This window comes from Syngnathoides biaculeatus, chromosome 15 (genome assembly GCF_019802595.1).
Source record: "Syngnathoides biaculeatus isolate LvHL_M chromosome 15, ASM1980259v1, whole genome shotgun sequence".
Lineage (NCBI taxonomy): Eukaryota > Metazoa > Chordata > Actinopteri > Syngnathiformes > Syngnathidae > Syngnathoides > Syngnathoides biaculeatus.
The window spans coordinates 10398182-10542360 of NC_084654.1; the positions used below are offsets into that span (position 1 = coordinate 10398182).

Here is a 144179-nt window from a genome sequence, read left to right on the forward strand (position 1 = left end):
GATAAAACAGAAAACAGTCTGAAAAATGAATAAAAAATAACAATGTGGCGCAATGCAGGTCTCAAGTCTTGTTTTAACTATTGCTCATACATGAAAAAACAATTTAACAACAGGAAAACATCCAGGGCCCTATTATTGCGAGCAGCCTAAATCAGTCATGGCGGGCAGCACAACTGTGCGGCATGGCCACATTTGACCAGTGTAATTTTGTAGAGGCACGCAGCCTGTAGCGGATGCCACCAGGCAGACTGCGTCACTGTGGGTGCTTCCGCACCTGACTTCATTTGCCACCAATAAAAGTGGCTCCTCTCATTCCCTTGAAATGTAACGGAACTGACAGTCTTGAGGGAGACACGGAAGAGTAAGCTCTGTACACGCAGCAGTCTGTGCATATGTACTGAAGAGCATTGCTACTGCTCTTGGCCGATGATGAGCTGGTAATAACCGCTGATGACCTAAATACTACCTGTCCGGAAACCTGTGTCTCTGTCTGCCTGTGCAATGATAAAATTCACCAAAATCCCATTAGACCAGGGGTCGACCTTGCAGCAAAACATAGGTGTTCTCACCACCCTTAAGTTCAGACTGACTTTTCTGCCATCAAATCATTACTTCGACTTGCTCATCTGCAAAGACACAGCCATGTCACACCTGTAATACCCAGCTTGGTGCAGACTAGTCTGCATTGCAATGTTAGTTCGCTTACTTCACGAGTTCCACTTCAAACACTATTATTTTTCATTTAACACCCCTTCTTGAAGTTAGTTTTTCTTTGCAATGTTACAAAAAAAAACTCAAAAGGCCAAAGAAAAACAGGCAAGAGCAGAGTTAATCTTTTGATGCTCACTGAGCATAGTTTTTGTGTGCCATCACAGCTGGGGGTTGAAACTCTGGAGTTTTTGTGGACTATAATTTGAAAAAAAAAAAAAATCTGCTAAAATTACATTTATATCACTTTGAGGACATTCAACTGCAGATTTTTGGCTGTATTCTGACAAACTATTCAATAGATCTACCATGACAAATAAAAAAGACATAGCTCAAATAATAGACCTAACCTGAGACATTATATCTTTGTGCTGCAAGCACATGCCAATAGATAGACTGTCAGAAATAGTGGGCAATTTTAGAAGGTGTGCTACTTTGTTTATTTGCATAAAATTGAAGAAACACCGCAGCGTATCATGTGTCTCAGCTCGCGCTGAACTCACCAGTGCACACTGACTGATTATGGCAAATTACTATCTGTATGAGTTGCAGAGAATCCACTCTGTGTGCAATATGCAGCCCTGAAGCAGGGGAAGAGAAATTGTTGCACCAAGTACCATAAAAACAGATTCTGAATTAGCTGCACGGGACGCCCCCTAAACCCCCTGTTTTATTCATGAGCATGAAGGCTATCAGAGCCCAAGAAACCCCTGTGGTCTCGCCCGCTGCAGTGCATCAAGGTTGCATGCCGCATTAGTGGAAGGTTGCATTTTTTTAAAAATTATTTATTTTTTTGCACATTCCAGATTAACTTCTGCTGTCATTTGTTGACAGTATACAAACATTGTAGGAAGTCAGTCTGGCAGCCATTTTGGAAAGTTTTAATAATAAATTTATTATGTATTCCTTTCCAAATTGTTACATTTTTAAGGGTTCAGAGTAGTCTGAGTGATGAATAAGTTTTGGTATTGGGAGGTGGTAATTCCACATCAATTCTGGAAGTGCATCATTGCTGATGGTTTACTAGAAATTGAGAGGATTGCTCCACTACAACAAGGCCTTGGAGAGCTTGGGGAAATTGTGTTAACCACAGGGGGTGCATTGGATTGCAACCAAGTGAAAGGAGGTGAATAGGTGAACTTCGCTATAATTGCAAAGGAGTATAATACATAATACGTACTTTGAAACACTGTCTTGTGATGTCTTGCTACTATTCTGCTTACAACTGCACATACATTTTAAAACTAAACCAATTTGGAGTGAAGTAACACTGATCTTAGTGGTATGCGTTCTTATCAATGTACAAGGAAATTATAAGAAAAGCTACACACTAAAGCCGTATTTCCAGATTTAGGTTTTTTTTTTGCGTGCCCTGATGTTCCCAGAATCCTCGCACAGTAATTTCTACCACAAATACTTGTGCACATAACGGCAATGTAGTTTTGCTAAGTCATGTGAATGCCATTGAAATCCACCTGGAAAACACGTAACACACCAAATGTGAAATCAAACTCAGTAGTGAATATGGAAGTTAATCAATGCCACATTGATTACGACATGTTCACAGATTCATTAACGGGAGTCATTACACACATCAGTGGTGGAGATATGGTGTCACCTGCACATTGCAAGTTTTAGATTTTGACAGTGTGTCAAAAGTCAAATGTTAGTGTGTCATGTAACGAGCTGGAGGAGCTTGTGGTATTTGAGTGTATCAGTAGTGGTGCTTGCTCATAAAACTCAATGCGGCAAAGGAGAGGACATCACAAACAATGAATATACTGTGTATTCAATAAGACTTCCAGTATATTCTATGGTGACGTTGTCCTGGCTTTAACTGGTGTAAAATTGCAAACAACCCTACAAACAGGGACAGTGAAAATCCACATTTCAGGGGTGCTTGATCCAGAGTGCACAGTTGGCACAAGGATGCGTTTACCATTTTACAGGAGAATGTGCCCCTATATGCATTACATAAGCAATAACCATCATAGCACATATGCCACAATCTGAACAACAGATTTCATTTGAAATATGAATGCAATCTTCCTTTATAAAGAATTAAGAAGTTGTATATTAACCAGAAAATATCTTGGGTTGAAGAAGCTAAACTAATGATATTTATGAATGGAACACAGAACTACTTGAATACTCACATATTGTAATATAGACTGCATAGCAAGCATCTTTGGGATGGGGAACTGTATTATTTCCTCTTTTTTCACATGAAAGCTAATCGTTATTTGTAAAACTAGGGCCATGTGTTTATTTACTTGGTTTGTGTGGTTACCAGAAAATCCCATTTGCCCCCTTTGATTTTAGAAACTTAGGCACAGGAATCCTAATGAGTGGAATTGTTACCTGAAAGATCACACTTTTTTCCACCACTGTGAAAGCACATTAGATCCAGACAGCTCATTTCCATTCCCCGTCATCTCTCTAGAAATGACGTGCAGTGCTTGAAACTGTTTATTTCCAAATTCAGACCTCCTCCGCGGCAGCCATCGGCTTCAATTACCAGTTTTTTTTCCTGAGCGAAGCCATCAGGCAGCCTGACACTGAGGTCCAACCTAATTCCCACCTTCTCCAAAGTCAAGAGCATAATGTGCAGATAAAAAAGGTGGAAAATAGCCTGCCGCTCATTAGCATGCAGTGCCTGCCTGTTCATTTGCTTGCTGCGAATGAAAGTTCTGACACTCAGCGCCTTGTGCAATGCGAGAACAGTCCTCTTCAGACTGCCTCGTGTCCTTACTGCTGCAGAAAGGTCATCGGCAGAGGTATGTGCTCACCAACCTGGCTCACTGCTCTTCTCTGTCCCACCAGGGAGAAGGGTTAGTTGAGGGTATTGATTCAGGGAGAATCTCATTACCTGCTGAATCAACATATTATTGCCATGTTTCACCCAGCCGAATTGTTTACAAGTGTCTTTAGCACGGGCAAAAGCCTACCCTCATGGGGCATGACTGCATTCATCAGAGTCTGACCTGGGTGATTATGTGTTATCTGATATGCTGCTTGCTGGCTTGGCCCAATGAGCAGGGCCAGTGGCCTGCATTGGCTTGGGCTCATTACAATCTCTCTCTTTTTCGTTCCCCCTCGATCACTTCGCCTTTGCCCGTGCTCCCTATGAATGTCTCCATTAGCCTGCCGATGTGTAAATTGTTTTCACCTGCACTGCAGGCAGATGGGGAGCAGTGTCTCTGTCGTGATTTCCTATGCATGAGCTGTCTAATCAGTCCAAGAGTAACATGATTCCCTTGCTCCTCGCTGGAAAAAAGGTGAGCTTGTGCGAACATGCACACATACATAACCTCATCACTCACATTTTGGAATCAATATGCATGATACGGTGTGGGGATATTGGCGCGGCGATGGTGGTGATAGGGTTCATTATATGAGTTCGCCTTACAACACTGCGATGGCTTAATACAGAGGAGAGAGCTTGGGCCTGAGCTGATCCTTGCCTCTACTGATTCCATTTTCATTTCAAATTGAGGGATAATTTGACCTGGAAGACTAAACCCACATAAGCGCAATGACATCCAGCAGCAGTGTCAACCGAGTGTGACCCTTGGAAGAAAAGTGAGAGGATGCCCCTCACACAAACAAACAAAGCATCCCCCGATACCTTAATGTGTATGTGATGTGACCTGTGAGCTTTTCTTCGAGAATGGGGTCAAATGGGGCAGCCGGGCCCTATGGGTGCAGGGAAAGGTGCTCATATAATGAGATGTTTATCGTGGGCAACATCCCCTTTGCTCAAACGAGCAAAATGTGACAAGGTGTCACGGACCAACGGTGCATGAGCGGAACCAAATGTAGGACTCCAAGACAAGGACATGATGTTTAGTGGGTTTTATTATAAACGACACTTGCGCACGACAACACAGTCCAAGAAGGCAGTATCCAAAACACAAGAAACAATGTCCAATAACTATGAGTCAACTAAAGAGCATAACCAAAGCGTGACTGGGCTATAATAATGCAGTGGCAGAGTAATCCTGAATGCTTAAATACATAGTCTAATCACAGTGTCACATGTGAAGCAGCTGTGACTGGCGACAGTGTCATAGATGAAACCGCTCAGAGCGGTGGCCGGACCACGGCCAAGAGGGGCTTGGTCCGGCCTTGCTCGTGACACAAGGCAGTTGTATTGCGTTTAAGACAATTTAATCACACACACCACAATACAACACAGACACGATAAAACAACTAACACTACATAGAAGTTCAAAGGCCAAAAGGCGAATAGTCACCAACATTGAATGAATGTTCCCAAACAGGCCAATGTTCTTTCCAGCGAATAGTCCAAGTGAATGAATGTTCCACAAATGTTCAAAGATGAAGGGCATAAGGCGTCCGTGTACTTGTTCCAAGCAGCGATGTGGTGTGAAGAAGACCAATTAACGGTCTTTCTCGTTCTTATACAGGCACTCCTTGGAACATTCCAGAATTCCGCATCACAAAAGACCTGCAACATAAGAACTTAAAAGTATGAAAGGAAAATAAAGAGAATAAAGAATAAAAATACACACATATGCAGACATACATACATACAGGAAGTCATCCAAGGAAAGAGATTAGCGAAGAAGAAGTGGGACATGAAGAGGACTGAGGAGAGGCGGAAGGAATACATTGAGATGCGACGTAGGGCAAAAGGAGAGGTGGTGAAGACTAAACAAGAGGGCTGTGACGACATCTACACCAGGTTAGATACGAAAGAAGGAGAAAAGGATCTCCACAGGTTGGCCAGACAGACGGTCACAGAGATGGGAAGGATGTGCAGCAAGTAAAGCTGATTAAGGATAGCGATGGAAATATGTTGATTGGTCTCAGTAGATGGAAAGAATACTTTGAGAAGTTAATGAATGAAGAAAATGGGAGAGAAGGTAGAGTAGAAGAAGCGTGAATGACCAGGAAGCGGCAATGATTAGTAAGGGGGAAGTTAGAAAGGCACTGAACAGAATGAAAAATGGAAAGACAGTTGGTCCTGATGACATACCAGTGGAGGTATGGAAGCAATTTGGAGAGGTGGCTGTGGAGTTTTTGACCAACTCATTCAATAGACTACAAGCGGGAGAGAAAATGCCAGAAGAATGGAGGAAAAGTGTGCTAGTCCACATTTTTAAGACCAAAGGCGATGTTCAGCGCTGTGGGAATTATAGAGGAATAAAGATGATGAACTACACAATGAAGCTATGGAAAAGAGTAGTGGAGGCTAGACTTAAGAGAGAAGTAAGTATCTGCAAGCAACAGTATGGTTTAATGCGTAGAAAGAGTACCACAGATGCATTTAGTTGTCTTGAGGATGCTTGTGCAAAAGTACAGAGGAGGTCAGAAGGAGCTACATTGTGGTTTTGTAGACCGAGAGAAAGCCCATGACAGAGTACCAAGAGAGGAACTGTGGTACTACATGCGCAAGTCTGGTGTGGTAGAGAAATATGTTAGAATAGTACAGGACATGTATGAGGGAAGCAGAGCTTCTGACAGCACTATGCTGGAATCCTGGCCCATTCCTCCTGACAGAACGAATGTAACCGAGTCAGCCTTTCTAGATCTGGCCACATTTTTTCCACAGGATACAGCTTAAGACTTTGTGATGGCCACTCTAGGACATCGACTTTGTTATCTTCAAGCCAAGTTTTAACCATTTTAGCAGTATGCTTCCGGTGACCTAATCAGTCTTCCACCATTTATCCGTGTAGTATTTTGTCAAACTAAATTGTTGAGAATTCTGGAAAGGTGGAATTGTTTGTTGTTTAACGAGGACTATTTGAGTGCAACCAGCAGAGATGCTGTTGATTCATTATCAATGTCTACTGTTCTTCGTACTCAACATGTATATCGTACAAGAGGGCAACTATTACTGGAGAAAAAAAATCCTCATGCGTTGTTATATATTGATTCTGAATTCAATTGGTGAACAAAACGCTATACATGTGCTACATTTTTTTATTTGTTGCAAAGCGTCTAATGTGGTAAAAACTAATTACCACATGTCCAATTTGTATTTTCTCAAATCCATTTTCTAAAAAAAAAATTAGAAAATGTATAAATTGCATATAGTAGATGTCAATAAGTGGAGAAATCTAATCATCCATCTATTCTCTGCACCGCTTGTCCTTACGAGGGCCGTTGGTGTGCAGGAGCCTTTCCCACCAGAGTTCCAGCAAGAGGCGGCCTGCACCCTCAACTGGCTAATACCCAATCACAGGCAACATACTGTATGTATAGACAACTATACACACGTTCACACCTACGGACAATTTCGGCTTTCATCAACCTCCCTTGCGTTAGTCAAATGTGGGACTGAACTGAACAAAACAGAAACTCCAAGAGACACTCCAATGGCACACAAGAAGACTGGATCCCAAATGTGAATCCACAACCACTGAAATGTGAGGTGGATGCGCTGAGCACTCACAACCATTGCACCAAAATGTATCAAAGGCTGACCCGTGCAGAACACACAACTGCAGTATCAGAAGGTGCCTCGCATTAGACAAAAGTCTGTTTAAAACCACATTGAAGCACTTTTCTCTCAGACAAACCTTGAGCCCCCCCTGTTTATTCGAACGCCAAACAACTAACTGCAGCATCCCAGCGCATCCAATTTGTACAGTCATCCTATGCATATAGAATACTGTATAAAACTTTGGAAAATACTGTACACATTAACTCGACAATTACAATGATAATTTGTAGTCTTTTTCTTATCCAACAACCAAAACAAGGCACTTGTGAAACTATGTCAGCTTCAACCCATTCAACTATGAGCTTTCTTTTCCATGAAATTATGAGGGGGATTTGCTGCAGCTTTTCATCCTCTTGATAGCACTTAACTAATTGCTTCCCTCTCATAGACCCAAAACGTCATTAAACATAGACACACGGATAAACTACAGTATATGGACAATGAACACTCTGTCACCAAAATAAAACACTATAGCAACTTCTAGCCCTTTTCAAACTTAACCAAACCAGGTCTGCTATTAGGATCAGCTTTTTTCATCCAGTAAATATATTTTTTATTAAAATATTATATCTACCAATTCCAAGTGCCTACTTAGTGAAGTAATGAAAAATAAAGTACAATTTCTCTTGCTAGAGCTAAAATAAGTGAGCATTGAATGAGTACATCAGACTTGAGCGTCTATGCTGTAATGTAGAATGCATGCTGATAAAAATACAAAAGTACACAGTATGATAAAAGGGAACACTGGCAAAGGAAATGTTCAAAACGTCTTCAATAGTTGCAGAGACTTTTATTAAACGGTGATGTTAAATTACATTAATTACACTGAAAACTGTCCATAACAGGCAACAACGTACATTTCATCTTACAGTAGCTAATAATACAAAATTTGCAATCACCCCCAAAAAGGCCTCAAAGCATATATGCGAGTAGTGAAGGCACTGCAATGAAAACAAGACATGGGAGAACAGCCATGTTGAAACCGCAGAGTGAGCCAACTATTTCTTACACAAGGGGGCAGAAGAAAAAGGGAGGGTTGGAAAATGATAATTTCCCATTTTTGTAACCTTGTTATCAAATTATTAACTGCACAGATGTTTCTAACTAGCTAGGGGCTGAACATGAGCTCACCCAGCCAGGCGAACAAAGGTTTGGAGGATTCACTCGGCATGTGCACTGAATATCAATTTTAATTTACTAGCTGTTAATTCTTATTCAAATTGTGACCTCTCTTTAGGCGTATTAATATCCATACACATGCAATCCCTGTCCTCAGAGAATTGGCAGAGAAAATGTGTCTCCAAAACTAAAAATAAGCAGTAAAATGTTATTAGAACAGCCGATCGCCGTAAAAATAAATAAGAAATCATTTCACTTCTTTCACGTCTTGGTTTGGTTAAATTAATTGTGGGAAAATTACAGTCTGATATTCTACAAAATAATATAAAATTTGTTTTTTAAAAAAAATTAACACCTTGCACCGTGGGCTGTTAATTTGTCTTGACGATACAATAGGCGGCGGTTTTATTGTAAATGTTGTTCAAATTGAATCATTAACTCATAAATTATCATTTTAGTCACTGATTAAATGATTAGTATTGCCCCAAAATATTCCATTTTATTATGACAGTTTAATTCAGTTTCTTTTTCTAATATCTACTTGGGACATTCTTTGGTACTAAGGGTTGCACTGCAAATAAAAAGATGGCAAAGATGACGATGATGAGGTTTCAATCTTACCGGCGCATCTTGAGGGATTTCCTGCCTGAAAGAAGAGGAGATGATTAAACCATTCAAGGCTAGTATGAAAAAGGAAAGTACAGTGCGTAATGCAGGAACAACAGACATCTGATGAATCATACAATATAAGTATATGCCTTTATTTATTTTTTTTTGGAACTTGTGTCTGCAATGTTACTTGAGTGTATTGCAATAGAACTCAACATTGATTTATGGTGTGGGATTTCAGGGGGTTGCATATCAGTACTTTACAAATAAGGAAACATTAGATCATGTTAACCTCTCTTTTAAAGACCCAGGCACTATTCCGCAATCAGATGAGTAAATGTAAGAATTTATAAGACAGTGATTTTGCTTTCAACATACTGTAACTTAATTGTAAATTTGTAATGCATGAAACTTCACATGTCCACTCTTTCATTCACTATTTGGACAAGCATTGTCCCTGATCAGAAGGTGAAGGCGGAATATTGGAAGATTGGTCATCATTCCATATACAACCCACACAAAGAAGTGTTACACATTTCGTTTCATTCACAGCACCCGCCTCACCCGCAAAGCCCTCCGCATAGCGGGAGATGCCATGCATCCATCTCACAGCTTCTTCAGTCTGATGGCATCAGGGAGGAGACTGTGGAGTCTGTGGGCTAGGACCAACCGACTTAAAGATTATTTTTATTCATAAGGCTGTCAGACATCTGAACTCTGCCCACTTGGCCCCCTCTACCTCACTTGTCCTTTGCCCACCTAAACTCTGAAACCCACACACACGTGCATGCACACACATACCCACACAGCCTTCTTATTTGTAAATGTCTATGTGCCTTGACAGTATGACATATCTCCTAATCTTTGATATTTACCCATTTACATAATAGTTTTTATACTGTACACACCATAGAGTCATTTAGCTTATTTATACTTTGTGTATTTATATGTATTGTTTTTCACCTTTTCTGTAGCACCGTGTGTCTGTGAATACCATATTTTCCATCATCTGTGTTGTAGGGTTGACAATAAAAGTACCTTGTTCTTCTATTTTCATCAGATGGTCATTTAAAGTCAGCTACAGGAAACACTTCACAACATGATCTGATACGTTTCACTGCATATCTCGCTGGCAGATGGATAAAAATGCTACAATATCTACATTGCATTAATTGTCATATGAACCTCCAGCAAAATTATTGAACACCACTGAGCTTAGCTGGAACAGTAGTGCTGCAAGTCCAATTTTCTTCATGGCTTTCAAAGTGCCCCCATTCACCTCTCAACAGCGCAAACAAAAAAACCAGCAACAATATCAATTATACATGCGGGAGGCAAACAAGGGGATTTATTTCACAACAAATGGGCTCAGAGAGGAACCCTGAATCTGGATGATTAGCATAAGAAAAGGACAACAAAACTACCCAATTCAATAGCTAAAGAGCAATTTGTCTGAACTGAAATTGGTGAATTGGCTTGATGAGGGTTTGAAACTTGGAGGATCTGTCAAATTTTGAATCCCATGAAGGAATGAGAAAAAATACATATTGCTGTGGTTAAAATGCAACATTGGGACACCTGTCAATGGTGAACTTTGATAATGTAAGATGAGATGACGTGATAATTCTTCGACCATCCAAGCTAATGAAACATATGTATCTGATGGAAAGAGAAGCTTATCAAATGAATTATTTGATGGTTGGTATTTAGACCAGTCAGTGTGCTGACTGAAGTTGAAGTAATATGGCAATATACAACAAAAAATTGCTTGCAAAATGCGTTGCTACATATAGCAATATTATTTAGGACACCTGACAAGGGATGCGGCACAGTGGGCTGCTGGTTAGCACACTCACATCACAGTTCTGGGGACCAGGGTTCAAATCCCGGCCACTTGTGTGGAGTTTTAATGTTCTCCCCAATGTTGTGTGTTTTCTCGAGGTACACTGGTTTCTTCCCACATCCCAAAAGCATACATGGTAGGCTGATTGAAGTGTGAAAGTTTCCATGTGCGCAGTGACTGGCTGGTGACTACTTCAGGGTGGACCAAGGCTCACACGCGAAGATAGGTGTGATAGGTTCCAGATATAATGCCATCTATTTTCTTGTCTGTGTGAATGCAAAACGGGTACCACAGCCTGGCACATTATATCACAGGTCTTGTTGGTGTATTGCAACACCATAATTAGTCTCATTCCAGTGGAATTAATGGTAAAGACAGCCTGACTGATTGTGAAGGACCATTTGTAAAAGAACAAAAACATAACTCTTGAAGGGAGAGTTAAAAAAAAAAACAAAAAGATATTTTGTCATATGTACTGTAAGTTAAAGTTGCCTGTATGACCTGACAGTAGACATCTGTGGCCTCATGTACTACCTCTACCTTAATTTTCATAGTATTTTACAACTGCAACAATAACCAATCAGAGATTGTAGCGACATGGCCAAACACTCTCCTCAGTAATATCTTATGTACACACACACACTTGTATACACGCACACAAACACACAAACTGACATAAGCAGCCTTGCCAGATGAGCACTACAGTTTTTCTGCCATATTATTTAACTGTTAATGACTTCACAGCTCTTGCACAATACCAAAAAAATCTGGGTTAAAAAAAAATATATATATATTGTTGCACATTATTCGAGCCCCCGTACCTCAGTGGTTAGAGCACTGGTTTGGTAAACCAGGGGTTGTGGGTTCGTATCCCACTGGGGCCTCCACTCCATGAGAAGGGTTGCGTCGTAAAAATTGTGCCAAACATATGTGCGTTCTTCTGAGATGACACACTGTGGTGACCCCGAAAGGGACAAGCTGAAAGAAACGTACTTACTTTTTTACATTATTAAAACAAAATGTTTTTGTGAACATACATGTCATGTTTTGTTTCAGTTACATTACAAAGTTACATTTGGAAGAAAATATTTACTTCCTCCATCTGCGATGCTTCCAGTCCCACCAATTTTCTACTTCTTCTCTTAAAGGGAAAATCCAGTGGTTTGCATTAACAATGCGTCCAATAGGTCATGTAATATGTACTCTATCGACAACTACGAATTTTCAGGGGCTCTGCCATTTTCACGGGTCACATGGCCTACGTGGGCGTATGTGACGTGTTATGTGCCGTTCCAAACCCTCAATTACATGGGACACCATTATGCCCAGTGCTAATTTCTCGGATTTATCCTCATCTTATGAAGAAATAGCAGTACTGGTTGATCGGGAAGACGGAGGATTACTTCCATACAGATTTGAATCTGTGGCTGTAAATAATGCTGCCAAGCGGCAGAGCCGTGAGCTCGCTCCCCCGCGATCGAGCTCCACCGCTCGGCTGTAAATAATGTTGAATATTCGGATGGTTCTTCATACGAAATCACGCGGAGTCTGACGAGCTCCTGGCTCGGCGCGGAGTGAGCTCACGGCTCCGCCACTTGGTGGCGCAAGCTCTTCGGCCGAGCGAGCTCACGGGTTGGCCGCCCTGGAGGGAAGTATTCCCCCGTCTTCCCAATCAACCAATACTGCTATTTCTTAATCAGATGAGGATAAATGCGAGAAATCAGCGGTGGGCAAGCGGTGGGCATAATGGTGTCCCATGTATTTGAGCATTTGGAACGGAACGTAACACGTCACATACGCCCACGTAGGTCATGTGACTCGCGAAAATGGCAGCGCCCCTGAAAATTCGGAATTGTCGATAAAAATCTTCTCAAAACGCCTATTAAGTCAATCCCGGACCCGCTTCTGTGGAGTTTGCATGTTCTCCCCGTGCCTGCGTGGGTTTCCTCCGGGCACTCCGGTTTCCTCCCACATTCCAAAAAAGTTGCAACATGAATTGGACACTATAAATTGCCCTTAGATGTGATTATGAGTGTGGCTGTTTGTCTCAATGTGCCCTGCGATTGCCTGGCAACCAGTTCAGGGTATACCCCGCCTCCTGCCTGTTGACAGCTGGGATAGGCTCCAGCACTCCCTGCGACCCTCGTGAGGATAAGCGGTGAAGTATATGGATGGATGGATGGATTTAACATCACATTGTCAAGATAGAGTACATATTACATGACGTATTAGATACATTGTTAATGCAAACCACTGGATTTCCCCTTTAACTATGGCTGTCTGAAATCAGTCCCTAACCACTATACAGCTGTTACACCACTTTCTAGTGGTGTCCGAATGCTTAGTGAGAAAGAATGGCGTGACTTGATGGTTCGCAGTTTGAGGGAGGGAATTTTTCATAAAAATGTAACTCTTCAACAAACCTTCGATAGTTGCCGTTTTTATAGCAATGCACAGTATTTCCTTTTAATCTGTTTTTTTTCCAACCCATTGCAAAAACCTACTTATTAATGTGCGACAGCTGTGATGTCATAAACAGACCACTGTGTAGTATCCTAAACCTGTTATGAATGAGCTACAAGGCGAATAGGGAGTGACTGAACCCTTCCGGACACAAGCCTTTAATCATTAAGCATTCGTAGACCACTGGAAAACAGCATAACCACTATATAGCCGTGCACTATGAAGTGGTAAGTGAGCAAATTTTGATCCAATGTGCACAGTCACAATGTACTTGTGAAGTACAGTACATGGAAGATAAAAAAAAGTGTTTATGTTTTGTGGTGCAGTAAACTGAAAACGGTTGCATACTTTGAATGGGCTGAGCCCATGATGTAACTTTGGAAACTACCCTTCGAAAATTTAATTGAACTTTATCGACCTTGAAAAAGACCCTATGGCAGACGACCTAAAATAGGAGTAGCCTTGCCACTAATGGTTAATAGTAATCATAGTATTGAGCTTCTTCTTCTTTTCCTTTCGGCTTGTCCCGTTAGGGGTCGCCACATCATGTCATCTTTTGCCATCTTAGCCTATCTCCTCCATCTTCCTCTCTAACCCCAACTGCCCTCATGTCTTCCCTCACCACATCCATAAACCTTCTCTTTGGTCTTCCTCTCGCTCTTTTGCCTGGCAGCTCCATCCTCAGCACCCTACTACCAATATACTCACTCTCTCGCCTCTGAACATGTCCAAACCATCGAAGTCTCCTCTCTTAAACCTTGTCAGCAAAACATCCAACTTTGGCTGTCCCTCTAAACAGCTCATTTCTAATCCTATCCAAACTGGTCACTCTGAGCGAGAACCTCAAAATCTTTTATAGTATTGATAATCATTATTAATATTATTTCATTTATTCAATACATCATAAAGTCTAGTCTAAAAAAAGCACAAAGCTTTTGTAACTGTATAAACACAATGAGTTTTTCATCTCTGAGGAAAGGAATATTAAAAACATTTTTGGGCATACGAAAAGAAAAATCCACAAGAAAAAAAACACAAAAAAATAGAAAGCAAATTTTAGATCCAAATCAAACAACTTGCAGAAGAAAATGCAATAATTCTGACAGACTAACTTAGGAACCAACATTAAAATGCTAAACAACTCGATTGCATATTAGCCAAAAAAGAGACAACTGCAAAGATGCACTAAGTTTGAGCACAATAATTATTTGGGAAATTTTTGCTTCAACGTAACGAAGAAGAAACTATTACAACCATAAAAGATTAAAATGGCAAACTTAATCAATCACCACAGGATATTAAAGTTATGGTCTACAAGCGGAACGGAAAAGAATAAGTCTACAATTAGTTAGACAGTTGCTTACATTCTTAGCACAATAAACATCAGCATGTCTTCAACTGCTATTTCATAAAGTATGTCACGGTTGCAGATCAAGCAATACCTGGTCATGAGAGTAAATTACAGATGGAGCTGGGTAGTGGTTCAGTCCATAGATACAAAACAAAACGCCTGTAATTTGTAGCTTTTCCTATAACCAACGTGCCTACGTTGCGGCCATGTTGAAAAGGTCGATGTGCCCTTGAAAGGCAATGCACGGACATTGAAAATAAGTAATAACGTGCTCATTTTTCCAACCGATTTTCACGAGGCTTTTTTTTTGTCAGTGCCAATGCGTGTGCTATTAAAACATAACATTTTATTCAAAATAACCACGTTATTTTATAGATTTGATAACAAATTCATAGCGTAGGCGAGGGCAAATTTTAGTTGGGCTCTAGACCATCCAAAATTGGGCTGTCCTCGCCAGTGACAAGAACAATAAAAAGAACAATTTCTTACCAATCAATCTGATTAGTTGCTACACGGCCATTTTGCAATCTCGCGCCTCCAGCTACCATCACGTGATTTTCATATTCATGAGCAAAGGCTTCTGGGAAACGGTGCCCATAGCAACCATTGTAAATATCAACGTCCCTCCTCTTGCTAGTCGCGCCTCTTTCTCGGCAGCAAAGAAAGGTGTGTGAAAGTTGAAATAAATGTCCGTCATGGCGCGCGTAGAGGACAAATACTTAGAGAGGATATCGTCCATTCAACAGAGCATCCATCAACGGTAAGGAGGCTTTCGGTTTTTTTCCTTTATTTGAACCACATTGCCTTTTGCCTCCGACAAAACTGTTAGCTAGCTATTGGCTAAGATATCATGAGGTTGGCGAACTGACGTGGAATTCCAGAAAGTGCACATTTGGGGATGGAGTTCAAAATAGGAGTCTGTCGTAAATTCCAACATGGTAGTCGTGGTGGCTCTTGCAAAAACCTCGTCAAACGTCTCTATTGAGCACGTGTCGCATGTACACGTCGCGCAGTCTTAAAGCGCACGCGCAACACCTTAGTTTGGTTTAGCACGAGCACAAATAATTGGCAAATTATTTCTCACAAATCACGTAGATGTTCTCGTCACGGTGTTCAAGATGGTAGCAGCGCTTAGTTGACTCTCATGAGCGTGTGTGTGTGCGCGCGCGCTGGCGAGGGGCGCGATTACAGAGAAACAAAGGCTGCCTTCGAAAAAGGAGCTGTTTGTCTACAGCAGTTAGAGAACGATGGGCGCTGAATGTGTCTTGAAATATTTTAATAATGTGCAATAGTCATTAGCAGTATTATGTTTAGTCATTTATCGTCTTAGATGGGAAATATGTGCTTGGAATACATATTCAGCCATTACGCTGTAGTGCATGTACTGTAAACTGTAAACTATTTTGCATAGTAAAGTGATTTTCATGAATAATGATATGCTAGGGCATAACTATAAAACTTGGTTGAAAATGAAATATTAATTTTTAACATCTTGTGCCTAACCTTTTTTTTTAAAAAAAATATTTTCAGCTTTGCTCTTATTTTTGACAAGAATTCTTGATAATAAAAAAAATAGCTCTTCTGTGCCTTCAGCTCTCAGATAAAAGGTTCCAAACTGCACGGTTATCTCAAGAAAATCTGTGTCAGGGAGGCCCAAGCCAAAATGAGAAACCTTGAGCTTTTGAGAGATGTGGAGTGCCTTCAAATTAAGATGCAACAATACAACCCTAGCCTTTTCTCTTTACAACAACAAAAGGTAATCACACACATAAACATTTTTTTATTTCGTCAATGTGGGATAACAAGTTCTATCCATTTCTAGATTAATCATTTTATGTCGACATTTGCTGTTTTTAATGCTGTATGTGAGAAACGTCTTTTAAAATAATGATCATTATCTTTAATGTATACACTTTAAAAACCAAAACACCTCCTACTTGACTATTACTGGTATTTTTTAGTATTTTAAAAGATGCCATGTTCACACATGAAAGCAGTTTTATTCACAGTAGCCTTCACATCATTTAAACAGGGGTTGTAATATTTGCATTGTTTCCAACAGTAATGGTATACCTTAAACACTCAAAATGTGCAATTTATCACAACAACTAAATGAACGAGCGGGGGAAACAATGAGGCAGTCAGATTATTGCTTAAAACTCAACAACGGTACTTGACAATTTAATATCAAATTAACAAAATTGGCTAATTATGACTCACAGAGTTAATTGGCCAATATAGAGACTGTGAAGTGCTCCAGAGGTTTAGTCCTGCTCCCCCATCAGGCAGTTGGTTTATTTCCTCTTAATGTTTTATGAGCACCACATTTGTTATTTGGTGTGCTTTTTGTTTTGTTTTATCAGATTCCTTCCTCAAATACATCCTTTATTGTTTTGACTGGAAATCAGTGTTGAATGTTGAAGTTGACTCTATCTCTCTGGCTGTCAAAATCTCTCTTTCAGGTTGAATTTTCCACTAAAATATATAGGTTTATGGAAGAATCGAAGACAACAGGGAACTCAAAGGTATGATTAATTTCACGCCTTATCTTTCCCACTAATAGAAAAAAAAATGCAAAGGAATATATAACATTATGACCTTTGATTTTGTCAACCCAATCTTGTTCATTATGCATAAATCTTATTTTACTTGTCAAGGTCCCTGTAATTCTCTCTATTTTTAAGATTTTTTAATGTTTACAACATTTACCATTTAATTCTGGGTAAATCTGCCACATTTAAACTGTGCGTCTGTAATAGCACAGGTGTCTAATCCTTGCCGGTGCATCTGCATGGGCAGTGTAGTTCAAGCCCATAGCTGCTTTCTCCTTTCACTTAAAGCAGTTAAAGCTCTTTTAGATGAAATGTCTAAGACATCTCATAATAACTTGGAGCATGCTGTCTCGAGCAGTCACTTGTAACTGCGTGCAAACCCACCCCCCTCCTCAGTCTGTCGATATTGTAATGAGCAAAATGGTACCGTACCTCCATTATGCATACAAGCCATTGGCTGGCAGTGTGCATGTCCCTCAGGCTGCAGCATTCATTAAGGGAAGCTTACCGGGCTGAAAGCTGGAGACAGATGATAACGGGATATGATTTTCATATTTAATACTTTCCTTGGAAGAGCACACGCGTGCTGCAGATTGATAGAAGAATCAATTGCTACTTTAGTGAGACACTTTCTACTTTGCCCTGCAGCTACCGATGGAATCACTCAGCCAAGAAATTAACTTTTCCTCTTTTTTATACTTACTTTGTGGATCTGCTGGGTGGGCTGCATGGTTTACAGTGAATGTTATTAAGCAGCTAACTGTTTGGTATTTAAGACGCTTATCAGAAAAGAAACAGAAGCTATGTATTTTTTTTTTTGTTATTGTGTTTGGAGGGAGGGTTTTTTTGCCTCCATCGCTCCTCCCTTGGTGACATTGACATGAATCAAAACTTGTGTGAAGGATTTCTAATGCGATTAAAAGTTGAAACATTTATCCTGAGACATTCTTTTGAGAGATGTAGTAGAGAGAATTCTGACCTTGCCGTTAACACGCTACGCTCATTCAAATTATAAAGTGGATGTTTTAACATACTTGAGATGAAAAACTCTCAAAATAGACTTCATTAACTTGAATTAAAAATGAAGTTATTTTGCAACTGTTCTGTTTTAGCTTGAAAAATATACATTTAATAATTCATTGATAGTGTGGGTTTATACATTTATATTTGCAGCTGAAATCTGTACAGGGCGATTGCAAGGACAGCTCCCTGTCTCAGATAGCAAAGGATTTTACAAATGCATCTGCGGTCATCTCAATGGGCTACCAAACCTCCAGAGGGGCCTACCATCCAACTGGCAACACAAGTGTACTCTCACACCAAGCATTGCACTGTTCGCCCAATCGTAGCATGTCCTCATGCGAACGACTACCAAGTGGCCCTTTGAAGGACTTCACAATTGTTAGAGAGGAAGCCACCGCCAACCCAGCACATTTATCGGATGACATTTCAGCTCCAGATCCAGACAATCCTCCCGATGGCCATAATTTGACTGACAAACAGGGGAAAAGGTTGGCGACGCTCCGGTGTGTTCAAACTGCAACGGTGCCTTTTGGAGATGATGATGAACAAGAACCTGAACCTGCAACTCAGGTGACCTTCAGGATTCTCAAGAAGAATCCATCTCTCGGCAGCAACAATAACCCAATGGGGCTGCAGAATCCCCCTGCTGAACACATTAACTCCACTCCGATTGCTCCTGAGACACCTTTAATGGAAAATTCCGCAAGAGGTTTTAGCCATTTAATACCTGAAACAGCCCCTGCAAGAAAATCTGAAGATATCTCAGGTTTGAAAATGTGTTTATCTCTTATTATGTGTACTTTTCCTGCTCCTGTTTGTATTGTGAAAATTTGAAACACGACTCGTAAGTAACTTTCCTCTTTGCTTCCATTCAGGTAGATCTGAAAGTTCCAACTCTAGCACTGATGCCCAGGTGTCGGAAAGCAGTGCAAGCGACTTGTCCATTTCTCTGTCGGAATCTGAGTCAGAGGATGATGAGCCTGAGAGTGAAGCAGTTGCAAGGAATACTGGACCTGATGGAATTTGGCGCAGCCCCGTCTCAACCCTCAAGAACACATCTCACTCGTATGTAACATTGGGTCTTGCAGGCTTTCACAAAATTAAACAAATTTTTTTCATCATACTATATTAATAGTTCAGTGTAGTATTATTTACATTTGAGGAGGTTAAATATAAGGGGCTGGGTTGTTATTCCCCGTGCATATCACGGAGGGCTGTTGATGGTAGGAGCACGTCATTTCAGTGGAGGCTGTCAAAAGAGAATTGTGGGAGTCATGGCCGATATGCAGCCATCCACTGTGTAGCTCAGCAAAGCTACCAGTGGTGGTAGTAACGCATCTTTCAGAGAGAGCTCAGGACCTGCTGCCAACCATATTGGCGTAATCCATGATAATGCTGTAACAGAGCAATTTTCTGCTTGAGAGACCCCAGGAACTCCCCCAGTGGAGGAGGAAATTTGTGGCACCACAGAGTGTTCTGGAGGGTTGGTATGTGGCCAGCACTTACAGACACAAATCCTTAGTGCGATGATGGCCTCTAGTTGAAGAATCATTTTGGATGGCTTTAAAACTACATAGTCCGATGTGAACAAAGCCACATTTCTACCAACTGGTAGAGTTCACTTTAAGTCGCTACTATCCTCTTTAGAAGAGTAAACTCTCTGACCTGCACTGGGCCAGATAATGACAGCTAGTACGTATATAGTGTGACATCATACCATTTCAAAAGGCTGTGCGCCCCCCAAAAAAATAAAAAAAGTATATTACAAGTGTAAGTATATTACTTTTATTAAGTATATTAGTAAAGTATATTACAAGATAAACTTTATTTAAATACAATTCTATTTTATATTTTTTCCAATGACTGTTCCCTCGCTACTCCGCATTTCGCGGCTTCAGTGCTTCACTGGTTTTTCCAAAATATCAATTAAAAAATTAATAAAAAAATAAAAATGAAAAATACAGCAAGATCAGAACCCATATCGCAGAAAGACGCGTTATTTCATGTTACTGTGTGAGAGAGAAGGTTTTCCTGTATGCTAAACAAAGAGATGAGTTGACTCCGAGGCTTTGTACATGCAGCTACATGTCGCGGGCATTCATACAAGGTGCGTGATTGGTTCCTGGCGCAACATCAACCAATGACAGCACTAGTGGATTCACCTCGTGAGCTGATTGGCTGCTCATTGCAGCTTTACTAAGCATCTTCCCTTGTTGTATTTTGCCAGTCTCGTCCATGCTGTTGACTGTGTCGCATACTGTAACTTAGTGTTGTGTTCGCAATAATTTTTTGTTAACCCGATCACTTTATAATTAAAGGTAATTAGGTTTGTTGATTAAAGATTTGAGTTAAAATATGCTCACTTTTTTAATTTTATTCTCAGGTTGTATTGTATATGTAAAGTATACTGTTTACATATTTAAACATTCTGGTACCCACATACATGAAAATTCCAAGGGTGGGGGGCATCCTACTTGGCATTTTTTTTCACCTTTCATAGGAGGTTCTGGTCCCCATTTACCCTGAAAAACGATGGATCACATTCCCATTGTCACATGTAAGTGGCTGTTCTTTTTCAACTAATCAACTGGCTGCTGAGTGTCTCGCTCCTCCCTTTTGCTACCTTCAATTGGTACCCCAAAGGTATCACCCCGAGCAGTTAATCAGTGCCCATCATTGCTTTCAGCAAACTGAATACAAACTTAGCCACATGTACAGTTTCTGCCTATCCATTGCTCTTTTCATCAACATTTTTTTATGATGTACAGAAAGCGGAATTATACAGTGCACCTTGCACCCTTCAAAAAGTAAGATGAAACAAAACAGTCTTTTTTTTTTTCCACATTTCTTGCTGCCAAGTAGAGTTGTTGTTTATTCCCTTTCATAATTGTGTTGCTATTGCTACATTTTAAACAAAAATGGAGTTATTTTCCTTTCAGGAAGTGTAGAATATTTATTTGTGCATGGCAGTTTCTGTGTGGTCTGCTGTACTGTTTATAGCGCAACCTCAATAGATGCCGCAGTTCGCCTGTGTTGGGGCAACAAGGGTGGGGGCCACAGCTTTTATTGTTAACACTGAGTGAGGGCTTGTGTGTATGAGGGGAAAACCACAGGCTTTGATGTAAAGCTCAGAGAGCATCCAGTCTCCAGCCTCTCCCTGTTTTCTTTCTTGTTCTCTGAGGTTAGAGTTTATATCGCTCCCTCCCTTCATCTAGCAGTCAGGGGAAAACAAGCCTGAGCAATTCATTAGATTATCCCATTATATTTTTTCTCCTGCAAGGCCAGGGTGAGTGAGGCTGGATGCCTGAAATATCCTCCAGGTTTCTTCAAGAAGCAGTTGTTCTTAACTTTCCATCCCTGAACTGCATGATGGTTTTGCTCGCTTGCTGACAGGATGTGAAACAATTAAAACTTGACTCTGGTACTGCTTTTTTTCCTCTTAAAATTTTAATTCAACAGACGCCGCAGTTCGCCTGTGTTGAGGTAAATTTTACTCTGGTGCTGTTTATTTTATCTTAAAATTGTAATTCATACATTTAGCTGCATTTTTTTAAAAAATTTTTACAAGCTCTTGAATCCATTCTAACATTGTCGTGGAGCCACTGTTGTACTGTATGCACTGCCAGATTCCTTCCTGACACCAATCACTCTAGTGGTGAGGCTTATCTCACTTCAAAAGGTGCCGTGTACACTGTAGAGCAATATTGCATCACAGAATCTGACCCTTTCTTCCAAGTAAACAGTATGCTGGTGATAATGTCACGTCAGTAAAAAGCAGCATGAAAGCAAAGTTGAAGACCTTGACACTAAAGCTGTTAACACAATAAGAGCGAGGGGGTTTGCAGGAAAACAACAACAATTTCATTCACTTTTTAAATGTCTCAAGGACTTGTTCTGAAGAGTACTAACAAAGTGAAGAAGAGAAAGGTGACTTATTTCAAGGCTCACGCTGATGGTAAGAAATAGGATTTATAACACAGATTGCACACAATAGAAAAATGGAAAATGCCAGAATAATCACAATGTTACCACGACGAAACACGCAAAAAAAATGGGCTGGAGTTGTTAACTGATCTTCCAACAATAAGTCCATTTCACATTGTCATAAATTCTTTTTGGGCCATTTTATGCTGGCGGCCAGAGAATATCTGGGTTGAGGGTTCCCAGAAGGATTCAAAAAGGGCTACCCAGAGCTCAATGCTCTTGAAAGAGATGGATTCACAATATCCATATGCATTAAACATCCATCTCAATTTTTATCTTCACACAAAACCAGATTACCCTCGAACCTCCAATTAAAAAAAGAAACATACCAAGACCCCACACCAAACATTTAGTTTTCTTAGTCCTATTTCATTGTGTGTGACATAGAAATACATGTAATGTGTAAGATAATATAAATGGGGCACATTTTTTTTAGCACTTCCTAGAATGTCATACAAGAATACTTGTTTACGATATTTTATGGAATACAAAATGGATTGTACTGACTGATTGGGCACCATTTTTTAGACTCTCCCTGGAAGGACTCTTCAAGCTTATAAACTCTATTGAGGAGCGTCTCCAGGGTGAACAAACAAGAGTTTATGGAAATTGTTCAATTGATGAAAGACACTTCACTCGAATTATCAGGTAAGTATCTTCAATTGAAATCTGATTTACACTGTATGGTATTTGAATTTTTGACAAAAATATTTTGCTAGCATAGAACCCTTGTGATGTAGTGTCATGGCCATCTATCCATCCATCCTCTGAGCCGCATATCCTCACAAGGGTCGCGGGAGTGCTGGAGCCTATCCCAGCTGTCAACGGGCAGGAGGGGGGATACACCCTGAACTGGTTCCTCGCCAATCGCAGGGCACATTGAGACAAACAGCCGCACTCACAATCACAACTAGGGGGAATTTAGAGTGTCCAATAAATGCTGCTGCTGAAACCGGATTGCCCGGAGAAAACACATGCAGGCACGGGGAGAACATGCAAACTCCACACAGGGAAGGCGGAGATTGAACCCGGGTCCTCAGAACTGTGGGGTCAGCACTTTCCAGCTGTGCCACTGTTCCTCATGGCCATCCTTAGATTTTTATTTTTGAGGTACACAGCTGTCTTGAGGCCTTTTCTCATTGTACTCAGTACAGTGCTGTGTGACTTCGACTAATCCATTCATTGTGTGTGCTGCAGCAGAGCAATGGAGTGCCTGAATTGAAATAGCAAGAAATTTTGACCGAGTTTGAGATCGTCGGGAATGAGATACTGCCCCAAGTGGAGGAGGTCAAACATCTTGGGGTGTTACTCGTGAGGGAGGGAAGAATGGAACCGGAGTTGAAGGAGCTAAGTCGAAAGGCAAAGCTCTCAATTTACTGGTCGATCTACGTTCCGACAGTCACCTATGGTTACAAGCTGTGGGTCATGACTGAAAGAACAAGATCCTGGATACGGGCGGCCGAATTAAGTTTCCTCCGAAGGGCGTCCGGGCTCTCTGGAGTAAGAAGCTTGCTCATCTGGGAGGGGCTCAGTGTAGAGCCACTGCTCCTCTGCATTGAGAAGAGCCAGTTGAGGTGGTTTGGGTATCTGTTTAGGATGCCTCCTAGACACCTCCCAAGTGATGTGTTCCGGGCATGTCCCACCAGGAAGAGATCCCAGGGACGCCCCAGCACACACTTTGGCTTCCTTGGGAACGCCTCTGGATCCCCTCGGAAGAGTGTATTGAAGTGGCTGTTGAGAGGGAAATCCGTGCTTCCCTGCTGCCTCTGCAACCTGACCTTGGATAAGTGGATCAAAGTGGATGGATCGTAAACAAAATGGGGAAATTTTTCAAAACTAAAATATTTTGAAATGGCTTTTCTTTTTTACGGCACATCAGTGGGAAAGGGCATCAAGGTTTTTTCTCTTCAGTCACTTGGCAACCAATGCCAAAAGTGAAAAAAGTTACCACCATGCCACTGTCGTTCCCCTGCCTTACATCATGGGCTTAGTGAATATATTTGATTCTGCTCGGAAAATTCAGTGTACATTTCCAGACCTCAGAACATGTCAAAAACGTCCTGTACAAAAAAAAAATCTTGACATTGTTCTCAATTAATGCACAGCACCCTCAGCCCTCCCAATTTTACAAGAAAATATGGCAACCAGGCACACGGAATTGAATAAATAATGAGGGATTGTATTCAAACTATTTACTTTATTTGCTGATTATTAGAGCTTTGAAGACTGAAATGCTGCTAAGGAATTGAAGGAAAACTCAAGAGACAGAAGGGATATAAAGTGTTAATTTTGTAAAATTCTAAATTTGAGATTTCAGATAAGAAGGATGAAATCAACGCGAAAAAAACAACACAATAAGTGATTTAAAATTGCAGGATACCTCATGGCAAACAAACTGACAAATGTGAACTGAACACTTCATAGTTGATGTCTTGAATGAATCTCTTGTGGCAATTTGGTGCCACTGTCCATTCAACAAATATTAACAAAGTTGTGTGTAAGGTGTCTTTATAAACACCTGTACATGTGATTACTTTTCTCACTTTGTGTTGCTATCTACGTTTCCTGTCTTCAAGTGGCCATTGTGTGTCACAGCTGTTAGCTATGTCTCACTGTAATATGTGTGAAAACCTGGATGTTTATGGTGCATAGCATGACGTGTGTATGAGCTATTACAAGCTGTCAGATTTACTCCATCTACGCCTGACCCACGCTTCTCGGCAATGGATGACTGATCTCTATATATTGGACAGCCTTTGTGACAGTGAAGCGGGCTTGAATGAGGAGGACCTTGAAGCATGCGGCGCCGTGGTGCTTCATGAGCTCCAGAGGTTGTCACTGAGCACAGAGAGGGGTTGCCTGCTACCACATGAGCTAGTGAGTGCACACCCATTCAGCATTGAAGATATGGCAGTCAGGTAAGGGTCCTGCAACCATCCTCCAATATTTGTATCCTGGTTCACTTGACTTGTATTTTGGATGGGAAAAATGATAATGTGTTTAGTTTTGTAACTAATTGTTGTGCGTCATGCTTCTCTAAAACCTTTGAAAACCTTTAAAGAGAAGGAAAGAATAGTATGTATAATAATTGTTAAATTTAAAGTGTATGAAAACACCTTTAGATTTTGCAAAGAAGACAGAAGTGTAGTTGAGGTGTTGACAGCCTGTTTGTTTTTTTTTTAAAACTAGACGATGGGAAAGGAGACAATTTCAGCAGACACTGAAACAGTCATTCAACTCAGTCTATCTCCACACATGTAAAGGTCATTTTTGGTGGCACTCCGTGCTGCAACACAGCACGGGTGAATGTCATGAGTAAATTAAAATGCCCTATCTATGACTTGCAGTCCTTTGGATAATGAGTAGTGCTATACACTGAGCCAAATCCATGCTCCAGACCTTTTTCTGCTATATTTCCAAGAAAGCCAGCCGTCATTGTCCTCCTCTACAGTGCACGTAGATGGCTTTGAATTATTATTTTTGAACTATTGTACTAATTTTATTCCCATTTTTAAACCATGGACTTTATTGTCATGTGTGATGGATCATCATTTAGTTTAAGTTGTTAAATATTAATAAAATGTTAAAATGGAATGTAAGATAGTGCTTATTTATATCTGGCAAAAAATCCAATCACCCCCTGCATTCACCACAGCCTCCCTCCTGATGCCACTCGGCTGTGGGATCGCTGGTTCAAGCACGCCCTTCTGCTCAAGGAGAGCCATGTCCTTAGTACTGAGCGCTTGGTCGAACTGTTTACGCCTCTGCTAGTGGAGCGTCATGCGACATATCACCACCAGGTAGCGTTGAAGTCACACACAGCTGTGCACAAAAGTGTGAGGTGACACTCATCGATTTTGTGCGTGTATGTGTGTGTGTGTTGAAGCTTATTTATTTGGGTGTTTAGTATGGGAGCCCTCTTTGTGTCTGGTGTTTGATGCCAAAGCCTGGATGCCGCCTCATCAGATTGCTCCACATGTTGACCCAGACAAAAGGGAAACCTTGACCCATGTGCTAATGGCAAATTACACTCTCTACTCATCTTCTTTCAACTCGGCAGCATATTCATCTGACAAGCACTCACTTCTTTTTTTTATTTTTTAAATTTGATATACTTCCCAAAAGTGAATCCGTTGGCTGGTCCAAATTAATGGGAAAACTGTCTTTAATTACCAGTTAATATGGAATTTTTTTATATACTTTGAAACTTGAACTTTTGACTCTACAATTATTGGACTTTATTTTAGTAATATTTCAATATACAGTTTTTGACATCATCCCAATTTTCCTGGTTAACACCTCCGGCTCAAAGTTCTCAGGACACAGGTTCAAATCCAGCCTTGCCTGTGAGGAGTTTGCATGTTCTCCCCGTGCCCAGGTACTCCGGTTTCCTCACATATCCCAAAAACATGCATGGCAAGGTAATTGAAAATTCTAAATTGTCCGTAGGCGTGAATGTGAGTGTGAATAGTTATTTGTTTCTTCATGCCCTGCAATTTGCTGTTGACCAATTCAGGATGTACCCTGCCTCTTGCCCAAAGATAGCTGAGATAGGCTCGACCTTGTGAGGATAAAAGATATGTTGATTGAATAAATGAGGATAAACGGTGCTGTAAATGGATGAATGACTAGCAGACAGTGTGACATTGTCACAGTCCATGCATCCATATCTGAAAAACCACCGAACTTAACAAATGTGGTCCTTTGTCTGAAGGATGAACAACAATGAGTGTTGAGATCAATGCAATGGACCTTTCCAACCTGTCAATCACTCGTACAATAATTGCCAATCAGATAGTCTTAACCCCTGGCTTGACACGCCCCTCTAGCCATATTGTCCCCCAAGCATTGCTGGTTGCCAGTAGCGTGCACTTGGAAAAGTTAATGTTATGAAGAAAATGGTCCTCAGATGCACTTGGGGAACGTGCAATTCTGAGGAAAGATATCCTGCTAGGTTACAAGGGGCCCGGTTGATTAATTTTTCAAAGCCTAAAAAACAGTTGACCAAGTGTCTACGATGGATTAAGGCTTGCGGAAGACCGCACGTACAACTAAATGTGAACAATATCAACAAACACAAGGCTGTATGTTCGAAGGCAAGTGAGGGAGATTTTAATTATTATCAGTGCTTTGTACATTGCAGGAGAACAACTTTCACTTTGTTAGTGTATCACTGACCTGCTGAATGAAGTGTGTAATGTTTTATGTTGAAGAGTCGGGTTAGTGATACCTAAATGCGCGATGTCATGCAAGAGAAATGTCTATTTGCCTATTTGTATCACATCAGACTTTTAAGACAGATCCCTGGGTTCGATCACAAGCTAAGTCAAACCTTTTCATCTGGTGACTACGGTAATGACTGAGTTAATAACTATTGTTTAAATGCACTTTTAGAAAATTGACCCTAACTCACTTATAAAGACTAAAAATATAAAAACAATGATATCACTCATGAGCTTTCCAAGTAAAAAGTACTCACCCTGCTTTACATGCACAGTACGATTGACACTATTTTATCCTGTTGGATTTCAATATGAAGTTTGTGAGGCGTCAAACTTTTTTTCATCAATCGGCAACATTTGGCTGTAACTCTGACATTGCGTCCTGCTCTGTCCAAAATCTGAATTCCGTGTACATATCCTTGCGTGAAATAGTTGAGACCTCTCTTTAGAACTCTCTTGGACAAGTCTGACGCATTGGGCAATAAACATACCGCAATATTATTGGGAATACGTGATAGAGAATCCACTTCAAACCTGTTCTGTTTAGTCGCCATTTTGAAAGCTTGTGGGACATGGCAAATGTAGCTAAGGGGGGCGGAGCTTAAGCTCGCCAGTCGGAAAGGTCCATTGGTTTCATAGAATTCCAATCCTACATTTTCCAACAAATTTGGCTTTTTTCCCCCCTTTGAAAGTGTTTTAAATAATGTATGCATGACTACCTTTTTATTATTGAGTTTTGTACACAAAATTACAGAGGTCTTTGTGACATGAAGATGATACTTCGATGTCTTGGCCTCAATGAGGAGAGGCAAAGAGGGAAACTGTAGAGCCACTTGAAAATATGAACCAACAAATGTAAGAGACACAGTGCCATCTTCACTGTATCCCAGTGCATTAGAGAAAGCCTGTGTGAAAATGGTCCTCTCACTTTATCTCTCACTTGCACTCCATCCATCTTTATTTATATTTATTCCTCCTTTTTTGCTCTCACTCTCATCTCTGTAGTCTTTTACACCGGCTTACTTTCCACAAAAGACAGCAACCACAATTTTTCCATTCACTTCGTAGCACACAGTGCAGCCACTCTGGAAAATGGAAGCCTGCAGCTCGCATGTGCACTCTCAAAGAAGCTCTTTAAATATTCAAGTGCCAACTGTTGTAATCATTGATATTTAAAATCCTGTGGGTCCACAACAGCCCTCAGCCCACAGTACAGTTGACAAAATTTAAGTTAAAAAAAAAAAAAAGGAACAAAGGCTGATATCAGGGACATGGATCAAGTTTTATTGTGCAATAGGAAATACCAAGTGGCAAACTGTTTTGTCTCTTTGCCTCTTAGAAAATAAAGGAATTTACATTTGTCAATCTCCACTGATAACAATTTACCATGTACTGTACTTTTGGTCCTTCACAGTTGGAACCATCCTGATCGTTGTCCTTATCCTTACTCCAATTTAGTGCACATTAAAAAAGTAGCAAATGGGCATGTGATGCTAAGAGGCAGTCTTTGATGACAAAAGAGAAACGGTGGTGATGGGTGGATTTGATATGGTGGGGGAAGTGGAAGGAAATCAGTGTGTGGTATCTCCCTTCTCCACATCTCCTGAAAGAGCTCTTCTTAATTGTGTACCCTCATCTCCCCAGAGATTATTAAAAAAAACTGAGCTGGAGAGGGAGAAGGAGAGCAGTTTGTTCCAATGTGCTCAGTAGAGAGGGTAGATATGCGGAACGGGTTGCACATTAACGCCAGGGTGATTGCATTCTTGTGGCTTTTCACTAATCTCATGGATGAGAAAAGAGGGTGTGAAGAAAAAAGAAAAGTGTGATTGAGAGGGAAAGTGGAAACAAAAAAGTGTGCAAAATAATCTTTCATTTTAAATGACTGAGAGAATTTGGCTTGATTTTTTTTTTTTTTTTTTTTTTTTTTCTCTTTCCTTGGTGTTAATTATACACAAACTGCCGCAGCACCTATGTGCGAGCAGCCATGGCCAAAGTAAATGAAATGCCTAATCGGTCTGAGTTTAATTTAACACTTCCCTCACTGAATGGGAACAATTAATGGTTTGGTTTTAATTTGTGCTGTTCACAGGCCAAAGTGCTGCTGAGGACATTTCTTTCCCGGTCCAGTGAGGAGTGCCCCTCAGCAGATGAGGAGAGTGACTCTCCTGGTTCTTGTGGCCCTCCTTCTCTCCCACCTCATTGTGGAAGTGTGAAGCCTGCCAGGAGGATCCAAAAGCAACAGATCCAAGGTCTGGAAAAGGGATTCAAATTCAAGCCACATATCTGACTACAAATTTTACAAAAAGACAAGAATTTAGTTTTATTTCCCAGTAAAGGCAAATCACTATAAGTTTCATACAATGAAGCCATGTGATGTGATGTGAGTACAATGATTTACACTTTCATAAACCTGTCATTTTATTGCAACATAGGCTATTAGGAGGGGCAACTTTGAATGTTTCTGTAACGAAAATGATGAATAGAGAATCCTAAAAGGTTTTTTTTTGTGAAAGAAATAAATTTCACCATTGAGCTTTTTTTTTTTTTTTAATCCCTCAGTGCCTGGTTTTCATACAGCTCTTTATACTATTCATAGCTAAATAAAGACTCCACATTCCCATTTCCTTCCCCACTCTACTTTTCCCCCTGCCAATGAAGCTCTGTATGCGCTTCCATTTCTTACAGAACTACAAAGTGCTGAAGAGGAGAGCCACGACGAAAGCCCTGTGGAAAGTGTTCGTATTAGAGGTAAAAAGGCATCGCCTGTGTCCCAGCATTCACACTTTCCTTATGTGGTGGTTTGTTTGCTTCCCAATGCAGTGAATAATAGGCCCTTTTACACATTGGCAGTGGCAGCATGATCAAGGTGAAACCAGGGTCAAAGTCTCACCTGAAGAGCAGTGCTGGTTTTTTCTGTAATTATCTCATAGAAAGTACTAGCCATGTTTTGCCTCAGTCAGAGGCATTCTGACAAAGTCTATCCTTCATTATTGTGGAATAATGTACTTAGCTTTAATTGTCCGGCTGTCGGAGTGGGTAGTGCATGAGAGCTGTCATAGGTTCTCATTATCTATCTTAACAATGGTGCGACAAGGTTGCTGGACTTGAAAAATACTAGCTGTGAAGGCATCCTGCAGCAGTTCGTTTGTATACTCATCCCTCTGCTGGTCTAAAATGCAAAGAGTTTATACTGCCCTTGGCTATCCGCTTTCCCACTGAGTGTTTCATAGCCAAGCAAATTAGTCAATTTGTTTTACCTATGTAATCAAAAAAGACCCAATAGAACAGGGGGAAGATGTACTAAATAAGATTCTTTTTTTCAAACATTGAAATTTTTCCACTAACATTTTCTTACAAGTCCTTTTTTAATGATCTGTAGCAGGATTTTACCATTGAGGTCTGTCTGAAGTCTACACAGCCTTGTTTAAATGGCATTAGTTTTAACGTAAAATATAGACAAATGTAAATCATTTCAAAATGAGTATACACAGTCACACTCTTTTATCTGGATTTGTTACAATGTTAGGAATTCAGCAGTTACATTCAAATTCCCATTGCAGTGGGTTTGGAAAGTATTCAGACCCCTTATTTTTATTATTTCATTCTTTATGTTGCGGCTATTTGCTAAAAATAATTGAAGATTATTTCTCATTCATGTTCATACAGCACTCCATATTGACAGGAAACACTGAACTGTTGAAATTATTCCGGATTCATTAAAAAAAAAGATAAAATGAAATATCACACAGCCATAAGTATTCAGACCCTTTGCTCAATATGTTATAGAATCCTCTGCCATCCCCCCATGTTGATCCTTTCAGTAATATCATGTTGGATGGTGAACATTGGTAGACAGCCATTTTCAGGTCTCTCCAAGGATGTGCAATTTGGTTTAACTCAGGGCTCTGGCTGGGCCATTCAAGAAGAGTCAGGGAGTTGTTCTGAAGCTAGTCCTTTATCATTTTAGCTGTGTGCTTAAGGTAATTCTCTTGTAGGAAGGTGAACCGTCTGAGGTCCTTTTTAAGCGATACTCCCTCAAGATGATAGAGGGAAGACAGACCACCTTAGTCCCCATAGTAGTCGTAATAATCCAAGACTTAACCTTTTGCCTTAAAAGATAGCCTGAAATCAAGAGTTGAACAGGGGGAACTGTTGCAAGTAGCTTGCTGTTAGTTTAGTATTGCTACTTTATTGAATAAGTATTTAGGGTAAGATATATTCATTTATATTAGATTAAATGAGAGCTTTTACATGTGACAACAATCTTCCATTATGTTCACATGTCTGAGCTATGAGATATCTTGGCACAATGGAAGCTTTATTTTAGAAAGAAAAGCATCCAGACCTGACTGTTTTTTTTTTAAATCCACTTGAATTGTCCAAAATACATGTGGGAAAATGTATTATGGTCCAGTGAATCAAAGGTTTAACTTTGTAGCCATTATTCCAAAGAGCATGTCTGGTGCAAACAACAGTGCTCATCACCAAAAGAAGACTTTACTGTACCTACAGTGAAGCATGTGGTGGCAGCATTGTGGTTTAGGGCTGTTTTTCTTAAGCTAGAACAAGGGCTTTTGTTCATGTAGGGGGAATTAACAGTTCCAAATACCAGTCAGTGTTCGTGCAAAACTTGCAGGTGTCTGCTTGAAGCACAAAAATATCAAGAGGCAAAGTTTCTGGGGGGATTAATCCGAGCCACTTTAAATGGGGACAGATGTGTCCTGACTCACATTTAATATGAGTTTGAATGTGATTGGTAAATTCCGAACACAGCTACATCCCCAAGTGTAAGAGGGTGTATGAGCTTGTGCAACAACATTTTATTTTAACTTACCCTCTCGGTTTGTTTTTTTCAATTGAGTGTGTAGTCTTTATATCCTCTGTTGTGTGTTAGAAAATGTAATTGTGAATTTTTCAAAATGAGAAATTACTCAGTCATCACCCTCCTGAAAACACATGATTCCTAATTGCTGTATTTTGGAGACTTGAATCAACAGTTTAGGTGATGTATTCCCCCTCGCTCTTAAGTGAGGTTTCATGACTCAGCTACCGAAGCATGTTGGCTCATCAAACACAGAAACCTCTGAAAGTAGGAAACCTGGCTTTTAAGCAAATATTTGACTGTGTGTATGTGTGTGTGCGCGCGCATCTGTGTGTGTGTGTGTGTCTGTACAGAGACAAAAGCGTATCGGTTACTTAAGCTATCAGCCATGCAAGAACGACTGCCGAGTTCTGAAGAGGAGGAAAAAGAAGAGGGAGAGCAGGATGACCCCTCAGGTAAGGAATGTGGTCCACAATAGAAAAGAACTACAAGCAGACTCTGGTCTAGTAGAAATTTGACAGTTTTTGTCTTCTTGAAAAATATTGTTTTATTCTTTATTGATTATTAATTTGAGAAGAATGACTCAACGTAATCTCTAACCTCTTTTAGCTGAGAAACTTTTTCACAGTTTTATTTAGCTCTCCACTATTTTGATCTCATCACTTCTCAGTGATGTTCATTGGTCCAGTTAAAAATCATATAGTGTGGTGTTTTTGTGCCTTGTCAATTTTTTTGTAAAAACATTGCAGCGTTGGTGAGCAACCAATCAAAAAAACTATTGTCACCAGAACAAAGTATTGGACGTTTCAGTCTCTTTTTGACTCCGATGGATTTATTTCAACGTTTCTCACTGGATATTCTGAGTATAGAATATACCCACATAACATTTTATTATCTGGTCTTTTTTGCTCTTTTTAGAAATAAATCATTGCCCTGAAGTGGACCTTGGGAGGGCCAAATGCTCCTCACATCAAGACCCTTACCCTTGGTAAGAACATTGTTGTTATTCAACATCCCACAGGAAATGGGCCACCAGACACCAAAGTGGTTGATGTACATTTGCATGGCCACTCTAATAATTCCGTGTTCATTTCCATAAGATCAAGAGCACACCACCCATTAACTTGCTCACAAAGACAAAGGCCGCTAAAGCCCCTCTCACTGTTGACAGGGTTCAAAATCCATTTTAGAAGTCAATATCAACACAGCAACCCCAAAGTTAAATTGGTGTCATAATATCCCTGTTGTCTGGCTCCTTGTAAGGAAGCAAACCCATCATGTTAAAAAGAAGGATGCAGAGCAACTGCTTTGAACAATCTGTTGACAAAGACAAGCATCCTTTCATTTTTCACCATCAAATGTGTTGAACTTGCTCAAATCAGAACCCTAAGTGGACTGGACGAGAACATTTAATGATAAACAGCCTCGCGGAAGATAACGGCGTCGCGCTTACATTTGAATATCAACACAACTTCATCAAATCTGCAATTGCCTATCAGGTCCTGAGAGCACCTCTTCGTCACAAAACCCATTTAGGCTCCTGTAATGGCTGCGTAAACGTTATGAGGAATAATCTTCTCTGATTTCATGTGATTACTGGGCAGAACGTTGATATGAGGGCTGGAGGCTGTATGTCCGCGGCCTGGCAAGCAGACGCAGCGGTCTGCCTATTAGCCCTGGGAAGGACTAATGGGCTGACTCTATTGTGGTCCTCATAGCTGCTGATGTCTGCCTCTGCCAGCCACACTGCATGGACTACCCTTTTTAATAAACATGAGGCAATTTCAGACCCAGACCCTCTCAGATGTTCCCTGTCTCGATGTTATTAATTTGCTTTGAAAGCCCAAAATATATGTGATTAAACAAAACTCACAGAACAAAAAAAAGGACTTCTACAAAACAATAGTGATGCAGATTGTATACACAAGTTGAAGTGTGATTTATACATGCTCGTATGGTTGTTCCTCTCACCTCTCTTCAGTTGGAAACAATGTCAATAAGTGCTTTCGTCACCCTAAATTTGTCCTTTGTTGTGGTTTTTTTTCCTCATCTTCTCCTAGATGCTAGATTTAAACACCCCACTTATTTAACTCAGTTTTTGCACTTAAATGTGGCCACGAGTGGTCCAGAAGCCCTCCACTCAAGCAGAAGCATAACACTGGAGGATTGACTACCCAGTTTCTCTGTCTCACTTTGTCACTCTTTGCCTTGTCGCCATCCTTTTGCCTCTCTTCCTCTTTCCTTGAGGATTTTTTTTCCAAAAACCCTAACCCTTTTTTTCATTATTTGCTTTATTTTTTTGTCAGCGAGCTGATGAGTGACATCAAAAGGAGGATGAAGCTGGACTCCAAATACAAAAATGTCCTCTGCCATGTTGTCTTAGACAATAATTATGATTTCTCTGTTAAGCTTAGACTGCAGTAGAGGGGATTGTAGTTTAAAGCAGAAGCTTTGGTGCAAAAAATGCATTTATAACTCTTTGTGAGGCTCCTCATTATGTGCGAGCCTGATTCATTAAGTAATTGGTTTGCAGTTGTTTACATGAGTATTAAGGCCTTCTATTCAGGGCCTTTGAGAGATACATTGTGCAAATGTTGCATGTTATGAATGCAGAATGAGAGGCGGGGGGCCATTCCTATTGGCCAAACACTGCACTTGGATGAAAAGCGAGAGAAAAGCACTGGGTGCTGCTTTGCATAGCAATGACCGAAATCTTAATAAGCTTTACAGATTAAATACATGCAGTCTATACAAGATGCAAAGAGATACTCTTCACACATTTATATGTGCTCATTTCACTATTATGGAGTTTGAGAGAATTGAGAAATTAGTCCTTTTTTTAAAAATATTAAATCTGTGTATTGTATTATAACTGGTGGAGAAGCAACTGATCTGCAACATTTATTAAGGATTTGTCCATTACAAATCTTTTGATGTCTTTTTTTAATGCTAAAGTAAAATTACTTTGTGGTTGAGTGGGGATGAAAGGAATAATGCACGAAGGAGTGAGTCTTAATAAGCAGCTGCACTCCATGTAAAGACCACTTGTTCCCCTCTGAATGCAAGTGCATGCCACTGCTTCCTCTAGTGCAAAGAAACATTGTACTCCTCTCCCATGGACATTTTAGAGACCACGCCTTCCTTATTTTTTATTTAGCAATTTCAAATAGTTTTTTAAAAAAAATCTTCCCTGTTTTCTATCGTCAGCACATTACCGCACACACACACTCGCGCGCAAGAAAAAGATCCTCTCACCATCAGCCGGTGTTATTGTTGTGCCTAGTGCCTGCTTGACAAAAACCTTGACACAACAATTAGTGGTTTACAGCTTTGCCTTGGACAACAGGATGTGCTCAAGCATTCGACCTCAAATCACTCACAGTGTCAAAATCAGAAGCGCTCTCTTTCACTTGTGGGTAGGCGATGTGTGTGGAACTGTCGGGTCGCTGGGAGGAGGGAAGGATGAGAGAGCCAAGAGAGAGGAAACGAGGGAAGGTGAGGTCTGCAGGTAGAAAGGGAGGAAGAAAAAGAACTTTACAAAGGGCAACGTTATTATGTTTCAATCTGGGTCTGTTTTCACTGAAGGAAAAAAAAGTAGCCATTTTAAATAAATTTTAGACTTTAACTTACTAGCAGAGTTCTATATAAAGGATTTTTTTTTTTGTACAGAGAGAAAACATGCCAAACAATGTGTTCATAGCAGCCTTTAGCTTTTGTATTTTTAATGTAACATTTGTTCATATTACGACTCAAAATAGGGATACCAATGCGCTCACAAAATGAGAACCAGTAACATATTTAGGTACATCTTAAAAAAAAGAGAGATCCAATACGGGGATCTTGTGAGAAACAACAACCTTCAAAAAGATGCATTGAATGTATTATTGTGCTGTCATAAATCATTGACAGTTTCTAATAAATATATATATATTATTTTTTAAATCGTTTATTTTTCCTTTTTTTCCTGCTTTTATCTCAGATTGTGCATGTTTAGTGTTGTGAACAGTGAGAGTTGTTTTTAGTCGCACCAGGGGTAGCTAGGTGATTAAAATGGTCCTTTTTATAATAATTATTATTACATGTTACCGTTGGTCACACTGGCAGTCAAGCTTGGCTGTCCCAACTCGACCGCCACACACAGGAGAGACTTGAGATGGCTGCGACTTCCTCTCAGTTGCAGTACAAACTCGTTGCCAGCAGAGAGCACTCACATGTTAGAGTGCGCCCACGCACAGTCCACTCACATTTGTCTCTTGTTGTTTGCCCCCACTAAGGGCGACATCCTGCTGCCATTCAGGCCCGTTAGAGTACATCCAAGCTTAGCCTAAACATTGTTTGTGCGGGGGTCATAGCTGGGAGGGGAGTAGGAGTTGATGGGAATGATGAGGTGATGGGTCTGCCTTTACCTTTAGACAAGCTCAGCTGTGCAAAAGTGCTGTTGAGCTATTAACATTTGTGTGTGGGAGGCAGGAGTTTGAGAAAAAAAAAAAAAAAAAGGGTAAACAAAAGCATTTTTCTGCCACTCAGTCTGGTTTTGCAAGCTAGTGTCAAATGCTTTGTAAGCCTTATTTCTGCCAAACCTCATGATTCCTAAAGTCTTATTGTATAACTAAAAGATCATACATTTTCCATGTTTTTTTTTTTGGGTGTGTGTTTGTTTTAGTTAAATGTTGATAGTGGATTTATGCTTTCACATCGTGTGTCTGTGCTCCATCAAGGGATTGTGTATGATTGGCTCATCACCTAGCACCCATCAATCTGCTTGTATAGGTTAAAAAAAAATTATGAAATAAAATATTTTGAGATGGGACGCGGTGGCGCAGCTGTAGAGTGTTGGTCTGACAGTTCTGAGGACCTGGGTTCAAATCCCGGCGGCGCCTGTGTGGAGTTTGCACGTTCTCCCCGTGCCTGCATGCATTTTCTCCAGGCAATCAGGTGCCCTCCCACATCCTGAAAACGTGCATTCATTGGAGGTTCTAAATTGCCGCTAGGCATGATTGTGAGTGCTACCGTTGTGTGTCTCCATATGCCCTACGATTGGCAGGCAACCAGTTCAGGGTCTACACTGCCTCCTACCCGATGACAGCTGGGTTAGGCTCCAGCACTGCTGCAACCATCATGAGGATAAGCGGCTCAGAAAATGGATGGATGAATGAATATAATTTGATGTAGTTCTCTTATATGTTGATAAGTAGACCACAGTGTCAATCAAAAGTCTCTGAGCAGGTGGACTCCAATTTACCTTCTTTTTTGCACTTATTATGTGGACTTGGGACCAGTCAGCATCCATCCATCCATCAATCTTCTCAATCGCTTATCCTCACAGGGGTATCAGGAGTAATGAAGCCTATTCTGCCTATCTTCAGGAAGGAGGCAGGGTACACCCTGAACTGGTTGCCAGCCAATCACAAGGCACATGGAAACAGACAACAGTCGCATTCACAATCACACTTGTCTTAAATCAGAAAGGGTGATAGTTTTTCATGGTACTGTAAACCATTACTGCATGTACATATACTCTTTGTACAGTATGTACATTGTGCGCTACTTACAAAAGGTTAAGGATATTGGGATCCTGGGTGAAATTTCTCCATGAACCAACAATGTTCTTTAATAAACTTAGAGAAGCTGCAAGTCTCTTACTAGGAGTTGGACAGCAAAATTGCAAGACATATTTGATCCATAAATTGAGCAATTAAGTTACAGGTTCAATTAAAAAGGGTATTTAAGCAGTCCACTTCTTGCTGATCACATTTTGACAAGAAACGTCACAATTTATCAACATAGCCTCACCATTGCAAGGCTTCAAACATGAGGGAAGTAGTCACTAAACTTCGTGTCAGAATGTGTCATCATTAAGTTACGCACAACTTCTATGATGAATAAAGTCGTCATTGTTGGACATTTGTTGCCTTCATTACTGGACAACATTTTGGCAATGAAGATAGTTGCATTTTGCATTTGTTGCCAAAAAGCTCAATCTTGGTCTCATCTGACCAAGGCACACCGTCCCAGTTGAAGCCCCAATACCTACTCCAGACGTTTGTGTTTATGATTGTGAGTGAGGAAAGGTTTTCTCCGTGCATGCCTCCCAAACAGTTTGTTGGCGTGTAGACAGCGCCTGATGGTTGATTTGGAGACTTTGTGACCCCAGGATGCTACCATTTGTTGTAATTCTGTAACAGTCAGCTTTGGAGATCTTTTGATTTCTCTTACCATCCTCCTCACTGTGCGTGGTGGCAAAATAAACATGGGTCCTCGTTCAGGCTTGTTTACCGCTGTTCCAGTTGTTTTGAACTTCTTAATTATTCCTTTCACAGTGGACTTAATTATTCCTCTCACAATGGATATAGGCAGCTGCAGTTGAGTGGCAATCTTCTTGTAGCCTCTAACTGACCTGTGAAGGTTGACGCACATCTGCCTCACTTGTATAGTGTGTTCCTTTGTCTTTCCCATGTTTAAGAGTGGATAAGAGAAATGGCCTCTGTGTCATGTCATATTTATACCCCAGGCAAACAGGAAGTGATGAATTACTAATTAACTCTGGTAAACTTTGTAAACTACTGTTTAAATGACAGAAATGCTTCACTTATATTTATTTCGTGGGAATTGTTAAGGGTGCCAATAATTGTGGAACAGGTGATTTAATGAAAATTTATTATTGTTTAGTCAGGGATTTTTTTTCATTTTCTTACAATTCATTTGCGTTGAAGGTTACATTTTCCTAAAATTTTCAGTGTGACAGTATTCTTCTGCAATGAACACTGAATTTATTGTAAGGCTTTTAACACATCTTAACCGGGGGTGCCAATAATTATGGAGGGCACTGTATGTACACCAGCATTCCCCTATATATGCGCGCTGTTCAGAGCGTCCACCTCTCCAATCGCTCTGTGTGTGGGGGGTGATCGTACGGTCCAGCTGTCGTTTGACAATTGACCGTGAAGAGTGGAGGATTTTGGTAGGTGTCCGGCCTGAGGTGTTTAAGTCTCCAACACGTTCCCACTCTTCGTTCTCCTTTCCAATCTTGGTTCCTCTTTTTCCTGTCACATTTCTGGAGATGAGCAGTGATGTCTGCTGTATGTCACCAGCGACTGATGTCCATTGGGAGAAAGGGAAGTCACGGCTGAGACGGAGAAACTTTCAGTTCTTAATACTTTGTTGCATATCCTTTGTACTCATAGACGCATAGACATCACTAGATGCTAGATTTCATCATTGGTGATTTTCTGCCAGGCTTCAATTGCAACTGTGTTCACTTCCTGCTTGTTCTTAGGGCATTTTCCCTTTAGTTTTGTTTTTAGCCATTGAATTGCAAGCTGACTCAGAGTCAGGTCAGTGATTAACTTGTCTATTGTATAGAATTCCACTTCTTTGAGTTAAAAAGTATTTTGCTGCCTTTGCAGTATGCTTGAGGTCATTGTTCATCTGCCCTGTGAGAGCTGTCCAATGAGTTCTGAAGTACCTGACTGAATGTGAGCTGATATTGCTCAAAGCACTTCTGAATGCATCCTGCTTCGTCTCTAGTCAATGAATATGAGGAAACCAGTTCCATTTACAGCCATACAGGTATACAGTACAGTATACCACACCTGGCAATGGAACAGCTGAGCAGCCAATTGTCACATTCAATTTGGCGTCTTAAAAAGTATAAGATACATATACAAACTGTTGTAATACATTCATTGTTTAACCTATTCTATTTTTATACCAACCATAAAGTCAGTTTTCTATTTGGTCTCCTTTTAACAAAAAAATTCAATAAAGTCGGTGCTACTGTTTGTAGGTGGTTGTTTACCTTGGGTTCTAAACAACTTAAGAGCACCATTTAAAAATGTCCAGTCAAAGTCATGTAGGAAATAAATATAAATGTTTTGTTGTGAGTACACTGGCTATAGCTTGAGTGTTGTTGCAAAGCATCACTCTTGAGTTAGGAAGAGAGTAACTGGATTTCAGCCAGTGTGTTCTACTTCTTACTAACAATGTACAGCCTACTGTGCCAGGATTAGCAGAGGCACAGATGAGATGATAAGAGTGAAAGGATGACAATTAAGAGGTCATGGGTCTGAGCTGATACCGACGAAAACATGACTGGTTGAAAGGCATCATCTTTCTCGCCCTTTTTCTCCTCTTCTTGGAGAAATCAACAACACAGCATAAAAGCACACAAATATGTTTGTTTATATATATATATATATATATATATATGTGTGTGTGTGTGTGTACCGTAGATGCTAACCTGGGAGATAATGAGTGTAGATTGAGGATATGAATGGGCTCTGTGATGATGTAAATTTAAAGAGGAAGCCTTTTAAAGTGGAACTGGGGGCCTTATTGAATATGCATTGAGTAGATCAAAGCCTTTTTGGAGGTTACAGATTTGCATAGTGATATCAGCAGAGCGATGGGAACCTGGTAACCACGGCATTGGACTGTTTTTCAATGGAAGGCCTTGTAGAAGTCACTTTGACACAATTAGTCATGGAAGTTGTTCTTCTCTTACTCTTCTAGCTTTCTCAGTAATCTTATTTTACAGTTGCGTCCAGAAAGTTTTTGTGGTGGGGGTGTCTTCCGATCACTACAATGGGTTTCAAATTAAAAACAGATCCGATTGAAGCACCCCTTAAATACCCATAGGTACTCCTTAGTACCTTCAGAATTGATTTCTGTGGTGTATTAAGAAATATTCTCGCTTGTATGTTCAAGATAGGTTTGCATAGGTTACCGTTTTGAAATTGTGAGCAATTTATTTATGAGTCACGTTTTCCACTCTTACATTCTGTAATTTCAAAACAACTTACCATAGCTATGGAGACAAAAACTGATAAGTGCCTTTGTGTTTATAGGAAAGACAAGATGAACCCAAAGATTTATTCTGCCCTGCAGTCAAAAGGTAAGTTACTGTATACAAAACCACAAAGTAGGTAGAAATAGACAACTACCATTACTCTGTGGTGTGTGTGGTGTAGTGTGTGTGTGGCTCACTTGAAAACTTTTGTAGAATACATAATGCATGTAAAAAGGATCACACTTGCTAAAGTGCACTTGCCAAGTGCTCATCTCCGGAGTCAAAGCATTTTTTTTTTTTTTAGCAAAAGAAGTTGTCATATGCAGAGTATATTTTTATTACTTGTTTATTTTACAAAACTAAAAGTTGAATGGATGTAATCCTGAATCAGGCATATGACATACGCTAAACCACTTTTTTACAGTGCCCCATCCCGCCCTTTGAAGATAAAATTAATTTCAGTTGCCCCTCCCCACTACACACACACGCACACAGTTTTTTCTAAAAATATGCATAGGCTTAGCTTGAAAAATTACACTGGCGAGTTTATCAAGTACCAAAACCAAAAAAACTAAACAAAACTTTTTCTGCTAAAATATAGCATCTTTCATCATTTCATTTGTCATTTCCGTGGCTGGTGTGGGCTTGTGTGTTTGATTATAAAATTAGCTCCATCTGCTGGGTTTAATTTAATAATGAAAAGTGTGCGCGCCCTGCAGTTTGAAAACCACCGCCCTAAACACAGAAGACATGTCTTATTCTTACGATATTATCTTAAAATGATCGTTATTTGTGAACGGTGGAACAACTGGTTAGAGTGTTGGCCTCACAGTTCTGAGGACCTGGGTTCGATCCGGCCCTGCCTGTGTGGATTTTTCATGTTCTCCCCTGTGCCTGCCTGTGTAGGTATTCTCCGGGCACTCCGGTTTACTCCCACATCCCAAAAACATGCAACATTAATTGGACACTCTAAATTGCCCTGAGGTGTGATTGTGAGTGAGACTGTTTTCTGTCTCCATGTCCCCTGCGATTGGCTGGCAACCAGTTCAGGGTGTACCCCGCCTCCTGCCCAATAATAGCTGGGATATGCTCCAGCACTACCACGGCCCTTGTGAGGATAAGCGGTGAATAAGATGGATGGATTTTTTGGCACTTCATTTTCTTGATTATATCCAAGGTTGTTCTACTTTCAGTGCAAGTTAAAAACAGCCCTTTTCTTTTAGAAAAAATAAATGCTCCAGGATGCATCACAATGTATTTTGTGACTCACTTATTTCCCCTCTGCAAAAACAAAAACCAGCACTTGGAGGAGCACATACCTCTACCAAGAGTGAAATACAATATCTCTAATATGTTTAAATTCATAAATCGTGCTCTGCAGGGTGACACTCCAATCGTGTAGAAGTCGGGAGTGTGCATTACAACAATGTTTTCCAACCATTGTGCTGTGAGAGATCACGAGATGTGCTGCTAAAAATGACTTGACTTGAGTTCTTCATTCATTCATCTTCCATACAGCTTATCCTCACTAGGGGTGTGGGGCTGCTGAAACATTCATGTCAAACATTAGAAAAACGCTTCTGGAAGAATGGTCAAAATATCCCATGAACGCACTCCTAAACTTTATGGACGGAATGCTTCCCAGAAGAGTTGAAAAGGATAGCTGAAAAGCCTTTGGATTAGGAATGGAAGGTCACTTAAATTCATATTTTGGTCAAGGGAGATGAGCGAATACATATTATTGTATTGTGATGCATGTGTGTGCGTGTATGTATATACGTGTATATGGCTAGATAATGTATACACATTACAATACAACGTAAATATGTATGTGTGTGTGTGTGTGTTTGTGTATAGAGTTGAAGCCAGTTTTTATACATTGTGCAAAGGTTTTTGTCTCACTCTGAAGTCAAATCAGACTAAACCTTTCTGTTTCAGGTCAGTCAGAATCACTGAAATTATTTGATTTTGTTAAAATGCCATAATGGAGATAATTTTATATTATTTTCTTCGAGGTCAAAGATTTGCATACACAAAAAGTAATATGTCTTATGGAAGCCCATATGATGATGTCATAGTTTTGGAAGCACCTAATAAGTTAACTAATAACGTGAGTTAATTGACTGCGGATGTATTTAAGGCCACACCTCAAACACTGCTTCCTTGTTTGAAATCATGGGAAAATTAAAAGAAATCGACCAGGAAATCAGAGAAAGACAAGTCTGTCTAATCCTTGGGTGCAATTTCCAGATGCTTGAAGGTGCCAGGTTCATTTGTTCAAACAATTCTGCATGAAATATAAATATCACGGGAATGTGAAAACCATCACACTACTCGGGAATGAAACGCAGAGTCCCAGAGATGAAACAGGTTTTGGTCGAATTGTTTTGTTCCGAATCACAGATGTGATCAAATGTGATGTGGTCAAAAGCTGAAGACCTCGTCAAAATGCTGAAGGATTTCATTTGTGGAATGATGCTGAATGAAGCTCGTGAGAAAGTGTCACTATCTGCAGTGAAATGAGTTCAGCACCGACACGGGCCGAAAGGCCACTCACCGAGAATGAAGCCATTAGTCCTAAAGAAACAAAAAAGACAAATTACACTTTGCAAAAAGACACCAAGATAAAGATCTTAACTTCTGGAAACTAAAGTAGAGCTGTTTATTCATAATGACCAACGTTACATCTAAAGGAAAAATTTAAATACCTGCAAACACCATACCATCTGTGAACCATGAAGGTGACAGCATCATTTTTGTGGGGATGTTTTGCTGCAGCAGAAACTGGACACCTTTATAAAATAGACGGCATCATGAAGAAAGAATATTACACGGAGATATTAGGGTAACATCCCAAGACATAAGCCAGGAAGTTAAATCATGGGCGCAAATGGGTCTTCCAAATGGATATTAACCCTATGCCAATATATATATATATATATATATATATATATATATATATATATATATATATACATACACACACACAGACTATGAATCACTGTGTAGATTGATACTACAGCTTGACCATGTTAGTAAAGCCAGTTATAAGTCGACAGTTTCACAACTCCACCATTGCTCTTGCTCAAATGCTGCATCGAGAGACTAGTTGAGGAATGTTATGTCGTCCCTTGCATGACAGCACCATGATAATGTTTGCTTTTCTCTGCCAATATGGTGCATTTATTTCAGATAAAGCATGCAAAACATTTATGATGTTATCGGATGTGTTTAAAGCTGATTTTTCTACAGTCATGAAATATGTGCTCAATGTATTGACAAATTCAGCATTTAAGTGCATGAGGGTCTGTAACAGCATCTGAAAATCTGTCTGTACTTTACCGATCTGTATTTGGTCTGGTGCAATACAGATCACAGCATCCCATGTTTCTATTATTTGGTCACCTTGGTTAACTACATGACAAACAATGACAATGACAAACGTATAGATAAACGAATCTGCTGCGACCGTTTAAAAACGCCTGAGCATTATCAATTTTGTAAAGGCAGAGCACAAATTGCATTGTAAATTGTATTGAAATAAGCATACAAGACTATAAAAGAGAGTGCAATAAGATATTTATTGTGGTATTTCAAGGTTAGCGTCTCACTTTGTGTTCCAATCCTGGAATACTTCTCAAGTGTCAATTTAGCAGGTTAGCACAAGTATGCAGATGCTCTTCAGCATCAGCATGCAAACAGGGGTTGCCAACTAGTCAGAGACTAAGAGCCACTTTTTTTTCTGTGTTACTGCAAAGACCCACATCATACACATCATGGGTACACATGAACATCATCTTTTAATCATGTATCCACGCATACACAGACCTCTGCTCAGCCCGATCTAATGAAAAAAAACCACACCAACATGATAATATTAGTAATTTTCAACAGTTAAGATTGTGTGCACTGTCTCACACACACACACCACACACACACACACACAAACTCTCAGTTCAAGCAAGTCCACAAAATTTTCAATAACATATTTCTCTTACTATGCTGCTTTGTGAGACATCTGGCATTCCTTATCTTGAACAATCCTCTTCAAATCTGGTTTGTATTTTGTTGTTGCCACTCTAAGCAATTCTTTCAAATGAGTGTCAGTCAGATCGATGCTTTGATTTCACATGTTTCAGGGTAGAAAACACAGATTCGCAGATGTACGTTGACCCAAACACGGACAGTATCTTAACCACAATTATTTTTCAGTTGGCACACTTTTCTAGAACTCAACGCTCTCTTCCCTCAAAACAGCTTTCAGTTGATCCTCCTCACAAAAGTCGATCCTGTCCAACTCAGCCGTAGCCTCATCTGTGACGAGCGGGGCTTTCAAACAGTCTGTCTCTGCATTAAATGGGTCGACAAGGAACGTAATCTGTGGTCTTTTCAGTTGTAGATCACAGAACCGGGTAACAAAGCTTTCGTGCAGGTTTGTAACCAGTGTTGCATATCTGTCTCTTTTCTTTTTCAGGGCGACGCTGGTGACTTGCTCACTGACTTTTAGCAGAGTATGAAAATGTGTTAAATCTCCCTTTCGAATATGCGCCTCGAACAGCTTAAGTTTGTTGACAAACGCAAACACACTTTGCACCAGGTCAGGCAGCATTTTTAACTTACCCAGCAGGGTCAGGTTCAGTCTGTCCAAGTGACACAGCATGTCGACTGAAAATGCGAGATCCATAATCCACTCGAGGTCTGAGAGCTCGGGATAGTCCTTGTCCTTCTCTTCCATGAACAGTTTCACAGCATCCAAAAGCTCAAAGAATCAAGAGAGTACCTTGCTTTTTGACAGCCACCTCACAGTGCAGTGCAGCGGCAGGTCACCTAGAAGCCCTTGGTCCAGCTCAGCGATGAGATTCCTGAATTGCCTGTGGTTAAGCGCATGTGTGCGGATGTAGTTGACGATTTCCATCGCAGGCTTCATGACGTTGTCTCAATTGACCCCTCCGTACAGGGCATTTAACCACGCCTCCTGAAGTGACGTCACGTCACGTGCGCTGACGTAAGACAAACAGTAAAAATGGCAAATACAATACAATACATTCTGAACTGAGACAGACTCCATGCTTCTGATTTCATTCAAATCAACGATATATTATAGATTCTAAATAAAATACATTCTTAACTGAGAGAGACGCCATGCTTCTGATTTCATTCAATCATTCACACGTAGCAATGTTATGCTAGCGGAGAACATATCATTCATTTATACAAGACGTGTATTAAAAATCAAATTTAGGGCATATCTTCGTGCAAACACAGTCTGGTTAACTTTCGGCCGCGAGCCAGCAAGAAATCGATACGTTTGTGCGGTCCGATCATCGCTAAATATCGCTCAACAAAGAATAAGTGTGTCAATCGTTCACACGTAGCGGTGTTATGCTAGCGAAGAACGTCTCATTCATTTATACGAGACGTGTATTAAAAATAAAATTTAGGGCATATCTTCGTGCAAACACAGTCTGGTTAAGCTTCTGGCCGCGAGCCAGCAAGAAATCAATACGTTTGTGCAGTCCGATCATCGCTAAATATCGCTCAACAAAGAATAAGTGTCAATCGTTCACACGTAGCAATGTTATGCTAGCGGAGAACGTCTCATTCATTTATACGAGACGTGTATTAAAAATCAAATTTAGGGCATATCTTCGTGCAAACACAGTCTGGTTAAGCTTCTGGCCGCGAGCCAGCAAGAAGTCAATACGTTTGTGCAGTCCGTTCATCGCTAAATATCGCTCAACAAAGAATAAGTGTGTCAATCGTTCACACGCAGCAGTGTTATGCTAGCGAAGAACTTTGAATTCATTTATAGGAGACATGTATTGAAAATCAAATATAGGGCATACCTTCGTGCAAACATGTGTTCCGGTTGATATTAGATGGATTTAGTTGATGATGCGGTCTTCCAAAAAGTTTGATCCATCGAAGGCATTTTTCGTACTGGGTCTTCGGTTTTGGAAAGGGTACGAATCGAACTCCACCAACTAGCCTTTCAAGATACCTGTCGTCACTATTACAAAGTCCGTGACTACACCTCTTAACCATATTTTTTGTTAAATAACCCAAATACGCGATAAAACGCTAACTAACCCTATACTGGACCATGCAATGTTGTCTGAGAAAATGGCGGGAGCAAAAACGGGCTTTGGTCTAAGCAGATCTCTGGCCTCTGATTGGTCAGTGACGCGGATTGCACAATATCCACGGAGGGGTCAAGTCAATGATTTAGACAGAGTTGCTCCCTGTGGATGATGCAGTGGAAATTCCAAAAGTCGGGAAATGTTTGATCAGCTTTGGACAGCCTTGATATTACATTCATTTGACAAAGACCGTGCAAATATTGCCTACTGAGGCTTGTCTTGTATGTCACAACTCTCATCCAATGCCACACTAAAATACTCACATGCTTGAAGGTCCTAGTGCAACTGTGATTTAACAGATGTATTAATATCCGATATTCTGCGTTCAACACCGTGGCGGGACAGTTGAACGTCTGATATGCTCCGTTTTAGTTTGTCGCCTCCAGGAGCCAAGATTTCAAAGGCGTCAATGAGGCATTTTCGTTGTATGTTCCAAGCTACCTGATATGATGCAAGCGTTACGGTCTCGGAGTGTTTCGTAAATTTTTGGAAAAACTGCACCTGCTCTTCTGCCTGGCTTTTCAAAGCGACCAACTCGTTCTTTCGAAGTTCAGTCCCTTTTGGAAATTCCTGTTCGATGTTAGGGTGGAGTGAGTTGAAGTGGCGCTGAAGATTTGAAGCTTTGAAATGCGCTAATGCTGCGTGACATATAAGGCAGATCGGCTTGCCTTTACGTTCAACAAAGAAAATATAAACTCTCCCACTCTAGCAAAAACGTCCTGTGTTCTTCTTCATATTTTCGTTTGGCTGTGATTTTTTTTTTTTTTTCCCTGCCATTTCAAGAGGTAACTTGACGGAAATTGTTTACAACACAAAGATTCTCTCGTCGCTCGTTTGACGTCACTCAAACAGGCTTACATGGTCAGTGTGCCATCTAGCTGTCGGGGGAGTGAATGACAAGCACCAGCCAAGCATTTTTGACGCATGTCATGTGAAAGCTCCTGAAGAGCCGCGGGTTGGCCAGGCCAACTTTTGAATAGTAAACATTTGGCTGTGGTGTAATATTTTTCTCTTTCTTTCTACTGTCTGGTGTAGAGCTCTGGGGGGAGTCGGATGACAGCAACTCAGAGATCGAAGCAGCCTTGCGTCCACAACCTTTCAACACAAAAGACGACGACACAGATGACTTCTACGACTGATGCCAGATAAAAGCTCTTATTCACACAGCTTGGCTAATACATGTTATTTTACACCTTGACCACTATATCAGTTGCCTGCATTGTAAACTTGGCACTGGTGTTGTAAAAACAAATTATAAAGTTGACAGCACTCATGCTGAGTAAAGTATGTGAAGAGTTGCCCAACACGCTGCAGTTAACCCTGCTTCAGTCTCTTTATGTGAACAACTCTCCCAGCTCATAATAGCAGCTCGAAATAGATTAAACTGATCTTTTAAAGTGATTTGTTTGCACTGGGCTGAACATCATGCATTTTGAATGCTGCAAGCATCTCCGAGTGCTCTGCCTCCGGCATGCTCAAGTGTAGTGATGTGAGTCACCTGGTAAATGACAAAGCACAATGGCCTCTCGGCAGGCTGGCGCACGACCTGTGAACTGTTTGAAGAGGACCATCCCTCCGCCTCGTACCCCCCACCCCCTCCAAGGTACAAAGTGTAAGCACATTCCAAGCTACCCAGTTAGCTTTAATTGAACATATGCTGTATGATTAGCATATACTGTAAACACCTGCATTTACTGTTCATGTCTCAAGTCTGCCATTTAAAATACACACATTAGTCCAGTTAAAGATGTTTTTTACAATGGATATAAACAATACAAAAGCCTTTTCATATGCTATCTTTTTGTGTCAGTTAATTTAAAAAAATTGCACCATTACTGTTACACATCCATCAATTATCTGAGCCGCTTATCACAATGATTGGGGGAGAGCTGGAGCATATCCCAGTTATCTTGGGGAGGAGGCGGGGTTCAGTCTGATCTGGTTGCCAGCCAATCACAGGGCCCACAATCAAACAACCATTCGCACTCACAATCACCTAAGGGCAATTTAGAGTCTCCAATTAATACATGTTTTTGGAATGTGAGAGGAAACCGGCGTAGCGCTGGTATTTGAACCCTGGTCCTCAGAACTGTGAGGCTGATGCTCTAACCAGTTGCTTCTCAAAGAATCATCTGAACTGTTATGGATGCAAAGTTTAAAGCCAGCATCTGAGATGTATGGGGGTGTGTTGGTGCCAATTGCAGGGGTAACTTTCATATCTCTGAAGGCACCATTAATACTGAAAGGTACATACAGGTTTTGGAGAACATATGCTGCCATCCAAGCAATGTCTTTTTCATGGATGAAAAGTACTTATTTCAGCAAGACAATGCCAAACCACATTTTGCACGTGTTGCGACAGCGTGCCTTTGTAGTCAAAGAGTGTAGGTACTCGACTGGCCTCCCTGGATTCCAAAGCTGCCTCCCATTGAAAATGTGTGGCGCATTTTAAAATGTAAAATATGACAACGGAGACCCCAGACTGTTGAACATCTGAAGCATTACTTCAAGCAAGATTGGGAAAGAATTCCACCTACAAAGCTACAACCATTTGTGTCCTCAGTTCCCAAATGTTTACTGAGTTTTTTTTTTTTTTTTTTTTTTTGGTCAAGAAAAGGCGACGTAATACTAGTAAACAGGAGTCCCACATGCCAAAAAGGCCTGAAAAGTCTCCTTCAGCTTGATGGAATCTCACCATTGGTGTCCACCAACGGTTCGGGCAAGGCTGCCTGCTGGACGTGCGCACTCACTCAGCCACCCGCTACCAACTTTGTTCACCCTTCCAGGATATGCTGGCTCAGCAACTCCATACATCATTTGACAAACATGCATGTGATAGGCTGTTCATTCACAAATAAGTTTAATAGACACACTATAGCAGGGGTGGTGAACCTATGGCTCGCGAGCCATACCTGGCTCTTTTGGTGGTTCCAAATGGCTTGCAGAGCCCTCGTAACGACATACTGGATACAGCAGGGGTGCTCAATGTGTCAATCGTGATCGGCCAATCAATCGTGAGGCAGTTTTGTTCAATCACGTGACCGGGTGCCCAAAATGTAGTCCTTTTTTTTTTTTTTAACATTTTGGTAGCACACGTAATTTTCTCTGAACAATGACCTGGTGCACGGCCACACCATTAGGCCACACACTCTTCTTCCTGGTTTACATTGCACCGCCCCCTTCCGTTCTTAAACGGGTACACTCATAATTACAAATGTTACAGCCTATCAATGTGGTTTATAATGACAGCGTGCTTGTGCGCCGCCCACCACCGGAATTTTTTTTACAGAAAGACATGCCTATGTTGGCAAGGATTGTTGGCAAGTGCACATAAGTGAAGAGAAATGAAAAAAAAAATAAACTTCCAGACCAGCTGATTGTGAAAACTTGGAACGCACGTCTTGTCACATATCACGCACTGCGGCATGTGGGTATTGCTGTACTGACAATGTTTGGTTCTACCTATGGATATGAAAAGTCTTTCTCAAATTTAAAATAACATTAAAACCAACCTACGTTCACAAATAACGGATGGAAGTGTCAAAGGCTGCATGAAGTTTAATAATGTATGAAACGGGCAACAAAGGCTTCAGCAAAGAATTCGCATTAATGGTAAGAAGTACTTTTGTCATCATTGGTTAGCAACAGCATAATGTTATTTAAATGAATTTAGAGACTTATTGAACTCTTAAAGTGTTGGTCTTCCATAAAATGCACAAATACACTTGTATTTAGTTTTAAAAATATTGTATGGTTCTTTTGGAATTACATTTTAAAATATTTGTCGTTTGTGGCACTCTCCGTCTAAAAGGTTCCCAACCCCTGTCGCGACCCATCAAAACGGAGGTAAGACCCAAATGCAGGAGTGTGGAGACGCGAAGGTAATTCGGGAAAAACGTTTATTGTTCCACGGTCGAGGATCGGGGAGGCAGCAGCGGTAGTCAGGACGTCGGGCGTAGAGAGCAGGTCAGCGGGCAGGCAGGAGTCGATACATGGGAGATCGATCAAAGCAGGCAGGAGTATTAAAGGAGTCAGGCTTACGGGGTCGGTCGGAGAACAGGCGGAGGTCGGTACACACGGGAAAATGATCAGAGATACGGGAGTGCTGGAAAGGGGCATGAACTGCAACGATCTAGGGCCGGACCAGTCGTCCCCATGGTCCTTTATACACCGGGCCCAATCAGCCAGCATGAGGCACAGGCGTGCGCCTCCCAATTAGCGCGGCCGTGCGGGAACCCGCACAGCCAGGGCTGGACCATGACAGGGCCCCCCATCTAAGGCACGGGTCCCAGACGTGCCTAAACAAGACAATCACACACAAAAATTAACAAGTCCAGCGGTGTGTGGGAGGGTATCCGGGGGAGGGCACCCCAAGCCCAGTCTGTCTGGTGACCGTCCAGGGCACCAAACGCAAGGCGTCTGGCTGGACAGGTCAGGAGGACGACCCGGACGCCAACCACCAGGATCCCCGCGGGGGTCAGCTGGTAGCGCGTTAGCCTCACAGTTCTGAGGTCCCGGGTTCAATCCCGGACCCGCCTGTGTGGAGTTTGCGTGTTCTCCCCGTGGCCCCGTGGGTTTCCTCCGGGTACGGCGGTTTCCTCCCACATTCCAAAAACATGCAACATTACTCTCCTCTCAGATGAGCGAGTTTCTTACTCTATCTCTAAGGGAGAGCCCAGACACCCTGCGGAGGAAACTTAATTCGGCCGCCTGTATCCAGGATCTTGTTCTTTCAGTCATGACCCACAGCTTGTAACCATAGGTGACTGTCGGAACGTAGATCGACCGGTAAATTGAGAGCTTTGCCTTTCGACTTAGCTCCTTCAACTCCGGTTCCATTCTTCCCTCCCTCACGAGTAACACCCCAAGATGTTTGACCTCCTCCACTTGGGGCAGTATCTCCTTCCCGACGATCTCAAACTCGGTCAAAATTTCTTGCTATTTCAATTCAGGCACTCCATTGCTCTGCTGCAGCACACACAATGAATGGATTAGTCGAAGTCACACAGCACTGTACTGAGTACAATGAGAAAAGGCCTCAAGACAGCTGTGTACCTCAAAAATAAAAACCTAAGGATGGCCATGAGGAACAGTGGCACAGCTGGAAAGTGCTGACCCCACAGTTCTGAGGACCCGGGTTCAAGCTCCGCCTTCCCTGTGTGGAGTTTGCATGTTCTCCCCGTGCCTGCATGTGTTTTCTCCGGGCAATCCGGTTTCAGCAGCAGCATTTATTGGACACTCTAAATTCCCCCTAGTTGTGATTGTGAGTGCGGCTGTTTGTCTCAATGTGCCCTGCGATTGGCTGGCAACCGGTTCAGGGTGTATCCCGCCTCCTGCCCGTTGACAGCTGGGATAGGGTCCAGCACTCCCCGCGACCCTCGTGAGGATAAGCGGCTCAGAAAATGGATGGATGGGTTAAAAATAAGCGGAGGAAGTTTTTCAAACTCCTCTGTTGTATAACAAAAGTGTTGCAGCACAAAGGAATACTGTACAGATCCACAAGGCCATGGAGCTGAACAGGTAAGGTTGAAAAAAAATGAAGGGGAAAAAAAACACCTCATAACCATCTTGTTGAGGAGATGTATATGTAGTAAAGGATTGGATAGCTTTATTTACTATGACTAAAGTTTCTTTTTTTGTTATGCATGAAAGATAAAATGTATTCAGTTTATCACTGCGTTAGAGCTGGAATCCAGTTCTGTGAAGGATTTTTATATCTGGATCAGTAGAGATTGAGGAAGTCTGATGAATGGAATCGCACTTTGTGTCATTTATTATTTAGGTCATGAGGCATGCAGTTCTCATACCGGGTGACATTTGCGTTGTTTATGTGGATTGCTGGTTTGTACCTATAGACATCAACAAATATCTTAGTGGTGTATGGTAACGAGCAGCTTTGATTGCAGGTTTACAAATGGGGGAACATCACTGCGTATTAATACAGTCAAATCAAAGGCCTGTTGTAAGTGTTCTTTTTCATTTTACATACAGTCTACGCTGAGTGTGAACCTCCAAACTTCCATCCTGAGATGTGTGAAAAGCCTGTGGCATTTCATGTCAGCTAGAACTCCATTACACTTCAGGTGACTATAAATATCAAAACAGCATATTCATTTCAGTAATGGCATCAGACAGCCCTGACCCGCCACAGAAAAAGGGTCTGCTCAATAATTCGAAGTTTGATAAAAGGCCACCTGAACATATCTGTGTTAAGGAGCATGTCAACAGATACTTGAGAGCAACACAGCGCTCATTTTGGAAATGGAGATAGATTTTATTAATGTGAAGCAATTTTTTTTTTTTTAATTTACCTCTTTGGTTCCTTAGCACACCAATAACAAGGATGATATTCTTGTTATTCTATTAGCATGAGTGAGTCTTAGCCCGTTTTATTCCAGCTAAAGCAATAAATTCTGATACCCTGATATTTGACATGCCCTGCGACTCACTGGCGACCACTTCAGGGTGCAGTCCGCCTTTTGCCGGATGTCAACTCGGGTCAACTCTAGCATGCCCGCGACCCTAACCAGGATAAGCGGTGTTGAAAATGGATGGATGGTTTTTAAGTTTGTTTGCACGGTGCCAACCAGGTGTAAAGTGTATGTCTCATAGTTCTGAGGACCCGGGTTCAATCCCGCCCCCGCCTCTGTAGAGTTTGCATGTTCTCCCCGTGCCTGTGTGGGTCTCGCATCCCAAAAACATGCAACATTACTTGGACACTTAAAATTGCCCGTAGGTGTGATTTTGAGTGCGACTGTTGTCTGTCTCTATCCATGTGCCCTGCAATTGGCTGGCAACCAGTTCAGGGTGTACTCCGTCTCCTGCCCATTCACAGCTGGGATAGGCTCCAGCACTCCCATGACCCTTGTGAGGATAAGCGGGTGAGAAAATGGATGGATATTTATCAATTGATCAGTATGCAGCTAGCATTTATTTTTTGACATGAAACTGATTCTTTGATTCTGAAATTGATTCTTCTTCATGTCCTTTTCTTCTTCCCCTCTTTTGTTATATTTTTGCATAGTGCCGCCGACTGTTCCTATTTAGATGCCACAGTTGGATAAAATTGTGCCTTTATTACATGATGACAAACTTGTGTTCCTCTCTTTTTTAAATTTTGTTCGATACTCATAAAAAAATGCTAATTTATATTTGTGTTTGAAATTGCCTTACTAGATTTTTTTTTTGTGGACAAAAAATACAATTTCTTCCTATATGCACAATGTGAATTTTAGAAAAATACAGTTATCTAAAAGAAGAGTAGTGGCTTTCTCACTTCCCCTTACTAATCATTGCCACTTCCTGGTCCTTCTCATCTTTCCTACATGGAGACACACCAAGTATTTTCCTGCCTATCTCTCTGATCACCTTGGCTTTAGTAGTCCAGTCTTCCACAAGCTCCTGATAAATAATTATCGATTTCAATATAAATGGTGCAATATCCAGTTTATATACAATATACACATAATTTATAAAGTATAAATTGGGAGACTGGTTAGTACATCTGCCTCACAATTCTGATGACCCAGATTCAAATCCAGCCTCCCCTGTATGGAGTTTTCATGTTTTTTTTCCTCGCACATCCCAAAAACATGCATGGTAGGTTCATCGAAGACAGTACATTCTCCATAGATATAAATGTCCTTGTGAATAATTGTTTATGTGAGCCCACCAATTGGCTGGCAACTACTTTAGGGTGTACCCCACCTCCTACCTGGAATTACTGTAAGTCAGTCCAGAAATTACCAAGACCATGTCTTATTTTTGCTCTTACCATGTTGCAATAACTAGGAAAAATACCTCTACACTCTACATGACAAAAGTACAATTCTCAGTTCATTGATTGTCAATTATTGTGCAAAGTCATGCCAAGCCTTTCGATCCCACGTTGAAATGTCTTTTTTAAAACTTTTGAATCTCTTTCTAAATTATATGACCCTTCGGGCACTTGAATTTTGTGATTATGCTTTATATCCATAAAACACATTACAATCAAATGAACTCCAATGCAAGAGCTGTATTAAGGGCTTTTAAAAAGATATGTATAATAGTGTTTAAGAGAGCCAAGAGCTCTGCCCAAGGTGTACTGTTCACAATGCTGGAATTATGAGACAAACCATATTTGTGGTTATTGGCTGGGCAACTTCCTATTCTATGAAAGATGATTTAAAACAGTGGATGGATGGATGTTGTCATTTCCAATCTGGGGTGGGCTGTACTAATTGCATGATACAGACTGCCAATTCTTCCCCTTGGCGGAGTTGATAATATGTTGCTTTTCCTCTTGAGTGACACTGTTAAATAAGTATTGTTCATCCATTTATCCATTTTTACTACTGTTTGTGCTGTTGAAGGTTGCCGGGAGCTGAAAACTATCCCAGCTGACTTGGACGAAAGAACTGGTAAACTGGACCCTGGACGGGTCACCACTCATTTACCGGATACATATGAGACTCACAAACATTCACACTGTTGGTGTCACACGATATGATAACCGAAGCTAATAACCTTTAAATTGTAACTTGGAGACGCGTGAAAGAACATAAGCTTATCAACAATTTGTAATATTTTAACTTCAACGTAAGTCTTATACACTTTGAGGAGAGTTACTAGTTACAGTTTTGATTCATGTGCAAATATTTGATGTTCAATGAAGTGGAGAGAGGACTCAGATGAAAGCAAATGGAAAAACTAAACACATTTTAGAACAATGCCATGGTTTCATTTCACTCTCATGTGAGATGCTTCTGTGAGCTGGACAAACCAATGTTCTCAAAAGTGTGCACCTTCCATTCTCCCTGTATATTTCTTTAATTTTCACCAAATAGTCATTTAAAACAAGGTCATTTGGATCCCTGCCTCAGAAGGCCTCAATTTAAAATGCATTCATTCCATGTGGCCTTTTCAGCAGCTTCTTGCTAAAGACACAAAAAGCTATGCCTTCAATTATGCATGTGTGGGCTTTTTCCGCTGATCGGGAATCATTATATACTTAGATTTTACTTAAACTTAAACAATCTTTTTCGCTGATGAGCACAGTTGTTATTAAAAAAAAGAAAAAAAATCTCCACTAAAGATTTGCACTTCTATCCTTGAGTGTTGAAACAAAACTAATTAAAGCTTGACTCAGTCTTTTCAGCTGTCCTTTCGCCTGTGACGAGAACTACAGCATATTTTTACTCAAAAGTAAAGGTGGCATGGAGGAGGACTGGTTAGCACATCTGCCTCACAGTTCGGAGGAACCGGGTTCAAATCTGGCCTCGCCTGTGTGTACTTTGCATATTCTCCTCTGTGCCTGCGTGGGTTTTCTTTGGGTACTCCGGTTTCCTACCAAAGACCAAAACCATGCAAGGTAGGTTAATTCAAAATAAAATTGCCCGTAAGAATAAGAGTGTGAATGGTTGTTTGTCTATATGTTCCCTGCAATTGTTTGGCGACCAGTTCGGGGTGGACCCCGCCTCACCCCCAGAGTCATATGGGATAGGCTCCAGCACCTCGGGACTATCCATCCAGCCTTTTTCCAAGTCGCTTATCCTCACAAGGGTCACGAGAGTGCTGGAGCCTAACTTGAGGTGAAAGGCAGACTATATATACCCTCAATTGGTCCCCAGCCAGTTGTAGGGACCTTAGTGAGGATAAGCAGTAAGGAACTGGATGGATGGATCAAAAGTATCGTCAAAATTTACTTGATTTTTGTATTTTTACTCCTTGCTGAATCAATGTCAAAATATTTAAATCAATAAAATAAATAGCAAAATAGCAACTCCAAAGAATCGCTATCAAACCACGTCGGAACTTAAAAAATCATATCAGATTGTGAGGTTCTTAACAATGTCCAGCTCTATTTGGAATCTACCTTTAATCAGGCTCATCTTTTAAAAATAAATAAATAAATACAAATTTGTCTCATCTAAGAAGGTGATTGCAAAACCTGTCAGAGATTGATATCGATGGCTGAACAAAAAAAGAATACCTTGTGCAATAACTTTGCCCAGAACAATGTTTATTTAATTCCTATTTGCATAATAATTTGCAACATGTTTTATGTTATATTATTCATTACACGGAGAACATCTCCTATAGTCCCACTGCATTTATCACTTGATTCAGTGAGTATCTGAAAGTGCAGCGAGTGAACAATAGGTCCAAGGGTGATTTCCATATGAATGATGTCTATGAATGAGAGTGGCTTACAGAGAACGGCTGTGTCTCCGTACTCGGGACCAGGGAGGTTGGCGCCCCTCTGCCCCTACTCTAAAACACAGGTGAGATACTGACATACAAAAGGCCAGGAGAAAATGTTTTCAGCATGGAGCCTTATTATGGAGATGCTATAGGAAGCGTCTGTGTGGACATGTACAAAATGAATGAGGTGCACTACGTGCTGACGACAAACGCATTTTGTATCAATCCTGGTTTATAAATCTTTTCATTATGCCACTATGGCATTGCTCAGCTCTTATGGTTTTTAAGCAAAATTCCCATAGGATACCGTACATTTACAGTATATACTCTAAAGATATTGCACGTAAAAATGTCACAGACTGAAATCAAAGTTCACTGCTGCTGTTACTCGTAATCTTTGGTAGTGGAGAGTCAGATTTTCCATTGATGAGCTTTGAGAAGTGGTGAGACATAGTACCACTACGCCCTCATCTGACCTTTTGAGGTGAAAATGAATTTCTAAGTAAATTTGACACTCTCCAGAAGAAAAAAAAATTAACAAGTATCTAAAATGAGGCTTCAAAATCGTAAGAAAATATAGCCTTTCTCACCGTTCTCAAATGCGGTGGCCGTGTCCAATGAATAGGTTGAAACTATTCTCGTCTCACTATGTATATCTAGAATCTTGTGCTTACACATCCCTCCATGTTTGAGCTGAAATAATACAAACTCATAAAGCCTCTGATGGCTAGAATATATCCCACCAATTGTCGCACGGCTTTCCATGCCGTGAAGAGAGCCGCTAGCTGCAAGCTAGCTCATGTTACAGTATGCGAAAATCAGACGAAACGCCCAGAGTCCTGTGAAAAGAGGTTTTTCCAGTCCTCAATGGACCTAATTTTGATTTGTGGAAACATACGAAAGTAAGTTAAACAAAGTATGTAGTTATTCTGATCACATCCAAATCATTAACACAAAAAAGGCTACATTACGGTAATTTGCATCAGCATTGTATTCTTCCTGTCCCGGTCTTTTTTTTCCATGACCATGAGGCTGAGAGGGTGTTACGGATGCCACAAGGCTAAGCTGTAATGAAAAGAGTCAAACTGAAGCTGTGGTCAGAGAGCTCCAAAACGTAGATTGCCAGATTCCTGCTTGAGACGCTTCAAATCACATTTTCATTAACCACATTTACGAGGGGGAGCCAAGAGTCCCTGTTTAGAGCTATTCCCATGGTTCTCTCGTACACTTTCACACACACACGCATCCATGCACGCACACACTCATCTTTTGATGTCCCAGTTTTCATTTGGGATAATTAATATGAAAAGATGGAAAGACATCGTGTTCTACATATTCCTTTGAGACAGACATGCAAAAGCTGTTAACGCCAAGTAGGCAAATTAGTATTCATGCCGGTTTTCCCGTTGCAAGTCATTTTTCCCTACAGGGATGTGGTTGTAGATTAGCTAGACAGGCAAGGCTCATTCCTGATTATATGAGCAGAATACCACCACAGCCAAGGGTAAAAAAAAAAAAAAAAAAAAAACAATTTTGCCAAAGTAAATCAATTCCTGTGATCTGCTAAATCCTATAGGTTACATTATATATTTTTTAACCCTACCTATGAGTGAGAAAACAGCCTGTAATGGGAGGATCATCTGCCGCCTTACCAGCTCATGTTTTCAAAATTAATTAAATGTATACGACATTATACATTATTTGTACCATGATTCACTGATAATAATTGCTTTAATGCACTTGCATTTTTGTCAATCAACCAGGCCCCATAACAACACCTATTATTGTAAATGACCAAATGGCCTTTATGCTTTTAGGTGGGTTGGAAAATAAATATGAATTGATCTGGTCATATTTTAGCCTGCACTGAACCGGATCCTGCATATAGAGACGACCCACATTTAGGGTGTTAGATTGCATAAGATTGCAGGTGAGGTGTTTCACAATAGATTATAAAGGTTCTTAGCATTTAATTGAGTTGAGAACACGGCTCAGTATTTGCTTGATGAGCTATTATTGCTTTCTTTGGTTGTTTGTTGTTTGAGAAAGTGTCCAAGTCAAGATTGACTTTTATTCATCCATGTTTAGGATCATGTCAGGTGCCGGTTCCGGACCCAGCTGTGTTCGAATTGGAAACCACCCCTTGAAAACTTCACCTGGAAATAAAAGCGCAGACAAGCATGATGGAGCACAATGGAGAGTGGCGACAGTCTCCTGTTTTTAAAACGTGAATGACAATTTTTATCCAGCAAGAGAGGTAGGGTGGCAAGAAAACAGACTGCCACAGCAAAGTGGAGACAATGACAAAATGTTTAATAATTTAGCGTACAAAGCTTGGGCAGAGCAACGGGGTGAGCTTACATATATATATATATATATATATATATATATATATATATATATATATATATATAATTTATTTATTTATTTTTGGGGGTCAATTCTCTCGCAGTACAAGAATGTGGCAAGGACAAACCAATCAAGGAGTAATGTGCGTCACTGAAATGTGTCAATTGTGGCAAAAGGTGCAACAGGAAATGCACATTAAAGCGCAAAGCAAATTTTAACCTAAACTGTTTGCCAGTCAGTCGTGTGAACGGTTAATTGAGAGCAAAATGATCACAGACATGAAAGTCAACTACGTGAACTACTGCACTACAAATCACCCAAATTAGGACTCCTAGACAGTGTAATTAGAAGTCAATCATCACTCTCGCTGTTTATTGAGTCCAGCTTCAATTTGGACACTTCTCAACAGGACCTGGGATATGAATCCTGATTTCGGCCCATTTAATTAGCCCTCTGTTCTCTTCAGTCTGTTCCCCATTCCAAGCAGCCGCACGTCAGCAGCGTTGTAGAGGATAATTCCATGTTCCATCCACACAGGATGCCACATTGACACTTTATGCCTTGTGAATGAAGCCAATCTCCTGGAGACAGTGTCACAATTTATTCATGGTATACTCTCCAACAGCCACTAGAGACGTGCCTGTACCCGCCTCCAACACATCCACATATTTTCTGCTCTGCATCTTCCCCCGCATGCACAAATAATACTAAATGATATGAGGGAGTGGTTGCGGTATATGTGGAGCGATGTGGTGATCTGCTCTATGCAGATGACAGAACCCATGTTATTGCATTTCCAGCATTTTTCTCTTTCCTTTTCGCTCTCAGGAGAAAACACAAAAATGATCGGTGCAGCTGAGTCACAGGAAGCGGGATTAATTTAATGCACTGTCGATGGTTGCGATCTGCTGATGATAGAGATGTTAACAAAAGGTGATAAAAGTATATTAGCTAAGACACAGCTGTTGGACCCCCTGTCATTAACACTGCCCGTTATCCGGGATGTGGCACGATCACTGGCTCTCACGGGGGAATATGGGGTCGGCCATTAGCATTGATTCAAGGGATCAACGTGAACCTACGAACTGCCTGCTGTGATTTGTTTATTGCTGGGGCTCTTCTTTGGAACAACATCATGTGAACTCTGAGTATGGTAATCTTTGTGTGTTTTTAAAAGACCACATCATTTTAACCATCCATCCATCCATTTTGTGTACCACTTTTCCTCACTAGGCTCAAGGACATGCTGGAGCCTATCCCAGCTATCTTTGGACGAGAGGCGAGGTACGCTCTTAAGTGGTCGGCACCCAATCGCAGGACACATACAAACAAACAACCATTCACACTCACATTCACATCTACGGGCAATTTAGAGTCTTCACTCAACCACCCATGTGTGTTTTTGGAACGCTGGACAAAACCAGAGTACCCGGAGAAAACCCACCCAGGTACGGGGAGAACATGCAAACTCCACACAGCTGATGCCAGATTTTCAACTTGTGTTGTCAGAACTGTGAGTCAGATGTGCTAACCAGACAGCCACAAGTGTTGGAACAGACATGAGTAAATCAACTTAAAATTAATAACACTTAATATTTGGTGCCATAACCCATATAGTTTATTAAAAAAAAATCGAATCAATATCTAATCTAATCGGGAGAAACGCCATCATGCAAAAAGATGACCCCAAATACACCGCCAGCACAACAAAGGACTTAATCCGGGAGAAAAGTGGATGGTTTTAGACTGGTCAATCACCAGACTTTAAACCAATAGAGCATGCATTTAATCTCCTGAAAGGACTCAACGGCAAAAGAGCCAGAAACAAATAAAAAGTGAAAGAGGTGCAGTACAGGCCTGGAAAATTATTTCAAATGATGACTGCAACAGTCTGATGAATTCATGGGTCTCAGAATTGATGCAGTTATTGAAAGTAAGGGTTATGCCACCAAAATTAAATGTTATTTACTTTAAAGTACTAATCCAGAGGAAATGTATTTTATCTGTCTATCACAGAAATGTAGCTAAAATTTCATTGAAAAAACATTTTAAAAATTCTCAACACAACAAAAATGAAATAAATTAGCGTCAAAGTCAGTCTCAAGATTTTGTTCGAAATGTCACTTAGATTCGGCAAGTTCCGGTATTCTCCGGAATGGGACGTCAAGTCACGACAACATTTAGCCAGAGTGAAAAATCTAGCAATGATGATGAGGAAGTGTGTTCCATATGGCTGTTCTGCGTCAATCGTTGACGAGATCAACTCACATGAATGGCCGAAAGATGAACAGATAGGCAGGCTATGGACCAGGTTTGTGAAGACAAAGCGGGCGCATTGCACATAGAAATCAAAGTGAACAGTAATATGTTCCGAGCATTTCACAGAGGACTGCTTTGAAAACCCGGTACAGCGTTCACTTGGCTTCGGTAGCAAGTAAGTCCTTACGTGTTCAATTGTTTAGTACTGACAAGTATCTACCTCGTTTTAAATGTAAGTATAGTACCGATACAGATATATATGTCAGCTAATATCCGTATCCATGTGGTATTTAGGAGGTGACAACATTTGGACACTGTATAAAGTTAGTGTACTGTTGACGCTGAGCTCTTGCTGAAATTCGACTACGGTGGTGTGTGCTCTCAAGTTTTAGATGTATTATTTAAAATATGGGCTAAATCTTTAAATGCAGAACGATACCAAAGGTTTCGATTTTTGTTTTATGTCGATTCAGTCGCTAGTACAACAACAACAACAACAAACGACTCACTGTTGTGTGCAAGCAGCATCAGACGTCTAAACGTGTTTGAATTAGATTATTTCATCAAGAAGGTGTACATAGATTTCTTGAGGCACCTACCAGTCTGTGTTTTGGATGTGAAGTTCCACATAAACTTCGTCAGGTCTCGCCAAATCCCGTCCTCGTGTTGCATTCGACGCTCAGACCGTCACACCGGTTCAAACATATATGGTTGAATTACACCTGCATGGGATGTTTTTCGTACATGGGAAGAATAAGAAAATTCCTCCTCTTCAGTTCCTATCTCTTCCACAGAGCATTCGGTAGATTATTGGTTGTTTGTCACTATGCCGAATAGGGGCATAGACCTCTCCTAGGTGTTATGGGTTGGGTCCCTTCTCTATGTTCTAGTTATGTAGCTGCGCCAGTCTATGTGAGCCGCTCACTGTGTTCCATGTTCTCGGAGTTCAATAAACACTCATTGCCTCGGAAACTGAAACTGATGTCTTATGCACGCACAAGAAGCCAGTAGCATTTACACATTCCATAAAAACTTCTTCATCACTGCTGTTTATCTTCTCTAGATCCCACTCGTGTGTATGATTGTCTGTGTAGGAAGCTATTTCTGTACTGGGAGTCTTTGCATGACGTCACACAGAAGCAGCTTCAACAAAGCCTCTGTTTGAAACAGACATGGGAGGCGTTTGGATTACAAAGAAAATGTGCACATTGGCGCTAATTTATTTCATTTCCGTTGTGGTGAGAATTTTGAAAATATTTTTAAATGAAATTTTAGCTATATTTAGATGATAGACAAAATGCATTTCCTTTGGATTAGTACTTTGAGCTTGAAAAGTGGATTGGTGGTGCAATTATGAACTTTTGTCTAATACTCATCTTTTGATCCGAAACCCCACAAATGTCTTCAGTGTACAAAAAAAAGAATTGACCTTGGATTTCCAATACTTTTGGAGGATACAGTATATGATAATGGACACAGAATAGTAATAATTTGGAGGTGTGACCAAGAGAGAAGTATGGCTGTTGATATCATGAACAAGGTACATATCCAGAATTTCTCGGCAGTTTTGTGCACACAGATTTTCTCTACAAGCAAGGAGGGTAGCAGGTGGTTTGCCAGTCTTTTGACACTCAGTATTTAGGACAGGAAAATCTTGACAGGAACGGTGACAGAAAAAAGTAAGTCAAAGGTCCATTGCCTTTTATCGGTTCTCTCTTCCATCTGATTACCAAGGTTCAGACCATTACATTTGGCAAAAATCTCCCTCTGAGCACCAACATCGCCATGCGCTTGAGAGATGATGAATCATCAGTCCTTTCAAAGTGGTGCCTGTTCATGAGACCAAGGGACAATGGCGCGGTTGTGTTGATTTGTTCAAACAATTGGCGGATTAAAATCTGACCGATTGGTTATCACGTCTGCCTCACAGTTCTGAGGAGCCAGATTCAAATCCAGCCTCGCCTGTGTGGAGTTTGCGTGTTCTCCTCGTGCCTGCGTGTGGTTTTGTCTGGTTAGTCTGGTTTCCTCATCAGAATCTCAGGTGACTATCTACTTGCTGAGCTCGCCTCGACTTGCCTTGGTAGTATTACAGTAAACGGTGAAAAACGCTGCAATGAACGTATCACTTGGAACTGTCATGATCCTGGATTCCAGCCAGGGCTGGGCGTGGCCGTCTAATCGGAAGGGTCACACCTGCGCCTCATGACCTCCGATTAGACCCAGTACATATAGGACCCGGGGGACGACAGAGACTCTGCTAGATCGTTGCCTCTCATGCCTCGTTCCCGCACTACCGTACTCCTGACGTCTACCTCCCGTGTACCGACCAACGCCTGTCTCCCGACCTACCCCGTAAGCCTGCCGTTACTGATCTTGCTGCTTGTTTGGACTGACTCCCTGGTAACCGACATTGGAACGAATAAAGGCTTATTCCGCACTGCTTACCTCTCACCTGAGTCGTGCATTTGGGTCCACCCCCGAGTCTCGTCCGTGACAGAACGATCTAGCCAAGAACATGGACCCAGCCGACTCTGAAGCCATTCGCCGTGTGCTGCAAGTGCAGGGCAAACGCCTGGGTGAGCAAGAGGCTGCTCTCCAGGGTATGACTCACCAGATCCAGGAGCTCTGCACCCAGCTGCAACCGTGGCTAGCCTCCCAAGCTAGCGCGGCCGCTCCTGTGCCTCCCCGTGCCACCATCACTCCGCTCTCTCGACCAGAGTGGTTCTCAGGCGACTCCGGTAACGTCAAGCCCTTCCTGGCGCAGTGCGATCTCCACTTTGAGCTGCAAGCTTCCGCTTTTCCCACGGACCGCTCCCGGATCGCCTTCGTCATTTCCCACATGACAGGGAGGGCGGAGGCATGGGCCACCGCCGAGTGGAGCCGTAACTCGGAGACCTGCCGCTCATGGGCGAGCTTCGTCTGCGCGCTCACCCAGGTGTTCCAGTATGCGGCTCCGGAACGCCAGGCGGCGTCGTCACTCATGACAATTCGCCAGGGGCGTCGCCGCGTGTCCGACTACGCCATTGAGTTCCGGATTCGGGCTGCCGAGAGCCGCTGGAATGAGGAAGCCCTCCATGACGCGTTTTACGAGAGACTGTCCCCACAGATCCGTGGACACCTCGTGGCCATGGATCTTCCGCCTTCGCTTAACTCCCTCATCGCATTGGCCCTCAAGGTGGACCAGCGCCTCACCGTGCAGAGACAGATGGAGGGCCTGAGGGAGGAGGAGAGGGAGAGTCGCAGTCCGGTTGTTTCCGCTTCCCGGTCACCCGTGTTGTCAGCTTCACCGGAAGCCATGCAAGTGGAGGGGCTTGGCAGCTCAGCGGAGGAGCGCTTACGTCGGCGACGAGAGGGACGCTGTTTTTACTGCGGGCGTTTGGGACACTTGATCGCCCGTTGCCCGACTCGACCAGGGCATTCTGACATCAGGATAGCTACTCCGGTGAGTGTGCGGTACACCGCGACGGGGACAGGGAGGTCCCTTCTTCACCTCACCTTGGGAACGGACTCCCGTTCATGCTCTGTGACGGCTTTCATAGATTCTGGGTCGGAAGCAAACCTGATAAATCCCCGCGTGGTCGAGGAGCTGGGGGCGGCAACCTTCCCCACGCAACGGTTTCGTCACGCCTATGCCGCCAACGGCAAGTTCCTTTGTCGGGTTACACATCGTACTCAGACGCTACGTATAAGCTTTCCGGACGCTCACTCAGAGCGAATTAGCTTTCATGTCTTCGACGCACGTAGTAGCGACATCATCTTGGGCAGTCCGTGGCTCAAAGAACATAATCCGCACATAGATTGGACCACGGGTCAGATCAAGACTTGGGGTGAGGACTGTCTCAGTCGTTGTTTCGCTGTCCGGAGAGACAGGGGTATTCAAGTCGCGCCGGTTCGGCTAACAGAACCTGGTACCGGCCTGGACCTGACCGCAGTGCCCTCCTGCTATCATGACCTACGGGAGGTCTTCTCTGAATCTAAGGCAAAGTCTCTACCGCCACTTCGGTCATACGACTGCGCGATTGAACTCCTGCCAGGCACCTTTCCTACCAGAGGGAAACTGTTCTCTTTAACAGGACCAGAGCATCAAGCCATGAGGGACTACATCGAGGACTCGCTGGCAGCCGGACTCATTCGCCCCTCATCTTCACCAGCCGGTGCGTGGTTTTTTTTTTTGTCAAGAAGAAGGACTCCACGCTGCGACCCTGCATCGACTACCGAGGACTGAACGACATCACAGTCAAGAACAGGTACCCTTTGCCGCTTATCTCTACAGCATTCGAACTCCTCCAGGGAGCCCGGATCTTCACCAAGCTCGACTTGCGCAGCGCTTACCATCTGGTGCGGATTCGGGAAGGGGATGAGTGGAAGACGGCGTTCAACACCCCCACAGGGCACTATGAGTATCTTGTGATGCCCTTTGGACTGACAAACGCTCCGGCCGTCTTTCAGAACTTCATTAACGACGTGCTCCGGGAGTTCCTGAACAGATCTGTCTTTGTTTACCTGGATGACATTCTCATCTTTTCAGCAGACCTAGCCTCTCACATTCAACAAGTCCGAGAGGTGCTCCGGCATCTGCAGCAGCACCAATTATACGTGAATATGGATAAGTGTGAGTTCCATCGGGCATCCGTGTCCTTCCTGGGCTTCGTCCTGGCTGAGGGAGAGATACGGATGGATCCCGGGAAGGTCGACGCGGTGCTGCTGTGGCCTACCCCCACCAACAGGAGGGACGTGCAGAGGTTCCTGGGATTTGCCAATTTCTATAGGAAATTCATAAGGAACTTCAGTTCCGTGGCCGCTCCTCTGCATTCGCTCACTTTGCCAAATACCACCTTCGACTGGTCCGGGACCTGCCAGGAGGCCTTCGGCAGGCTCAAGGCAAGTTTCACTACTGCGCCCGTTCTCATTATTCCGGATCCCGATAACCAGTTTGTGGTGGAGGTGGATGCATTGAATTCAGGAATCGGAGCAGTCTTGTCGCAGAGGAGTCCCAGGGATGGAAGGATTCACCCGTGCGCGTTCCTGTCTAGAAAGTTGACCCCGGCAGAGAGGAACTACGACGTGGGAGATAAGGAACTGCTGGCGGTCAAGAGCGCGTTGGAGGAGTGACGGCACTGGCTGGAGGGCTCGCAAGTACCGTTCGTTGTCTTCACGGACCATAAGAACCTTGAATACCTGAAGTCCGCGAAGAGGTTGAACGCCCGTCAGGCCAGGTGGGCTCTATTTTTCACCCGCTTCCACTTTAAGGTGTTTTACCGCCCAGGCTCCAAAAACGGCAAGCCGGATGCACTCTCGCGGATCCATGAGGGAGGGCGCACTGATTCAGAAGCCGCTAATATCCTGCCAGCGGGGTGCTTCGTGTCCGGGTTCACCTGGTCGATCGAGTCGCGGGTGAAGGAGGCCCTGGAAGAGACACCGCCACCCGCGGATTGTCCGTCGGGCCGTCTTTTCGTCACCCCATCTCTGCGGGGAGACGTCACCAACTGGGCCCATACCAACAAGACGGTCTGCCACCCGGGTATGGCGAAGACACGGTCAGTGGTCGAACAAAGGTTCTGGTGGCCTAACCTCAGCAAGGATGTAAGGGAGTTCGTCAACGCCTGCCCGGTGTGTGCTGCCAATAAAACTTTCCGCCTACAGCCCGTTGGTGAGTTGCGACCCCTGTCCATCCCCTTTCGTCAGTGGTCACACATCGCGATGGACTTCGTTACTGGCCTGCCGCCTTCACAAGGGAACACAGTGGTGCTGTCCATAGTGGACCGTTTCTCCAAGATGGTCCACTTCGTGCCGCTCCCGAAGATCCTGTCGGCCAAGCAGACAGCCCAGTTGGTATTAGACGAGGTCGTCCGTTACCACGGTCTACCCCAGGACATCGTTTCGGACAGGGGTCCGCAATTCAGCGCCCGTTTCTGGAAGGAGTTCTGCAACCTCATCGGCGCTTCAGCAAGTCGGACATCGGGTCATCACCCAGAGTCTAATGGCCAGACTGAGAGGATTAACCAGGAATTAGAGACCGGTCTTCGATGTCTGGTATCCAGGGACCAAAGCACGTGGAGCCAGCACATCAAGTGGGTGGAGTATGCCCACAATTCCCTACCCTCCGCTTCAACAGGTATGGCTCCACTCCATGTCGTGCATGGGTATCCTCCGTCCCTGTTTCCTCCACTGGTCACAGAATCCACAGTTCCGTCGGCCCTGGCCGTGGTGCGACGCTGCAAACGGACCTGGGAGGCCGCTCGGAGGACACTGCTGCGCATGAGCAGCGCCTACAAGGCCACAAGAGGAGGGCCGCACCAGAGCTCAGAGTGGGACAGCGAGTGTGGCTCTCCACCAAAGATCTCCCGCCGCAGACGGAATCCCGCAAACTTGCTCCCAGGTTCGTTGGCCCGTTCCCTGTTTCCAAGGTTATTAACCTGGTCGCCATCTCGTTGAAACTGCCCAGGTCGATGAGGGTGCACCCTACGTTCCACGTCAGCAGACTTCGCCCGAATCGCACGTCGTCGCTGGCTCCTCCGCTCAAGTACCCCCCGCCCCCCCGCATGGTCGACGGTGGGTTGGTGTACACCGTGCGCCGGTTGCTGTCTTCCCGCCGCAGAGGGAGGGGGGTCCAGTACCTGGTGGACTGGGAGGGATATGGCCCGGAGGAGCGCTCTTGGATCCCCTCCCGCTTCGTCGTGGACCGCTCCCTCATCAGGGACTTTCACGCGGCTCACCCTGATGCGCCTGGGCCGTCCAGAGCCGGCCGTTGAGGGGGGGGGGGGTACTGTCATGATCCTGGATTCCAGCCAGGGCTGGGCGTGGCCGTCTAATCGGAAGGGTCACACCTGTACATTGTTAAAAAATGGTTTTCTTGTTTCTGACTGTTACTAATTAACACATCAAATTGTTAACAAGTTATTTATCTTGAAGTAAAAAAAGAACACATCATTGTATATGCTTTTAGTTTGCATTGATGGGTGGCGTCTACCCGATGGAAATAAGGATTATGCAGTCACTGTGATTTGACGGGGGCATATGCGCCCCCGCGCCATCGCACTCACAAATCTGCACAGTAAAGCACGAAAAATCACACGTGTAAAATTTGTTACGAGCAGAAATATATAGGTATTGAAAGACCCCACTTATTTTGTGTAGTCTTGACCAATGTTCCTATTAAGATGCGTCACAGCGCACATGAAAACCGATCCAGCGCATTGAACAGTTTGACGTTTTTTTTTTTTTTAACACGGAAGCACACAGTCTTTGCTCAGCCTACTTCTACTTCCTTATTTACCTGACACCCCCCCCCCCCCACACACACACACACACGCTCTTAAAGGTGGTACACTCATAATTACAAACACAACACTCACCTGCAACTTTATATCTGCGGGCATGATTGGTGGACCGCACCCATACCTTTATATCTGTGGGCATGACTGACCACAACTGTACATTTTTCAAATGTGAGTGACTGAGTATGGATTATGGAGTATGGAAGTTTGAATGTCTGTTGTAGTTGGAGTTTGTCCTTTTTTGTTGGCTTGTCAAATTGTTGCTCAGCAAACTTTAAACAAGGTTTGATATGCTTTTGCTTTCAGTGATGGAGTCTTGCATGGTGAGTCTGCATACAGGCCATGGTGGTTGAGTATATTACTCTTATTTCCAGGTCTTTTTTGAAGCTCTCCAGAAATGGTCCTTGGCTCTTGGACAACTCTTCTGATTATTATTACACTCCTCTGTCAGAAATCCTGTGAGGAGCACCTGCTTGAGGCAAATCTACTGTATATTGTTTTGATTGACTTTCCACTTACGTACTATGGTCCCGACCATGCTCACTGGAACATTCAGATGTTTAGATATCCAACTGTAACCAATGTCATTATGTTATGCAACAATTAGTTTGTCATGGTCTTGAGACAGCTCTCTGTTTTTACCCATCATGAGTTGTGTCTTGACTCACACCTTGGCAATGAAACCCATTTGTAGGCAATCAATTAGGACTGAATTACCACCATTTGCACAGACAAGGGGCTGGATTCCTGCTTGATCATTGATAGATTGCAGGCGATGTCTTGGCTTTCCATGCCTTTTTGCAGCTCCCTTCATGTGTGTCATGATCATGCCGCTCGCGGGTGTCTGCCCAGGTGCGCTGATTGGAAGGTGCACACCTGCGCCTCATGCAGCCTGATTATGCTGTGTATTTATATGACCGCGATGACAACTGGCCGACAACAGTTCGTTGATCTTCATGTCCCGTTCGTGTGCTCCGGTATCCCTGATCGAACCTGTTTGTACCGACCTTCGCATGTTCTCCGACCAACCTTGTAAGCCTGACTCCTTTGATACTTCTGCCTGCGTTGATTGTTCCCCTGTGTACCGACTCCTGCCTGTCCGCTCATCTGCTCTCTTCGCCCGACGTCACAACTACCGCTGCTGCACCGGACTGCCTGCTCGATCCCCTACCTCTGCATATAATAAACGTGTCTCCTTGAACTACCTTGCATCTTCCGAGTCCTGCATTTGGGTCCTACTCTCGTTCTGATGGGACATGACAGAACGAACTGGCCAACACAGGACCCAGCAGGAAAGACCCGGCGTTGCCGGGACCGACGCAAGGTAGACCTTCTGCCGGAGGACCAAGCCTGTCCGATCCGGGTAGGCTCCCTGATGCCCTCTGCTTCCGTGTCTTACGCTCCGCCAGCGAGGTATGAATACGTCCCGAACACGACCCGTCCGGCTCCTCATAGTCTTCTGGACTCTGACTTTTCGGAATATGAGGAGGACCGTGATTTGTATGACCGGCTGCCGGAGTACGACTCCGATTATTCTGATTATGAATCTGCTTGTCCGATCTTTCATCCCAGTCAGTTTGTTTCACCTCCCCGCGTTTCCAGCACCCGAGCGTCTTCGCCCGGTAGGTTTAAGTACACCAATCCGTATGAGGGAACCCGCTTGGCCATCTACCCGGGACCTCCGCGTGGCGGCCAGAGGAGACGCCCCGCCCGGGCGCTCCCCGGTGCCTCCCGCTGCGCGGCAACTAAGACATCGTCCTCCCACTCCTCGCCGGCAACGGCGAAACCGGCAGACCCGCCGCTGGTGGCGAAGCTTCCAGCCCAGAGGGAGGAGGAGCCGCCAAATCACGAGGCGTTCTGCCACAAAAGGCGGGCGGAGATAGAGCGGCAGAGCGCCGAATTGGCGGCTCTCACGTCCCAGGTCCGGCATGGATTGGCGAACCAGCCGAGCTATGCTGACGTCACAACGGCGACGGACTCGCTGCTGACGCAGGTTCACGTGGCAGTTGGAACTGACCCGCTCCCGAGACACGCCCACATGTCAGTTTCGACTGACTCTCTGCCTACTCTTGTTCACGTTGACGTGGAAACAGACCCGCCCCCTCGCCAAGCGCACGCCGCAGTGGGAACGGACTCCCCACTTCGTCAAGTGCACGTAGCTGTGGAAACTGACCCGCCTCCTCGCCATTCCCACGTCGAGGTTTTGGCTGTTTCGAGCAGAGTTCACGCGGCAGTTGGAACTGACCCGCTCCCGAGACACACCCACATGTCAGTTTCGACTGACTCTCTGCCGACTCTCGTTCACGTTGCCTTGGAAACGGATTTGCCACCGCGACACGCCCACGTTGCTGTTTCAACGGATGCTGCAAGCTCACGTGGGAGTGGGGACCGACCCGATGCCGCCTCACGTTGCTGTCCAGGAGGTGGCGACGTCTCCACAGCCGCTTCACGTCCGTGCTCTGGCGTACCAGTGGCGACCGGCCCGCGGTCGCTCCCCGTTCCTGCTCTGTCAGCGACCGGCCCGCGGTCGCTCCCCGTTCCTGCTCTGTCGGCGACGGGCACGCCCATACGTTCCCGTCCAGGAGGTGGCGACGGTGACACTGACGCTGCCTTCTCACATTCCTGTCCAGTAGGTGGCGACAGTTCCCTAGCCGCCTCACGCTCCCGTCCAGGAAAAGGTGGAGTTGGTGATGCTGCCTCCGCCTTCTCACGTTCCTGTCCAGGAGGAGGTGGTACTGGCGCCGCCTTCTCACGTTGCTGTCCAGGAGGTGGCGATGGTGTCGCCGCTGTCTCACGTTGCTGTCCAGGAGGTGGCGATGGTGTCGCCGCCGTCTCACGTTGCTGTCCAGGAGGTGGCGATGGTGTCGCCGCCGTCTCACGTTGCTGTCCAGGAGGTGGCGATGGTGTCGCCGCCGTCTCACGTTGCTGTCCAGGAGGTGGCGATGGTGTCGCCGCCGTCTCACGTTGCTGTCCAGGAGATGGCGATGGTGTCGCCGCCGTCTCACGTTGCTGTCCAGGAGGTGGCGAAGGTGTCGCCGCCCTGTCACGTTGAGGTCCAGGAGGAGCTGGGGAGTTCTGTGGAGCCACCTGGAGCTGGAGAGACTTCAGGATGGGGGCGGTCATGGCTCTGGTCCTTCTCTCCATCATCCTATTCGCTCCAGATGGCTCCCAGCCGCTTCATGACCTGGCCTCGTTGGTGACCAATCCACGGCTGCCTACTGACCAAGCCTCGGTGGCGACCAATCCCTGGTCGTCTTGCAACCACGGCGTGGGAGGTTCTCGTCCAGCGCAGTGGCCTGCCTCGTTCTGGTTCCTGCTTCGCCGTTTGGTTCCTCACAGAGGTCATCCGCCCGAATCGCCCCTTGGGGACCCTGGTGCTTGGCGTCCGGGTCGTCCTTCTGACCTGTCCACCCGGATGCCTTGTGTTTGGTGGGTTCGGGGGGTGGGCGTGCCCTCCTCCGGACACCCCTTCCGACCACCCCTGCCTGTGTTAATTATTGTCTGTTTTTTCATTTAGGCACCTCTGGGAGCCGTGCCTTTGAGGGGGGGGGGGTACTGTCATGATCCTGCCGCTCCAGCACGAGCTGTGCGGGTGTCCGCGCAGGTGCGCTGATTGGAAGGTGCACACCTGCGCCTCATGCAGCCTGATTATGCTGTGGATTTATATGACCGCGATGACAACTGGCCGGCGCCAGTTCGTTGAGCTTCATGTCCCGTTCGTGTGCTTCGGTATCCCTGATTGAACCTGTGTGTACCGACCTTCGTCCGTTCTCCGACCAACCTTGTAAGCCTGACTCCTTTGACACTACTGCCTGCGTTGATTGTTCCCCTGTGTACCGACTCCTGTCCGTTCACCTGCTCTCTTCGCCCGACGTCCCAACTTCCGCTGCTGTACCGGACTGCCTGCTCGATCCCCTACCTCTGCATATAATAAACGTGTCTCCTTGAACTACCTTACATTTTCCGAGTCCTGCATTTGGGTCCTACTCTCGTTCCGATGGGACGTGATAATGTGTTCAATACTTTTTCCTGGTCATTTCACATTTTTACACATAACTTAATTTCTGATCTTATTTGTTGTACTTTCTATGTGTGTGTGTGGATTACTTGAGTTGTAGCCTAAATCTGGTGAAATCTTCAGGTCAGTAGCACCTTTGGAAGTACATGTATATTCAGTGAGAAAAATAGTGACATCAGTACTTATTTCAGCTAGGAAGACAAGAAATTTCTCTATTAATTGGGCCACTCTCATTCAACAATAGACAACCAGTTTAGTTCAGCCGCACAAAGGACACCACCAATGGAAAGGAGGACTTGCAGAGACACAAATCGTGACAAAAGAAATCAAATGAGAAAGAGATTTATATTGTACCATCTATGTAAGAGGGAAAAGGTCCACAGCTTCTAATCATTTCCTGCCATTGATTTACTGTCCTTGACATACCTTCATCCCAGACGTGCGCTCTGAGTGGAGCAACCCTAAAATGTGGGCATTCCCAGTCAAATCTGGCCTTGGGCGTACCCTCCTGTTGAGTTCAGCACTTTTCCTCTACGGCATCAGAGCCTGTAGTAAGTCAAGTGGCCTGGGAAGGTGAAACATCTCGTTGCACTTTAAATTTCCTATAATCTACGTTACCCAAACTAATTACATTGTAAGAGACTTCCAGAATGTTTTGAAACGTACTTGAACTGCAACAACTGACTTTTACATTTTTTTTTTTTTTTTTTTTTTTTAACCTTAGTCTCATGGATCCGCCTACATATTTACTAGATAGATAGATAGATAGATAGATAGATAGATAGATAGATAGATAGATAGATAGATAGATAGATAGATAGATAGATAGATAGATAGATAGATAGATAGATAGATAGATAGATAGATAGATAGATAGATAGAGATAGATAGATAGATCAAACCCATATGGCTGAGAAACATGCATGTTGGGTCTCAGGTATAAAAGGGAAACCACACAGCGAGCGCTGTTGTGCTGAGGTTGTCAACTTGTTTGGTGTTATTGCATCATCCAAGAACAAGAAGCTAACAAGTGCCCTCAAGTGTTGTGGTGCTTGTGCAAGAAGAGTTATTTTGACAATTAGCGCAGTCAAAATCGGGTTTCCTCTACAGCAGCCAATGGAGTGCCATTCATACTTCTTGTACAGTAGAAAAGCTGAAAATAGGGCTGGCACATTTTTTCATCCAGATAAATGACACAAGAACTCTGCAGTGCCAGACACACACTCTCAGACAAAAAATACACTACAGATCTACAAGCACAAGACAAAATTATTAAGATGGCCGAACAACGCACTGTAATTAAATTATGAAGTTGTCGTAATGGAGAGCAAATTACGAATGTATGTGTGTAACTAATATCCCATTAAAATGTCGATTTTGTCATTCTCTTCACTCACCTACAGTATACACTCAGTGAGTAAAAATGGAGCCATGACAGATTCGAGTTGAGTATTTGTAAGATGGGGGAAAAGATCTTCCCTTATAGATTCATACCAAAAACATCACAGTCAACTTTATACATGTGACATAAAAATACAAATGTATCTTCATCCTACATTCCATCAACTCTTCAACCTCACTTTTCTAAGAGGGATGCGGTTGTATGCCAATGGCTTCATGATATTGGGAAAATGGATGGATGGATGGATGGATGGATGGATGGATGGATGGATGGAAAGTGAGCATTCAGTAGTTCTGCTTTGTTTTTGCTGGATTTACCAAACTGAGCTTCTGTTTTCACGAACACTCTCAGGAAGACATTTAAAGAGTACTAGCTATCCGATGGACACATTCTGTAATTGTATAGTCAATTACAATAATTATTGGTTTCTAATTGGCAGAAAAGTTGACCAAATATTAGCCTACAAACAGACAACTTTTTACCTCTTAGGAAATGTGAATAAACAACTTTAGAATGGAGGCAACTACATGTTATTGGTGGTACTTAATGAAATAGTCATGTGGGAAGAGATACCACTGATGTGCACATTAATAGCCCAAAATTTATCTGGTACTCAGTAACAAATAGTTTGATAAATTATTTTTCCATTTCCAGTTGCTCCTGATGCTGCGTCATCACTCGGCAAATGATGAGTTACCGCACTTTGATTGCCTTTGGTAGAAAAAGCGCTTTACATTATTAACCTTCAAGCTGCTACTTTAACTGACACCGAGCAGCGTCACATATGACATAAAAGAATTCAACTTTAATATTTACAACAAAATGTGCAACCAAACCATAGCTTGCAACATTATACACAAAAATATGTTCACTTTTCTCTACAGGAAGAAGTACTGTAATTGCAGCTTAGTAGCAAGTCTTCTCTGTCTCTTCTTCTTGCTTTTAATTACGCGACATCTACATCCAGTAGGCTGAGATATTTTGGCAAAATGTGGTTCCCTCCTGAAGGCGCGCCACTCCAAATTCAGAAATGCCTGCAAAAACAGCTGCAAAATCTGCGATATAGTGAGGAGGCAAAAGATCTCATGCTGAACGTGATGCTCTCCATTGATTGAAGATTTATACAGATTGTTCAAGAATTGTAGATCGTCAAGTTTTGGTTGTGACAATTTGTTTTGTCCAAGCTGTGTTGCCCTAGACAGGTTACCTTTCCACTGTAACAATTATCCTCATTTATTCATGCAGAACATGAAGTCTTCCAAAGTAAAAATGAAATGATCATTTTTCATTTCATAGTCTAATCTGTCCCTCATTATTAGATGCGCTTTGTGCTCTGCTGTGTAGAACTTTTGAAGGATGTTGAGAGCTGGCGATGGTGAGAAGGGCAGCGCGGTCAATCAGAGGCCGCCTGTCTTCCCTCTGCCTTTGCTTTCGGGTCTTCCTGATGGTAATTCTCTGATTTGACTTTGATGTGCCAATTTGTGCCTGATGAATAATTGTCTGGTTTGCTGATAACTTGTGGGAGTCAAGTGTATTCTGGAGGCACTCAATGCAAATGGGAGATATTTGGGTCCTTCAAATCACAACAGTAGCCCCTCAGCATTTGCCAGGCTTCGCAGTGAGCAAACTGACCAATTAGCTGTGTTTGAAGAAGCCATTTTTGATTAGAGCAATCAGTAAACAGCAAGGCCTCTTCATGATTGTGCCCCTGATTAGATGAGTTGTCACTTAAGAAGTTGTTGAAGATTTTAATTTATCGCCTTATATTGCTGAAAAGTATGGTAATTACCTAATCCATTCTCCACTGTGCACCACTTAGACTCGGATTTGTTCATGCTGTCAATTTTGACAACTGATTTTTTTTTTCAAGCAACATCTCAACTTCATCTCTACATCAATGTAATCAAAAGGAATAGATGACTGTGCAACGGTGTGATTTGGCATGAGAAGTTGCAGAAATGGCTAAATACAAATATCCTTACCATACATTAAAGTAGCACTTGCTGGGTTTATTATACTTCGAGCGTGCCTGCTGGCTCAAAGAGGCTCATTACTCATTGATGGCCACAGAATAATCTGCATGACCGAGAACACCTTAATATTCATACCCATCTTTGAGTGTCCCTGCATTAAAACCTCATTAACATTAAAAACCAATTAACTGACAAAAGACTGATCTAATTTATATGTCAGAATACTTAGTAGCAAAAGTTATTTGGGATCTCATTAGTAAACAAGTCCGGTAAATTGCTCATCTTGAAACTGTTAAAGCTTGCACCAAATGCTGAAGAAAGAAACAGTGGAACTGAGTTCATCACAGGTCCACCTGCTATGGGTCAAAATCGGTGATTTAGAGAAACAATTTTAAAAACATATGCTTTTGTTCTGCTTTTACCCCTCCCACATGCCTTACACACATTTACACTTGTTAAAACACATAATGAATGATTAAAATCAAAACTCTTGCTAACCACGCGTTGGCACTCTCTCACTTGCACATTTCTCCAAATGTGCTCCCTTCGTGCTTTTTATTTGTCATTCCCACTTGAAGTTCCCTGTAAAATTGATACACAAAACATAAAAGGATAAAACATTGCATATTTGAAGCTCAACTGACATCCATATATACATTTCAAAATAAATACTGTTATGAAAACTGCATATAATATTATTCAGTTCAATGTCTACATGAAAGAAAAATGAGCGGAGCGTATCATTCATGCACAAAGTTGCAGAACTCTCACTTGACATTCCAGTGGCGGCCATATTGCCTGCAACATCATTTGCAGATGTCCCACTGGGACAGTCGCCATTGAGAAGACGCTGTGCCATCTGCTATGGGAGATGAACAAGAGAGATTTTCGGATTTTTCTGACGCCCTTCTGAGACTGAAGCTCTTTTTAGAAGAAGAGAACATCTCAGAATCGAGTGCACTGATCGGGACACTATTACCCTATCGTTTCGAGCCATATTTAGATGATATGCGGATCACTTCTAACTAACAACAGACTCCCTGACAGACGGACAAGGAACCCGATGAAATATTCAATATGACTTGCCTATAACTGTTCGATTTCCTAACTCTTTTACAAGTCTTGTGTATGCAGCATACTCAGGAACACCAATGCTGGGCGAAGTAAGTATGTCAGGGGTGCCCAGACACCGGTGGCCGGTGGTGGGGGAAAGCTCCTTTCTCCTCCCCGCCACCTGTGTGACAACACGGACCAGCCGGTCTGCCAGCCCAACCCACCTCCACGTCAGGTGAAACGGCGAAGAGAGAAGGATTATTATCGGACGCCGACGGAGATTTTTACTATTGCTGCTTTCAGAGAAGTTGTTCGAATTTGGTGACAATACGTATGGTTAGGTCGTGTTACACACTACTAAACTGTCTTTGTACTTCTATTTTATTGTTTTGTGTTGTATTGTATTGTGTGTGTGATTAAATTGTCTTAAATGCTATACAAGTGCTTTGTTATGTGTTGCCAGTTTGACCAAGGTGATTTATTCCAAATTCACACGTAGCATATGCAATAAACTGTAAGACAAATTAGTCCCCCACAACTATTGTTTTTGTTAGTAGCTGTATACACACCTACCTGTCATTTAGAACCCACAAAGCTCTTGTCCATTGCAACTGTGCAATCCATTTTTCACGACAAACTGGGTGTTTTGGAAAAGTGTGAAGAGTGAATCCATCCTCCAGAATGTTTGAGCAAAATCCAGCAATACAACGAGTCGGCATTTTGGCTAACATGTTGAAAAAAAACTTTTAATTTTCCGCCGGTACAATAGGTATACACCAATATAAACACTCGACCTCCGCGACTGCCAAAAAATGTCACTTCCTGGTTCTTCTCCAACACAAATGCCTCGAGAGGATTTTCATTGCAGGAGGTGCAAAAATCCATACACGACAACATAATGACATGTGGTGAAAAAACGGATGGGTCCATTCCGGCTGCCTTTTTTTTTTTTTTAATTTAAAACATACTAAAAATCATGCTTTACGTTTCAGCAGACCTTTAAAAAACACATTTAATCTCTATCTTAATGCTCACATACAATGCAAATCGCCATGGATGGATGATTGACTGATTGACTTGACAAAAAAACAAATACAGTAAAACAAAACAACAACTAAACATAAGAGCAAATGAAAAAAAAATATCTTGATCTACCAGAAAATGTAGGTACAGTATTGGTTGGACTCATCGCTGATTGGACAAATCAACAGGAAGAGGTAAAGTACTGGTGAAGGAGAACAGGCTCAATGCTAATTGGATGAGAGGGACAACTTGATTGCAAGACGCCTTCTGTGCAGCTCAACATCTTTTAAATCCATTGTCAGTGAATATGTACTTATTTGAATGTTGTGATTTAGTTGCAATGTACGGTCACTAATGGTGTAGTGGGACACTTACCTGTCTTTAGCACGAGCAGTGTGGGTTCAATTCCCAATCAGTAATGGTGTTGATATGTTCCCTGAGACTGACTGGTAAGCAGTCCAGAATGTAGTTCACCTTTTTCACAAAGTTGGCTGGGAGAGGCTCCAGCACTCCTACGATCCTTTTAAGTATTAGCGGCTTGGAGAATGGATGGATCAGTGATTTAGTTATCAACATTTCTATCCACAAGCACCTCATGTGGACACGTAACTGGAGCAAACTCAGTGATGAGAATGTAAAGTACAGTACATTAAGAAGCCAAATACCCCAAGCCTTAAAAAAGGTTGGGCATTCAACCATCCATTTTCCGAACCGCCTCTCCTTATGTGTGTTGCGGACGTGCTGTAGCCTATCCCGGCAATGTTCAGGTGAAAGCTGGGGTACCACCTGAAGTGGTCACCAGCCGATACAATTCAGCACCTGTCTCCCAATACATGACACAGCGGCCGCGTGGATTCCAACCCTGGTGGGATCAAGCGTGCAGGAAGTTTCGTGCTAGTTATGTAACACAGAGCCAAAAAATCAAATAGCCTACAAAGATAGGCAAAATATTATTTAATAGAAGCCGCTACATTTGAATCACTGGTAAAGATCATTCCTAAAATCATGCCAGACTTGAAATAATTGTTGTGGTCAAAGCATCCAATCGAGTTATCCCTTTCGTCCAATCAAAAGAAAGAAATAAAAGAAAATCCAAGATGCATCCGTCACAGGACTCGTTACTTACACTTTCAAACTTATTGGCACTCTGGAATTATTTGTATATTTGTATAACCAGAAAAGAACAAAATGAGATTTAAACCCTAATTTAAGGAAATGAAACGCAGTTATTTTAAAGAACAAAATATGACCGAGGATAATAAAGAAATAAATATTACGGTGCTTTACCTTAAGCAAGGTGGAATGTCTCTTAATGTTTCTTTCAGCAGTCTAAAAACTTCTCAGTTGATCATTTTCTTCATTAATTATTTGCAATAATGTTGTGTTAGTTGGAACAATCTGTTATGACACAGTGGTGCCTTTCAAGGGGCCCAGTGATGCTTAAAAATATTTCATGTGCTGTATGTATGGATTTGGGCTGTATTTAGTCATTTAGGGCTCCGTAGCAAACACAGTTATGGGCCCTGCATATTTGTGTATTGAAATGATTTTGAATATTATAGTTAATCATCATATTTTGAGAAAATTATCCCATTTTCTGATCAAGATTAATATGAGATGGGCGAATAAAAATGAAGCAACACCTTTTTTTAAAGGCGTGAACACACATGGCCATAAAATTCTTCCTCGTCATTTAATATCTCGCTTTTGTGGACGCAGCAAACACACACTGGAGCAGGGGGCTACTCAAACCCCTCAGGGAGCAGTTCGGTGTATTGTGTCTTGCTCAAGGACACCACAGCTGTGTTGGGGGTGGAGGGTCTGTTGCCACATCCTCTCGAGCTCCGTCAGTTGATGTTTTTATTCTTCTGCTGGTCAGTGACCTGAACCGGTTTCCTCACAGTGGCAGGCGATGATTTTAACCACTTGCCCAGGCGTGCTGTGAATGTGACAGGCTGTGGTGGCCAAAAATCCCTGGGAAGATGTTTCAAGCTACAGTTGCATTAAATTCTTGGTGGTCTTACCAGCTCCGTTTGCCTGAAACGTATGTAGTGTGGCATGATCTTTTTTTTTCATGGTCAAGTCTTGCAAAGTTTTCTCCCAGTCTAGAACTGCATCGGTGATAGGCTGTGGGGGAGGCAAACCTCCTGTGCTGAGAACACTCGAAGGCATATTACATTCTCTGAATAAGCCAGGAGGTTCTTGCAACACTTTTTTTCATGAGGCTAGTTTTTTTTAATAATCTTTTGGCATAGACTGCTTTTCAAAATAAGTACTGTTTTTGAACACCCTGCTATATTGCAAATTCTCCCACTTAGAAATCACAGAGGGGTCTGAAATTTTCACTGTAGGTGCATGTCCACTGTGAGAGAGAGACAATGTCATTTTTTTTTTAAATCCAGAAATCGCAATGTTTGATTTTTTAACGATCAATTTGTGTGATACAGCTGCAAATAAGTATTTGAACACCTTTCTATCAGCTGGAATTCTGACCCTTAAACACCTGTTAGCCCGTCTTTAAAAGTCCACCTCCACTCCATGTATTATCCTGAATCTGATGCACCTGTGTGAGGTCGTTAGCTGCATGAAGACACCTGTCCACCCCATACAATCAGTTAGATTCAAACTTGTAAGACCAAAGAGCTTTTACAAATCCACACGGCTGGAAAGTGCTATGGAGAAATTGCCAAGCAGCTTGGTGAAAAAAGGTCCATTGTTGGAGCAATCATTAGAAAATGGAAGAAGCTAAACTTGACAGTCAATTTCAATCGGAGTGGAGCCCCATGCAAGATATCAGCTCGTGGGGTCTCAATGATCCTTAGAAAGGTGAGGAATATGACAGGACTTGGCCTTGACCTGAAAAGAGCTGGGACCACCATTTCCAAGGTGATTGTTTGTAATACACTAAGACATCATAGTTTGAAATCATGCATGGCACAGAAGGTTCCCCTGCTAAAACCAGCACATGTCAAGGCCCGACTTACGTTTGCCAATGACCATTTGGACGATACAGAGGAGTCATGGGAGGACGTTTTGTGGTCAGACCAAAATTGAACTTTTTGTCATAATTCCACAAACCGCGTTTGGAGGAAGACAAATGATGTGTTCCATCCCAAGAACACCATCCCAAAGCATGGGGGTGGTAACATCATGCTTTGGGGGTGTTTTTCTGCACATGGGACAGGACGACTGCACTGTATTAAGGAGAGAATGTCCACGGCCATGTATTGTGAGACTGTGAGAACCTCTTTCCCACAGTCAGAGCATTGAAGATGGGCCGTGGCTGTCTTTCAACATGACAATGACCCGAAGCACACAGTCAGGAAAACCAAGGAGTGGATCAGTAAGAAGCATACCAAGGTTCTGGCGTGGCCTAGCCAGTCTCCAGACCTAAACCCAATAGAAAATCTTTGGAGGGAGCTGAAACTCTGTGTTTCTCAGCGACAGCCCAGAAACCTGTCTGATCTAGAGAAGATCTGTGTGGAGGGTTGGGCCAAAATCCCTCCTGCAGTGTGTAAAAACCTGGTGAGCAAGTACAAGAAACGTTTGACCGCTGTAATTGCAAACAGAGGCTACCAACCACCCATGCACACCCGCAGTGTATCGGAAAGTATGTGCAGGTATATGTTTACATATAGCGGCATGACAAACAAACCCTATCTAAGATGGCAGTGTGTAATGTATGCTATATCTGTAAAATATGTATGTATTTGTAAATGATCTGAACAAGTATGCTGCAGGAATTCAGCGCACTCACTGCACTGCAAGTGGAAGGACACCTGTGGAAGGGGAAGAAAAAAACCACAATTCAGAACTGCTTTAACAGTGCAACGACAACGTGCGGCTCTCAGCAATACCTGCAAAGGTGACCCTTACTAACGGCCCTGGCTGATGGACCCCCACCTCTGACCGACGGCTGCTGTCGGTCTAGATCAACGACACAACTGTAAAGCGACACGGTGGGCGTCGGTGGGCTCTCTAATGGTGCTACCTGCTGGCGGGCTTGCTGGAAATATGTTTTGCACGACAACAAAATGAAGCAAACTAATCGGTCATTGCATGCAAAAAGAAGTAAGAAAAAAAACAGGAAGATGAAGAAAAGAAAAAATCTTAATGGCGGGAAGTGTGACTCCTCAATGAACACATTGGCACAATATTATAATTGTGTGTGTATTTATATATGCATATACATGTTTTATATGTTTGAACTTGTTTATACGAAACAAGTATTTAGCATTTTAGCTACCTTGCGAGATTTTAGTCTTGTGCTCACTTGTGTTTTCCCCTAAAAGCAGAATACCACATTTGCTGTCAAATACAGTCACAACATTGATTTACCAACCTCATTGCTGTTGGCTTTTGTCAGTACAAGCCGGTACTAATTATAATTTGTGTTTGGAATGGAAAGTTATACATATCAGATTGATTTTTTTTTTTTGGGTAGAAGCTAAATGTTCATTTAGAAGCAAACGTTAACAGGAAGCATTGGATTTGTTCATTAATTAATAATAAATAAATTCATAATAAATTACATGAATAATATTATTAACAATTCATGCTGATTTCAGTGTTTTAATTGGCAAACACAATTGCTCAGTTGCATGATCATATTAAAACAAGTCCCCAGATGAAAGGGTTTGTTCTTTGAATCGCCATTAAACCTTTTGATTTGTCATTTTTGTAGATGTAGGCATACAAACTGTGACACGAAAAAAAAAAAGTCATCAGCAATCCCAGGAAAAATTTAAACTCTAATATTCTTTAACATGTTTCCTATATGCATAATAATTTCAATTTTCTTTTTTCGCTTCCGTATCAGCTTACTTTTGCTGCTATGAACAAAACAACAAAAATCTGCCATTTTGGTTATACTCTCACTGGGAACATATTCTTTTACATTCGAGTAAATTGAATTATGAATGCAATTAAATATGAATGTACCGCTGTTACTGAAATTTGTCAAAATAGGCGAGCCTCACTAAGATGAAATCTAATTACGTTACATTCTATAAAGTGACATTAAACAAGTGCATCCAAGTCACATCAATAGCGCACAGCACACTTGTAGTAGTCGTATTGACCACCAGAACCTCCAAGTGATGCCTTAATCAATACGGTTGAATAAATTGAGCAGGGACGTGATCTGCGTCTGACGCAAAACCAGGATTAGGCCTGATTAGGGCAGTTTTAACATGTCTTGCTGATTAGGGCCCAGTGGATCCGACCGCTAATTATCTCTGAAGTGTGGCCGGCCGCACAGACAGGACAGTGGCGGGAGGGGAATGTGGAGGGTGGGGCGGGGGGAGGCTTGGGGGCAGCAAGCCTAAACTCACTCCCACCCTTTCCCTCTCTTGTCCACTTGCGACCACGCCAACAAAAGGATCTGCGGCTTTGATTGGGTCTGCTGCATTGTGAAAAGTCCATCTGAAAAAGAGTCCAATTTCTCTTTGGTTGTGCCACTACCCCCTGTGGGGTGGAGTCAATGCGCCCTTTCTGTGCCTTCGTATGACCAGCTGGCTACGGAGGGCCAAATAAACACTCCAGATCTTCTGGCTGCTATATGATTCCCGACTGAAACAGAGCTTTTGTCCCGTGTGGATTGGACTCTAATTGGTGTGCCCGAGACAAATTGTTGTTTGTACTGATGAGGTTTTAATGGAGAGAAAATACGAATTACAAGTAAATACAACATCAATGTGGGCTTGTAAGAAGATTAGAAGGACCCCCAACAGTCCAAAACTCATCTTTGGCCTTCTAACGGGGGAAAACTGTTTACTCAAGAATCCCACGTTTATTATGTCCCATCAAACAAAAATTTAATGAGAAGGAAGTAGTATTAAGTATAAAATGTGACAGTTTTGCAAGAAAAAAAAATCATTATAACATATACTGTCACACTATACTCCATTACTAGTCTATGTTATATAATCTGTTTTAGTATCATACAATATATTACAATTCTTCTTATTATTATCATTATCATTATTACTATTATTAATACAGTAATGGTGATAATGATGATGATGAGTTGTAACTTTAGTTTATTGTGTTAAACTATTAAGTTGTACAACCAGTAGAATGAAGTTCCAATATTACAAGAATGCCTTTTTAATTCTAGTTAATTTTATTCAGAATAAAGTGATAATATTACAATAAAGTTGCACTTTACACGAATCAAGCCACCATATTATGACAATTAACATATATACTCTGCCTGCATTAAAATTAAGTACTGTACTGGGATCATGTGATCAAGTATGTTGGCATTGTGGACCCCCCACCCCCCAAAAAAAAAATCTGAACATTGCCATTTGTTTTTGTAATATTAAAGCTATAGTAATAGTAAAGCTGGTCAATGACGGTAAATGTAAGAATCTAAATATACATTTATATACTTATTTTAGAAGTTATTTCAAATGTTGGCAAAATAATATTAAAAACATTCTTGCCCTTTGTAGGATATGTATTGCATTTTTTTTGTGTGTGTGTAAACTCTGCCATCTGGGAACTGTGCAACTCAGAAGCAGCACACACCCATCATCCATTCTACTTCAAGTCATTTATATATTTGCAGATTTCAATGAGTGTTCAGCAATTCTCACCTCGCTACCTCTGACCGGTGCGACCCCTGACTGCAGCTTCTCAAGAGGAAGAGAGGAACGAGTAAAGAAACGTGGTATTTGAATGTAATCCTGTTTGTGTTCAGGGTCACATGCTTTGCTACAGTCTGGAAGTTTATTCGAGGGAAGCAGTCTAATTGTAATTCCCTCTGGAGAGCAGTCAGTGTCTCCTGTTGAATGCTGGAGTGGAGACAGGTTGCTGCAAGATGATAATTGAAAAGAAAGTGGGTGGTCCTCTTTGGCCCGCCAGCCCTCTGGGACAGTTCGATTGAGACTCTGGCTTGTTTGGAATGGGGCAAATGTTATATTTGAAGAAATGATTATGTCCTTCTGCTCTTAATTTGAAAGGCATAGGCATTGGAAGGTTGCTGGCGCTGTTGTCTGTTGACATGCATGTTAACATCTTTGTTCGTGTGCCTCTACGTTTGACTGTTGTCAAGCTGTGACGATGTTTTCATTTCACTTAACAGTTTTTACAATTGAATACAGTGCAGTTTTCTCCGTGCTCTGTTAGTCTGGGCATTCAGTTTATTGACAAATGACTGCAACTCTCATTTGATTAAAAAAAAAAAAATCACTTGCACAAGGATAAGTTTTTCCCAAGCTAAAAACAATGATTGTATCTGTTGCCTACCATCATTGCACTGCTCTCCATGCAGGCCCGGCTCTATTAACCAGTAATCTGCAGACTGGCAGCTGGCCATTACCGTGGCAACAGTAAGTGTGTGTGTGTGTGTGTGGGGGGGGGGGGGGGGCGACAAAACGCCATTCTGGTTCAAATGTAAAAAAAAAAAGCGTTGTGAAGGACAGCCTTGAAATATTTTTTTTTCCTCCCAGTAAATGTTCATGTATCTGATAGAGGAACTTTGGTAATCGAAATCAAACTTTTGGTATTTATAAGTCTTTAATTCATATTTTCAATGTATTGTTTAGGACAGCTCGACACCCCCATTCCAAGGATGGTGTGTAATTATATCATGCGCAGTGCAATAGAAAGAAGTGTTTTTTTAATGGATTGCAAATCTCTCACGGAAACGCTCGTCCTTCGTGCAGTAAAAGTGATGGTCACAGTCAAAAGCCGATTCACTTTGTCACACTTTTTTGCCCGCACATCGAGAGACAAATTTCAAACTGCCGCAGATGTTTTCAAAATTGTCAGGTGACTGTCCTTTCATTTATAAAAATGTGAGCAATTTTAGTATAGGCGCTTTCAATTAGTTTGACTTAAATCATGAGGTTAAACCTTGTTGAAGTTTCTTTACGTAGGCTCTGAACCTCTGAAGAGGACCAAATGACACACTTTAATGCATTCATAATGATATGATTACGATGTGTTTGGACCGGTCAAAAGAAAAAAAAGGGTTAATCATTCTAAATACATTTGTCATGATTGAAAATTATATACTGTTACTGTATAAAAAAAACAACAATTATTATATAAAATAAGAACTTCTCTTGACACATCAGTAAGAATCAATTGTGTCTTTTATTTGTCATTGATTTTAAACCACCTAATGTACTGAAATTACTTATTGTATTTAACAATGCTAATTTATTCTGTATAATTAGTATAATGGCTGATCATTTTTTTTAAAGGGGGGCAAAGTTTATCCAAACATATCACTTTTACCTTTAGCATAGAGGCTAATGCTAACCAGGCAAACCTGCCAATATCTTAAGTACTCAGTAATATTGGTAGTCCATGTTTGTCATGGCAAAAATTCCGTTGCCTTTTTTGAAACACAGCAAAACACTTTTAGAATCTTTCTGCACAGTTTGTATACAATTCCGAGCACTCACCTAGTCACTAATAGTAATGCTAGCATTTATGCTAAGATAAAGATGAGAGACTACAAATTAGGTGACGTGGGTTTGCCATAAAAATAAAATACACTCTAGAGCTCATTCCAAACCACTTTGTAAAAGGTCTGAATCATCTTAAAGTTACTATTCTAATCCAAAGTTTGTACAAAATATTTTGTTCAGTCTCAGCACACGTGCTTCCAAGCAGGAGCTGCCGTTTTTTTTTTTTGCAGGACTGGGTGAACTAATTTTCTTAAAGAAGAGTTTGTCTGACTTAATGAAGCAGAACTAATGGAGGTCCCACAATCACGCGCGCCATGCTGGAAGCGCCACGGCCATTGATTCTTGCTTCAAACCACTTGAGTTCCTAATCAGCTTCTTTGGTTGTGCGTTTGAGGCCTGACAAACGCATTGTTGGCCTGTGTCACCGGAGGTCAGTAGTTATTAGTGGCGACTGAAAACAGTTTCTTTAAATACTTATGTCCAAGTGAAAAACATGCATATGGGGACTTCGAGGGGGGATTATTGGCCTTACAGCCAGTCAGTAGAGAATGTGACATGGTTTTCTAATAAGGGATGCCTCCCCCAACCCTCGCCCCAGGCCCACCTCCCACACATACACTCATATGCAGTCTTAACAGAGTTTTTCCGTCTTTAATCCAATGCCCCCATCTTGTCCAGACAGTAGTCAGAAGTGTTCAGTGGTTAGTGCTCTCCCTTGGAATTTTGTGTTAATGTGCAAATGTGTTTAATCCAAACATTGTAATTATGTTGTGTTGGGTTTTTACTTTCATTCCAATCTTTTTTAAGGAGCGAGGTTGATCTGTTTTTGTAAATTGTACCCCATTTCCTTTCAATTTGAAGACATTCAGGACTCAAAACAAATCCCTCTTTTTTTTTTTTTTAAAGCCGGGAAGCTTGTTTTTCTCATTGACAAAACTCACACAGTCCTCTCTATCACTCAGAACGTTCCAATTAAGTAACATTACTCAGGTGCAAATAATTTTGCCTGTGTCTTATCTAATCAATATCCTCGTAATGAGGTCAGCATACAACCACCTGTCACAATCTAATGCGATACAAGATTTATCAAAAAAAAAAAAAAGACAATATGGATTAAGGTCATAAATAGGATCTTATCATATTGTGAGGGTGTTTCTTCAAATCTCACATGAATAAAAATTAAAGATTAATTAATTGTCATTACAACATTGTTTTTATTCACTTTAGATGGCAGATAATAAAGTGAAAGGGAAAGCTGCCCGGCAGCGGAAAGAAAAGCGTCGAGTGAGGCCCAATTCAACCTCTTCACGTTAAATGTGTACCCAACAGGAAAAAAAAAAATTGAGTTGCTTCATCTCAATACTTCATTCATGTCAACGTGAATCAGCAAACAGTGCTAAAGTCATGGAGAAATATTGCCGCTAACTTTTACCGGGGAAACTCGGTCTAGTCATTTTGTAGCAATTATTTAAATTGATGTTTGGAAACTAGAATTGCTCCTCGAATGTTTTCAACTCATGTACTCAGCAGAAAAATCTAATATAGTGGAAGTGTGTGAGAATCTTGCCCTGCGCTAGCATCATTCTACATCAAACCGCTAAGACCAGACCGAATTGTGTGCTCCATTTGCCTCAGTGGATTCAAGACACATTAGTAGTCAGAATTCACAATCACGCAACTAATCGCTTAGTTGCACTAATGTGGTAAGAATAATTCATCAATTACTCTGAGTACATCCTAAAATAAGGTTTTTGTTCCCCAAGACTTGCGATAACATGCTTCATATAACATCGTAACAGACACAAAGGTACAAGAAAAGCTGAAAATACATATCATCTTTTGCTTTGAAAGAACCAGCGTAATGATCGTTTTGAAATGAATCATTAGGAGCTAACCCAGCAATTATTGCAGCACATTTCTTTTCATAGTACATTATCATAAAAAGACGAGTTTCCCGAAAGCAAATCATTAAAGGGAAAGACAGCTTCAATTTGAATCTCTTTGTGAGTCAAGACCAATACCACAAAACATTTCTTTCTGCATATGAAAAAAGAATATGAACAAGGATGTATGTTGGTAGGTAAACTTTACAGCCAATAATGTTAAGCCCTTGCCAATTAGCGCTCACTAGGTTGCTAGGTCGCCATGGTCAATTGAGGAACACATCAATAGGACTTGAAAAGGTTCCTCTGTGATCAGACCTTCTGACATATTAAGTAGAATAAAGGGAAGGAAGGGAGTTGGGAGGGGGCTCTGGGGGTGCCGGGCTGGAGAAACGACATGCACATTATGTAGTGCAACCTGCAATTACCTGAAAAGAATAGACTGAAAAATCCTTTGCATACGTAGAAAAAAAAGACTATCCTCGTCTTATCAGACTCCATAATAAGCTAAATGTGGCATTTGAGGCATGTAGGTATGGAGTCCATCTGGCCTTTATGGAAATATGTGCTTTGTGTAATAGAGGCTATTTTATAAAATGTATCATTCAGCTGTGAATGTGTGCGTGATGAATGAATTTACATGAAGACATATGCATGTGGATGTTCTGTGTGTGTGTGTGTGTGAGAGCGCGTGTGTGTGTGTGTGTGTGTGTGTGTGTGTGTGTGGTGTGTGTGTGTGTGTGTGTGTGTGTGAGCGAGTGCATCAGCGTGGAAGTGACACCGTCACCCCCAAAGTTTCCAGACCGAAATGATGATTCCAACAGCAATTACAGTACCCGGTCAGACTCATATTTCCTTACAAAGAGAGGTCCACCCCACAATAATGTGAAAGAAGCTACAGACACAATAGGCAGTGATTACCAAGCATAGCCTATTAGAGCGCCATAACTATGGCTATTGAAAAGAGAAAAGAATGGCTTCACCTCCACTTTCATTTCATGCGGTCCACCATCAAAAGCTTTGTTGACAGCGCATTCATGCCCTCAATTTTGGGGACGGAGTGGGTGGGGGGGGGGTGTCTAGCCGAAACATCTTGCAGCATCAAAGTGCGTCCAGGAATGCATTTCTCGTTGTTTTGTGCTCTTATCCAACTCCCTTCAGACAGACTTGTTGCGTCCAATTTCAAATGTCAGGTGCATATTGGCTCTGATCGCCCTTGGAGTGTGTGGATGATAGCGCATATACATACAGCTGCCAGGTATGTGAAGGGCTTGGAAAATGGAGGCTCTCCAAGGTCTCCATTGAGACACACTGAGAGCCATCATCATCATCATCGCAGGGTGTCATCAGCGAAAGGGCTCCACAACTCACTTTCAAACATGTTTAAATGACCACAGGAAATGAAATGGCAGATGCTATTATCACTCGCTGCTTTTGGAGGACACGGCAGTAACAGCAGCAGCAATGATGAGCTTAAACACTTTGGACTTGCTTTGCGCGAATCATTTATCTTTTTAAGAGATTGATGCAATGATACTTGTATCAATGTGAATCTGGCCTCTCCGTGTGTGCGTGTGCGTGTTCGTGCATGCGAGCGAGCGTCTTCGTGAGTTTAAGAAATCAAAACATGGGTCTGTCTTAGCTGTACTTTTATCAAAACCATAAAATATAATACGGTATAATAACGACAGTAAAAAGTGCATGTAATACAGCAATAATGTGTTATTCGATGAAATATGAATATTCAGACATAACGGCGTGTTTGCTGGATTATTTCACAACAGAAGTGTAACATGAAACCTGAAAAAGATCAAGTCAATTGCATTGTCAATACACAGAAAGTATATCAGATATACAGTTGCGTATATGCAGCCTCATTTATGCTGAAATTCAGTACCTTATATAGATTAGATACGTGAATTTGTGTATTTTGTTTTCTTTTTAATTTATACTGGACATGCTCGATTAAATCCATTATTTGTTATTTTATAAATTGAATGTATGACTTAAAATCTTCAAAGCTACATTAATGATGTTATGCAGTATCAAATATAATGCAATAATAATCGTGCAGGCAAGGTCGCATTCACGATCAAACAGTCCAATTAGATTGGGACAAAGGAATGCCTGTTTCAAAATGATTAGCTGCTTAAAAGAGTTGTACAAAAGTAAGGGACATCAATCAAAAGTCTAATGTATACATTAGACGGGAGTTTTTACTGCTTAATGATTGTTAATGTCTTTTGAAGGGGGAATGTTCCGGTCTTGGATTTTCGCAGACATTCAGTATAAAAGACAGTCCTCCAAAATGTCACCTGAACAATAATGGCTGCCTCATCGACCTTGCTTTTCTTCCCAATTTGGTCACAGTCACAACATAATGAAAATGCACTCCAAAACAGATTACTTACCAAAAAAAAAAAAAACTTCCTCACAAATAGCTCTCACACTTCAAGTTATTTATTCTCAATGTTCACTTGCGTTTGTCACATATACAGCAGCTCCATTTGATCGTTTTTAACTTACAAAAGAATAAAGAAAAACGTAAATGTGGACGCAAATAACGATATTGTACAATTAAACGTATTCTTGTGTTAGCCAAAATGTACAAGTCCCTATTTGCTTAAAGAATTCTAATTGAATACATTAGTTTACAATATCCATCTGACAAAATTCCAGGTTGCTGACTTCAGCTCCCTTTGGATTTTTTTCCCCTTTTTTTCTTTTTGAACATAGACTAGCATTAAAACATCATGAGGGGGGTCCAAACGATTACAAAAGGGGTCCGACGTATCTTAATAGGCTTTCAAGGGTCGGCCATGTGTGTAATGTTCAAAAATAGACTCCCTTCTTGAGAGATGTCAAGAAAATGTGGCACGATCAGCTGGTACTGTGGTCTGCTCGGCCCGGGGCCCTCTCGGTTGCTGTTGTTGTTGTTGTTGTTGTTGTGTTGTTGAGACTATCGGGATATTTTTATGCGCGTGTGCAACCGGCTCATCATCCGCAGGTTGATGGGAAAAAAAAGTGACCGCGCCGAGTCCTACCACGTTCTCCCATAGAGGAGGTTCGACGTGACCATGTTACTGGTGTAGTCTACGGCAGAAGTGTCTATTTGCGCCATGCTGAGCTGGCTGTGCAGCGACGGGGGGCTGGGCGACATCTCCTCCAGGTCCAAATCGCTGACCTGCTGCTGGTTCTGGTGCTGGCCGAGCACCACTCCGGCGCCGTTCTGCTGCTGGCTCTGTTGGTTCTGCTGGTTGGGCGTCGGCGTGTTGGAGGCGTTCTGGCACGGTTTGCCGTCCTTGACCAGAACCGGTACGGCAACGCGCCGCGGGGACTGGGCCTGCTGCTGGCACATGGTCCCGTCCTGTTGTTGCTGCTGTTGTTGTTGCTGCTGTTGTTGCATCTGCTGCGCCGCCTTGTCCTTGGCCTGGCGCTTCATCTTGTACCGGTGGTTCTGGAACCAGATCTTCACCTGTGTCGGCGTCAAGTGGATCATGCTGGCCAGGTGCTCCCTCTCCGGCGCCGACAAGTACTTCTGCTGCTTGAACCTCCTCTCCAGCTCGTAGACCTGAGCTTGCGAGAAGAGGACCCGCCGCTTCCTCCTGGGCGCGGCGTGCAGGGCCGGCATGGACTTGGAGGCGTCCCCCATCCCCGCGAGTGCCCCCATTCCCGCCATGTTCATACCTGTGGAAGGTCCCATGAATCTAGAAGCTTCAAAATATACATACATGTCCATACACATACACGCGTGCTTTCAATCGTCCCAAGAGCGCGTTCGCGTTCTGCCTCACACGCTCGAGTTGAAATTGAGCATAAAAATGAAAAACCGATAGATAATAAACTTGATTTTCCATTATTTACCATGACAGCGTTTTACTTTTAATTTCCAATTAAGTGACATAAATTATGCGTGATAATTCTCTATATGTAATTTGGACGTATTATTTCTCTCTATGAGCAAAAATTAGTATAAAGTTTAATTGACAATGTACATGACATCTTAACCATATCACTTCTACTAATACTAATAGATAAATGTTATTATTTTTTCAGTAACAAAATTAAATTTAAGAATTGTTTACATGAACAAAAACAAAATATACATGCGCTATTCTTTGATTTATATAATACATGTATCATTCAAACCTTCAATATTAAAACCTAATAATGTACCATAAATGGTAATTGTGAATATGTTAATTACGACCAAATAAAGTTCTAGAGGACAACGTTCGACCAATTCGATCATTGTAAATTGATGTTCTGTGATTACATTAATGAAAATGAAAGCTTAAAATTGGAAACAAATCATACATGCAGATAAATAATAATAATAATAATAATAACGATTCAGACTTTCTAAATATGAGTGAAATTGATGCGTCGTAGGAATCCAATCAAATAAAACATTGTAGCTCCGTTTGTCCACATTTAATTGTAGTAAGTATTTCGACAAGGGCAGCAGAAGGGGATGGAATTTAAACAAAACAAACCGAAAAAAAGGAAAGAAAGAAAGAAAGTCTGGCAGCTGCAGCAGCAGCAGCACACTTACTGGTGGAGTATCTTGGATCAGGGTTGGTGCTGTACCAGCCTGTTGCTGCAGCACTATTCCTCATGGTCTCCTGGTAGGACGGCAGCTCTCCCATGTTGCCAATGCTCCCATTGCAGTATCCCCCCATGGCGCTGTGGGAGAACTGGGACACCGAGTGCGGCATGTGGTAGGCGGCCGCCACGCCGCCGTTGTGGCTCATGGAATGCTGTTGCATGCCAGTCTGAGACACCTGAGGCTGCCGGTAGGCTCCCAGCGGAGAGGTTAGGTTCCCTGCGCCGTCCATGGCAGCAAACTTCTTGTAGGTCTCCTCGATTGGACTCAAAATGTCTGTCACTGAAAAAGGCGTTGTGTGCTTTGGGCTCAACGACATGATTCGGAAAGCAGGTAGGTTTTTGGTGTTGGAGCAGATCAAGCGTGTTGTTGTATCGGCTCTCTCCTTGTTGGGTGTCTACGTAAGAGAGGGCTTGGAGTGCGCCTGAGATCCTATTGATCGCCTTGGAGAAGGAGGCGAGCCCAGGGCGCTCTTAGCCCGGGTTTATTGGAGCCAGGAGCCAGGTTTATGACAAACACCGGGGGGCGGAGCCACGCGCCTGAAGCAGCAAACAATAGTCATTGACATTTTACTCAAATAATTCATCAAAACAAACTTTCCTTTACATGCGGGGATCCCATAAAAAAAAGAGCACTATGAAGGTTTTATTTGCTCATACACGGAGAACAACACACGTTCATCGGCAGCTTTCTTTTTTTTTTTTTTTTTTTTTTTTAACAAACTTTGAGAGCACTTGCAAGAGATACTGGATCAACGACCATCATCAAAGTGACACACGTAGTAGAAATAAAGGCTTATTTAACATTCTCAAACTGCATTTTCTGGACCACAGGAGTCTAAATAAGACGCCAGGCAACTTGGATCTATACTGTCTGCACCACATCATTAGGTACACCTGAAAAAACGCTCTATTACAAATGTTTCATTTGCTCAGCTAGGTATAAAGTATAACTTTATTTATTTACTTATTTTAGCTCCAATAATACTATCAATTTCACAACTTTATTCCAAATAATTAAGTAAAGTATATTCAATTAGAAAGCACTTTTCAGAGATCGCTCACAAACTGCTTAAAAAAACAGAATCATTAAATTATGGAGTTAATACAAGAAATTATATCGACACAATCGATGGCTGGACAACGAAGAGTTACGTGGCGCATAAACAATACAATTCAATGCAGTTTTTTTTCTGATGTACTCGAATACAGCAAAATAAGATCACCCAAAAATTAGCAACCCCTCAGAGCCACTAAATTATTTAGGATATAACGGATTTCAACTTATATTAGTGTGGCCCATGATTCTGTGTTGTGAAAGTGTGCAGTTAATTCATTAATTCATCATTTCAAGAGACTTGGACATGTAGCCCCATAGGCTAACCAAAATATTAGGAACATCCCTTATTTTCCACACAATAATAAACACATTATGAATGTTCATCAGAAATGTGCATTACTATCCTTGTCGAGGCCTTTTTGAACACACAGCAATCTAATTATGAACCTTCGCTGGGCAACAGAAAACATTGAGAAGTTGCATTATTCCTATTTTATGAAACGCCTATGGGATTTGAAGACTTAATGCAATGTGGAGACATAATAATCCTCCACCCCTCGAGTCCGGTCAGCATGCATTGATGGCACTTTGTCGCAGTCTTGACTTGACATTGTAATCTCTCAACAAACTGACTGGCGCCAGGGGAGGAACCAAAGCAAGGGGACGCACAACGGGAAGGGGAAGTGATGGCGGGGGAGGGGATACAGGTCCAAAGCACACAAGATATACTCTAAGGTGCGAATTAAAAACAAGTCAATGTATCTTACGCGTGTCTTTTCAGCGTTATGTGCTTTCAAATCACATCATATGATCATTTTGCCGCAATGTTCTACGAGGCCGCCAATAGCAGCAGGTGCGGCGGTGCAGGTTTGTTCGAGGCGTCCCGGCCTCTTTCTTCATTTGAGTCATTCTGCAACGAGGCATTAATGCAATTCAGCGTTTCGGGGCAGCTAAAGGAGCTACCTATCTTAATTGAGCAAATGAAGACGTGTTATGGTCGGCCATCGATTAAGGAGACGAGTGAAGAAACACTAAACAATCTCCGGTTGGAGCTTGATTGGAGCGCACCGTGCTTGCAAACAAATTTCCGCCTCGGATATATCATCAAGTGTTTGGATTGCACGCACACGCACTCACTTCGTTATTTCAAAAACAGCTGAAGTTGACAGGAACACAGTATAGAGGAACAAAACATCTTTTCTTTAAAAAAAAAAATACACTGGGTCAGACAAGAACTGAACGTTGGAAAATGACAAATTCTTCGTCTAAATTAAAGCGAGGCCTCGGCTCAGAACTCGACCATTATGCAAATGAGGCAAACCTCTCAACCTTGTGGATTAACGAGTCAGAGAGCAGGACCCGGGTGCGCAGACCCTCCACGATAGGATTTCATCAAAATCTGGAGCTGGTTGGCGACGTGCAACGCTCTTGCGAGGAACCGTGGCCGCAAATTTCGGCAGCAATGTTACGTTTGCATCATTTGGGGCCATCCAAGGAGGCTACGGGAGGATCCACGGAAGCGCCACAAGGCCCGTCGAAGGTTGGTAGATCACTCGAACGCATCTGACATGTCTCCAACATAAGAAGGAATTAAAGGCACTAGCACACGTTAAAGGGTGGCAGTGCAATCGTAACAAAATACAATATGGAGATGATTTATTTTAAAAACACAATGTGCCGCTTTAATAAATTTGGAAAGAAGTTGTGCCCATTACGCACGGTGCTACCCGCTGTTTAATCAGACGCCTTTGAAAATCTTATCTTTGAACTATTTATCGTGAATTTCACGCGTGAGCGAAAACCTGATTAAAATGTTTTCGTTTTATTTAATCTTTTAACAAAATAAAGCAAACCTGCTCACGGGCCAATGTGTGACCATGGTGATGGTGTCCAGTTAATTTTGCCAGAATATGGCAGAATTTACAATCCCCAAATATGATGCATTTCTTGAAACATTTGATTTATGACCTAATATACAATAAAGTCAACTGAATAACAGCGCTTCATTCGCGCACCTTATTGCTTACTTTCCTCCCATCATCACCGTTTTAAGCGACTCCGCCGGGCCGCAGTGGTGCAACTACGACAAGAAATGACAAGAAATGAATAGAATTCCAATCGGATTTTGGACGTCGCCTCCCCCACCCCCACCCCCCACCCCAGTCCATCTCGATGTATACGCGAAGTACCTTAATCCATTACTGGGATTCTGAAACATGTTAAGAGACGACCGAAGAGCCGAGGTCCAGACCTGCCACCTCAACCAAAAACCACCCGTGAAAAAAAAATGCCACAAAACAGGGACGGTTAACTTCATTTTTGTAAATATACATTTTACTTTTTTTGTCTTGCAGACCTCGAACCTTGACTACTTCTTTTCCCTGCAGCCACAAAGCGAAGCGGATTCCACTCTTCATAAAAACCGGTAAGATATCAATGATTCCCGCGTTATTTATATTAAGAGGGGAAAATAAAATCTTTACGTTTTGCCACGTTGTATAATAATTTTTCTAGTGCCCAGGACTTTAAAAAAATCATTTATATTTTATCGAATAGTTTATGATCAAGCCACTGTCATGTAGGTAAATTACGCATGGGACATCCGTTTCAATATTTGACATATATGACATAATTTGAGCCGTATAGTTCCGAGAGAACCGAACAACGTCTAATATTTAATGAGAAAGTCTGCGCATTCTCCAAATGTAAACTTTTAAAAGCCGTTCAAATGTGCGCTTGCGCAAAATTGAACGCCCCTTGTGAGCAACAATTCTTTCTTATTTTGGGAGATTTATATTCATTCGGCAGCAAATATTTTATCCTTTGAGAGTTTGGACGTGTACGCGCGATTACGAAGCAAAAATAAATGAAGGACACACTCACTCTCTCCAAAGAAAGATTAAAAAAAACACACACATTCTCGAGAAATTAGAATTTTGTGAGGAAATTTCACATGCGCACCGAGCCCCATTTAGCTCAAATGCTTTCTCTCCTCTCAAACGGCCGAGCAATGTGGGAGTAAAAAGCGGGCAGGTGCGTATCATTCATGCTGGCCTACTTGAAACAGTTCTGTCCCCTTGCTAAGTAGGTTAAAGGTCCTCCCAAGTGGAGAAAGTGTATGACAGGCCTCTTGAAGACCTTATTCTTCTACAGGAGTTTTCATTCATTCACAATTATTGTGGCTTGATGGAAGAAATGATGCTAATAGGGTCCCCCCCCCAAAAAAAAAAAAAAAAAAAAATCGGAATATGTGGATGCTGATCGTGCATCTTGGGAAAATTGCAAGTAGGTGAATGCAAAATGGGTAAATAGGATTACTGAGGGCCTGACACTTCTGTTTACTTGATTAAATTTAGATTAAAATTACTGGGGTCCAGGTGAAATTGCAAAATGGCTTGGATTTATTTGATCATATTTAAAGATCAAGCATAAGATGTAGATCGTGTTCTTCAGAGATTTACTTGCATCGTAATGCATTCAAATATGATGCGATGAGGCCTCAAAAGTTAATTCAAGTCAAATATTTTAGGGGGGAAATTTGTACGTAAGTGTTGTGTTGTTTTTCAGTACCACTATTTTAACTAGCAATTCTTTTTTACAAATCTTTTTTTTTTTTTTTAAGTGAATCAGATAAGTGTAAAATGCAAAATACAAACAGGGCCAAGCACACAGTGTACTTGGCCTGTATAACTCGTGGGCTGCATGGATGGTGCGTGGCTGCAATGAGGCCGGGCAGGTAAACAAAACTGCGAGTTGGTGTGTTGGCGTGTGTCAGCCTCAGCTCGGTGAACCTCTTCCCGAAATGGAAAAAAAAAAGTCTCCGTCCCGCCCGTGTGGTGATGTAATGAACATTTTGGGAGTCCCAACCTCAAGTGAGATGTCTTTCGTGATGTGTGAGGGGAAAGAAAAATGACAGGAAATCACACGAGCTCAACACCTGCCGCGGGACGGTCATTTTTGGAAACCTCAATTTGTCTTGTTGATGTTTGAAACTTGGATTTCTACAAAATGAGAGCAGGATTTGTGCGCTCTTATCAAATATACTGATTGTATTGCAGGGTCATGTGCAGTTTCTCTCTCTCTCTCTCTCTCTCTCTCTCCTCTCTCTCTCTCTCTCTCTCTCTCTCCTCTCTGTCTCTCTCTCTCTCTCTTTTGTTTTTGTCCAGAAACAGCTGAGCCTGAGACTTCACAATGTTTCCCCCAAATTGTGTGTGGTTGAAGAAAACCGAGAATAGAAAGTGTTCGCCCAACACCCCCAAGCCCCACCGGAAATGCATGCAAATAACTGCAATCTGCCTCAAGTGTTTCCTTGCGTCCAGTTGCGCATGGTTAGTAATTTGTGTTTTTATTTCAACACTCAAGTGACGGGCTTCAATCTCTTCGTCAAAAGTTTCCGAGCACTTTGGATGTCAGATTTGAATTTAAACCTTAAATGAGTTGACAATCACACAATGTCTATAGAAGCTGCATATTTTACTTGTGTTTATCTCCACTTTTGAGTGTTTTTATCCAGGAAGCTGCCCTTGGAGCGTGACATTGTATTGCACATAAACAAATCACAAAATGACATTTCTGTGAATGTATTGATCCTGACAGATAGGAGTACATAACTCCTGTAATATCATTTTGAATATCACATTGGACTGAAATTGGAGGAAAACAGATGAGCAAAACAATTGGGCTCCTTGCTGATGAGTGAATTCTGCAGCTGAGGAGCAGTACAAGGGTTTGTAAAGGAGCATAACACATACACAACAAAAGTCATTTTATTTACATTTTTTTTGGTGTTTGACATGTTTGATGTGAAAAAAAAAATGTCCACACATTTTTAAAATTAAAACAAGTCTTTATCTGTAATATCCATATTACAGAAACATTTTTCCATTTTTGGGGGTAAGCCAATGTTGATATTTATTGTTTTCCAATACATCCATAACATACACATTCAAAGTTGTATCCCAGATTTTGAATTGTTTTAGGGTATTTTATTTGTTAACCTTGAATATTAACTATGTAGAATCCAAAAGGTCACAATGGCTGGAGTTTGAGATCAATTAAGTTTCACCATGCTTGCATTAGGCCTGCAAATAAATAAATTGGAACATGAAGTAAACACTCGCATGGTCAGTTACCAAAGATAAAGTCGTCATTTCAAAATATTATTTGTGTGCTTTCCACTGATACTGACAACCCCTGGTTTACTGTAACAGTGCTCTTACCACTGAGCTACGGGGCCTCTTTTTCCAATGATACTGACACTGAATAAAAATAAAATGCATAAACTGTGGATGTGCAGTACTCCCCAGCAGTGTGGACCGAGTTCTTTCCATCTTGTTTAACATTGCATTGGAGAATGTTTTGATTGTACATATAAAAAAAAAATGTCACATTTAGTTGGTCACACAACATTTTTCTAACACAAAAGACGCAGTACAAATGATCACATTGATGAAGATAACGGGTTGAATGTATTAATGAGCATATAAAGATTAAAAAGTTTTTTTTTAATAGTTTGCTCAGTATTCATTGTTGAATTCACTATTTACAATCATGCTTGTTATGATGAGCTAATGTAACATTTTGCATGCACTATTTGTATTTGGTATGGTAATACACTTGCACTAAAGTAAGAGCTGGATCAATGTAATAGATAATGCTAAGTTAAGTTATTATCTTGATAAAGGAGAGATTTTTTGTACGGCATTTTTATCGGATTGCATTACATTTGGCTTTTTACTTAATGTTCCGTCATGTTAAAAAAAATTCATTTTGGATAGAGTTCAACATTTTACTCATTGGGAAACAAGAGCAAGCTTCGTTTCTTCAAAATCCTCAGTTTATTCATTTTATGCTTATTTGCAGTGAAAAGCACGGCCAATAAAAAGATTAATCTGCACATAACACTTGTTCTCTAAACTGAAAGTAAATTGTAAAAAAAATAAAAGCACTATCCATAATAGCACTGGCACTTTGTGTCGCACTGAATCATCTCCGCCTCAGTTCATGGATGCGTCTGACTCCCTTCATCAGTTTTATCCGAGACGCTCTCATCGGTTGCTTTTGTCATGCACGGTTCCAGTTGCTCTTTTCACCTTTGTAGGATGTCAGCTCAGTGTGCACGGCCATCCCTGAGGAGGCTTGATTCCATCTCTTCTGTCTGATCATTACAATACCCGACCGGCCACTTGAAATGCTTTGCTGGCCTCTTCTCTACAAGCATCATAAAATAGTGTGCAAAACCCATGTACACTTTCAGGGCTCTCTCTCTTTCTCTCTCTCTCTCTCTCTTTATCTCTCCCTCTCTCAAAAGTTTGTAATAGCAATATTTTTTGTATTAGCCATGATCAAAATTTGATTACCCAGCAACAACACCTCTAATGAATGACTGTCAGACGCAAGTCTAGCAGCCACTTCATTAGTTCACTTTCAAGCTCACTGAGATCCATTTCTGAAGATGTATCAAATATTGGGCTTTTACAAACATCACAATGCTCTGCCGTGCGTCACAGAGGAATTAATGTAGCAAAGTTCATTCATGTATGTCGTTTTAGCTTGCTGTGGTAGAACTGTACTACAATTTGCCACTCCATGGCTGGTGAGCCTCTTTGGATGCATTTTCATTCTTTTTTTTTTTTGACCAGTTGTTTGACATTTAGTGTTTCAAGGGGAAGTCCGGTTGTTTAATTAACAATGTATCAGATAGGTCATGTCATATGTACTGTACCTTGAAGATGTGAGGTTCATCCAATATAATTTAATAGTGTTTTGAGATTTTAATCAGCAATTACGAATTTTCATGGGCACCACCATTTTGGCGAGTTACATGACCTACGTGCGCGGATGTGATGTATTACGTGCGCAAACAAAGGCTCACTTATGTTGTGACACAATTATGGCCAGCGCTGATTTCTCGGATTTATCCTCATCTGATGAAGAAATAGCAGTATTGGTTGATCGGGAAGACGAAGGAATACGTCCATAGAGATTAGAACCTGTGGCTGTAAGTAATGTAAAATTTTCAGATGGTCCTTCGGACGGGAATGACGCGGACTCTGACTATTCGGAGGCCGACGCGCAGGACACACCCTTCATCCATCCTCCATTGTGGGGAATGATGTAAAGAAATCAATACGAGACAGTTCAGGGTGCACTGGTTAAGATTTTCTGTATAGACAGACTGTCAGAGAGACAGAGGATGATTAAGAGGTTCTCGAGTAGGAAGAGGAGAGAGAGGAGGTGTAGACTAGTATGACAAAGAACAATCACAGTATGTTCATAGAAAGTGTGTCATGAAATAGATGTTGCGAAAAAAGCGGTGTGGTGAGATAACAATGACAATTTTGGTCTGGTTCTCCAAAGAACTCCAGAAGTTGCTGCTGGTGCTCAGTCACCGACCTCACTGGGTGCATTTAAAGACAGAGAGTCGATGCGAAGTTGTTCTCTAGGGTGGCAGTCCCCAATCTGTTTTACACCGCAAACTGGTTCCACCTATGACATATTTTGACAGACCGTAACTATAACACAGCCAGACCGAGAAGCCCCCAAAGCCCCACGCCACCTTACTGGTGGCCCCTCGGTGCTCTCAGCCAACGTCGGCTCCCTTTCAGGCAGTGGTGCCCTCAAATAAATATTGGCAAATATTAGTAGGACTGTACTGTACTTGCAATGCTTAATGAATGCTTCTGTGCAAAAGAAACCTCTGTCTGGTGTAACTCATACAAACAGTTGAGATCAAGCTTTACTAAATTAGTGGCATTGTTGCTAGAATCCATCATTCATCAATTATCAATCATTGAGAGGTGGTGACAGGTGTCAAAAGTACACTGGAATTAAATACAAGTTTGGATACTTGTTTCAAAATGATAAATTCCCGTAGGCCGGTCCCAAGCCCGGATAAATGCAGAGGATTGCGGCAGGAAGGGCATCCGGCGTAAAACTGTGCCAAACATACAGTGAAGAAAATGAGTATTTGAACACCCTGCTACATTGATAGTTCTCCCACTTAGAAATCATTAAGGGGTCTGAAATTTTCATCGTACGTGCATGTCCACTGTGAGAGAGATAATCTAAAAAGAAAAATCCAGAAATTGCAATGTATGATTTTTGTATGATTTATTTGTGTGATACAGCTGCAAATAGTGATTGATCATCTGAGAAAACCAATGTTAACATTTGGTACAGTAGCCTTTGTTTACAATTACAGATGTCAAACGTTTCCTGTGGTTGTTCACCAGTTTTGCACATACTGCAGGAGGGATTTTGGCCCACTCCTCCACACAGATCTCCTCTAGATCAGACAGGTTTCTTGGCTGTCGCTGAGAAACACGGTGTTTCATCTCCCTCCAAAGAGTTTCTATTGGGTTTAGGTCTGAAGACTGGCTAGGCCACGGCAGAACCTTTATATGCTTCTTACGGAGCCACTCCTTGGTTTTCCTGGCTGTGTGCTTTGGGTCATTGTCATGTTGAAAGACCCAGCCACGATCCATCTTCAATACTCTGACTGAGGGAAAGAGGTCGTTCCCCAAAATCTCAACACATGGCCGCGGTCATCCTCTCCTTAATAGAGTACAGTCGTCCTGTCCCATGTGCAGAAAAACACCCCCAAAGCATGATGCAACCACACTCATGCTTCACAGTAGGGATGGTGTTCTTGGGATGGAACTCATCATTCGTCTTCCTCCAAACATGGTTAGTGGAATTATGACCAAAAAGTTCCATTTTGGTCTCATTTGACCACAAAACATTCTCCCATGATTCTTCTGTATCATCCAAATGGTCATTGGCAAATTCAAGACGGGCCTTCAAATGTGCTGGTTTAAGCAGGGGAACCTTCCATGCCAAGCATGATTTCAAACCAAGAGGTCTTAGTGTATTACCAACAGTCACCTTGGAAACGGTGGTCCCAGGTCTTTTCAGGTCATTGACCAAGTCCTGTCATGTCGTCCTGCGCTGATTCCTCACCCAAGGATCATTGAGACCCCATGAGGTGATATCTTGCACGGGGCTCCACTCCGATTGAGATTGACCGTCATGTTTAGCTTCTTCCATTTTCTAATGATTGCTCCAACAGTGGACCTTTTTTTCACCAAGCTGCTTGGCAATTTCCCCTTAAGCCCTTTCCAGCTGTGTGGAGTTGTACAATTTTGTCTCTGATGAGGTAACACTGGATTCCCCTTGAACCATGATTTTCACAGATGATTTTGTGATCTGCAGTGAAAGCAGGGAGCAGTAGGAGGAACAATTACAATTAGAAAGATGCAGGGACACACTGGAAAGGAGAGGAATGAAGATTAGCCGGAGTAAAACAGAATATATGTGCATGAATGAGAGGAGCGGTGGGGGAAGAGGGAAGCTCCAGGGAGAAGAGATAGTAAGGATGGATGACTTCAAATACTTGGGGTCAACAATACAGAGCAATGGACGGACGAAGTGAAAAAACGGGTCCAAGCGGGGTGGAACAGTCGGTGTAACGTGTCTGGTGTTCTATGTGACAGAAGAGTCTCCGGTAGGATATAAAACAGTGGTGAGCTCGGCCATGATGTATGGATTAGAGATGGTGGCACTGAAGAAACAACAGGAAGGAGAACTGGAGGTAGCAGAAATGAAGATGATGAGGTTCTCGCTTGGAGTGAGCAGGTTGGTTAGGATTCGAAATGAGCTCATTAGAGGGACAGCCAAAGTTGGATGTTTTGGAGACAAGGTTAGAGAGAGCAGACTTCGATGGTTTGGACATGTACAGAGGCGAGAGAGTGAGAACATTGGTACAAGGGTGCTGAGGATGGAGCTGCCAGGCAAAAGAGTGAGAGGAAGACCAAAATTTAAAGGGAAATTCCAGTGGTTTGGATTAACAATGTATTCAATAGGTCATGTCATACTGTATGTACTGTACCTTGACAATGTGATGTTAATCCTCTCTCATTTAATGTTTTTTTGAGAAATGTTTTATCGGCAATTACGAATTTTCATGGGCGCCGCCGTTTTGGCGAGACACATGACCTACAGTACATGTGCGGTTATGACGTAATAGACGCGGCACCAAAGGCTCAGTTACGTTGAGAAACAATTGTGGCCAGTGCTGATTTCTTAGATTCATCCTCATCTGATGAAGAAATAGCAGTATTGGTTGATTGAGAAGACGGAGGAATACTTCCATACAGATTTGAACCTGTGGCTGTAAATAATGTTGAATATTCGGATGGTTCTTCATGTGGGAATGACTCTGAATGAGTCTGAATACTCGGCCGACGAGCGGGACATTAAGTGCGTAAATTTAGACTTCGTTACATTCCTACACAATCATGGACAGTGCTGATTTCTCAGATTTATTTTCATCTGATGAAGAATGCGTGTCGGCCGACACGCAGGACACACCATTCATCCATCCTATCGATTTTGGAGTGCATTTAGGCGAGCCAGCTGTGGACTCCACTGAGGACAGCACTCGTGGCCATGAAGGATGGTTGAACCCATCAGTGAAAGGTAGGCCTTATGTTGTGGGAAAGGTTGTTTTAGCCAACAGGGCGGCTGGGGTCCAAGTGATAATGAGATGATTTTTGGCTTGGTGGAAGTTAATACCGCCTCTACAACATCAGCACGGTAGCTCAGCTGGTAAAGCGTTGGCCTTACACTTCTGAGGACCTGGGTTCCATTTTTGTGGATTATTTTTATATGTGGAGTTTTGCGTGTGTCTGTGTGTGTGCAAGTGTGCGTGGAGAATTGTGGAGTTTGCATGTTCTCCCCGTGCCTGCGTAGGTTTTCTTCGAGTACTCCGGTTTCCGCTCCTTAAATGATTCTTTTTCTTAACTGGACAGAACATGCCACTGAACATTTTGTGGATTATTTCTATCCAAATTATGGCAAAATTTAGCGATACGATAAGGTATTTTACTGTGTCCGATTGTGGTGATAATGCATGTGAAGACGCTACAAACAGGCGAGGATTTCTTTGTTGCGCGCCTATTACGTCACATCATGTGACTCACCAAAATGGCGCCGCCCATGAAAATTCATTGTTGCCAAATAAAATCTTCTAAAAACACCATTTTAATGGGAGAGAATTAACATCACATTGTCAAGGTACAGTACATATGACAAGACCGATTGGATACATTGTTAATCCAAACTACCGGAATTTCCCTTTAAATTCTCGACTGAGATGTTCTTTTTTGCATATAGACAGAGAAACTATGGGCTGCCTACTAGTATCACAGCCCATAGCATCTCTGATCACTGTTTTATTGCTATTCTTGTTTCCACTTAGAACCCAGTTTGGTGGGTTGAGAAACTGGTCCTCCCTCCATGCACTAAAAGTATTGCTCTGTGTGGATCCAGGCCTCACTTAAAGCCAACCTTAAAGATGCTGTTCACGAATATTTCTAGTTTTTGTCAGATCGATCAAAAGATGTCTTCAAATAGTAAGCCTTATTTGTGTACTTGAACAGATACACTGTTCCGTTTTTTTTTCTCGTTTTTTTTTTTGCAGTTTGCTGAAGAAGTACTGTCAGTGTTTTGTTACAAATAAACTTCCGAACTTTGGAACAAATCCAGTAAGAGTTTGAAATAAAAACCAAACTGTTAATCTCATCTCACATTTCCTTTTATTTATCAAACACTCTTGCTCATTTTTTCACCCAAAAATTGTCTAAAGCCAATTACAAAACTGCATTCTTCATGGAAAATGAAAGAAATTCATTCACATTGTATCTAGGTTTACTGGTACCTAGGCGTGTGTACTTTCCTTCCAATATAAGTAAAGTCTCATGTAAAATCGATGGCTGAAATAAGAATTTCAACCATCACCATTTTTCTCATATTTTCAAAGGTTCTATTGATATGAAAATTTCACCAGATGTTGGAAACAACCCAAGTAATCCATACATACAATGAAAGTAGAATGAATAAAACCAGAAATTAACTTGGGTGTAATAATGTAAAATGACAGGAAAAAGTATTGAATACCCCAACTGGTATATATTTTACACTTTTTAAAAAAGCCTGTGTTTGTAATAATAGATTCAAGATGCCAACTGCTTGGCAAATCGAGTTGTGTGCATTGCTTTGGTGTGATTTTGTTTCATTCTGACACACAATCAGTCTTCACATCTTGAAAGTTCTGTGGGCTTCTTTTATGGACCTTGAGTTTCAATTTTTACTGTTGAGTATCTATCTATCTATCTATCTATCTATCTATCTATCTATCTATCTATCTATCTATCTATCTATCTATCTATCTATCTATCTATCTATCTATCTATCTATCTATCTATCTATCTATCTATCTATCTATCTATCTATCTATCTATCTATCTATCTATCTATCTATCTATCTATCTATCTATCTATCTATCCATCTCATAACTTTTAACAGTTCATCTCATACTCAATGCTGAGTCCATATGATCTGAAAGAAGTGAATGCGTCTCTATTTTGCTTCATGTCAACAGAGACCAAACGCTCTATTTTTCTGACCATGCAGTGTAAGTCTAGCACAGTGTAGCTCTTTTAAAATATGTGATTAATTTGACCCAAGGCAACAATGATGACAATATTAAGGAGTTATACTATTAACAATCCAGATGCTATGTCAATGTTAGCTGGTGGAAAGGTATGAAAGGTTTTTCTTCCTGAAGAACACAGCCATGACAAAAGAAGCCCAGAGGGACTTAAAGAACTAATCAGAGCTCTCGGAAAATTTAAAGCCTGGCTTTATCCACACATGGTGCACAGATCTTAAAACGTCCCTCACACATTCTATGATTGAGCAACCATCTGTGAAAGCCCTTGGAAAGGTAAGCCATCATTTGGTCTTTGACTTCATGGTCAACAAAATGATCGTAGATTGAGGAACTCCAAGGACTGTATGCATACAAATATTGTATGACAGACTGAACTGTGATCTGTTGGACAAGCATGGATGTTTGCATTTAATTAAACAACAAATGAGTGTCAGTTAAAGTGCCACAGACACCTAAAACATGAAATTTAGTATGTTGTTAACCAAAAAAAAAATTGGCCGGAATGGATTCATCCATTTGTTCACAGCACTTCAGAATGTTGCCGTATATGGATTTTTTTTCATCTCCTGCCATGAAAAATAGGATTTTGGGTTGAAGAATAAGCCGGAAGTGATATATTTTGCAGGCAGCTACAGCAGCGGAGTCGAGTGTCTTTACCTCTTGGCCCTGCAAGAAATTACCGATTTTTTCTGCATGTTAGCCACAATGCCGAGCCGTTGTGTTGCTGGATTTTGCTCAAAAACTTGGGAGGATAGATTCATTCTTCACATGTTTCCAAAAGACCCAATTTGTTGTGAAAAATGGATTGCACAGATGAATAGAACAAGAGCTTTGTGGGTTCCAAATGACAGGTATGTGAGTATTGAGCTATTAAACAAAAAATAATATTTGGGGGGAACTAATTTGCCTCACAGTTTATACCATTTGTTACGTGATAATTTCGAATAAATCCCCTTGGTCAAACCGGCAAAACATAACAAATCACTTGTATTGTGTTTTAGACAATTTAATCACACACAATACAATACAACACAAAACAATAACAAAATAGCATTAGCAGTGGTGCGGGCTGCCATTAGCGATGGCACGGGCTGCCGTTTTCCCCACGTGGAGCTGGGTCGGGCGGGGAGGTGGGCGGCCGCGTGCGATTGCACCAGGGCCGGGGAGGAGAAAGGAAATCCACCCCCCCACCGGCTACCGGTGTCTGGGAACCCCTGATGTATTTACTTCATCCAGTATGGGTCCTCCTGGGTACACCACATACACAAGACTTGTAAAAGGGATAGGAAATCGAACAATTATGGGCCAGTAATTTAGAATATTTCATCGGGTTCCATGTCCTCCTCGTCTGTCTGTTGAGGAGTCTGTTGTTATTTAAAAGTAATCCGCATATCGTCTAAATATGGCTTGAAACGATATGGTAAAATGGCGTCAGTCGGTTCACTCGCGTCAGTCTCAGAAGGGGCATCAGAAAAATCCAAAAATCGCTCTTGTACATCTACCCCACCATTTTCTGAACTGCTTTTCCTCACGGGGGTTGCGGGAGTGCTGGAACCTATCCCAGCTGTCAACAGGCAGGAGGTGGGATACACCCTGAATTGGTTCCGAATCAATCCCAGGGCACATAGAGACAAACATCCATACTCATAATCACACCTAGGCGCAATTTAGAGTGTCCAATTAATGTTGCATGCTTTTTGGGATATGGGAGGAAACCGGAGTGCCCGGAGAAAACCCACGCAGGCATGGGGAGAACATTCAAACTCCACAAAGGCAGGCTCCAAACTGGGACCTTAGAACTCTGAGGCCAACGCTTTCCAGCTGACACACCGTGCCACCCATATTATCATCAAAGTGATTAATATCTTATGTAGTTTTGATAACAATACCTATTTTAAAATGCATATTTTCGTGTCAATAGCACTTTAAGTCACATAGGTTAAGCTTACGAACTTTACTATGTAAAATATAATGGTTAATGTTCTAGCCTCTCAGCGTTAAGTTACATAATCAGCTAAACAAATCCATTTGTAACAGAGAATTGTTCTGGAAGCTTTACTAAATCTCAGTGTGAAACTTTAACACAAAATATAGATACATTTACAAAGGGTAAGCAAATAAATACATAAATTACATGGATGAGACATAGCCGTGAAAGAAGTCATCATCATACAAATTGAATTAGCACATGAATGTAAACATTTAGGTAGAAACACAAGTAACGCGCTTCAAGCAATTAATATGAAACTTATGAACATGTATACTTACAGGCAATTATGTAGTACATAGAAGAGGGTTGAGAAAGATGAAAATATTCTAAATTTCCCTGTCAGCCATGCATATCATTTTACTTGCTGACTTATGACAATTTCCAATGGCGGGGGCTCCTCACAGTGTGACTTGCCCGGAACACTTGACTGGGAAGGCATGCAGGGGGCACCCGAACCACATGCCCAAACCACGTTATCCAGCTCCTCTTCATGCGGATGAGTAGCGGTTTCACTGAGGCGCTCCCAGATGACAAAGCTTCTCACCCTATCTCCAACCAAAAACCAGACACCAGACAGAGGGAACTGATTTAAGCCTCTTGTGTCTGTGATCTCATAAATACAGTCACAAGCTGTGGGAAGAAATATATACAATATCAACCTGAAAATTGTGAGCTTTGTCTTTCCATAACAGATCAATGCAGAGTCCATATCACTCTGAGATACTTGAACTCATCCACTTGGGACAGGATCTCTTCCCCAACCTTGTGATGGTACTCCACCCTTTTCCAACCAAGCACCATGGTCTCAGATTTTGTGGTGCTAATTTTCATCCCAGCTGCTTCACACACCAATGGGAGCTGAATATTACAGCCTGACATAGCCATTAGAACCACATCATCTTTAAAAAGCGGACACATAATACTGATGTCGCCAAACCAGACTCCCTCAATACATTGGCTGCACTTAGGAATAATGTCTAAGCAGGTAATAAATAGAATGAATGATGAAGGGCAGCCTTGACAGAGTCCAACCCTCACTGGAAATGTAGTTGACTTAATGTAGGAAATGCAGACAAAAACTCTGACTCTGGTCATACAAGGGCCAAACAGCCCATAATCTTGGGGTCTGGTGCCCCATAGTCGCTGACTACCTTCCACTGGAAACCCCTAGGGACACAGGTGAACGCGTTCTTCAAGTCCACAAAACACAAGACTGGCTAAGACAGGCAAACTCCCATGCACCCTCAAGGACTCTGCTGAAGGTGCATAGCTGGTCCATTGTTCCACAGCTAAGAAGAAAACCACACTGCTCCTCCTGAATCTGAGATCCAACTTACAGATGGACTCTGCTCTACAGAAACCCTATACAGACCTTATCAGGGAGGCTGAGGAGCATGATCCCCTATAGTTGTAACATACATTCTGATGCTCCTTTTTAAAAAGGGTGACCACACCCCGATCAGCCAATTTAGAGGCACTGTCCCTAATTTCCATCCAATATTGCTGAGGGCTATCAACCTCCAGGCAGTACCTCCGCCCCTGCAGCGCCAGGACAATGGCCAGCAGATCTCTGTTGCCCACGTCATAATTGGCCTCCACTGGGCTGAGGCACCTAGAGACGAAGGTGCAGGGGTGCAGCCTCCGGTCGACTGGCGAACCCAGATATAGGACTGCCGTCACTCCTGAATAAGATGCGTCCATCTCGACAACATAAGGAAGATCGGCATTAGGACGATTTTCTTCTGCCAGGATGTGGAATGTGACAGAATACTCCGCTACGGATAAATCCCCCTGGGAAAGATCTAACAACCGTCAACCAGCCACCTTGCCTTTTAACTTATGATCAAAAACTCTCCTCTGTTCTGTTCAAATACTGGGAAGGAACAATGCAGGGCTGGGTTGGCGCTGCTGACCGTCATCACCACGTGGCTGCCTGACCTGTGAGTAGACTCATCATAAAAGCAACTTTAGCCTTATCCGGGACATACGTGATCAGTTGTTAGTCAAATGCGAGGGTGCCGTGACAGATGAATAGTCCACAACTGCCCCCCGCATAACAAGATCGATTTGGGAGGCACCCCGACCACCATGTTGGTGTCAGGTGCTTCCTTCAGAACCGGCAGTGATCCAAGGTTAGAGAACAGAGCGCCCTGAGATGCGTCGTTAACAAAGTAATAGTCTCCCTGAGCTTGTTTAACAAGTTCTTATCTCTTATTTCTCTTCCTATGAATAGTCCTTGGTTCGCCAACGCGTGGTGAAGAGATTCAGAGCCTGAGAGATCCATTTGACCGGAATATTCTGTCAAGGATGGCAATGGCATAGGAGCAGATCCCAAAAAGAGACAAAAGAACCAAGGTCCAAAACAGAATTTTAATTCAACTGAAGGAGCATTCAAGACGCACTAAACAAAAAGGAACTCACCACCACAGGGCATCAAAAACCGTATTGCATAGAGCGACATGACAAAAAAGCCCGCTTGGTAAACAGTATCTATTTAGAGTCACTAAGTTTAGATAGAAGACAAGCGTCAGCGGTGAACACGGTGCAAAGACAGGTGTAGATTCCAACACCCGTGCACTGTCACAGAGGCCCCTAAATAGGGTGATGACTACAATTTGCAATAGATGCGTCAGTGATGCCCACACTCATCATTGCTCACCCTGACACTGGAACACAAAGATGAAAGAATGAAAAACAGGGCCATGACATAAAAGGACAGGACAGGACAGGATGTGGGCAATGTGCAAAACCTCTACTGCTACTCATGAGTGTTGCGGTATAATGCTTTTCTAATGTGACCTGTAAGAATCTCTGACTTGATATCCTAATTTTCTGATTAGTAGGGCAAGCACAAGCCAATAAAAGCTGTAGCGTGTCGTTGCAATTTATTGGTGACACATCCATGTTAGTCTACTAGGGTATGGAGTTACCATGGCGGCACATCGAGGAAGAGCAGTACAGGGCCCCAAGCCAAGCCACCAAGCACAACCCATGGAGACCCAACTGGGGTAACGCCACCCACCTCCTAGGACCCAAGGCAGTGCCCAGGCCAACTGAAGTGTCCCAACCAGTCCTCAAGGTAGGGACCAGACCACTTCCCTTACTCAATTTGAACACTGACCATCTTGTCTTTGTAACGTATTTAATTGAATGAATATTGAAAAGGATTTACAAATCATTGTACACTGGAACTTCAAAAGAACGGACCACTAAGGGCTGGGGTTTGTCCGACATAGCCAATTGTCCGTTTCATTTCAGTAGAAAGGATCCATCTCATTTTATTTGAAAGTTTAAAATTTTACTAAACATATCAAACTTGGTCATGGTGATATTGTTGAGGTACAGTAACCATCATTGGTGAGTCGCTCTCATGAGCCATGAAGAATTTATTCTTGCAGTTCCAAATCTGAACGGCTTGGTGAAAAAAAAAACAAAAAACATGTGTGTATATATATATATATATATATATATATATATATATATATTATATATATATATATATATATATATATATATATATATATATATATATATATATATATGTATATATATATATACATATATAACTGTTACTGTCCCAAAAATAGCATGTTACAGACGCCATAGACTTTTGTACTCGTTAAAGTTAACACTGGCACAACACCACTCACTCTCTCTGCACTGCGCCCTTTGACAAAAAGACAATAGCTTAAATCTTCATGACAAGGATGCCCCGTCAATGCCCCCCATTGAGTGTGGCCACCACATTTGTAGGTATAGGAGGCAGATCTTTGGGAATTGGATTGTTTTGTATATCTGTGACCTGGAAAAGACATTTGTCCCATTCTCTACCTCTGTTGCACCACAGCGCCAGTAAACAGCAGTGGTTAATTCTGGAAGTGACAGATTTTGGCAACAGCAGTTTTGGTGAAAAATGGGAACTATTTTTGGACGCATTGTTCATTCCGGTCCATTTTATCCGTATCAGAGTTTGTTTTATCGAGGTTCCACTGTATTCTGTCTATATATATATTGATTTTACACAATGTCCAAACTTAATTGTAATTGGCTTTTTCAACATTTTTGGAATATGTTTACTTACTTTTTACAGCATATCTGCTGCTTGGTTTGATTTTATATATGTTTTTAAATGCTTCACCAACTCACAGTTTCTATTTCACATTTCATTAAGTACTGATACTCGAATCCACATAAACATCCAGTAAAATACAATGGCAGTGCTCCTTGTATGTCATCAAACAGCTTTCATTAGTTATGATAACTCTGTGTTCATTACTCTGACTGATTGGAGTGTCGGAAACAGATGACAGCTTCTCGTTATCAGGCTGAAGTCCCGATGTTTCCGTTGCGGTGCTGAGATGTCAAGCACCACATGTTCCTCCACTGAAGAAGGTGAAACAATCGATTTATTGAAAAGCGTAAACCCTCACATCTTGGATCCTGAGTCCCAGATTTGATAGCTGATTGCAAAACGCTCTCCACAAGTTTTGAGCAAGGCCACACGAGCACTTACAACACTGCAAAGAGAAAATAACACCATGATTTTAAAGCAGCCCCGTGGAACAGCATTCTGGCTGAATTTCCAAAGTTGAATGATTTTTTTTTTTTGGATCTATGAAATTGTTCAAATTGTCCCCAATCATCATTCCAGCTGGTTTTACACCAAGCCAGATGTTACTTTTTGTCACTGACACACTATTTAAAGACGGGGAAAGCTGAACCTGAAGCAAATATTTGGAATGTGCCTTGGACCCCTTCATCCATAGCTCATTTTTGTCAAGCTTCTTTCCTGTGCATAAAATAATTATACTGTTAGGTGTTTTACTGGTCCTGTTATATTAGGAGAAGTAGAAACGGTAAAGTAAACATCTACTGTCCACTGATGCCTTAAATACCTTGTACACTGTTAACCGTCGGCACATGTTGGTTGTGTATAGTTATATTAATTTTTTTTATTTCATACTCCAAAAATAAGAGTCCATTATAATCACAGAGTACAAAAGATGTAAATGAGGTAGCAGAGAAGAAAACATGTTTTCAACCTGACCATGTCTGTGCACTTTGCAGAGTAGGCTGTTTCTCTAATCTCAACATTTAGCAAAGTCAAGAACCTTGACATGCACTCCGTTTGCACAAACTGCATCTAAGCTGACTGCTAGTCATGTGCAGCACTTAAACCTCCATTGCACCTAATGCTGTCATTTAGGAACTGCACCATCAGCATCTCCCACAGTCTGATGTTTTTGCCTCGTGCAAGGAGGTGAGAGCAGAGCTGGGTGACTACTTCGATTTAAAATTTGGGAAGAAAAAAAACGTTTCCGCGTGTGCAGAAATTGTGTTGCTGCCCACCTATTTTCTTGAATCTCCCAAGCCAATATGTGCTTATTCTGCATTTATAAATTGTGTGTTTGCATGTGTGTGTGTGTATAGATAGATAGATAGATAGATAGATAGATAGATAGATAGATAGATAGATAGATAGATAGATAGATAGATAGATAGATAGATAGATAGATAGATAGATAGATAGATAGATAGATAGATAGATAGATAGATAGATAGATAGATAGATAGATAGATAGATAGATAGATAGATAGATAGATAGATAGATAGATAGATAGATAGATAGATAGATAGATAGATAGATAGATAGATAGATAGATAGATAGATAGATAGATAGATAGATAGAGAGATAGATAGATAGATAGATAGATAGATAGATAGACAAACAGGCCAAATGCTACTATGTGTACTTAAATGAGCCTTAAGTGAGGATTTAAACCTTCCTACCAAGGTAGTACCTCTAATATCTGCACCTTGGGCATTCCACAGTACTGGGGCCTGAAAAGAAAATGTGCAGGAGCCTGCAGACTTCTTACAGACATTCAGAGTCACCAAAAGGCCAACATGTTACGAGTGAAGGTATTGGGAGAGAACATGGGGTGACATTAAATCAGCGAGTTAGGAGTGTACTCGTCATGTAGTATTTTATGGAACGGTAACAGAACTTTAAACTTGTGCCTCACTGATGCAAGTTGGCCAGTTTTGGAGTAATATGGTCAAACTTTCTCATCTCCGTCAAAAGTCTTGCTGCAGCATTTTGTACTAACTGCAGGATGTTAGGGCACAACAAATGTATGGACTATGATCTTCACATAGTGGATAGGTTGGTTAGCGATATTGCGAAAATGAAAAAACACAGTTTTGGTGGGTAGACTTAAAACCACTCTGATAATTGCATATGATCTCAGCAACCAGCATCACTTCATTACTGAACAAAAGAGGGCCAAGTACCGGTTCGTGCGGGACTCCGCAAGCAAGATACACATATATAGTAGATTCATATTACGATGTAAATATGAAATGATATCCGCATCTCACAGTTAGATTTAATAATGGGATTGATTAATCTCAGAGCATGATAATTATTGGGACATCATGGGAAAGCTCATGTTTTTGCTGGACGGTACTGTAAAATCCTTGGAAAACAAACTGCATTTAATATAATTTCAGTATTAAAAATGTTATTACTACTGTTATTATTATTATATGGATCATTTGTAGATCTTAACCCAACTGACTGCATATGTATCACATGGCATAGTATGTCACTGCGATGAAAACAAAGTTGTACAATATGTGATCTCATATCCATGTGCATATGTGCATATGCATCTTTTTTAATTGGAATTTTATGGAATTTTCAAAAATCTTAAACAGTGTTTGAAATATGGCTTTATATTTTTAATTGTGCTCCATATTACCTTGTAAAGTAAAGCCAAACGCAAAACCAATGCTATTCGCCAATGGAGGGCAGCGACATATAAAATCTGACCCCAGGAACCATTTGGCTCCAGCCTGCTGTACAGTACTTGAGTTTCTTCTTGCTTGAAGTTTTAAAAGTCCCCATCCATGCGCATCATGTGGGGGCCGATCCAAACACACTGGGACGTTCTTGACCACATTCTTTGTGTGCAGATGTATTTTTGTATTTTGACAAATACGGGTGTGCACTTGAAACTCTAATACTTTGAAATTGTTGAAGTCAGTCATTGACTTTTGCTAGATTTATCCATTGTTCAAAAAAGGGGAATCCTGGGCCAGACTGTGAATAATACTTATCTTGCCCCACGATTTGATTGCTTTGAAATATTTATTCAGTCTTTATTGACCTCATAGAAATTTTTGAACTCTTCCATATCAACATTTCCCATTTTTCTTTCATCTGCATGCACCCTTCTTGCAATTGCATCTTTTAACTCAACGAGGCCCCTTGTGGGCACCTACTCACAGACACGTCCCAGCACCAAAATGTCACTTTTCATTTGACATCACCTACCCGACACCCTTTACACCATTTTTTGCCAGATTTTTATTTTGACCAATAATATTATTTTCAAATGACACGATAGAGGATTATGACTTTATCTGTTTAGAAATTATTTCACAACAGCTATAACTCTTCCCTCCTTGTTCCTCTATGCACGACCTTTACGACAATAACATCTCATTATATGCATTATTTGTTTACTTAACAGATTATTATTATTATTATTATTATGGCATTTGCTCTCCTCTGTTTCGAGGGATTGTGGCTGAGTGAAGACTTCCCATGGAGAAGCACACTTGAAAGCCATTGTTCACTTTCACTGAAGTGAAATCAACCCACACAATTTTTTAGGGTCTCCCTATCCTATTGCGCCACACTGTGGAAGTACACAAGTCTGCCAACTGTTCTCGTTGCTGCCCTGAAGTCCGTTCAACTGTACTGTTTCTTGCAGACTAATATTTCCACTCAATAATGATAAGTGAGATTGCTGCAATGGATATATATATATATACATAACTAAGAATGCGTTTTGTATCAATAAATGTGGTTTGAAAGGCATAAATGTTTAGCTTTTGCTAGAATTGCATAATGAGACAGCGGTAATGAAAGTAAAGAGCTCTGCTGCCATCTTGTGGCAATTACGCGCAACAGCTCCCGCCCCGTCATCATGTGGCGCCTCCGCCTTCGGCCCATCACTCGCTCTCTTTTTAATATCAGCACTGTGGAGAATCTAATCTGGATCTTCTTTAAGGCAATAAAACCCAGATAGCTTCCTTTAAATGAAAAAAGCGCCCCTTTATATAGCTTTGAAATCCTCGTTTATTTGGCGATGTGCGTGACAGGGGAAAAAGATTCATGTCGGGGGTTCAAATGGGCAGGATGACGAAGATCCGCGGTGTTCTAAGTGCGTATTTCCCCAAGTATTGTATTCCCGGGTTATATGTACAATAGTGTTATCCACGCAGTTTGAACTGGGCACACAAAGACGCTCGTTGAAAATCTCTTGAAGCGACTTCCAATAAATCTAACCCTGACCGTTGCTACTTATTGTGCCTTAATAAAGATTTGCAATGGTACTGAAACAGAAGAACAACTCGGGAATGAATTGTATTTCTCTTTTCAGATTCCAGTTTAGGTAGCGGGGGAGGGTGTGTGTGTAATGAAATCAACAAGGACATACAGTATATATTAAGATGTTAAGACTCTCCTTCAGCACTCATTCGGAGACGTGTTAATGTTTTAAATGGAAAAATATAGATTTGATCAAATCTTTCTTATTCATTACAAAATCCATATTTTTAGCCGCCCCCGCCTTTTTTGACGAATTAATATTCGTTAAATAAATATAAACGCTATTTTCCTCACGTCTGTATGTTTGAAACCACGTGCAAACCCATTTGGTCAATGCACATTGCGAGATACGCCGGACAGAGGACAACATTAACACACTTAATTCAATTTCGCTTCTAAAGAACGTTATGAGGATAAGCGGTCTAGAAAAATGAATGAATACATTGATTATTTTTTTTCCAGAAAAAAATAGCCGCAGCGAAGAGGGAAAGCAAACAAGGAAGAACTGTGTCCGGTTTTAAAAATAGTTTTTGCGCTGTGTTACACGCTTTTCAGAAGAGACAATAATCAGCCTTTCACTTTTGGAAAACAGGAGGATGGATGCAGAGCAGAAATGAGAGGGCTCTTGTTGGCTTAGCTCTATCAAGAAAGAAGGACTCCCTGTTATCTGTGAATAGAGCTTCTTCTTACGGGGGACCAGAATAGATATAGCACGAATTTTTAATTCGTTTTTCTTGGAGAGACAACAATGGTTTATTTGAAAGCTTGACACAATTTGGGTTTTGTGAAGATCTTTTTTTTTCCCCTCAGCCCTCCTTGTCCGAGCACAGCTGCCCATATGGGATGCGACGTGTGTAGTAAAAGATCACAATGACACCGAGTGACAGGCGGCACAAAAAGCCCAAAGATACATCTCCCTGACTCTGAACAACAGCGACAAACTCTGACACGCTTGCTTTTTTTCCCCTCCTTCCACTGTCTGCATCCCTGCCCCGCTGCTTGTTAAAACACGCGCCTGCAAAATGCAGCAGAACCGAGCCTGGCCTTTTGTCTGCGGTCTAGGTCTTGTACTATATTGTGCAATAATAGAGTCTTACAAAATGGAAATGGGACTTGCGTCTTCTTTTGTATTTAGTCCTTCGATAATAAATAATATCACATCGCCCTCTCCAACACGTGCTTGAACGCATGGCCCAAAAAATATATATATCTAAAAAAAAAATATTCAACCTTCCGAGTGTAGCCGGCGTTGTGTGCACACATGCCCCGAAAGCAGTCGCCCCCACCCCTTGGGGCGCCGTTTTGTAAATAATTAGCAAATCTGTCCAATTTGGCTGTTTGTTCAGTGATGATATGGGCGGCTCTCGCATCTGTTGGGATATTTTGTGTGGCTCTGTGTGTCCCGGGCCAAACAAAATGCTGTGACTTTTGCTTGTCCATCATATTTGCTCATGGTATTGACTGGAGTCAGATAATCCGCCGTGCACTCCACTGGGAATCATTTGTGCGCACCTTAAATTGCGCCTGACGGCGGAATATATTTGTTAACCTTGAAGACGTTGAAATTTAAATCTCAGGCGTCGTGCGAGGCTTCTGGTGACAGCAGCAGGGTTATTGATTGATTTTTCTCCTCTTGCTCGCGAGTTAGGCGCCTAACAAGATAACAGCGGGTTTATTACATTATGAAAGTACTTTTGCTGCCGCTCGCGCAAGGCCGGGGGAGCGCGTGTAGATGCTGACAAAAAAGAGAGCTTTTGACATTAAAAGCTTCTTGTGTTGAGAAGCCCTCTTCTATTAAGTGAGTGGATTTTGCTCCCATTTCACAAGTGACTTCAGGCTTTATTAGTGAGGGCGTTTGGATTTAGAAAAAAATAGTATGTGGATTAAATTTGTCCAAACAGAAAAGACTGAAGGGCTCAGGCGCTATTTAATGTTTGTCTGGCCGTTTAAAGCTAATTAATTGCTTTCTGTTCCATTTTTTTTAGACGCACGTAAAATCAGTATGTATTTTTCTTTTTTTTTTTTTTTTACCATGCAAATGAAACTAACCACCTTTGGCGTGATGCTGTTATCTTTAAATGTCAATCTGATATTTACGCACAACCTAACATTTTGGCACCAAATATTTACATTAAAATAAAAATAAAGTGATAAGGGACTGTGAAAAGTTGCCAGTTTTTATTCGTGGCCATAAATATTTTTCGTTCCATAAAAGAAGCAAGAAATTAACATTTCTATAATTATAAAGTGGATCGTACGTGCTTATAATAACACGAGGGCAAGAGGGGGGAAAGAAAATATATCTACAACCAACACACAACATACTTTTTACAAAAAACAAAATGTCACAAGAAGAGCATTGACATTGTCGATAAAATCTCTAAGGGGGGGGGTGTTGGAGCCAGTTCTCTTAACGAAAACATGTAAACGCGGTGCACACATGAGCCCCGAATAAAACTGGTACTATATGTCCTGTGTATACTGGGGTGTGGGTGGGGAGGTAGGGGGGTAGAAGTCTTTCACGTGTGGCTTTGTGTGGGGGTTCCCTCTGTCTTTACGCGTGGAGTGAAACCGCCTAGTGTGCCTTCCCCGAGACGAGTCTCTATGGCGTCCCTTACCAAGTCCACTGTTGCGTTTGCACCAAGTGGTGCGCCGTGGGGAAGTGCGGCGTGGCCGTGGCGCCGTACTGCGCGTTGTACTGCATGTGCTGGAGCGACTGCGCGCCATACGCCGTGAAGGGGATCCCGGCCTGAAAAGTGGCCGCCAGGTCCTGAGCTTTAAGGGCGTGACAAGGCTTCCCGTCCCTCACTAAGACCGGCACGGCCACTCGCCTGGGGGACGGGAGGTGGCTGACTTCCATACCTTTCTCAGCCCGGGCTCGCTTCATCTTATACCGGTGGTTCTGGAACCAGATCTTCACTTGGGTCGGGGTGAGTCGGATGAGGCTGGCCAGGTGCTCCCTCTCCGGGGCCGACAGGTACCTCTGCTGTCGGAAGCGGCGCTCCAGCTCGTAGGTCTGAGCCTTGGAGAACAGCACCCGCCGTTTGCGCTTCTTCCCGGAGTCGCTGCCCCCGCTGCTGGACGTCTCCTTGTCGTTGTCCGGCGACTCGTCGTCTGCGGACGGCTCCGGGGATTTGGCTGAGTCCTGGGAGCCGGCGGAGAGGCCGTGCACTGCGGCGGCGAGAAACGGGAGGAACACTGTCAAAATGTTATGTCCAGTTAAAAAAAATAAAAATAAAAGAGACTTTACACTTGCATGCGTCATCAGAAAAACGGACATTTGGACTTGCGGCGGTGGCAGTGCTCAAAATAACCGGGCCAGTGCAGTGAAGCGTTCAAATGTGCATTGTGTGCCTGCGAGTCTCCCAGAACACAAATCCAAAGAATTCAAAAAGAGCCTTGTGAGGCAGAGCATTTGTTGAGCTGGGAGGCATCGAAATAAATGTTCGGCGTAGGTTCGTGCGTGCGTGCCGTCAATAATGCTTCAAAACATCTTACAAACATTACACAATAATTCAAGATTACGAGCCTCTACTTACATGAATACTGAATCGTGTCGGTGGTGGCGAGCCATCGCGTGTACGGATTGTCACTAGTGTCATAAAAGGGGTTCTTTAAAGGCAGGTTCTGCACGTTTTCCAGGGGACTTTTCACCAAAACTCCCGTGCTTTTCGTCGTGGACGTGCTCTCCGAGCCCTCCGTGTCCTCCTCCGCCCCGGTGATAGATCCCTCCTCATCATTGGTGTCCGGAAGGTCCAAAATGTCCTTAACAGAGAAGCCCGTCTTTGTGTTGGTCAACGACATATTCTGGTGGGGGGAGACAGAAAAAGTTGCAGCACCAGCACCTTTCCGTTGGGCAATCCGCTGTTTTGGGAGACACACACACGGAGAAAAAGAGAATCTGATCTGATATTGGTAGGGGAGGGGGAAAGTGCCAGTCTAGGGAGAGCGGCCGCTGTGGGCGAGCATCGCCGGCAGAAGTAGCTCTGGGTCGGTCTCGGGGAGTCCACTGAGGGATGCCGGGGTGGCTCGAGTGCTATGCGCGGATCATGGATGCAGTGCTGGTGTCGGCTGCGGGAGGCAAATAAGCCATTACCTTGTCCGATGAGTCCATATAAGGTTGCTCTGCACACATGAACCTGCAGTGTAAAAGCATTAAAACACGCGAAAGGTTGGCCACGTGTGGGCGGGTCTTAGGAGTCAAGTGGATGAAGACAGTGTTTGCAGATGTGAAATTGTGGGTTTTGGGGAGCTCCGAGCATCTACCATTGGTGCTTCAGCCCATGATGAGTGGTATAACGTGTCAATTAATTACAAAGACTGGGAGGGCCTTTTTTCACTCCCTATTTACATACAAAGAAACTCCAAGTAGCTTATACTCACTGTACTTTTTAAATAGAGCCCATTGGAACGAATTGCAGGCCATTTCTTCACAAAATGTTATTTATCTAAAACGGGCGTTTGGCTTATTTGATTTTGTTTTGTTACACTGATGTGCTGCATTTGTTTCCACTTCTGCAACACACTTTGGCTTTGCCCAAATGTTCAGGGACAATTTAAACCTTTCGAGTCGAGGCTTCAAGACCGGAGGCTGATTACGGAGCTTTGTTTGTTCCGTTTCAAACAGTAAACCTACCCAAATATGATGATCTGGTAATAATAATGATAATCATAATGATAATAATAGTTCATTTTATGTGGATTTGTCCACACAGTTAAAAATAAATGTTCGCTATAAGTTACATGTTAATTTTTTTTTCAAGATGATGTTTCCTTTTCATTTTTTTTTTTGCTTATCTTGGCACCACATCCCAATATTAGTTTTTGTGTGTTTAAAGCCCCTTTCGAAGCGCTCCGGCGTGCTTTTTTTTTTTTTTTTTTTTTTAAACTTCGGGAGAAAGCCCGCTATGATTGTTGCTTCCTTTCTTTTCCACCCCTCGGAGGCTTCGCCTGCCTCCCGCTTTCCTCCGTCTGCCCGCTCTCTCCAGTATGTGACGTGGGTGACAATGTTTCAGGTTTTTGAGCAAGTCCCCGGCCGCATCCTGGGTGGTCGGACCCGGGCAAACACAAATACAAACCGATTGCTAAGCTGCAGACAATGGGGGAAATGTAGACAAATGTCCGGCTCCTGTTGGAAGCTTTTGTGCCGCTGCAGTTTTTGCATTTATTTCAGGCCCCAAATAATAGATGATTGACGCCCCGCGCACAATGCTTTCTAACTGTTTGGAATAAATCTGAGGTTGTTCCTAGTTGTCATGGCATTCATGCTTTCAATGGACTATCTCTTCATTCAATCCCTGGATCCTTCCACAGTATTAAGGAAAGTCCTCCAGGGTGCGCGCACGTGCTGGCACGCACGCGCATTTACACACACACACACACACACACACACACACACACACACCACACACACACACACACACACACACACACCACACACACACACCACACACGCACAGAATAAAAAAACCTGTACAGATACTATACGTAAGTGTAGCGTAACAATTCTTCCCCTTTTTCTTCTTGTTATTATTATTATTATTGCTATTTACGTTTTGAATAATCATCATGATGTGCAATATTAATTCATAATAGTAACATTGATGATAATAATATCACATTTCAACGTACTTCCTGTTTCATTATTATTCTAGGAGAACACAGAGCTATTTTTTTCACATTTATAATCCTTGTGTATTTGATTAAAAAATCCTTTTCGACCGCATTTTTCTTATACCTGACATGTACTGTATAGGCCTTATATGTATAATATGTAGTCAAATTATTCCCACGTCTCATCCCACAAAGGCTCCATTCAGTTGAGCGTATCCTATGGAAAAACCCGAGCCGGTTCTGAGGCCCCGAAAGGGACAGAGAGAGACAGCTCACGGACCTGCTGCACCCACCGACATGCGACAGGGGACGCAGGGTACTCACAACTTGCAGAACCCCGCAGAGACAATTTGGCAGCAGCGAGGATGGGCCCGCATCAGAAACCTCACTGGGCCCTTGCAGGACGTCTCCTGACTCGTACTTATTCAACCCCAAAAGTGCGCTGAGTCAGAGCACAACTTGAGGTAAAAGTGCACTTGCAGGCCAAGTGGATTTATCCACTTGGCGAGACCATCTGGATGTTTACCTGTTTACTAAGTACAAACACTCACTTTTTACCCAATGGCTCAATTAACTTCTCTTCGCCTATTCCTAATGCACATGTATTTATTTCACTTCATGAATAAACTCAATGCATTTTATCTGGATTTATTAATAGTTAAAGATAAATATATGACATTATTTCATAGGTTAGTGGCCGTTCTGATAGATTAAATTAATATTGTTGCAGTCAAACTGCCCTGAAATTAATTGTTCTGTGTGTTTCCTTGGCTTTGTGTGTGTGTTTGTGTGTGCGCGCGTGCGTGTATGCGCGTGTGCGTGTGTGTGAGACAGGGAGATAAAGAAGGGCCTTTTGCATGCAGGCTGCAGATACATCGGCCATTTACCGGACAAAACAGGGCGCAGAGCTGCTGCTTTCCATCAGCTTCCTATGTGTGCACTAACACAACACGAAAAAAAAAAAAATACAAGAAGTAATGTTTTTTTTAAATGTATTCTTAAAGAATGTTGTATTTAGCTCAAATGACGCCACCTTATATATGACCATTATTTAGCCAATCGACGCTCATTTATATTTCCACACATTAATGTATATAAAAAAAAGAGTTAATTTTCACGATTCACAATTTCAACAAAAGTGAAAGCTCCTTTTTCCCCCCCGAGATTTCCCAAACCCCGGGCGTGAGTAATTATGATACCGTCCTAAAAATTCATGACCACGATTGTTCCCTCATAAGAGAAGAAAGAGCTTTTAATATTCTTGATTAAATACATCCTCGCATTGAATGCACAAATAAAAATGCCGCGGGAAGATCCATAATGATGTTGATCGTCGCCCCTTCCTCTTAATCGCCGAATTTCAGCGTGTTTGGCCGCTTCGGGAGGAGAGTTGGGCTTTGATAAAGGTGACCACTCCCGCCTCGAGGCACCCGTGATAAATGTGACAAACCCGATTTCCCTTCTCTATGATTAAAGACTACATCTAATATTCAGGTAAAGCCGCTGCGGTTTATTTAAAGGGTGGCTAAGCCGTGGCCTGTGGACATGTAGCTGGAGGGGAGATTTTTTTTTCTCTCTCGCTCCCCACAGAATCCACCACTTCCAGGCAAAAGGGAAAGTCTTTATTCGTCTCTATTGGTGTGATAATTAAACATGTCACGGTGAGATTAGAGCGGCGCGGCCGTGCCCCCAGAGGATGACTTCAGTTGTTAAAGCGCCAGTTTATTTGTAACGCTGGATTTCATGCCACGCACTGTCATTCTTTGCCATTTACGAGCGCGCGCGCAGGACGAATTGCTCAAAAGACTTGCGATTGTTTGGTTTTCTTTTTTATTATTATTATATGACAGTTGTAGAAAGCGATCATTAAATGGTTTGGGGTTTGTTTGGAGAAAAAAACCCAAAACTAACAAAAAACAACAGAAACAAATGTGTTTCAAATTCAACACAAGTGCTTAGTGCACATAAAGAAATAAATGCAATCTGTCACGCTCTTGCAGCCAACGTGTCCTCCCTCCTGGTATGGCAGCCTGTTTGGTGAGCGTAGCAATAACGACAACATCTGTTGACATCTGTAGTGCTCTAGCGGTCCCTACCGGCACTTTGCGGAAATAACAGGGGGTACACTCAGTGGGCACCCCGAATCTGACCAGTTGAGATCACTAATGAATGTTATTAAGAATTGCACCAAATATATTAATGTCAAAATGAACCATCTCTGCCCGGAAATATGATAATCCCTGTGAGTATACTGAAATAACAAAGGGGGTCATTTTAAGTACTGTATTCACGCCAACAGTTCATATATGATACAGGGGAGTTTGAGCTGTTTGGAAATATAAATGTTTTTGTGATGGTTCAGGTCTGGTGTGCTATCCACACCCACGTGAGCGCGTAATGACAACTTGGATTTAAGTAGGCCCACATCGGAAAGCGCTGCGCGCAGACCAGCGACAGAAAGCTTGCATCTTACCTCGCGCGTGCACCGGAGGGAGGTTGGTCGTGGACGTCTCTCCCCGCTTAAAGACAGCGTCCAGGGTTCATGAAAAATCTCCAAATGAGGGTGAGGAGTGCGTGCGCAGATAAGCCTGATGTGCTTTATATACCCTGAAAGCAAGTGATCCCCCTTCTCGTATAGTCCCGGAGCGTTTGCATAGCTGGCCAAGAGGCTCTGCTCCTGCTAACTTCTTTGCATTGCACAATGTTTGTTTTCCTTTCAATGACGTGGGACAAAATATTGGCCATATGTTCATCGGGCCATAAACCGGACTGAAGTGCAAACACAGCAGCGCGTGGCTCAACCCTGCGTGCACATGTTTTTTTTCTCTGTCTGTTTTTTATAAACTTTTTTTTTCGGCCATCTGCAACCATCACGGACTATATCGGTGGTGAAAAATGTAGCAGTTAAGGAGATAAGGGAGGTTGATCTCCACACTATTCCCCCACGCAGGGCTCTCTAATAAATGGCTCGGTAACTACGAAGCGACCCCGAGGGAAGAGCAGATGTGGCATGTTATTTAGCGCGCAGCCGCGTTTACATTAGATACCCTGAAACAATGATTGATGACACGCCGATTCCCAATCCTCATTGTGGACGAGACAGTCTTGTATGCAACATGCAGGCGGACGAACCGACTCTCTAAGGACTCTTTGTGTCAGTACAGCACAAGAGCCTGAACTGCCGCAAATATCATCATCATCATCATCATTATCATCATCATCAACATCAACAACAACTACTACTACTACTACTACTACTACTACCAGCCTACTATTGGCACCATTCCAAATAATAATCACAATAATAATAATAACCTCACACACTCGTTCCCAAAATTTCAAAAATCTTATGGATTATTTCGTATAGTTCTGGAGGAGTTTCACAATGGTGACCAGCCAAATAATCTTATTGAGGCAACACCTTTGATGATGATGATGATGATAATGATGATGATGATGATGATAAAAACTAATGCAGGGGAAAATGTGAACATGTGCAGAGATTTGTCTAAAAACAAATGTCGTACGACACATTTCATGTATTTTAAATGTGAAAAGTTAATGTTAATGTTAATTTAGTCAAATTGAGGATTATCTTTGTTTAAAGTCGGAATTTAATGTTCATCATGTTGAATTTCCTGCAACATGTTAGTCATGTCAACATTAAACGTTAAATTTGGGGATGTTTATCTTTTAATCCCATATTTTTGTAACTTTATACTGAGTTAAAAAAAATCTGCAGTACAGTATATGGTACGTTCATAAACAAAGGATAATTACTAATTGAAAAACATCCCCCCATTAGTGTAATACATATATTCCAATGAATTTATTGATCATTTTATTTGTATCTAGTTTATATGATTTCTACATAAAAACACATCATTTCATTTGTTCAAAAATATAGCCTTAAGATGCAAAAACGATGTATTTTAACATATATAAAGTTGAAATATCATGTCTACACAAATACAAATAAAGGTTTTTGTGATGTAAAAAATATCACAAGATAGATAATTACAAAACGTTTTCCACTATTAATGTTACATATAACCCACACATGGTTTGTTCAGAATAAACCAATCGCATTCAAATTCATCTTCATAGGAAATCAACATACCTTCCATTTGAAATGCCCCATTTAAGCCCAAATAGCGAACATTATAGGGTTTTCATGACTTTTTTTCTTTCTACCAGTAGGCTGAAGGTTTTCCATTTACAGTAAGTGGTATTTGGAACTGTTCATAATTCCCCTCACTGAGACCAAGGCCCCATTTCTGGCATTTTTTGTTCCCTTTGGCATTCTACCCTATATAGCAAAAGACTTGGAGAAAACAAGATTATTGTCTCATGTTCCAAGCAGACAGTACTTGCCATAAATGTGTTGTTCAATGTTGCTGTCAATCTCTTTTGACAGCTTCCTTGACCAGTTTTCTTCTCATTTTTTCACGCCTTGGAAATCTTTTTTCCCACTGAACTCTGAAATCCTTCTGATGGTGTTCGAAGCAGACGGCGCATGCTGCAGATTGGAGTTAGAATAAAGATGTCAGGAAAAGCCTACTAGAACATTTGTATTTTATTTGGGGTGACACAGAGACACTTGAAATGATGACAGGTATATGCTGACTGCCAGTGAACATGAGTTTGAATGGGATGTGCTGCGGTTCATTCTAAACACAGCCACATCCCCATTTAGCACGGGGTGTGCAGACTTGTGCAAGTATACAACTATATTATATGACCTGCTAATTTTTACTTTTGTTCTTGTTTTGATTTGCCCAGGGTATACATCAAGTCAATGGTGGAAAAAGTTTTGAAATTTATATTGGTCTAATTTTATCCATCCACCCATCCATCCATTTTCTGAGTTGCTTATCCTCACAAGGGTCACAGTATCTATCTATCTATCTATCTATCTATCTATCTATCTATCTATCTATCTATCTATCTATCTATCTATCTATATCTATCTATCTATCTATCTATCTATCTATCTATCTATCTATCTATCTATCTATCTATCTATCTATCTATCTATCTATCTATCTATCTATCTATCTATCTATCTATCTATCTATCTATCTATCTATCTATCTATCTATCTATCTATCTAATCGCGGGAGTCACTCTTTGACTGTCCCCCATCTTCACCGGTTGCACGGGCACTTTTCTCTTTTAGTATAAGAAACACCCTTCCCCGCATCATGCGAGAAGGTAAAGAAGCTCACGCACAAGCCGGCGCGTCTAAATGTCGAGGAAGAAAGCAATAGGAAGCAAACACCAGGCGAGGCGCACTATTATGACACCTTTGGGGGTGTAGAAGCTAAATCAAGACAATGATTTTATTGTCGGGAGCCTGGAATTTGTGCATGATAATAACAGCGTTGCCCGGCGTCGCAGGAGTGACCATCAATCAACGGTGAATACATGGCTGATGCGGTTTTGTGCAGTGCCACTTTGTTGATAAAAGAGTGAGATTATACTCCCTGCCACCGCCGTGTTCAAGGGTGCCACTAAAACCCCAAGAATACAAATAAATAAATTGGTTTGAAATTCCACATTAGGGCAAAGTAGTTAGTTAGAGATGGAATGTATTCATGGGGTTCACACCAATGAAAAAGAAGCTTTCCACTTAGCCGCTCTGAGAATACTCTTGTGTTGTTTGAGATTCACCGTAAGTGGCGCGAGTGCTAAACGCAAGACCTCCTGAAAAGGGATGGGTAAGATAGGCCCTGCCGGTCAAGCTATTTTCGAGACTTGATGATGACCATACTTCAAATGTAGTTAATGGCCGTGTAAGGACACCGATGGCACAGCTTTCTGAAATCAATCACTTCAAGTTTTAATGTATCGACCACTCGAGTGGGAAGTGGGAGAGCTTCTCAAGGAAATGGGGATGGTTTTCATGGAAGATACACTTTTAAAAAAAAAGTTTAATTAAACCTGAGGGCTCACTTGTATGCTGGATCCTCGCTCACACCGCTCTCCGTGTGAAAGGTTTACCAATTTTTCTCCCCAAATGCGTGCACTTACGGAGGTTTAGCGTGAGATCGCAGAGCTCTCAATGTTAAGGTGCGAATGAATGGCTGTTTTGAGCCCTTCAAGAGCAGGGAGCCAAAGTAGAGGACGTGAGCCGTTGTCTGAGAAATGCTTTGCATCACTGGATTATTAGCATGTCATCCATGACAACGTGCACATTGTGAATGCCGGGAGCTCTGGGGTATGCAGGTTTTCACATTTCTCAACCAATGGTATTGCTCGAGAGATGAAATACAAATGGAGGGAATGAGCTGTTTCAAAGCGGTATGAAGTTTAACTTGGAATAAATTCCTCGGGCACTCAGGAAGTATCATCAAATGATCGTATTTTTGAGTGTTTTCTACTTGACATGAAATTTAACTTGAATACCTCTTTTTTTCCAGTGCAATGCATGCAGGTCTATCGTGAATATATGACCTCAAGGCAACATCTATGCATGCTTTGTTTTGGAAATACTGTACAATGCCGTATAAGCAGTGTGGGTTCAGTTCCCACTCAATGACGGTGTACCCTGTGACTGAATGGCAACCAGTTCAGGGTGTTGTTCGCCCTTCACCCAAAGCTGCTCTGGGATAGGGTCCAGCACTCCTGCGACCCTTGAGAGGATGACCGACTGCGTAAATGGACAGATGGATTATTGTAATTGAATGAATATCAGCAAAAAAAAGCACAATTTCAAAATGACAAAATGTCCATTCTCTTGAGAGAAACAAGTATTTGGTCATTGACAACTCAGCCAGAATTTTGTTGGTGCTTGTGTGGTACACATGTACAGCCGGGTCTTTTTTTGTGTGTGTCTGTGTGTCTGTGTGACTGTTATATCAAACAGAATGGAGAATCTGCATCCCCTTTATGCCAGAAAAGATTTGCTGTGTCCCAGTAGACTTTATACGCAGTCTGGTCTTAAATTTGCCAGGGAACTCCTGAAATGACTTGCCCATGTTTTGGAAAAAAATTGTGGCAAGATAAAAATAAAGTGAACTTTTTAGCTTCATCTCACTCCACCGCGTTTAGGGGATGTCAAACTTGTAGTGTGACCCAAACAACCTCATCTCCATCGTCAAGCGTGGGGGTGGAAACACTTTCGGGGCAGCCTTGCATTGAAGTGGCAACGCTGAAGGTGTATCAAGGATGGTTTTCCGCATTGACAATGACCGAAAATATAATATACCGCCAGGGCAACAAAGGAGCGGCTTAAGATAAGGTTGATTGAAGAACCCCAATAAAATCCAGTGGATGATGTAGTTGAAACTTTGAGTTTCAAACCAGCAGCAAAACAACTTGAAAGAATAGCAAATGTAAGAAAAACTGGAATTTCTTTCAAGGGGAAATTCACTCCTGATCCCTGAGCAAAAAAATGACAGGAAACAATTCTTCACTGTGCTCACCAATAAGGGGTTCTTCACCAATTTACTTATTAACTTGGCCATCAACTACTTTCACTCAATAAAACATGAATAACCTCTACATAGTGTGGTTTATGCATTTTCGACGGATGTTCTGATTATTACCAATATGACGAACAACCGTAAAACTTTGTTCCTTTCTTGAGAGAGGAAACTTACAAACAAAAACAACTTTCCAATGCTGTCTAAATATGTACAAAATCAAATAAATCCTACATCTCTAAGCACAAACACACAAACCAACTATATGATGCAATTCAATGTGGGTTTCACCAGAGTAAACCATTTATCTTTGACTTAGATCTTTTTCTCTTCCATCGTTTCTGCGGCCCAGTGTACAGCACATAGTCGCAAGTCAATAAAGGCACGCCTGGATCAGAAGGATCTGCGTCTTCATCACTGAGTATGATTTGAAATGATAACCCTTAACACCGTCATCTTAATACACAGAACATAGAAGATTTTTTTTGCATTTTTTTCAAGATCTATGATTGGTTAGAACTGCAAGTCTTTGGTTCCACCTTCAATTGCATTGGAGTTGTCCGCTGACAGCACGAAGATTGTTTGAGATGCAAAAGGAGATTAAGATAGTTGATCATTAATAGAGGAATAAAAATGTTTGTACATTCTTATATAATAAGGTAGTGAGTTTGTTACACACAGCATTTTGATATCACAGATTTGATTTCTGACACGCGGTGCATCACGGTCATACAAATGCGTTTTAAATAAAAGAATCTTGGACAATTCTCACTATGCATCAAACATGTTTCCTGTCTCAATTTGATGGGTTTTCTTTAGAAAAACATTAGAAACCAGGCCATCTCTCATAGACCTTTGACCTTCAAAAAGGTCTTCTTGGAGAACTGGGCAAGAAAAATTCAAAACCTATACAAAAAAGAAGGGAAGCATTTTTTTTGCTACAAATGGGGATCCACTCCAAAACTCGCATGTTCACTTCCCGTTTATGTTTTGTCATTCAGTCCCTAGTAAACTATTATTTCATTAATCCTGTATTTTGGGGCTCTCCCCACAAGAATGAAACAACTGTCTTTGGTAAGGTCTGCTGTTTCATGTTTATTGAACCCTCTATGGGCAGCATGGTGAATCAGCTGCTAAAGCGTTGGCCTCACAGTTCTGAGGTTTCAGGTTCAATCCCAGACCCCTCTGAGTGGAGTTTTCATGTTCACCCCGTGCCTGTGTGGGTTTCCTCCAGGCACTCCAGTTTCCTCCCACATCCCAAAAACATTATAGATGAGATGATGGATGGATGAAGCTTTTATACTAAGTTCTTGTTACAGAGTCAGTCAATACAGGGTTCATCCAGCCAGCCATCCATTTTCTTTTGCCACTTATCCTCACAAGGGTTGCAGGGAGAGCTGGAGCCTATCCTATCTCTCAACAGGCAGGAGGCGGGGTACACTCTGAACTGATTGCCAGCCAATCGCAGGACACATCGAGACAAACAGCCACACTCACAATCACACCTGGGGCAATTTAGAGTGTCCAATTAATGTCGCATATTTTTGTGATGTGGGAGGAAACCGGAGTGCCTGCAGGAAACCCACGCAGGCAGGGGGAGAACATACAAACTCCACACAGGCAGGGCCGGGATTGAACCTGGGTCCTCAGCACTGTGAGGCCAACGCTTTACCAGCCGATCCACCGTGCTGCCATAAAAGCTTCAGTGTCATGAAAAAAAAAATCCTTGCTTCTGTCAAACGAGTGTCCAGAAATAATCCCATCTGACAGCTATTTCTGTTTGACCCAGTTTTGTATCCACTTTGTCCATATTTGGTGAATACCGCGCCTGTTCCTCTGATTGGTTGCCTCTGTGAAGAAGACTCAACCATCATCACTTGTGAGCGCACATCTGTTTGTCATGTTGACTGCGATGGGTGGGGGGCCGAGAAGTAAGCAGACATCTTTGAGAGTGACGTAGAAAAACTCGAGGAATTCGAATGATCTGACTCAGGCCACTCATCAGAAAATCCTCTGTAACACAGGAATGCATGGACGTGTGCAGATTTTCATTTATATTTCACACGTTTACAGCGGCACAATACAGTCAATATAACAAATATTAGAAAAAGTCGGCTTTATGTCCGAATATCCCGAAAGATGCATGCTAATGCAGACAGAAGTTTCTCTTGACTGTGGCAATGCCATTGGTACTTACTCTACTGTATATGAACTTAGAGTCATACTGTAAGTAAAAAAAAAAGAAAAAAAAAGAAAGAAACTGGGCACATTTTTCTCATATTAAAAGGCGCAAATCAACTTGAGGCAAGGACTTTTCACGCAGTGGCAAAGCAACGTTATTGTTTAATAGCTGTGGAAGGGGCATTGAAATCAATCAAGAAGGTCACCTCGCAGGGTCAGTTTCAACACAGCGGACAATAGACATCTCCCAAGGTGAAAACAGAGGAGCAGTATCAAATCACAGCTACGACCTCCTTAGCGATCTCCATTGGAGAGGTTTTTGAAACAGGTGGAGAAGCAAATCATGTGGTAAATAAGAGTTGGATGGAAGGAGAGACATGTCTACAATGGAGGTGCAGCGGCGCTCTCTCAAGGTAGCCGGGAGATGTCAACGTGCTGAGTTGAATTGATTTCACACAGAGTCTGTGAAAAGAAACACTTAAGAAATACAGGGTGAAACAGTTAGCTTGCTTTAGTCTCCCAAGATTTGTTCCTTCTTTTAAAACAAAAAAATCTCAGCGCGAGTCAAGGACGGGTTATTGCAAGATGGGCAGGCCTTGTCCTCGTCTTCTCTTCACACAACATCTTCAGAGCAAAGATTTATAAGCTTTGCTAAGATATCGACTTTAACCTCCAACATAGGTCCAAAGTAAAGTATGCCAGGAAAAATGATCACATGTTTGAATTGCGTTTCATGCTGACACACGCACATGTATTTATATATTTCCAACAAATAAATGCCACGTTCAAAACCTTAAAAGAATCCTAGAACGCACAAGCTTATTTTGTGTAGACATTCCTTTTTAGTTGCTTTTAGTTGTGATTGTAACATGAAGCGGCATCAACCACAAACATATAATTATGCTGTGTTTACTGTATATACTGTACCGTCTACATAATCATTTATACAGGCCAGATTTGAACTACATTGCTGGTATGAGGCTTTATTTGTTTATAAAGTGTTTTCATACCCCCCAAAAAATGTGTATGCTCAAGGCCTCGGAAGTTGCTTTGTTTGAAAAAATAATCCTTATAATCTAGATGAAAATTCCATTTGAACAAACATGTATTGATATCATTCAGGGGAGGAGTGTGGACTGTGATGGATATAACAACAACATGAATTGGGTTGTTATTGTTTGTGTGTGTTTTGTACCTCAAACCTTAAAAATGGCATCTGAAGGCCTCGATTTGATTTTTTCAAGACAAAAGTTAAAGCGCTCCCATTATTGTTCCTGACTGTGTTGTTTGCATTTTCAATATCGTATTGAAGGCCAAGATTTCCCAATCGTATCCTGTATGTGTTTGAGTACAGTTGCTGACGGCTGCACAAGGCGCCTGTTCGTGTTCCAGAAAAGTCCCCATTTAGGTGCTGTGAGCTACCCATGAGGACGGGAACCAAAACCACACAATGGAGCAAAACACGAGGGCTCAGGGGTGTGAAAAATTCACCTTGAACCAGGCTGCTCTTTGCAGACACAAGGATTACCCATCTGCACATTTCTGAAGCCTTTTGATTAAGAATGCATTCAAATTGAAAGCCGAAAAGGAGAATGCACAATTTAGTAATTTCAATGGCTTTCCCGCAGATGGGTTGCCGACATATTTAGATAATCAACGTAGAGATATTTTCTTTATACTAGGCCCGCGATGGCAATTAACATGTTTTGTGCTCAGGTGAAAACTTTTTTCCAGGCACTGAAGATGGATGAAAATACATTAGAGGAGGTCATGAAAATGGGTTTCTATTCTTTGCAGGAAAAGGAAGCTTTAATAAGGTGATAGGAGTGGAGGCATAAAACCCTCAAGGGCAAATAAATAATAAAGAACTCATCGTTAATTGGCACCCATTTGGGGTTTGATAAATAACACTCAATGTCCTATCCTTATTTCTGTTGACTGTGTGGAAATATTCTCTTAAACTAAAACTATCTGGGGCGAAAGCTGGCCCAATGCTGTCAAAAAAGAGCACCAAAGCAAGCTGAATGTTTACACAGCTCTTACTTTGTGTAGTCAAGGTATTTGTCATGGTAGAAATTAGGTAATTGTCTCAAAGTTGTACCTGTAAACAGAATATCACAACTATTTTGGAAACCTGTTCATTGGATTTGACAAGGGTGGACTGGAATATGCCATAGTTGATTTACTTACAGTACAAATACAGTACAGGAAACGTTTGTTGGTGTCATAGCTGGGCCGTCCCTTGCACAAGGCCTCTCTGTCGCCACCTACCGGTGAGAGGATGTGCCAATTCTGAGGAAAAGGGTGCGAAAACACATCCTCCCTCTTTCAGATAATTATGTCTTTTATCTCAGAGACACATACGGCTACTTTAACGTCAGACATCCAGCCGTCCTAATGGCCCATTATTCAAATAAAAGGGGGAAACACTGTGGGGTTGGTGACCTCCTCCGTACGGCGGGTCCTCCATCCAGGCACACCTGCTGAGACAAGGTAACGTTTATCAGTGACACCTTCACAGGACCGTAACAAAATGGCAGGCGGGGTCAGCAGTAAGGAGCGAGCCAGGCCTGGCATATTGCAAACATATCCATTTGCTACAGGCCGACTCTTGTGGTTGCCAGGCTACTGCCTAATATATGGCGAGAGTGTGTGCGTCAGGAAAACAGAAGTAAGATGTTGACTTTGAGATAAGCACCTCTTCAAATTAAACAGCGCCATCACATTGCATTCAAAATAACTTTTCCAAAGGTCAACATTAAATGCTTCCCATTTGGCATTAAAAAAATAAAGAGTTCTTCAACTCACCAGATCCTCAAATTTGCATACCAGTTACTTTTGTTAGCGGCATTTCATTATTTATGTTTTAATTACATTGAATTGAGGGGATAATATCACTGCGCGGGAGTTTTGTAGTGTGTATGCCCTTGTCATATGAACACTCGGATGTCTCCTTATTAAAGTACACAAAAAGATAATTATGTCCTGCTCTGACTAAACATTGCCATGGTGCCGCACTAGAGAATCATCGCTGAATTGGACACAGGAGAGGAAGCTCTCATAATGAATGCGCTTGCTTTCTCTCTCTCTCTCTCTCTCTCTCTCTCTCTCTCTCTCCCTCCCTCTCTCTTTCTCTCTCTCTCTCACACACACACACACACACACACACACACACAAACACACAAACACGCAAGCGCTATAGTGGAGGACACATGTCAACTCCCTCTCTCCCATGCTCATCTCCAGTGTCAGAGGTCAGCAAAATTGTTTTGATGACACTGATTGCCGTACCCAGCAGACTTCACAATATTGCAGTCCGATCAGTTCAACAACTGAGTGAGGGTCGAGGAAGACACACCCTCTGTCTAAACATACAACGGGATAATGTGCATCATTTTGAAAAAAATAAATAAAAGGGATTCATAGCTAAATAGAGAAGGAAGGTTTAATGGCATGTTGGTACATAAAGAACATCTGCCCAAGTTCTTAATAACAAAATCCTCGTGGACCTTGATTTGTGCGATGGGCCATAGCCATGCTCAAATCTACTAATGGCTATCCCAAGATTGTTGGTACAAGTTTACAAGCATCAAAGATTTTTAGAATCAGAGAGAACAAATGTGTGATTATTTCCTCAGCTTTCCCATTCATGTTCTGAGTATCTCTGTAGTGTTATCCATCAACAATTTATACAATGTTGTTATGGTAGTACATGGTACCTGGTGAGCTCAGTGATGGGGGAAAAAAATGAAAGCTGTTAGTCTCTCCCACGAAGCTGCACCATCACCTGACAAGGCCAAACAGGCTGAATAGAGGTGCTGATGTCATTGGAGACATGGTATTGATTGACCAGAGGCCAGCAGAGGCCAACGCAATTAAGGGAAAGAAAACATACAGCATTAAAGACTGCGTAAATAAAGAGACACTGCAGCAGAGCAACACAAAGGACAGTCTAGAACCATTCAGACGCCCCTTGTTCACCATCGCCTGAGGTCTTCTACGAGAACTGCGTTTCTGGGTGGGAGGCCCGTGTATGGATGCTTTAACGCAGCTAAATAACAGCAAGAGAAATACAATGCACATTGTCTGTGCTTACTTTATGTGACATGCACGTCATCAGAATTTAACTACAAACAGCCTTAAGTAACAGTAAAAGTTTGTGTTAAAAATTCGGTTCCAGATCAACTCTGCCGACGTTGTAGTAAATGCTGGTATGGCGTTGTGAGTAAACAAGTAAAACAATACTTTTGATATGATGAAGATGTTTATTATAAATGCAGAAACAAAGATGCGGACCCTAACGATCTGTGTGGTGTTATGCTTTAGTTATTCAGGTGGCATAGAAAAAAAGCAAGATTTTTGTTGCCTCATTTTCCACGATGGGTGGGTGGCACAGCGATGAGGTCACAGTGTGTTGCTAGGCTGTGTGCGGGAGGTCGAAGCTCAGCCCTCTCTGCGGTCGAAACTATCAAGCAATCACGGATGAGCTGCACCTCGAGGATCTGTTGCGAGAAAGAGAACCTGTGTTTCTCTCATTCTTTATCCACTCGCTCACCTCATCTCCCAGTAACTCACCAGTGAGAAATTCCTTTAACAAAAATGTAACATGGTACACGATGACAGGAAGGAGAAACATTTATTTGACTAAACCACATTTATGTTTGGATACATAATACCAAGAAAGGTTTAGGATGGTGCTTCACCGATGCAATGGTTGGCAATAATTATTCAGGTATTTATTTTGCTTGAGGATACAGATTTGAGCAAAACTTTCCCATTATTATTATTTATTATTATTATTATTGATTATTTAACATACAGCAGCTCACATCAAAGGGTTAATATGTAGTTGTAAAACTGTCAGCAATATTTGAATGTAGCCTCATTTCAGTCCCCACCCCTGCCGCCTCACGTCTCTGCCTAAGGAAACGGCTGCAGCTCACTAAAATTGGACAACAGAATAGAACCACGACGAGGCTGGCTCATTGCACTTACTTGGCCGGCTCGCAGTGCACCTCGGTCGGCTACGAGTGCGTCTGAAGCTTCATGGAATTGGCCCGAAAGAAGGGACCCCAGTCCCCCTTGGGGCTTAGAGTACCCCTCTGAGTTGACAGCTGACATGGAATGTTCCCAAAAAAATGTTACCATTTGATGTTTTATTTTATTTTATAATTTTTTTGAACATGCAATTGGGCCTGGTGGAGCAGCTGGAGAGCATTCGCCTCACAGTTCTGAGGACAGGGGTTCAAATCACGGAATCGCTTGTGTGGAATTTGCATTTTCTCCCCATGCCTGTGTGGGTTTTCACCGGGTACTCCAGTTTCCTCCCACATTCCAAAAACGAGCATGGTAGGGTTGACTGAAGATTCTAAATTGTTCCTAGGTGTGAATGTTAATGGTTGTTTGTTTATACAACTGCGACTGGCTGGCAACCAGTTCCGGGTGTATCCCGCCTTTCGGCCGGAGTCAGCTAAGATAGGCTCCAGCACACCTGTGACCCTAGTGAAGATAAACAGTACAGAAAATGCATTAATAGATGGGGCCAGAGAGGGATAATATTTCAATATTTAAAGTATCTAGCACACTTGGTGTCACTGAGTATTTATAAAATGCATAGCATTTCATGTGATGTTAAACGAGAGCTTCCCTTTTGAGTCAAGAGTTATTATTCTGTGGAAAAAAAGACAGTATAGAATCCTTGGTGAAGAATGAAATCGCTTGCTCGTACAAGTATGAATGGCAATGATGATAAATGTATTTGTATGCTAATTGTCCTTTAAGCAAAATGCCTATGTAAGCATGTGATCTATGTCAATATGCGTTAAAGGACAAGCTTATATAGAAAAACAGACTTTGTTGATGCAGCACTCCTAAAAAGATACTGGGTCACTTATTGTGATGGGCTTCATGTCTCAATCCTCTGACCCTTCAAGATCTACATTAAAGCAGAAAACAATGGGCTCAGTTACATGTGTGCTTCAGATACCAACATGGAGCTCAAATCATTCACTTCTCATGCACTCATGACCATTAAATGAAGCCCATATCATTTGTCCTCATTTACGTTTTCCCATCAGTGATGCACTTTTATCATTTTAATTTTGGGATGGATGCAGAGACGGGTGAGGGTGGCACCCTTGCACGTTTACCAGCAGAACAAAAAGGAGGTCTCCACTTCTCAAGTGATCTGTACGTGTAGGTCTTACAAGCCACCTGAGGATCTCGGCAGCCGATTTTTTTTTTCCAGTGATTGCAAGTACAAGATTGTGGTTAAAAAAAACAAAACAACCTACATTTGCAGCACTGTGCAAGTCATTTGTTTTTGGTTTTCATACATTAGAATGCAATTAGATAAAGATTAAACAACTGCGGCCGTATTTACACTATTCTTCTGTTTGTCACATATATTTCTATATGTACACTATTGCATGCTGTCATGTGAATCTCAATCAATCATCATTTTTGAAGCTATAATAGCAATACCTGCTACACATATTTAATTTGGATCTTGAATTGAGCTAAAAGTAAAAGACAGAAACCATAGTTATGATACTACTATTCCTATGCTGATTAACTACACTATGAAACACACAGTTAAAGCCAAAAAATTTCAACTCAACATACAGAACCTCAAATGGAATGGCTTCCTCGTCATTTCGAGGAAGACATTCCTTACATAACAACTCCACTGGATGTCTTCAACTCTCTGCAACATTAAACAGTCGTTAACGCAAAAAGGGGTCGACTGGGTGTTACATTACATGTTATGGCTTTAAATTGCTGCAGTCGCATCCAAACATGAACACAGACGACACTAGAGAACACACTGGTGTAGAAAATAGGGCCATCAGTACTGTAATGTATCTTTTTTGAATGGCTTTAGAAATGGTTTCCTGGGGACCTCAGATGAGATTCTGCATCATTTTATTTCTTAAATAAATAAATACATACATATTTAGTGCACCTAGCATGGGATTTATTCACATTTGACACAGAAACGCATCACCCTGGGTATGACCAGGAGTCCTGCGGTAAATCCAGGATTTAGTCTGAAATTTGCTCAGATGGGGAGGTATGGAAGATGGAAAAGTTAAAAAAAAAACAATAATAAAAGAAAGCATAATGAAATCAAGTGAAATGGAGTGGTATTCAGAAAGGAATCCTAATAAGTCAGGTTTCAATTTGGAAAAAAAAAGGGTAAATCAGTTGTGGCTCCACGTCGGGCAATATTCCCAGACATGGTTCGACAATAAATATATTTTTAATTCGTGCTCTTTTATTAACCAGCAAAATCACTTCAAAATGAATAGCACATTATCAAGTCTTCTAGTGGCTCTTACTATTCTTTATCACAAGTTTGTATCACTGCGCAATTCATCTCCAGCAATTCTTCACACTAAATATGTTTTATATGAGGCTTCATTTATCATGGTCTGTCAGCTCTTAGCCGTATCATTATTCAGTCTAGAGTTATAAATTGGAATCATTAAACGGTTTTTCATATAATCTGATGCAATAACTGCTCGCCCTTTATTGGCTTGTGAAAAGAAAATAGTAAATACAATTGTCTGTCAAGATCTGGGGAGATAGCCGTTTCTGTCAGGCTCGAATGAAATTAGGCCGGGCGCAGAGACAGGATCAATGTCAGCACATTTGTTCGACTTTCATGGTGGAGGGGGGGGCTGGAGCGGATGAAGGATGGGAAGAAAAACCAGTCGACAGCGTTGAACCCCATGAGCGATGTGGGGCTTGCTGTCAATGATTTTTCTTTTTTTTTCATTTTATAGTGTCGCATTAATCAGAGGTGTCTTTTCAACTTCTCGGTGCAGTTCTGTGCAGATGCCCAATGGTGATATTATTACATTCCCTGCCCAGTGAAACTTACTGTATTTTTCTCTCGCTCTCTGTGTGGGAGGTGTTAGGGTGAACAAAAAGAATGACTTTCTGTTTCATTTGTGAAATCACATTCTTATTGAACACTTCAACAAGCAGGTAGGTCTACACTAGAACAGTCAGCCGATGCATGAACTGCACAAACAATACACACACTATTTTTTTTCCACCATTGTAACAATATGCCACATTGTAGTGTTTCTTATATCACATAGCTAAATATGACAATCAACACAGAGTAAGAAAGCCCTTCCCACCAGTTGTGTAATGCAAACTACAATAATAATGCGGGAACTATTCAAGTAAGACCTCGGAGCAGTGTGAAAACTGGATTTTTTTTTTTTTTAACAGATTTTAAAACCTCATGAGATGCCACCGGTACATCTCATGTTGTGACCAGTTAGTGATTTTTTTTTTTTTTTTTTGGGGGGGGGGGGTGAATACAGGATAATGTTCATTGAAATATCTTGAAAATGAAAAATGTCAATTACTGAAAATGAACCAATGAAACTCACCCTTGAAGTATTATTGGTTTTATTCCAAACAAACAACAAAATCTCAGCTGGAAAACTTTTAAAATATTATTCAAGCATACATTTTGCTGCATTCTAGCAATTTACAGGGACCATTGTGACCGTCTGTCTTAATTAGAAGAAGACCAAAATCTTTTAACTTTAATTGAAAAAGTAACAAATCATCGACAAAAAAGTGTCTTTTATGTTTATTATTTGAAATAAATACAAACGACTGAACAGCCAGGAATGAATTTGTACCAAAAAATATATATATAAAAAAACCTGACAAAGTAATGATGACAATCCACCCACAAATGTCTGCAGAGTTCACTCAGGATCTTCCCAACAGACTTAGGACGATGACGTGACCTCTGACCATCAATGGTGGAGTCTGACACCTGCTGACCATTTAGTGTGTGTGTGTGTGTGTTTGGGTGGGGTGACAAAAATTAAATGGAACCATTGATCCGTGAGGACAAAGTTCTGCGAGCCTCTGCTGCCACCTGCTGGATAACTTCGATCTCTCTCTCTCTCTCTCTCTCTCTCTCTCTCTCTCTCTCTCTCTCTCTCTTTTTTTTTTTTTTAAACACGGCAATGGCGAACCAGTACAGTACAGTACAACAGCTGCAATCAGTGCCAAAGTAATTCAAGTTATTTGACTTGAATAACAAATAAAGATTATGATGATTCTTCTACAGCCACTAGACATGTGACAAAGTAACATTTTCAATAACAACTCTCAAAACTGAGTGTTATTGCATTTCATTTCATTTTATTTTTTTTGTCTTTCTGTCAAGGCTCACATTTTTGTTTCCGCATTACATTCAAATTAATCTCCTTTCCTCACCTGAGAATTTGCGCTGTTTTCGAGGAGAAAAATAAAATTGGTGACTTTAGTTCTAGGCCTGTTGATGGCGAGTTTGGACTAGACATTAAGAAGCATACGTGAGACTGCATCACGGTGTCCATAATACATGTACTATGTAGTCTTTTTTACACCCATCAGGTAATTCATTGGCCTGTTCCTCTTTTTTGCATCCTTCTTCAATTTCTCCATTTCTATTATAATTTGAATTTACTTAGAACTCCACAACCTTATACTAAAAGCTGTTTGTAATATTTTACCCTTGACCTTAGAAAAATAAATAAGAGGGGGGGGGGAATCTATTATAAACATCACAGTACTGCAAAGCAAATAATAAGCAAACCGCACTTCAGTGGAACTCAATTACTGTACGGGCAGATTTCAGATTTTCAAAAGGCTCAGACCCTAATCCAGTGTACACAATATTGGGTGTGCATAAAAACTCTCCACTACAGAACGGTAAGGCCATGGGCTTTTTTTGTTTTGCTGTAAATGGATAACAATTGGGTTTGACCTTAAATGAAGAATACGAGACAATAATTCTGCATTTATTTCCAGATATTTACATCTGAATCTGATACACATCCTAGAAGACCACATTACTAATTGTAATTTGAATGTGATTTCAAAGTAAGTATTACAACAGATATGGCATTTATATTATTCACTGGTGTAACCAACATGAAAAAGAGAGAGATTTCTGAGTAATGAAAAAATGTGCATTTCTGAGTGATGAAAATATGTGCATTTCTGAATCAGAGCCATGCCAATGACCGTAGATCATACAAAACATTTGGAGTGTATCGGAGAAAAAAATTGTATCGGGATGAGCAAAACAAATTCTTCAACAGAATTTTATGGACTGATGGGAAGATGAAAAGATTCCACAGTGAAAGTCCAGCTAATCTTCTGCTCACTGAAAAAATGTTGAAAAAATGGAAAATTCTTGCAGTGAGTCTCAAAATGTAAAAAAGCAGCCTCCCTCCCTCACTCCCCCCTCTAGTGGTAGGTGAAAGACTCACCCAATTCAACAAAAAAGAAAAGTTACTCCATTTTAAATGTGACATGCAATCAAACATTAAATTTTGATCATATTTCTGCATCCAGCCTGTTTAATTTCATAATATATTTCTTTAAATCAAGGGCAGCACTTTTTTTTACTTTTCAAGTGGAGTAAGTTTTTAACAATCACAATTCAACTGTATTTCAAATTTAAGTAAAATATATTTTCACTGGATGTGCAAAAAACTATTTTTTTTAGCTTATGTGCAATACATTTAAATTGAATAATTTAAGTAGTTTTTTATTTTAGCCTATTTAATCATACTGCTAATGTACACAACAATAATAAATACTTTTTAGGCTAAAAAACAGTTTTACATAACCACTTTTGGCTTCTCTTTTAATGAGGTTTATTGTAGTCATTATGATGGTACTTGAAAAGCTGAGTAATTTTTTTAGGTGGAACTTGGCGTAAAAGGTTGGAGAACCACTGGAGTATTATGTCAAAAGTATTCCTTCATCAATTTTCTGAGCCGCTTATCCTCACAAGGGTCAGTAGAATGCTGGAGTTAATCCCAGCTATCTCGTACACCCTGAACTGGATTCCAGCTAATCGAGACAGCCAACAGTCACACTCACAATCACACCTTGGGACAAGTCTCCGATTAATGGATGTTTTTTGGGGGGATATGGGAAAGTAAACACCTGAAAATGAAAGGTGATATGTTGATCTCTTGTCTCCTTTTCATCTTTTAATGTCAAACCCAAAATAAAGAATTAGCCTCACTGTCCCCTCACTTTTGGCGAGCGGTATATATAACAAACTTATAAGTCTATGCCAGTTAAACAAACCCGCTGAAACAATTACAAATCAACTGAACTTGCAACTTATGTTAAATATTTCTTAAAATGTATGAAAATATTTCTTTGGAGGGAATGAGAGGGACTGTCATGTGCATCAAAAAATTTATTTTTTTTTCCCCATCAAGTCCATGTTTATTAGAAGCTTTATGGCAGATGACTGCACCATACATGTTATGAATATTTATTCACCAACGACCCATATTTGCACCTGCACACTGAACATGTTTACATGTAAACGTCCCCGAAAGAGATTTGGCTCAGGTTGGGGTGCAGAGTGCACTCGTTGCCCCTCCTTGTTG

At 41.8% G+C, this 144179-nt stretch overlaps 4 protein-coding genes and 2 long non-coding RNA genes across 12 annotated transcripts; 1 reads left to right on the top strand and 5 right to left on the bottom strand.

Moving 5' to 3' along the window:
• Positions 1-4044: 4044 nt before the first annotated feature.
• LOC133513085 (uncharacterized) lies at positions 4045-15145 on the bottom strand. The gene is made up of 3 exons (XR_009798390.1): positions 15058-15145; positions 8924-8948; positions 4045-5179 (listed from the first exon to the last, which is right to left on the bottom strand). It is a non-coding gene; the product is annotated as an uncharacterized LOC133513085 (long non-coding RNA).
• Positions 15146-15152: 7 nt separating this feature from the next.
• Positions 15153-53182, top strand: kiz (kizuna centrosomal protein). Of its 5 annotated transcripts, XR_009798388.1 has the most exons (15): positions 15153-15328; positions 16162-16324; positions 17031-17093; positions 18294-18909; positions 19019-19208; positions 22656-22775; positions 24881-25045; positions 25783-25927; positions 29439-29598; positions 30035-30097; positions 32525-32626; positions 33090-33159; positions 41018-41064; positions 48135-48702; positions 53091-53182. XR_009798388.1 is itself a non-coding variant. In XM_061843429.1 (14 exons), exons 1-14 carry the CDS (start codon positions 15255-15257, stop codon positions 48236-48238), a joined length of 2082 nt encoding a protein of 693 aa, XP_061699413.1. In that variant the 5' UTR covers positions 15153-15254; the 3' UTR covers positions 48239-48888. The 5 variants fall into 5 exon arrangements, 4 of the variants coding, with proteins under 4 accessions (XP_061699413.1, XP_061699416.1, XP_061699415.1 ...); XM_061843429.1 differs by lacking the exon at positions 53091-53182 and having other exon boundaries at positions 48135-48888; XM_061843432.1 differs by lacking the exons at positions 48135-48702; positions 53091-53182 and adding an exon at positions 45434-45565.
• On the bottom strand, positions 35559-45707 carry LOC133513083 (general transcription factor II-I repeat domain-containing protein 2B-like). 2 transcript variants are annotated; one of them, XM_061843434.1, is made up of 4 exons: positions 45580-45707; positions 43668-43751; positions 43517-43536; positions 35559-35673 (listed from the first exon to the last, which is right to left on the bottom strand). In XM_061843434.1, the coding sequence occupies exons 1-4, from the start codon at positions 45692-45694 to the stop codon at positions 35578-35580; spliced, it is 315 nt and encodes a 104-aa protein (XP_061699418.1). In that variant the 5' UTR covers positions 45695-45707; the 3' UTR covers positions 35559-35577. The 2 variants fall into 2 exon arrangements, with proteins under 2 accessions (XP_061699418.1, XP_061699419.1); XM_061843435.1 differs by lacking the exon at positions 35559-35673 and adding an exon at positions 41071-42504.
• On the bottom strand, positions 45821-48089 carry LOC133513084 (uncharacterized). The gene is made up of 3 exons (XR_009798389.1): positions 47363-48089; positions 46806-46948; positions 45821-45959 (listed from the first exon to the last, which is right to left on the bottom strand). It is a non-coding gene; the product is annotated as an uncharacterized LOC133513084 (long non-coding RNA).
• Positions 53183-91987: 38805 nt separating the features above from the next.
• Positions 91988-93872, bottom strand: nkx2.4a (NK2 homeobox 4a). The gene is made up of 2 exons (XM_061844107.1): positions 93503-93872; positions 91988-92661 (listed from the first exon to the last, which is right to left on the bottom strand). Exons 1-2 carry the CDS (start codon positions 93870-93872, stop codon positions 91988-91990), a joined length of 1044 nt encoding a protein of 347 aa, XP_061700091.1.
• A 25997-nt stretch (positions 93873-119869) lies between these two features.
• Positions 119870-121477, bottom strand: nkx2.2a (NK2 homeobox 2a). 2 transcript variants are annotated; one of them, XM_061844150.1, is made up of 2 exons: positions 121060-121477; positions 119870-120691 (listed from the first exon to the last, which is right to left on the bottom strand). In XM_061844150.1, exons 1-2 carry the CDS (start codon positions 121322-121324, stop codon positions 120135-120137), a joined length of 822 nt encoding a protein of 273 aa, XP_061700134.1. In that variant the 5' UTR covers positions 121325-121477; the 3' UTR covers positions 119870-120134. The 2 variants fall into 2 exon arrangements, with proteins under 2 accessions (XP_061700134.1, XP_061700133.1); XM_061844149.1 differs by having other exon boundaries at positions 119870-120718.
• Positions 121478-144179: the final 22702 nt, after the last annotated feature.

Excerpts from the sequence above, each read along its gene's own strand:
- nkx2.2a (XM_061844149.1), bottom strand. The coding sequence starts at position 121,324 with ATGTCGTTGACCAACACAAAGACGGGCTTCTCTGTTAAGGACATTTTG. Across the intron at positions 120,719-121,059 it reads CGACACGATTCAGTATTCAT|TGTTCCTCCCGTTTCTCGCC; the intron begins GTAAGTAGAGGC and ends ACATTTTGACAG.
- LOC133513083 (XM_061843434.1), bottom strand. The coding sequence starts at position 45,694 with ATGGAAGAGAAGGACAAGGACTATCCCGAGCTCTCAGACCTCGAGTGG. Across the intron at positions 43,752-45,579 it reads ACTGAACCTGACCCTGCTGG|GTGTCCAGTTTCTGCTGCAG; the intron begins GTAAGTTAAAAA and ends TATTTTATAAAG. Across the intron at positions 43,537-43,667 it reads AGATGGTATGGTGTTTGCAG|GACTAATGGCTTCATTCTCG; the intron begins GTATTTAAATTT and ends TTGTTTCTTTAG.
- nkx2.4a (XM_061844107.1), bottom strand. The coding sequence starts at position 93,872 with ATGTCGTTGAGCCCAAAGCACACAACGCCTTTTTCAGTGACAGACATT. Across the intron at positions 92,662-93,502 it reads TGATCCAAGATACTCCACCA|CTTCTAGATTCATGGGACCT; the intron begins GTAAGTGTGCTG and ends TATATTTTGAAG.
- kiz (XM_061843429.1), top strand. The coding sequence starts at position 15,255 with ATGTCCGTCATGGCGCGCGTAGAGGACAAATACTTAGAGAGGATATCG. Across the intron at positions 17,094-18,293 it reads AGACAACAGGGAACTCAAAG|CTGAAATCTGTACAGGGCGA; the intron begins GTATGATTAATT and ends TTATATTTGCAG. Across the intron at positions 18,910-19,018 it reads AAAATCTGAAGATATCTCAG|GTAGATCTGAAAGTTCCAAC; the intron begins GTTTGAAAATGT and ends GCTTCCATTCAG.